The sequence below is a fragment of the Neopsephotus bourkii genome, unplaced genomic scaffold (assembly GCF_033783945.1).
Source record: "Neopsephotus bourkii isolate Nb327-2 ecotype Australia unplaced genomic scaffold, CSIRO-AGI_Nbou_v1 NB_962, whole genome shotgun sequence".
Taxonomy (NCBI): domain Eukaryota; kingdom Metazoa; phylum Chordata; class Aves; order Psittaciformes; family Psittacidae; genus Neopsephotus; species Neopsephotus bourkii.
Window position 1 is genome coordinate 9,945,444 of NW_026901456.1, and position 144,179 is coordinate 10,089,622.

The window sequence follows — 144,179 nt, forward strand, 5'->3', positions numbered from 1 at the left end:
TCCGGTTAGCCCAGAAGTTTAGAAACTATCAACATGGGAAATCTGATTATCTGATTTTGTTTTTGTTTTTGTTTGTTTTTTTTTTTAATCCTGGAAAATTGAATTAATACCTGTGGTACTGTGCCATTTGTCATCCAAACACAGGGCATAAACCCAACACTGTGTAATTTTACATTACATGAATACTGACCATACTCTTATGAAAACAAAATAAAACTTGAGTTTAATAAAATTGAGTTTAAAATTAGCCTTCAAAGACTAATACATGTTTTTAAAGACAAGGCTTGCTAAGAAACAATAAATGTAGTTGCACATTGAAGAAATATTGACTGGGTTTACATTAGAAAGTTTTTATAGGAAGCTTTTATTAGAAAGCATTATAAGAAATGTAGTGAGATACAGTTGTTGTCATGTCAGGTAATTCTACCTTATAATTACACTGCTGTAACTCTTCCGTAGTCCTTAATCCTGCCTTGGCTGTTTGTGTTTTTTTGGGGTTCTTTTGTGTCTGGTTCCCTGCCCCCACCCCGGCATTTCTGAAAGTACCTGAAGGTTCAGGAGCTGATGTGTGCCATAAAAAGTCCTTAGAATAATGTTACCAGAAATAACTAATTGTTCCAGTTCCAGAAGCATCAACCATTAGAAATCACCACCATATAGCAATGCATGCTGACTTATTTGGGCTGAAATCATAAAATCATAGAAATGTTGTTTGGAAAGGCCTTTGAACACTCCCAAAAACAGTATGTGGCCTTTGCATGTTCCCTTTTGCCACCCCTGAGGAGTGTCTGGCTCCATTGTCTTTGCAATCTTCAAGCAGTTGCCAGCTGCTGTTGTAGTGCTTTTTACCCTCCTCTTCAGGTAAATGCTTGGGAATGGCCTGTGACAGATGGAACTGGTGAACAGGTCAAAATGGGGGACCTAGCAAGGGCTGTCAAGATGCTGGGAAGCAAACTAACAGTTTTGAATGTCCCAATCTGCTGTCTTCCCTTTGCAACACAGGTGGGATTAGGTACCTGTGTAGCTCTTCACCAGCTGCCTGCATGTCACTGTGTGAAGTGAGTTTTGATTACTAACGGAAAAAAAGTGGGTCTTTATCTACCAGTAACGTGGTGCTAGCACTGTAAAGACTGTCCGTTTCCCTGTTCTCATGCACACTAGACACAGGTATTAAAGAGCTAGACATAGCTGATTCATACAAAGCTGGGTTGTGGCTAAACAGCTGACATACATGCTTGCAAGACTTGGAGATTGGCAGTCAATTCAGCATGTGTAGTGAAAGAAGCTCAAAAAGGTTTGACATAGTAAAATATTTGATGTCACATCTGTAGTTATCCATTTAGATTGTCCAGAAAAAACATGAGATGTGTAGCATGGTTAAAATACAATTTTCTTCCTTGCTTACAGGAAAAATTTATGACTGCTTTATGGCCTACTTTCCTACCTCTGTCCAATTTTGACCTTGTTTGGATGACATAATAAGTTAATTTTGGAGTTTCTCTTGGTTAAGCAGAATTAGCTAATGTGGATTTAATATTTAATTTCCCATGAAGGTATAAGAGTTTGTTCAAACTCTGTATCAGCTGTTACTACCTTGATCATTTCCACATTATTTTCAGAGCTTCAGAAGATCCTTTCCATGTTTTCTATAGGGCTTAGAGGACTATCTATCTCCTTTGCTCAACAAGGTGTTGGGAAGGCGAGCAGGTGACTCCCTGTGAGCTTTCCTTTCTTAGTGCCTCCTGTTGTGCAAGTTATCTTGTTCTGGTCACAGATTACTGAACTCAGAACCATGCAGGTTGTACTGCTTTTGGAAAATTCGTACTAGTAAACCCTTGTGTCTGGCAATGAGTTCATCTTCTTTACATTTTCACTCCCTTACACTTTCACTATCTTATATTACGCAGGGAATTTTATACAGATACAACTGATGCAATTATATATATATCAACACACATATAATTTCAAATATATATTCAAGGTCATCTTTGTAAAAGGAAGGAGCTAGAAAGTAATAGAAGTACTTTAGAAGTAATAAACAGTATCATATTTATATTTGTACTGTACATGTTTATATATCTAAATATTTGAGATGTTCACTAGCCCTGAGAACCGGTCCTGCTGATCACCAACAAACACACTCAAAACACTGGGAAATAATCCAACTGAAGCAACAGTACGGCTGATAACTTAAGGGCTTGGCTGCCACAGATCTGGGCTCAGCAAGTCACAGCTGCAGTCGCTACGCCTGGAAAGTCATGGAGTCCCAGTGCCAGCTTTCAGAAAACCAACCCCCTCTGGTCCTTATTTGTGTTGGTGTGAAGGATTTCAGGAGCCTTGCTTTTCCTTCTGCTCATGTTACCTCTGCTGTTACCTCTTTCAGACACAGCTCAGGAGCAATGCACTATGTGGGGTTGGCTGCCCTAGCCAAGGTGTGGGGGATGCAGCAAGTGGAGAAAGACCAGCCAGACTGGAAGGATGTACCTATCTGCTGGTGTTAGCTATGTGGTGGCAGCCATGGGGGCATATTTCCTAACCTGTCTCTTTTCCTTTGCAGATGGTACTGCTGGCTCGCTGTGAAGGGCGCTGCAGCCAGACGTCCCGCTCAGAACCGATGGTTTCTTTCAGCACTGTTCTGAAGCAGCCTTTCCGCTCCACTTGCCACTGCTGCAGGCCCCAGACCTCGAAGCTGAAGGCCATGCGGTTGCGATGCTCAGGGGGCATGCGGCTCACTGCCACCTACCGCTACATCCTCTCCTGCCACTGTGAGGAGTGCAACTCTTAGGGATGTACCTACCACAGCAGAGAGGGAACTGGGATGCTGCTGGTGGGGAAGGCTCCCAAGAAGTAATCCAAGATGAGGCTGATATTCCCAGTGTACAATTGCAGCAAAGACAGCACTAACCAGACTGGATTATATCTGAGAGCTAAAAATGTCATGGGGCCCTGGATGGTACCACTACTGAAGTGTGTGTTGTGACAAAGGTGAAAGCACGAGGACTTGTTTTTAAGAAGCCTTTCTTTTTTTCTGAAAGGATTTTTTGTGAGTTTCTTCTTTTTCAGGCTCAACTCTGACTACAGATAGGTGCTCTTACTTCAGGCCACAGGCAGCAGAAGAAAAAGGAAGGTCAGCCGGATGACAGCATAATGCTCTGGAAGTTGGCATTCGGACAGAGGATGAGCATCAGTTCCCACCCACAATCTCTTAACCTATCAATTCATTCTCAGACTCATAGTTATAATTGCCTTCAAAACTGTGTTGTTGGCAAGGGTTACCTGTTACTGATCTAGCAGTCAAGCGCTGGATAACTTTTAAGTGCAGTTTAGCAGAAATTACAAATAAATAATTGAAAAGTGAACTGGATATGAAATGTCACACTGGGATTACCCAGCCCTAACCAGCTGAAATTATTTGTAGTGTGCAGCATCAGAGTTCAGTGGCTGAGGGACCCTTGAGAAGTGAAAAATCATGATACTCATTATGCCCCACTAGAAGCCTGAAATGTGACATGTCACATATGTCACAAAAGCTATTATTCAATGCTAAAAACTAATCAAAGATTAAAATAACATGTACTAAACGGAGTCTTTTCTTAACTTGGGTAGACCTGCTGATGGACAGAGACAGAGCCACCAAAATAATGACCGAATCTAGGAGTTATTTTCATCTATACTTTATGCTATTCATAGAATCATAGAATGGTTAATGTTGGAAAAGATCTTAACATCATCTAGTTCCAACCCCTGTGCCATGGGCAGGGATATCACACACTAAACCATGCAACCAAAGAATCCATCTTGGCCTTGAACACTGCCAGGGATGGCACATTCAAAACTTCCTTGGACAACCTGTTCCAGTGCCTCACCACCCTCATAGTAAAGAACTTCTTCCTTATATCTAAGCTCCTGACTGCGCGGTCTGGAACAGATCCCCACAGTAATACCCCCCAGCACTGTTTTCCCTTTGACCCTGACCCACAAATTTTCTGTTGACTGATCACCTGTCCCCAGACAGAGTTCCATACTCTCCAGCCTACCACTGACATAAATAGCTACTCCCCCTCCTCGTCTGACTGGCCTGTCTTTCCTAAAGAGCCTGTAACCTTCCATGCCAACACTCCAGTCACAGGAGCCATCCCACCATGTTTCTGCAATGCCAATGATACCATACCCCTGCAGTCGTGTACACATCTCTATTTCCTCTTGTTTATTGCCCATACTACAGGCATTTGTATAGAGGTATCTGAGCTGAGCTCCAAATGAAGCTGACTCATTGGCTGGAACAGCTGAAATAGCTCTGCATCACTCAAAACATTTATTAGAGGTGCTGGCAACTGACTGGGAGTGTTGGGATGGAGCGATGTCCCCTCCCCCAATGCATCTAGTTTAAAGCTGCCTGGACCAGCCTGGCAAGCCTCCTACCAAAGCAGCCCAGCTTCAGCAGCCTCCAGTAGACCTGGCTGCCCAAATTGAGTCCCATGTTCTAAATAACCAAACTCCTGACTATGGCACCACTGTTCTAACCATCTATTGACCTGCCAAATCTGCCTGTCCTTTTTAAGGTCCTCTCCTTTGATCTGGAGGATCAATGGAAAAAATATCTGAGCCCCAGAGCCCCTAACCACCTCTCCCAGGGCTCTGTAGTCAACGTTCCCAGGCTACTGCTGCCAGTATCACTAGCACCCACATGGACCACAAGAAGCGGGTAATAGCAAGACTTACTAGACCAGGCAGCCTCTCTGCAACATCCCTGATGCGAGCCCCTGGTAGGCAACACACCTCCCTTGAGACTGGCTCAGACTGACAGATGGGTGCCTCTGTGCTCTTCAAAGTAGAGCCATCTACTGCTATGGCCTGCCACTTTTTCCTGGAGGCACCAGTAGTGATCCTCTTTACTGGTGCATCAGCAGGATGTTCGTTTGATGCTGTGTGGTTTTCCTTGTTAGCTTCCTGCAGAACTGCAAAGTGGTTCTGGGTGAGAGTGTCAGATTTTGGAGGAAGCCCCTTGCTTTTAATTGTTCTCTTCCTCTTTTGTGTGTGTGTGTGTTTTGTTTTGTTATCGTTGTCGTTGCTTTTTGTTACTAGCTCCCAGCGTCCTGTATTACTGCCCTTCTCCTTTCCTGTATGTGCTGTGATGGACGCTTGTGGCCCCTGCACAGTTCAGGCCTGGAGCAAGCAGCCCAGCTCCCTCTCAGCTTCCCTGACACCTTTCAGCTACTGACAGTGCCCTGCAGCTCAGACCCTGCTGCAGAAGGGCCTCCACCAGGGCGCACCGAGTGCAGCCCTGCCCATGGCGCACCCTCCCCTCACGACTCCAGTGCAGGCACTTTCTGCACCCCGAGCTGGGGTCCTAGTGGACGACAGGGTGACCATGAGCCAACACTGTGCCCTTGTGGCCAAGAAGGCCAATGGCATCCTGGGGTGTATTAGAAGGGGGGTGGTTAGTAGGTCGAGAGAGGTTCTCCTTCCCCTCGACTCTGCCCTGGTGAGACCCCATCTGGAATATTGTGTCCAGTTCTGGGCCCCTCAGTTTAAGAAGGACAGGGACCTGCTGGAGAGAGTCCAGCGCAGGGCAACTAAGATGATTAAGGGAGTGGAGCCTCTCCCTTATGAAGAAAGACTGAGGGAGCTGGGTCTCTATAGTTTGAAGAAGAGGAGACTGAGGGGTGACCTTATTAGTGTATATAAATATATAAAGGGGGAGTGTCACGAGGATGGAGCCAGGCCCTTCTCAGTGGCAAACAATGATAGGACAAGGGGCAATGGGTACAAACTGGAACACAAGAGGTTCCACTTAAACTTGAGAAGAAACTTCTTCTCAGTGAGGGTGACGGAACACTGGAACAGGCTGCCCAGGGAGGTTGTGGAATCTCCTTCTCTGGAGACATTCAAAACCCGCCTGGACACGTTCCTGTGTAACCTTATCTAGGTGTTCCTGCTCCGGCAGGGGGATTGGACTAGATGACCTTTTGAGGTCCCTTCCAATCTCTAACATACTGTGATACTGTGATACTGTGTGATACTGTGAGCTCCCCGCTGCAGCCTCCCCTCTCACCGGCTCTGTCTGGTGCCGACGCTTCCACTGCCGGGGCAGCCAGAGAAGAGCTCCCAGAGTGGGCCCCGGCCCTGAGGCGAGCGCTCCCCATCCCGCCCGCTACCCAGGGTCATGCTACTACTGGCCTCCTTTGACAGTCATCCTGTGATCTATACAGGATTTACTGTGACTTTTCAGGCAAAGCCAAATTCCATTACACTGACTCCTCATGGTGAATATGTATGGATGTGAAGGCAGGTCGGTGACAGACACTGGCCTTGCAAGCCAAATCCTGCAGCAGGTTGACTATCAGCAGTGGAAAGAGATGGGAGAAAGGTACACCTGCAGGTGCCAGACTGTCTCTGTTCCAGTGATGACTTGAAGATGGCCAGTTTGCAACAGCTGTGGGCAAACAAAAGGGAGAATCAAACTGTTAGAAGCTGAGGGGCTCAGACTAAAATATCAAAACTGGGAGTGATGAGCCCCAGTGAGCTCATTAGACACCATGTGTTGTTTCGGCACTGTCAATCATTCCTTTCACATCTGTTGCATGGTCTGAACATCAAAGGGTGAGTGAAGGGAGTGTGAGCCAGACATTGTGACCAGACTACTTTATATGAAAGATCATATGTGCATCCCTTTTCCACTCTCTTTCAAACTCCAGCATCTAAAAATCCCACCCAGAAAAGCACCACCCCCTACTGTTAACTATATATAGAAAATTCCAGTCCTTATCTGAAACATTTACCATACCTTTGATAACCAAATAACTATACTACAAAATATGCATGACCTCTAAGCGTGGGTATAAAGACTGCTGCACACAAGCAATGCTATGGAATTATCTAAGGAACTGGGAACATTTGAAGGGTAACTGCTATATCCAGCGTCACCTCCCCAGGGTCATGCTACTACTGGCCTCCTTTGACAGTGCAAAATGGGATGCTCAGGGCTGTAACATGAAATCTGAGTCATGACTGCATCATTCCTGCATGGCTGCAAGTGGCTTTGCTGGCTGGACAGGACGTGGCAAAGCAGCATGGGCCCAGTCATGGTCCGCTGGTAAGGACAGAGGATTCTGAGCAGAGACATGCCTGAGCTGATTAGCAGAAAAGAGTATTTATAATGAGGGAAGAATTTGACTGTTATTTATTCCCATATCCCCTCACTATCACAGTGTCAGAGCTAGAACTTCTCAAATCTGTCTCACGGAAAAAAATGCATGTTTCAACAAAAGGGTTTTTTCCTCTCTCACACCGCACATTCCTTTCACTTTTGCTTGGTTCCTCTAATTAAATAATCACCTTGTGACCACAGAGGCTGTTGTCAGGCATAAATGTTGAGGTAAATTGAACATTATCTAATTTAACTGTTGATTCAAATAAACGCATGGAAGGAATATAACAGAAATGACGAGAGACAAGACAAAAACATACTTGCAAATAGCTAGAACTGGATATTAAATGATGAATCAAACTTTCAAATTTTCCTTTTTGGCTTTGTCAGACAATCTTTATATTAACATTTAAGAAAAGAGGAGATATTCTTCAAACCCAAATGCCCTGGAATCAGATATATTTTGGTACTTTTTTATCAGTATTTTAGGCAACTAAGTGCTGAATGAAGCACACAAATGCTACCCATGTTAAAAGTCAGAAGGCGTATTGAAGCAAAAGAAAATGAGACTTCAAATAAAAACTATGGGATATGGCCCATGATGAGAAAGAGTCTAAATGGTTCTTGGTCTGAAATGGCTTCTTGATTTCTTAGCCTGATACAACTCTGGACACTTAAGCTCTGTTTTTCAAGTCAGACTACCATATAAATCCTTCTTAAATTGAACAATGGGGAGGGAGATGTCTAATTGTCCAGATAATTCTGTGGGTCTTTTTATTTGCTAAAGCATCCTCTTGCTAGGACTAGAATGAGAAGGCTTTGTTCTTTTTTAACCTTACTATGCCTCACCCTTCAGGCCCCATTTTCCGTCACAGAAAGGCTGGTTCAGTTGTGATCATTCTGTGGTTTGCTCAAGGTGAGATGTGATACAGGCTTTTAACTGTTACCACCCTATGCCCTATTTTCTCTTAAGTTTCTGGGTCCAGCTTGGTTTACTTTTGAAAGCCACCCATCCCAGCAGTGGTGTTGTTATATTTCAGCTGGATTGGTACTCCTGGAGACCAGAGGGAAACACTAGACCTTTGCTGGTACTCTTTGCTTGTAAGAAAAGCCTTATAATGGCCAGAATAAAAGAGCCCATGACTTCGCAAAATTTTCTGCTCCCAGATTCAGTGGGTCTGTTAAGCACTTTAAGCAGTTTGCTGATTCAAGCTTCATATGAATCATCAAACTGAAGAACACTCTGCTTTCTCGGAGATGTCCACATTGAATTTCTTTACACCTCACATTGCCCTCTGAGGTTGGAGAACTCTTACCAGATGTGAGATCCTAACCCTGGCTGTCTCCTGGTGGCCTTTATTTGGAGCTTTTGAAAGCGACTGTCACAGTGCTCATGGCAATAATGGGAAGTTGAAATTTGCTGATATCCATGGCACACCACAGTCTGCGCTGAGCTTTCAGCTGAGCTTCAGTTGAGACCTCTATACCAAGTCCTTGCAGATCTACCATAAAGCCCTGAAATTCAGGCAGACTGTGTAGCTTTCAGCCAGAATATTTCTGTGAAAGAGACAAGGAATAAAAAAGGAGAGGTTACTGTCTCACAGGAACAGTGCAATGCTCTGCTGCTCTGTGTATCTAACCTCAGTTCTTAGGACCTGATGTGAGAAAAGAGATGCCCCTGAGCTCCCTTCTGTGGGTGAGTGGTTTTTCAGTGCCTAGTCCTAAATGTTTAAGAGCAGGATTTCTTACTCAATTTGTCTGAAATTGTAAGTGGAACTGTAAGTTCCACTTAGAAAGGAATTTTTTTCTCTGACTTGGACCATAAATATTTTGAGAAATCCAAATGCCATTAAGGGTGTGCCTTACTTTATTGGACCGTTCAGTTATTAAAAATACCAGGGTATTAAAAATATCCAGGGTAAAAGCAACTGACAGGTTTCTAAGATCATGTTATAGCTAACAGGTATGGAGACAGATACTCTTACAAAAGTACAGCAGGCTGTGTTGGAATGTGGCAGCTCTGTTAAGTTTGCTGTGTTGCACACATACAAATAAGATGGTTGGAAATCCAGATAGTAAGTTTATTCCTTTTATTTTACAAGCAAGGGGTAACAATCTTTATTTATGGTTCAAAAGAGAGAGGACAGGTAATGACTAGTATGCAAACTACGTGAGTAAACAGGCTAATGCACTGAAATGGTTCTTGGTGTTTCTATGATATCCAGGAGATGCTTTACGTACATCAAGATACAAAAGATCAGAGTTCACTAATGAGAACAAGTAATCTTGTTTGGCCTGCATCAAGAATGCATATTTCAAAATGTTTTGGTTTGCCTTTCTTTCTTTTTCTTTCTTTTTCTTTCTTTCTTTCTTTCTTTCTTTCTTTTTCTTTCTTTCTTTCTTTCTTTCTTTCTTTCTTTCTTTCTTTCTTTCTTTCTTCCTTCCTTCCTTCCTTCCTTCCTTCCTTCCTTCCTTCCTTCCTTCCTTCCTTCCTTCCTTTCTTTCTTTCTTTCTTTCTTTCTTTCTTTCTTCCTTCCTTCCTTCCTTCCTTCCTTCCTTCCTTCCTTCCTTCCTTCCTTCCTTCCTTCCTTCCTTCCTTCCTTTCTTTCTTTCTTTCTTTCTTTCTTTCTTTCTTTCTTTCTTTCTTTCTTTCTTTCTTCCTTTCTTCCTTCCTTCCTTCCTTCCTTCCTTCCTTCCTTCCTTCCTTCCTTCCTTCCTTCCTTCCTTCCTTCCTTCCTTCCTTCCTTCCTTCCTTCCTTCCTTCCTTCCTTCCTTCCTTCCTTCCTTCCTTCCTTCCTTCCTTCCTTCCTTCCTTCCTTCCTTCCTTCCTTCCTTCCTTCCTTCCTTCCTTCCTTCCTTCCTTCCTTCCTTCCTTCCTTCCTTCCTTCCTTCCTTCCTTCCTTTCTTTCTTTCTTTCTTTCTTTCTTTCTTTCTTTCTTTCTTTCTTTCTTTCTTTCTTTCTTTCTTTCTTTCTTTCTTTCTTTCTTTCTTTCTTTCTTTTTTTCTTTCTTTCTTTTTTTCTTTCTTCCTTCCTTTCTTTCTTTCCTTTCTTTCCTTTCTTTCTTTCTTTCCTTTCTTTCTTTTCTTTCCTTTCTTTCCTTTCTTTCCTTTCTTTCCTTTCTTTCCTTTCTTTCCTTTCTTTTTTAATAGACCATTTGGGAGCACTCTAGGAATCAAAAATATGTATCAAAAGACAAAGGCTGTATATTATTTGTCTGAGCCAGAGTTAATACTTCCCTTAGATGCTAAATTACAGTATATTCCATGAAAATGATATATCAAAACCAGTTAATCACATTCCCAATAAATTCATATACATTAAATTGATCTTTTTTGTAGGAAGAGTTAAAGAGCAAGTGCTGAGTTAAGCATTGTTTTCATTTGGAGGCACAATTGCTATTCCAAACTCTACATGGATCTCAAGACTTCATAATTTTCCATTCTTTTGAGGCTTTCCAAACACAAAATCTAACAGAGGTTAGTACTGATGTTGTGTAGTGCTGACAATCACTGTATAACAAAGAGGATTGATCTTGGAATCAGCAGTAAGTGGTGTGCCAGGATTAGTCTCCCCTAGTTCTCTACCTTAAGCACTAGACTTTGTCTTGTTGGGTCTCCAAAATGAGGGCTACTCAGAGGAGAGGTAGAAGGTACTTTCACCTAAAAGCATCAATCCCCAGCTATGTAACAGATGGTGATCAAACCCCCTGTTTGAATGAAGGAAGGTCTGGAATCTGCTATCTTGGGTAAGCATGTATTCTTGCTGCAGCTGTGCAAAAATGAGGTGGTAAAATCACCAAAGCAGTTGACAGTAAATGCAGTGCAGTCTGAGTGAGCTAAGCATGCTCTCAGCATTGGCAGGAAAACTAACATCCTCTTTGTACTTGAGTTTTCTGTACACCAAATGATTTTGCACAAATGCAAATTCCCAGGTAGTTCCTGTAGGAGCTCTATTCTGCAAACATCTCTTTTCAGCTTTGCAGCCTTCTGCCATTCCCTGAAAGCCTGGTAGCTGAAGAGGAGCGAAGACCTCTCCCAGACCCTTTTCACTGCTTGGAGAACAGCTGTGTTTCACCACTGCTTGTAAAACGGGAAAAATTTAGTAAGTAGGCGACCTGGATCACTCTGAAGTCAGACATCACAGTAGGTACCTAAATCCACCTAAGTCCCTCAGCTGACTGCTCAAATACAGCTCTCAGCTCTCATATCAAGGGTCACTTGCTGGAGCCAAACAAGTATTCCAAACATAAAGTTCTGATGCTCCTTGTATAAAAGGGATCAGAGTGATAGCATTTGAAGCTGTACATCTACATTTACTCTTTTCATCTGTCATTTCTATGGGTCTCTTACTTTTTAAATTGAAGATCTTCCCAACTCTAGTTTTGATCCCTTTAGAGTATTGACAAATACATTATTGACACTTCAGAAAGATCGTTGTATGGTGTTCAGAAATTGTACCATGCCTCATCTTTGGAATAATATTTTAAAATGTAGTTCTTGTCTACAGACTGTAACTCTACGAAAAATACATCAGAAGATGAAATGCAGCAGAGGATGCTCAGGAGAATTAAGACATCATACTCTACACTTTGATGAAATGACAGTAAAGAATTCTCTCTATTTAAAGAGATCTCATAATTAATACTTAATTGAATAATTGAATAAACACTAAATTAATTCTCAGTGGGATTTTTCAGAGGTGCTGAGTATTGACTTACCTCCACTTTCATTTATACAGATGGAGAACAATCAGTAACTTCAGTGAGAACAACCCTGGCCAGCACTGCCTGAGGGTGATGGAGGAGGCAAGGAGGGAAAAGAGGGGAAAGCACTCAGTTCTGCAAGGCACCTGCTCAGAACAGTGGCAGTCTTTGGCATTAGATGTTCGCAAGCCAGATGCCCTTAACTGAGGAAGATTCAGTCATGCTCATTTAAGTTTTCTTCATTCCTTCTGCCTCTCCTGCTCCTCCTCACCCACCCTGCACCTCTAACATGTGGAATCAATTGTGCTGCTGGGATCCCACTGCTAATGTCAGACACATCTTCACTTTGTCACATACAGGGCTTGTCCAAACATTCCCAGTAACTGGGAATGGGATGCTGGAATGAGAAACCTGTGACTTTCTGCAGCAAGCCTGTGCAGACTTAAAATCAATTCTAATTTTGTACAAGCTAGATATGTTCAAATATTACCACTCCAGGGACTAGAGTTACTACTACCTCACATATTTCATTCTCTTTGAATTGCAAGAGATTCCCTATACTGGGAGAGCCCACTCCTGTGCTTCCTAATTTCTCCCATGTTTCTTTGTTTATACTTGCTGTTGCCTTTAAGGCCTTGAGCAATGAGGATCCAGTTCCACCTCTCTTCCTTTGTACTCTCCAATTTGGAAACAACCTCATGGGGTACATTTATGCATCATCATCCTCTATAACTGAAGACTTCTTTCCTCTCTTGCATCTAGTTTCAAAGTTTGAATAATGTACTACTTTTGACTTTTCATCTACAAGCACTGTAAACTCCAGAACATCAGGCTATTCTGTGACCTGGTGTTGGAAACTCACTATTGAGTACTTTGTGTTTTTTTTCCTTTAAGCTGTAATAATAGATACAGGTATAAGTGTATGTGTATGTGCGCACATACACACACACACACACACTCAGAGACAGAAAGACAGGGAAGGTAAGACTGTATTTACTTAGGGGTGGAAAAGGCTATAGTTTCTAGCCTTGCTTGGATAATTGATTTTCCCACAGCATTGTGGGAAATGATTTATATTACAGTCTTTCAATGATTTATAAAAGAGAAGCATGCAAACATGCACACAAATCTACTCTTACATATTCATAAATATATTTTTATGCATTTAAACCCCAATAATGCTGTTGCTGCAAAATAACTGGATGAATGACACAATAAAATAAAAGGTAATAAATACAAAATTATGCTAAGCCGACAGTACACCTGGCTGCAGGGGAAGCAAAGGGCATTACTGACTGTTCCTACATTTTGCTGAGTAACCTACGGCTTTTCCTTGAGGTGGAGCACAGCATAAGCCTCAGTCATGATTAAATCCCTGTGGATACCTTCTCTCTTCCTGGAAGAGAGCTGGGGCTGAGCATTTCGGTGGAGCTCACTTCCCACTGCTCCTATAGCAGAAGCTCCTGTTGCATACAGCTGACCTGGCCCAGCCCTGCAAGAGAGAGCCAGGAAAGCAGAGTTAGTCTCCTGATTTTCACAGCTCCTGTTAATAACCAGGTTACTCTCAAGCTGAAAAATTATTTCTTTCAAAAGCCATTTGAAGATTACATTTGTCCTGCATGCAGTGTCGATTAGTGCATATAAGGGACATAAGGCTGCTAGCGGATCTACCTTGGCTAGACTACATTGTCAGGGCTGGAGGTTTTGTGGGCACCTAGCTACCACTGCAGGGTGTGTATGGTATCAGAGACTCTTTATATAGGTCCACACAGCCAGGGAAGCTCCCTTCAGATCTCCATCACGTCCCAGTGTAAATGGTCCCATAGACCTTCAGCTCCCCATCACGTCCCAGTGTAAATGGTCCCATAGACCTTCAGCTCCAGAACGAGACATAGTGTGGTGCAGAAGCACAGGACAGTGGAAGTATTAGGCACGTTTTGCTGCATGGCTGCAAAAGGCTGTGCTGAGTTGTGGGATGGGGAGGGCAGTGTGGAGGCTGTATGACTGGGAGGAGGGCCATTGCACAAGCAGCATGAAGAAGCAGGCTTCTGTGCAAGTTTAGTGCTCAGAAAGGGAAATTTGGCAGGCTTGCATCAACTGTGAAGTGAGTGGTTCCCAGTCCTTCCCATCCCTTCTGTGAGATCTGGCAAGCTGGAGAGTAGGCAGAAATAAGTGAAAGAAAGCTTCATGCTAGTAGTAAAACCTAAATCAGTGAACTGCACTTAAGTCACACGTGAGGGCTTGCAATTTTGTTTAACAAAGCCAGGCTTGTAAAAACTGTTTATATCACACTGCAAAAGTCATACCAGGCATCACAAGCAGGTCGTATCTTAGCCCAGGAGGATGAAGAAAATGAGAGAATAGCTCTAGACAGCAGAAGAATGTTCCTTACTTGCAGAACATGAAAAACCTAATCAGTGCATTCCACTTGTCTTATTATGCATGAAGCTGCCAGCAATATCACACCACATTCGTGGAAGAGTCTGACATCATCCTAAATCTTGCCCACCATATTTTTACACTATCAAGCCTCCTGGGATGAACAGATATTTGGACTGTAAACTTTTACAAAAGCAGCTTTACACTGAGTCTGTCCTGTTGCCAGCTGTGGGATGATGAGGATCTTGCCTGGATACCAAAGAGGGATCAGGAGATGCCAAATACCCTGCTGAAACCCTGGAAGTGAATGAAAAGTTTAGAATTATAACAACTGGCCAAGCTTGCTGCCCCAGGGCTGAACAAAAAACCTGGGTGATTAGAAAAACCTAGCCTGTGGGGTCAGTGTGCAGGCAGCTTCTCCTGACTCTGCTGCCAGAGTGGTGATGTGTATTAATAACAGGGTTGCTCTGATGCTTTTGTCATTTCATGACATTTTGTGAAATACCATGACTATGAGCTTTTGCTCTTTCTTGTACTTAATGTAAGTTGACATGAAGTTTGGTCAGGGACAAACAAAGCTGATATTGCCAGTCTATAGCTTCGGACAGCAGAATCTGTCTTACAGCATCTGAGTTTATGAAGCTCGGGCAACTAAAGGGGAGGCAAAGTTCAGATACTCATTTAGCAGCCGAAGCCTTTGAAGAGCAGATTTTGTGATACAACCTCAGCTTTGTACTTTAATGATATTTAAGTCTTTACAGCTGAGAATCAGTTACAGGTAGAAGAGGAGATGTATACTGATGCCTCTAAGGAAAAACTGTCAGCAACCATGCTATAGACAAAGAAAAGTCAGAAGTTCAAGAGGCATTTTGAAAGAAAAGAAAAACCAAATCTAAAACTAAATCCAAACCAGACAGGCTTTGTAATTCTGCAGTGTACAGAGCTATCCTTCTTTCTTACTTTAGTGCCTGCTTATTTTTATTGGATTCTCAGAAATTCCTGGTCTTCTTCTCTACTTGTGAAAGAAAAAAAACCAAAAATTCTGAAGATTGTGAATATCTGTAAAATATCTAATGGTTCGGTGAACTGTTTTCCAGACAAAACTTCATCAGCTGAAATTACACCTGTACTAAAAATCCTTCCCCATTTTGTGATCTCTCACACTAGTATCCAAACCTCCCTCTCATGCATTTGATAAGAAGTTTTGATAAGAAATCAATTTATAAGGAAAACCAAATTTTAAGTGTTGCTGGTGTGTGCTTCTCATTCTGTTATTACTTCATTTTCCTTCCTAGTTCCCTGTTTTTTTCATGTGATAAAGCCGAACTACTAGAAATGCAAGCAACATGAGCAATTTAAGATGATCTCAGAGGTCAGGGTTAGGAAGACTCACCATCTCTTCACACAACAGACCACTACCCACTACAGTACGTAGCTCTGAGATCAGCAATAACAAATTCCAGTGCTGTAACATTACTGTTATTTGTAGGGTAAATACCCTTCTCACTGGTTTTCTTCCACACTCTAAAAATGTGTACCAAAACATGATGAATATAGAGAGTACAATATATCATCCTGTATGTTAATACAGAACATAGCAGACTGGGTTTGGCTTACAGATCAAGGCCTATGTCTAACTTCCTGATGCAGTCAGTGGAGATCCAGTCAAGACAACTGGGTCTAGAATCAACTCACCTGACTCAACATTAATGTATACCTCTGGGTGAGCTGAGTAGCCATCTAGAGTGAACTGTCTGTCCTAACCAGATACCTGTGGATTGTTAACAGCAGGTTAGACACCTATTGCATAGGTAGACATATCCTCTCCGGTGTTATTTTGCAAGCTGATCAACCTACTATTTCTTTCCTCAAAAAAAGGAGAGCAATTCCATTACTATAATTTATTATTTATTATCATTCTTACCACAGAACATCACACGTACATCAATATACTGTACACACATGAAAAGGGACAATTTTAACTCAGAGAACCTAGATCAAGGTACAGCAGCTGTAGAGTTTAATAGCAGTCACAGGGATGCTCACTCATACCATAGTCTCTCTAGTGATATCCTCACAAATAAAGTGAGGAAGCATGGTCTCTTCTGAGAGGTGAGTGAGCAATTACTCTCAGAGAGTAGCTATTAGTGCCCACTGTCAAAATGGGAGATTACATCAGTTGGGGCCCTTTATTTTTTCCCTGATGAATGAGATGATGGAATAGACAGGATTTTACCGTATTTGCACATAGCATTAAGTAGGAGGGACTGCAAATACAAATTAGTATTCAAAGCAATCCTGACAAAGTGAAGGTACTGCCCAAAGTAAACAGGAGACAGATCTGAAAGATGCATCAGACAGGAAAGAATAATCAGCTGTGCAAATACAAACCCTCACCAGGAAAAGATACAGGGGTTATGGTGGGTCACAGCAGAGCATAAGTCAATAACAACATGAAAGAAAATAAGAAAAAGAAAATAAGAAAGCTAAACACAATAATTGGTGGCATCATGAGGTACCCAAAGCAACCCTTCCACTTTATTCAGTGTTAGTGAAGCTTCAACTGCAATAGTGTCATTGGTTTTGAGCTCAAGAAAGAAGTTTGTTAACTGAAGAAAGTATAGAGGTGAGAAATTTTAATAAATCAAAGGGCATGAAATCATGGCCTTTAAGAAAGAATGAAGGAGTGGGTTGTATTACCTAAAGAAGGCTGAGAAAAAATCGGCTGCAAATATTAAAGTATGCAAAAGCAGCTGCAGGGATTAAACTCATTGTATCCATACTGAAAAAAAAATTCTTACATGAAAAACAATGAATGACTGGAAATAATTGCAGTAGGTGGCGGTTAAGACATTTTTTTAAGTGCCTTTAAGAACAGTTTAGAGAAATGTTTAGGTATAGTCAATCCTACCTCAGACAGTGCAGTGGATTAGATTATCTCCTCAGGTGTCTTTCAGTGCCCCTGTGTGTAACAGTGCATCATGACCATTTTGTGACAATATCTTTATCTTGGATAAGTTCATGATGCATGACCCCTAAGGAGAGGGTTAAAAAAACGTGCCACTAAGCTAAGCAGAGGAGGTCAAGGCATGTGTCCTCATTGCAGCAGCTGCCATAGAAAAATTATGTCAAAGCGAGGCCTTCCAGAGGCAGCTGAGAGTGGCCTCACAGTCACAGGCCGTGGTCGTCATGGGGGATTTTAACTTCCCTGATGTTTGTTGGAAGGACTACTCGGCAACTCATCCACAGTCCAGGAGGTTCCTCCAGTGTATGGATGATAACTTCCTCATGCAAATGGTGGATGAGCCAACCAGGAGAGGAGCGCTGCTCGATCTCATCCTCACTAACAAGGAGGGTCTGGTCGAAGCAGTAAAGGTTGACGGCTGCCTTGGTTGCAGCGACCACGAGATGGTGGAATTCAGGATCTTGTGTGGTAGGACCAGTAGAATAGCAAGTAGAATCGCAACCCTGGACTTTAGCAGGGCAAACTTCGGCCTTTTCAAGCAACTGATAGGGGAAATCCCATGGGCAAGGCTGCTTGAAGGTAAAGGGGCCCAAGATAGTTGGTTGACGTTCAAGGACTGCTTTTTCCGAGCTCAAGATCAGAGCATCCCGACACGTAGGAAGTCAAGGAAGAGGGTCAGGAGACCTGCGTGGCTAAATTGCTGGGTATGCTCAAGTGGAAGAGCAGTTTACAGGTCATGGAAGAAGGGGCTGGCCACCTGGGAGGAATATAAGGCTGCTGCTAGAGGATGTAGGAAGGCTGCTAGGATGACTAAGGCATCCTTAGAATTAAAGGCGAGAGGGGTCAAGGACAGCAGAAAGAGCTTTTTCAAATACATGGCAGATAAAACTAACACCAGAGGCAATGTAGGCCCACTGATGAACGGGACGGGTGCCCTGGTGACAGAAGATACAGAGATGGCAGAGTTACTGAATGCCTTCTTTGTCTCTGTCTACTCTGCCGGAGGCAGTCCTGAAGAGCCCTGTACCGCTGAGACCTCAGATGAAGTCAGGTCAACGGAGCGGTTTGCCTTAGTCGATGAGGAATGGGTTAGAGACCAGTTGAGCAATCTGGACATCCATAAATCCATGGGTCCAGATGGGATGCACCCGCGGGTGCTGAGGGAACTGGCAGAGGTCATTGCTAGACCACTCTCCATCATCTTTACCAAGTCTTGGGAAACGGGAGAGGTGCCTGAGGACTGGAGGAAAGCAAATGTCACTCCCGTCTTCAAAAAGGGCAAGAAGGAGGACCCGGGTAACTATAGACCAGTCAGCCTCACCTCCATTCCTGGGAAAGTGATGGAACACCTTATCCTTGGTGCCATCTTAAGGCATATCAAGGATAAGAGGGTTATGAGGGGCAGTCAACATGGCTTCACCAAGGGGAAGTCATGCTTGACCAATCTCGTAGCCTTTTATGAGGAAATAACATGGTGGATGGATGATGGCAGAGCGGTGGATGTGGTCTACCTTGACTTCAGCAAAGCGTTTGACACAGTCTCCCACAGCATCCTCACAGCTAAATTGAGGAAGTGTGGTCTGGATGATCGGGTAGTGAGGTGGACTGTGAACTGGCTGAAGGAGAGAAGCCAGAGAGTTGTAGTCTATGGGGCGGAGTCTAGTTGGAGGCCTGTATCTAGTGGAGTGCCTCAAGGGTCAGTACTGGGACCAGTATTATTTAATATATTCATCAACGATTTAGATGAGGGAATTGAGTGTACTATCAGCAAGTTTGCTGATGACACTAAGCTGGGAGGAGTGGCCGACACGCCAGAAGGCTGTGCTGCCATCCAGCGAGACCTGGACAGGCTGGAGAGTTGGGCGGGGAATAACTTGATGAAATATAACAAGGGAAAGTGTAGAGTCCTGCATCTGGGCAGGAACAACCCCAGGTTCCAGTATAGGTTGGGGAACGACCTGTTAGAGAGCAGTGTAGGGGAGAGGGACCTGGGGGTCCTAGTGGACGACAGGGTGACCATGAGCCGACACTGTGCCCTTGTGGCCAAGAAGGCCAATGGCATCCTGGGGTGTATTAGAAGGGGGGTGGTTAGTAGGTCGAGAGAGGTCCTCCTTCCCCTCTACTCTGCCCTGGTGAGACCTCATCTGGAATATTGTGTCCAGTTCTGGGCCCCTCAGTTTAAGAAGGACAGGGACCTGCTGGAGAGAGTCCAGCGCAGGGCAACTAAGATGATTAAGGGAGTGGAGCATCTCCCTTATGAGGAAAGACTGAGGGAGCTGGGTCTCTATAGTTTGGAGAAGAGGAGACTGAGGGGTGACCTTATTAGTGTATATAAATATATAAAGGGGGAGTGTCACGAGGATGGAGCCAGGCTCTTCTCAGTGGCAAACAATGAAAGGACAAGGGGTAATGGGTACAAATTGGAACACAAGAGGTTCCACTTAAACTTGAGAAGAAACTTCTCAGTGAGGGTGACAGAACACTGGAACAGGCTGCCCAGGGAGGTTGTGGAGTCTCCTTCTCTGGAGACATTCAAAACCCGCCTGGACACGTTCCTGTGTAACCTTATCTAGGTGTTCCTGCTCCGGCAGGGGGATTGGACTAGATGATCTTTTGAGGTCCCTTCCAATCTCTAGCATACTGTGTGATACTGTGTGTGATTCTCTGATTGGGAAGCAGAAAAGGAGAGTCACTTGCAAGCTGCTGTTGAAACTGAGCTAAAAGGACAGCAGAGCTGCAACATTTAGAAAAAGTAAATATACCATAAATTTGTTTCATATAACGGGGCAGCCTGCACAGGCCTGGCAGCATTTGGCTTGTTAAAGTGTAGGTGAATGTAGTCTATTTGGCCTGACTTTTCTTTGGCAAGAGGAAATCTAGCTATAGCTAGCAGCTGTGAGCTTGAGGTCTCAGCACCTGCTGCAAATGCCTGTAGATCTGGGGTAGATTTAACATCGACAAGTCTTGAACATACCTCTGTGCATCTGTTTTTATCCTTTTCCCCCCACTTTTTCTCTCTGTGAGTGACCTGATTCTTTTCCTCCTGATTTTCGTTTTCTACTACTGTTCTTGCTTATACTCTGCACTTCCAAAGACCTTAAAACTCTTATCATGTAGCTAGGAGGCTTAGAAAGCTCTTGAGGCTTGAAGTCAGGTCCTTGACACAGCCAGTATCAACATTAATCCTTCCTTATTATAATGCTCCAGCAATAAACAGATATGCCAGTGGTCTAAAGTACAGTTTCAAGACCATAAGAAATAAGATATCTTGTTTTAGAATAAAGGAATGGAGAGGTTTAAGCTTTATAGCTGTGAAGGTCTACTGGAAAGGGGATGGGCAAAAGGCAGGGAAAAAAGTGTTTGGAAACCTCAGAAAACAGCCCAGGAGAAAGTATTTGAGGGTAGAAGGTAGTGGTAAGCCATAGGAATATGACTTCAAAGTGCGATTAAAAAAAAAAATGCTGCAAGTGCTGGTTCTACAGAGCTACACTGTCTGTAAGAGCAGTCATCTCCTGGAGCCTCTGCTAACGGCAAAGAACAAAGGCTAAGTGAAGTTGTGTGAGGAACTTCAGTCTTTCTCTGAGTGAGCTTTGCCATGGGTACGCCTCTGCTAAAGCACTATAGCTCTGAGATACCAAGTCAGGAGGCTTCTGGGCAGATTTGCAGACTGCTTGTAACACAGTATCACCTTTTACTAAACCCTGTTTTCCACTAGAACTGATCAAAGCAAGTACTTCCACTTTTAAAAAGAGCAGATTATGCTTTTCTCCTATTTTCCACCTCCCTACCATACAACCCCAGCTAAAGAGGGAGTTATGTGTGTGCCCCCTGCATTTCTCCCTACTTATGGGTACTCTGGAAACAGCTTTCAACTAAAGCAACATTAAAATGCCCTCTCCTGTGTTCACAGACAAGCTAGTGGGTAAAAAAGAAAGACCACAGAAACCACCAGGAAGGAGCAAGGCCCAATTCCTCATCCTTTGGATTCAGCAGAGCACCTCATTGTACAACATAAAGATGTGTCACAGCATACTTTCTCTGGTTTTAAGGTTTGTGAGGGCTCTTTTCCCTGTCTGCATGGACAGATAGTAGCAAGAGCCTGATAGACATTAGCTCCTCTGCTGCTTTTCAACATGTGAAGCAAGGAGCACATCCATGTTGTGTGAGGCTTGTGATACAAATTGTTCATCTTATGATATCCCTCTTGAGTATTTATTTGTGACAAATATTTACAAATAATTCCTCTTGTAGAGTGCTAATAATGTTGAAACGCAACAAAAATTGCTACAGTCTATGATTAATATTAGTGCAGGATAGGATGGAACTAATGCTAACTGCAGAATATACACAGTGATGGCTTGCCTTTGAAATGAACTATATGATGCTGCATGTGGAATATATGACTTTTAAGCTATAGCTTATATCCTGAAGTGCTGTAAGTATTTCTTCACAGTAAGATATTCAAGAGCTATGCTATTTTTAGTTGATAGAACTGAGATATGCATTTCATATCAGCCAAAGGCAGACATACATTTATGAAAAGAAAGGCTTTTTTTAAAAAAGCATCTCTAATAATTATCATAGAATGGTAGAATCACAGAATGGTTTGGGTTGAAAAGGACATCAAGATCATCTAGTTCCAACCCCTCTGCCATGGGCAGGGACACCTAACACTAGACCATGTTGCCCAAAACTCTGTCCAGCCTGGTTTGGAACATTGCCAGGGATGGAACATTCATAACTTCTCTGGGCAACCTGTTCAGTGCCTCACAACCCTCACAGTAAAGAACTTCTTCCTTATAGCCAATCTAAACTTCTCCTGTTTAAGTTGGAACCCATAACCCTGTGCCGTATAAGTCTAGTCCCTCTCCAGTATCCTTGTAGGCCCCCTTCAGATACTGGAAGGCTGCTAAGAGGTCTCCACGCAGCCTTCTCCAGGCTGAGCAGGCCCAACTTTCTCAGCTTGTCTTTATACAGGAGGTGCTCCAGTCCCCTGATCATCCTCATGGCCCTCCTCTGGACTTGTTCCAACAGCTCCATGTACTTCTTATGCTGAGGACACCAGAACTGCACACAATACTCCAAGTGGGGTTTCAGGAGAGCAGAGTAGAGGGGCAGGATCACCTCCTTTGACCTGCTCGTCATGTTCCTTTTAATGCAGCCGAGGCTGTGGTTGGCTTTCTGGGATGCGAGTGCACACTGAAGCTGGCTCATGTTCAGTTTCTTTTCAACCAACACCCCCAAGTCCTTCTCCACAGGGCAGCTCTGAATCACTTCTCTGCCCAACCTGTAGCTCTTCCCTGACCCAGATGTAGGACCTTGCACTTGCCTTGGTTGAACTTCATGAGGTTGGCATCAGCCCACCTCACAAGTGTGTCAAGGTCCCTCTGGATGGCATTCCTTCCCTCCAGTGTATCAACCGAACCACACAGCTTGGTGTCATCGGCAAACTTGCTGAGGGCGCACTCAATCCCACTGTCCATGTCAGCGACGAAGATGTTAAACAAGACTGGTCCCAAAACCAGTCCCTGAGGGACACCACTCGTTACTGGTCTCCAGCTGGACACTGAGTTGTTAATTGCAACTGTCTGCATGTGGCCATTAAGCCAGTTCTTTATTCATCGAGTGGTTCATCCATCAAATTTATGTCTCTGCAGTTTAGAGACAAGGATGTTGTGTGGGACAGTGTTGAACGCTGTGCACAAGCCCAGGTAGATGATGTCAACTGCTTTGCCTCTATGCATCAGTTCTGTAGCTCCACCATGGAAGGCCACCAAATCGATCAGGCAGGATTTGCTCTTTGGGAAGCCATATTGGCAGTCACCAACCACCTTGTTGTTTTTCATATGCCTTAGCATGGTTTCCAGTAGAACCTGCTCTGTGATCCTGACAGGCACAGAGGTAAAACTGACTGGTCTGTACTTCCCTTGGTCTATAAAAAATAATAAAACAATTCCTCTCAGAAACAGTATTATTCAATACTTGGGAATTAATGACATCATTTAAATTTGATGCTGTATCATTAAGCTGTCCCCAGACATTAATATTCATTTATATTTTATCTTCACTCCTCCATGACACCCAGAAATTATGAAGTCTGGCATTCTTTACTCAATAAATTCCAGATTTTTGTCCTTCATACCCATGTCACTTCTCAGAATTTCTGTAGGAAACCGTGCATCTTCAACACAGTTTTAACTGGGAATACTATGAAGGTGATGATAGCTGCATGATCATCTGCAGATCACTTGCCACAGTCTTAGAGAACACTATGATTTCAAGACAAACAGTTCCTCAGGACTCATTTACAGGGTACAAAGAATAATTTCCTTTAAAATTTGGAATAACATTATTTGGTGGCTAATAAGTAACACCATTGTCTCTGGAACAGGCCCTTGTTCAGGATGCATTTTACAGGCAGTGAACGATGAAGACCAGCAGGCTATGAAGATTGGAAACTGAAAGAAATTACACAGTTATTGCCCATGACATCATATTATCTAACCTCAGTCATTTGGGGAATGATGAATGCACAGTACCGTCTAAATATAAAAATCTCAGAGCCAGGTTACTATGTTCCCAAGTTTAAAAAGGTCCTCAAATCTAACAGTGAGTGCCCTAGTCACGTAAGACTTACTGTATGCCTGCAAAATTGTACAGAGGAACTGTGCTTGAGTCTGCAGAATCCTTGTGCTTACCTTTATTAGAGTGTGTCTCATTCACAGGTGCCATACCTGTTTCAGTGGTCAGTCACTGGAGCTCAGGACACCTATCATAGACTGTTTTCATGAATATTCTTCAGAGGGGAGTGAAAACAAATTACTGCTGTTCCTAATGAAGACATGAGTCAACATCAAACAGCTGTCATGACAATACTGCATGTCTGGATCGATTAAATGTCAGTGCATGTGCTTCTCTACAGTACCTCTGCATATACTTGTGCTACCTTAACCTCCTGTCATCATAAAGTCCTTCATCTAAGCTTTATTTGCACTTCGCTGTGTACTGTTCATTGCCAAAATCTCGTATGTCTGCAGCTTCTTTTTCAAGCATACCAAACCACTGTGAAAGTAGGTGCAGCAACAGTGCCAAGTCACAAGATGAGAAGGAGATACAAAATTTCACAACATAGTTTAGAAAGCATGAACACTGTTTACTTTAAAAAGGCTTATGCAAAGGAAAACATGACATGAAAATTTGCATGCATGATATTGGGAATGATAAATCAAACTTTTTGATAAAGCACAGTTCCCTGGAAGGAGTCCGTGACTCATATCCCTTCATATTCAGAGTAGCTAGAAAGACTGTTCAAGTGAACACCACCACTGCTTATTTTTCTGGGTTCCTCTACACCTTCTTAGGCCAAAGTCTCATTATTACCTCACATGGATTGGCAACGTGTTCAGTAACAGCACTGCCTGAAGTGGTGTAAATGCAGCCTCCATCCTGGCTTCAGAAGGTCTCTTTGGCCCTCCATCAACACTGAGCTCATGTGTAACCTGCGAGTTTATCTCTGACCTTTTGAACAACCTGAGTAAACACAGACACTACTGGCCAGCCCAGCTCTGCAGCACAGTTTTGCAGTAGCACTGAACCTAGAAGACAGTTTGGTGCATAGTGATCTCCTACAGGTGTGAAACTGCTGCTGGCTTTATCCAGGAGACAGCTCAAGAGGAGAACAGAGGGCTTTAAGAGTCTGACTCTCAACTCAGGTATATAATTCAGTGGCTAATGGCCACCTTTTGCAAGATCCCCCACCACTCACCATGGGACCAGGTCTATGGAGCCCAGACCTCAGCAACTGTGCAATGAAGTGCTAATCCATGCTGTGCAACACCTTCTTCAGAGTAAAACCTATTCCTGTTTCTCAGGAGAATGAGATATTAACACAGTAAAAGCCAGTATTCATGGGGATATGGCTACTAAGTGCTGGTTTAAAAGACACAGATACAACAGAGAATCTCACTTCAGAATACATTCCCTCATTAAGCAACACACAGGGTTATACAATGTTTACAATCCCATAATCTTCTATGAAAATGTCAGGATTTTTTTTTTCAGAAATACCACATATATTTGCTAATTAGTCGTAGTATGTTTACTTTGCTTATCTCTACTGTTTCTATTGGTCAGCTAATCCCAAACAAAATGCCCTAATGAGCTCAGGGTATTTCAAATCACTAACCAATATTCAAAAGGCCATTTCTTTCTGGTATTATCTATCTATACATACTCTCCAAGTATGAAAGTATGCAAATATACTTGGTTTATTAAAATCTTACATCAGTGCTAAGACATTTGTTACTGTGAATTTGTAAGACCTGACTGACAGACTTGCTTCAGTTGCTTTACTTGAGTGACATAACTTAAAAGTCACATTTATTTGCCAGAAGAATTACCAGATGAGATATTTCTTGTACCTTTGTCCAGATATCTCTTGACAGGCATCAGTTCCAGAAACATGGCTTAGACAAAAGTCTGTCTAACACCAGTGAACTGCTTGCTTGTTGATGTTCTTTTCATCTAAAATCTTGCATGAATTTTTTTTTTTCCCAAACCCCAGGAATTTTAGAATAGTGATAAAAACCTTAATACAGGCTCTTAGAAAACAGTCCCAGACACCAGTACAAATCTCTTCACCAACCTTGACAGTCACCAGAGCAAGATCATGGAATATGTCAGTGATCAGCAATATACCAAGCAAAAAAACAATGTGGCAGAAGTTGCAGATGACTGTAAAGAAGAAGCAGCCCCTCACACCACCGACTGCGATACTAAAAACTTTCAAACCATGAAACCTATTTTCTGACCTATCTCCAAACTGGTGGACATAGTTGATGGACCAACCTACAGCTGAACTAGACATATGCACAATATAAACAAGAGCAGTAAGCAGTGCTACTATATGCAGGAAGATGTCATAGCCATTTCCCTGACCACTATGTTTATATTGCAGATATATGCAAGTAACAGGAATAGAGACGAGGAAGTTCAAGCTTATTCAGCAACAGTAGAGAATTCCAACAATGGGGAACCAGAAAAAAAAAAATATGCAAAATAAGATAGACCAAAAAGATGTTACTGAAGCAGGCAAGACTTCAGAATGTTTACAGACTCAAATCAGTGCATTGTCTGAACCCAGGGCATCATCTGGAGTTCTAATAGAGCATTTTAAATAATAAAATTCCTGTCTGAACTAACAAAGCAGCTGGAAATAGCCTTGCAGAGTACTTTGCTGCAAGTGCCTGCATACAATGAGTTACCAAAGTCTGACACACCACCACTGGATATCAAACATTCCCCAGAAGGGCATGGGAGAAATCAAAGGCCACTGCATACAGAAAGGAAGCAATCAGTCAAATGTACATGACGGCTCAGGACCAAGATTTTATCCCAACAGAGAAAACACAGAAGGTTCACCTTGATTTTTCTGCCATCTGCTATGAAATGATAATTGCCAGATGAAGGATCACTGCAGTTCTCCCAAGCATGTAAACATTAGGGTCAGCTATTTGAGTGTTACAAGCTTCTGTTTTCATACCACAACCTAGATGGTTGGTGATATTCTAGATTCTAGATGATATTCTGATTCAAGAATCTAGTTCATTAAGATAGATACAGGACCAGGTGAGGTCTTTAGGTAAAATAGTTAAAGGTTGCTCTCAACTTTTCATTCAATGCAGTCACCAGCAATAAGAAACTAGATCTCCTTGAGCTGACGCATGGGACAGAGACAAGGCCTCCTGGTGCTGTCCATCTGGTTGCTCATCTCTGTAAAGTAACAGCTTTTTTAAATATCCCATCTAGTAATGACCTCCTCCGAAATCCACCTTCTGTGAAATACAAGCCACAGTAATACTAATTACATGCTGGCTACCTCATGAAACCAAAATACTGATCACAAGAAATGTGAGAGGACACCAAGTAATAATTTTATCTGAAAACTATTGTTCAGTATCTATATGTGACAGCTAAAATTCAAAATATTTTTATTTTGTTGAAATGAGAATATTGGCTTCTCTAGGAGGTCTGTAAACATAAAGTGAATGCAGCAGGCTCATTTGACAGAAAACAGAATTCTGACTGGTCCTAGCTGTACTGTAGAGAAATGCTAATGTAAACATAACACCTTTGCAAGTTAGGCTTGTTAAAATAACCAAGCATTTCAAAATAAACAGGCTATAAAATCAAAGACAGTAAGTGAAGACAGACCTAAATACTTAGAGCGACAAAAATAGCCTGAAGACAATATAAAAAGCCCTGCTCATTATTAGACCATATTCTACAGATACTTTTGGATTTTTTAGTTGTCTGTAGGAGGTTTATCTTTTATGGAAATGAGTTAAAGGAAGCATACAAGGAAAAGTTGATAGAGCTGGACTTGGGAATTTATAGAGTATGTAAAGCTTTTGGAGAAAGTTTAGGTCTGAAAAGAATGAAAACTGTGCATACAATGGAAAGGAAAAATGAGTATGGAAAATCTACCCCGGTCCTCAAAGAACAGGATCAAGTTCTGATCCAGAGGATTTCACACAGACTCAGATTAAACTCAGAACTTTGCAATGCTGGTATTTTGAATGTTTAGAAAACACAGAGTGCAAAGGGCAATTATAAGATAAAGACTTGATTCCGATCCAGCATACAGCTAATGCTGTTTGTCTCTGTGGGTGATAAAAATCTGTGCTATGATGTTAATAATTAGCAAGACCCCATTCTTCCTATGTAAAGGGGTTTTCCATGCCCATTTAAAAATCTGTATCAGCTTTGCTTCAGGACACTGAGGGGCACTGATGAAAGGCACAGAGGATGAGCAGGACACACAGATGTAATCCTAGCCTTGAGGGAAGAGCAAGGAGCCAATTCATTTTGAAGTCAGAACCTTCTTCTGCTTCTCAGGAGGAAAGACAAGATTCTATGGTCTGTACAAAATAATCTGAGTGGTAAGTTTCCAGGAAAAATTTGTATTGGTTTCTCATTTTTTTCTAGGTAATAAGTATTACTTAGCATTTTTGTCACCTTCACTGGAGAACAACATGACTAGCAATTTGTTCCCCAGGTACATACCTGGATTAGGACTTAGTTCGCTAGTTCTAATCATCTGAACATTGAACTAGATAAAGTTCAAGTCAATTAGTTATGTGCCCTTGGAGAAAGCCAGGCATCTCAGGAGGAAAGTTATCCCACCTCTCTTGATTAACTCTTGTAGTGTAGTATAGTATAAATCAGTCTACAGACCTACCTATTTCTTCCACTACCCAGAGAAGGGATCTTCTTGGCCAGTGAAGATGGTCAACATAAGGAGAAATGAATCTCACCTGTAAAAGCTATAACCTATTAACATTCTCCTCTTTAAATTTAGGTTTTTCACTAGCAAGCATATTTCCCAAAGTTAATTATATTCAGGCTTTTCAATGGAACCACTTCAATTTATAGAGGGCCAGCTTGGATAGTGTGCACAGAAGTGTAAGCAGCATCCCCCCCATAGTCACAGCAGCATTATCATATACACACATAGTAATACATACATACATGAATAATAATCTCCCCAGTTATAGTAACCTCCATATCAATACATGATAGCCCATTGTTCTTTATTTCAATTCTTACCTAACTTTGCACTGTAGTAGCTTCCAGAGTACCTTCCTGAATACTTTTTCCTGCAGAAGAACATGAGCTTAGCTACTGATGTCAGTTTATTTCACCAAAGCTAAAATACTGTGAACTGTGTGAACTGTGAGGCATTAGAAGAAGCATGGGGGAAAAGGCATAATAAGGAATCACAGGAATGCAAGCCTAGGAACTCCTTTTGACTCCACTTCGGGTGAAATAGGTTAGCAGTGAATTAATGAAGGTTGGCAGTGGCCAGACTGAGAGGGAGCTATCTTTCAAGTGACAGATGGAAAGAGTGTGCTGTGACTGTAAAGCAACAGGACCAGCACGCTTAAGAAAAAATGTCACCTGCCTTATTCACTAAGAAAATATTTGACATGGGTGAGAAGCATAATCTGTCTCTTCAGGAACTCTTCAGATTAGGCTATTGGTGAAGGACATGGCAGGTATTTTTGTTAAAAGGATGAAAGTGTTTTATCTCCTCATGTGTTTCAAAGTATGCCAATGCATACTATACAAGCAATGTCTGTTTAGAGGTACAAGGAGGAATTTCACTATCATCTGCTTTGCATCTTTAGCCTTTGCTCATTTGGTTCAAGAAAAAAAAAAGCTCAAAGCTGAAACAGACTCTAAACAAGGATCCAAAATGAAAAAAAAATAGGCATTACATAATAAAAATTATTTTCAGTTTTCAGATTTTCAGTTCAGAATGTATGTCTTTTGGTCAGTGTTTAAAAAATGTTGATTATTTTGGAACAATGCCCTTCGACTGCAAATTTAAGTCTGCTCTGACTGAAGCAGGAAGATACTCACTTGGACTGCTTTCTGCCATTCCAGGTCAACTGCCTGGTTGTCAATTTTGTGACATTTAGGCTATAAGTGATCCGAAGGGCTTAGGAGCACCTCATTCAAACTCATTCTCCAACATGGACAATGGGGGAACCAGTGCTCCACCTTGCCGTGATGCACACATGGAGCTCAGTTTAGCTGCTGCTGCTTAGATTTATTTTTTTTTCCATTTTCCATTTTTATTACCTTCTAAGAGATTTTAATTTTCTAACTCCTTTAAATATACTTAACACGTTGCTTTCCATTCTGTCTTTGTCTGCCTGGGTTACCTGTGGACCTGTCTGCTAGTTCCTCTGCATGGCATGAACTGGCATTGCCTGTGAATGAATGCAAAGTCTCTTTAGAAACTGGTAGAATTCTACGTCGTAGATGCTATGGCAGTACCAGGCACTTTGTCAGATATGCATGCTAATACCAATAGTGAACATCACTGCAAATGTGATGGTGGATTTCTTTTGGAGGAAAGTTTTACAAAAGGAAAAAGGCATAGGAAATTGGACCAGCTGGAGCTTCCAGCTAATGGTGAGGGAGAGATTAGCATAACACAAGGATGAGTTTGATGCTGGTGAAAGAATTTATGTTGTTTTTTTCCCCCTGTTTTTATTGTATTTGCTATACTAATAAGTATGCACATGCTTGTATAATTATCATAATTATTATTAATCCCTGCAACAGAATGGTAGTTGCATCAGTCACAGATTAGTAAAAGCAGGCTTATTAAGAGTGTGAAAGGGAACTAGAAACTATGAAATAGGACTAGATGGAATGGTTTGAGACATCGCATCAACTTGCCTGCACTCCTTGGGATTTCATGAATGGGTTCTCCATGAGATCTAATGAGGGAACATGTGATTGACTTATTGTTGTGTTACAGCCTATATGTCTTTCCTCCACTGAGCTGAAGGCTGCCTCTATATTCATTACAGATGCTTTTGGCCAGGAGGATCCTTAAGTCCAAATGGATGAAGAGCTAATAAAAAGAAAATCAAAATTATTTGGTGTTACAATGCTGTGGTCTAGAAACTTGTGCACTTATGTTTAATAATTATGGTATCAGCAGGGACCTAATTTTGCTGGTCTTTCTGATAAACCCGAAAATATGCAAAGCAGTTTTCACTGAACTTGAGGGCCCTGAAGTTACCATCAGCTCTGACTTCCTCCTGGAAGCTCCTTAGTGCTCTCCATATCTGCCCCTGGCCCAGGACCCCATATCACCCTTCTGTGGCTGTCAGGGACACCAGAGCTGGTCTCCAGCTCCTAACAGCCCTGCTCTACCTTGCCATAAACCCAGCTAAGCCAGGCCCACTTGCAGGACTTCGGCTGTGCCCTACCTCACTAGTCCCCATTCCACAGGGATGTGCCCGATGCCTTGGTGCCCTCAGCTGCTTCAGGCTGGGGGTAGGATGGGGCTGCCAGGGCCAGCCCTGTTGCCATCCCATGGGGTCTCCCATGATCCCAACCTCTGGCCTCAGGCAGCTGCTGGCCAGGCTGCACCATGGTACTCAGACGCTTGTTCTGTTCTTGCACTTAGGCTCTGTGTGCTGAGGAGCAATGTGTTTACATTCACTCATTGCTTTTACTAATGGGCTTAATCTTGTAGGTTTTACATTTAATGATCAGTCCTACTTCGAATGGAATCCGACTGGTAAAATATTCAATTTTTGCTTATTAGCTCTGGATTAATGTCAGGCTCTTTCACATTGGATTAAAAATCTTGGCTATTAACGTTTAACCTCTCCAGTTAACATTCACTGCTAATTAAACTGATGCCACCGTAGGGCAAAGGGACAGACTAGACAACCTCTAGAGACTCCTTCCAGCAGTTTTCCTTTATTGGAAAGCTTGGCATGGAGCTTATGCTCATCTAATTGTATGCTATTTCAGTAGCACTGAGATGTGCTTTCAGGCTTTCTACACTGATTGCTTTAAAGAAAATTGAAATTATGTAAAATATATATTTAAAAAAATTATTTAACCCTGCCTGTCTTCTGTAACACCAGTATTCAGAAGACACAAAGGTACTAATCAGAAGAACAGCATGACCTGGCTGCAGACTAGAAGAAGCAAGCCATGTTCACCCTACCTTCAAAGGATTCTCCACCACAAACTAGTAATAAGTACAAGTGCCAGATTCACTAAGTGCGTGAAAGCACATGTCTCAGTGTACACTCCCTGCTGATGGAAGATGCAACCTTGCTTTTAATGACCAATCTCTTGGTTATCTTTCTTTCTGCAGTTTCCCTGTATGTGATGTTGAAGGCCTAAAGTTGTGTCTAGACTTACCTGTACTTCTGAGCCTGAATCTCTGACCATCAAACAGACTAAGACCTGTCAAGTCCTTGTGCCCTGAAGCAGTTATGAAGGTCTGGGACCCAGTGCAGTGTACCATGGTATCCACCTAGTCTGTGTGTCCAAGTTTTCCCCCTGTTCAGTAGGGGATAGGGCAGTGGCAGGGAAGGGCTGGAGGCGGGATGAATGCCCAGGGCTCTCTGACATGGAGTTGGAGCTTTGGGAGTTTGCATCCAGACTGAGGAATTTAGGAGAATTCCTGGCTCTGATTATATCACTGTTGCTGAAGCACCTTAGTGATGCAGGTGCTAATAGAGCTGGAGGAATCCATTTTGATGCTTTGAGCAAAGGTGATGTCAACATGTATTACCTGCCAGCAGGAAATTTCAGCAGTGAAAACTGGCTTGTCCTGAAGCAGAGGATTTCCTACTGAATATGATGAAGAGGGACTGTAACTTATAACAAAAACCTAAAAGTGGGCTTATTAAATGCACTGCTATATCAGGAGCAGAAGCTGAGAGGATGTGTAATTTAAAACGCCACACTGTTTTTACCAGCCACTGACCAGACATCTATGAATGATGTGTCTAAATTCTACCTCTTAGTTTCTGTAAATTTGGAGATCTTTTGCTTTGACTCTGTGTTCATCAATTTTCCACTAATTTCTCAGAATTTAGCCCAGGGCCATCAGTACATTTTCTCCCAGACAGTATAGCTATTTATGCCATCTCATTGCCACAGTGTCTAAGTGCCTACCAGAATTTATGAAAACAATATACTTTGCCTCAGAAAAGTTCTTCCAAGGTGAGAAAATTCAGAATCTCTCAGTTGCTCTGTTTTCTCAGAAAGTTTGCTCTGCTTTTAACATTTAACATTATACATTCAAAGGATAATGCACCAAAATCCAGGCAGAAGACTCTTACTTGTTTAATTAGTTAGAGCAACATGGGATGAAAGAAGTAATGGGGCCATAAAAAAACAGGAACAGAATTCTAATATGATCAGAGGTGAGGTTTCCAGACAAAAAAAAATAATAATCAAATCAAATTTTATGCAATCAAAAGGCTTTATTAGGATAATGTCTACCATTCTGGTCATAATTGTTGAGGATAAATAAGTTTAGACAAATTCAGATGTATAAAAGATCAGCATCAAATGCGTATTGCAGTATGTGAGGATACTAGTGTGCTTGACAAGCATCAGCACTGCAAAGAGAAAAGCAGAAAGAGGAATACAGTATATGTTTAAATGCATCATGGCATAAACATTTTGGAAGCAGAAGCTACTGAGATGAGAAAAATGAGCAGACTTTTTGTGGGAGAGAGGAAGGAAAGACTACCTACCTGGCCTTGGGTTTGGCCAGACTTTTGTTTGACCTGCTCTAGACAGAGACAGATTTATTCATTAGAGAAATACATAATGTCTCCATGATGATAAAAACAGATTCAATGACACAGATGTTTGCTTTGTTGTATATCAACCTTTTGAAGTCCTTTTGAGGACTTTGTGCTCTCAGACGCTTCCATGGACCTTCTTGTGGCTCTAGGGCACAAACCATCCACCCTCAGCTGAAAGCAATACAACTCTGTTTCAAACCCTCCCATTAAAAAAAGAAAAAAAAATATTATTCCTTAGCACCACAGGAGGGAGATAGGGACCAGAGGAATCCCAGGAATAAGTGTTACATATTGTGGACACTTGGCATTAAGTATATAGATGTAACCATAGCTACCCTTGTGAACAGCCCAAATAAAATCACCTACTTCTGCTTTTGAAATAGCCTCCGCTAACTTTCAGTGGTTCATATGGGGTTTGAAATAATCTCTATAACTATTATTTCTGATAGCCATTGGATAATTATGTGTCTGCCACTATGAAGAGTTCTTGGAGTTTGATTCATCCTTGAATCAGACAGGTTCTTTTAATTAGAGTGAGAATATATATTTCTGAGTATTTTCTGGCTATTAATTCAGCCTCATCAGTCTCTTGGTAGCTTTTTATTCCAGCTGTTCGGAAAGGCCTCTTTCTTCTTCACTAACCACGTCTCCCTAAGCACACAGAATTTCTCCTTGCAAATGATCAATCATATGCTGTTGCTTCAGGCAGACCAAGTATCACTGAAGAAAACTGATTTGAGAGGGAGATACTTATGACACTTTTAATGAGGCAGAGGTTCTTGTCTTCACCTTTCTCCTAAGTAGAAATGCAATAATAAAAGTAAAAATGTAGTTACTCTCATTAGACTGCTTTCATTAGTAGAATGTTGATACTTACATGGCCTCAACAAGAAAAAGATCACCTGAAAGTACACAGAAAGGTTATTAAACAGCTAGGAAAAGATCTAGAGAACAGACCTTAGATGGAACAAGAAAAAAAGAGAAAACTGGGGTAAGGAGCAATACTTTCTTCCTTCCCCCCCCCCCAAATTTTCATAATTTTTTTAAAGCAAAAGATTAGTTTGATCAAAGCAGACTTCACCAGTGCAAAATAGAATTGGACATCTAAAATAATCTGGAATTGCAGTGCCAGATACAGCACCTAATAGCAGTTATGATCTCCATAACTACAGGGATGAAATGAGACCCAAATTTCATATACAGTAAAATATCCTAGGTATTAAACATATTAGGTATGGCTGATCCCCATCAAAAGGAATATGTGTACTAGCTAACTACTTCTTAGGACTAGCGTCCTCAGAAAGAAATCCAGTTCAAGTTCTGAAGTATATTGGTTGATTTCTCACCTTCAGAAAATAATTAAAAGGAAATAAAAAAAAAAAAATTGCACAGAAAAGAGGCAAATAAATCAGGGCTACTGCCCTCTCCTCTTCTTCTTTCACTCCTTTTCCTTCTCTCCTTATTTACCCTGATCTCTCCTCCTACCAGCAACCATCCTGAACTTCAGAAATATAAATGTAGCATTCTGATAAACATATAAAAAGCCCTAAAGATGATGGCTCAGTCCCTGACACTGTGGCATCCCTTGCACCTCTGGCATTTCTTCTCCCAGCCATCCCAGAAAATAGTCATAATCATGGGGGAATTTGTTTGCTGGGTATCACTCCTGAAGTTATTAATGTGACAGTCACAAAGTAACATAGATATCAGGTAAATCAAATGAAAATTTCATACTTGACATACTGAGAACAGTGATAAACTAGTTTCAGCTAGATATTGTTCATCTATGTTTTGGGTTCTGTTGATTGTTTGCTTCAATTTTTCCTTTAACCCAAACTTCCCCTTATGCTGGAATCATAGGCTTTATTTTGCTAGTTCTTCAGGTTTTGGGGCTTTCATCCTAAAAGCTGGACTTCATTTGTCAATTGGCACACAGCTTGGAGAAAGATGGGTGTGCAGGGGACCAGCCTAAAGGCTCCAGGATAATTCGATGACACTGTTGCTTCTGGATGAGCCAGTCCTCTTCCCTACTGATGAGCCTTTTGGGAGTCTCGGCAGACCACTCAGTGCCACTACCTATCTGGAGGAGCACTGACACATGCCAGCGGCGCACAGCACAAACCGTGGCTGGCACAAGGTGTTGCACATTTTGAGCGGCTCTCAAGGAAGCCGTTAACGGGTCTTTCCAGAGTCCATACAGCCTCAGCAGCCACAGGTCCCTTCTGGTAGCTCCAGGGAGGCTGCAGAAGTAGACTCCAGTATTTCCATGGCTTTTGGGAAGCCGAGGGCAGCGAGCCCGCGGCTGCTCTGCTTCTAGGGCTGCGCTCCTCAGCCGGGGGCTGTGCTCCTCAAATAAGGGCACGCTCCCTCCCCAAACGGTCTGGGAGGTAGGAGAGAAAATAGCAATACACGCAGCTCTCGCTGTGGGTGAGTGGAGCTAATGCGAGGAGGGGTCAGCCATCACCTAGAGGGTCGGCGGCGCCTCACCCAGCAGGAGCCCTCCTCACCCCCCGACGCACAGTCCCCGATGCGTGTCACCGCCAGCCCTCGGCCGCCGACGGGCGGCGTGAGGCGGCGCCCACCACCGGGGAGGGGCGGTGTCAGCCGGGGGACGCCAGAGCCGGGCTAGAGCTGCGGGAGGGAGGGAGCGAGCGGGCGAGCGAACGGCAGGTACCCAGCGCAGTGACATGGCCCAGAAGTACGACGTGGTCGTGATCGGGGGCGGCATCTCAGGTGAGTCCGGCGGCACAGGGCGGAGGATGCTGTCAGCCCCTGGGGTACCGAGCCCGGGTAGGGTGCCGGCAGCAGCCGGGGCGCAGCCTGCCTGGGCGCCGTCGTCCTGCGCCCCTCACAGCCGTCGGCCCGCCCAGCCACCCAGACGGGGTAAGCGGCGGTACCGGTGTGGCGGGGCAGAAGCTGCGCCGTCGCTCGCCTCATCCTCCTCCTCGGCCCTAAGCGGGAGGTGCGACCGCGTCCCGAGTACCTCGTAAAGCTGGTGGAGTGGAGTCCCCGTAACTAGGGTTGAATGCCACATGGGGCTTGCACCATTTTATTGGTTTTGATTTTCGTACACTTCATCTGATATCAATTAATATGAATTTTATTAATTTTTATTTAATCAAATCTTAATGTTGTTAAGTTTATCCCTTATTCTTAATTTATTATTTCTTATTAAAGTAAATAAATTTTATTTAATTTCAATTTATCGGTTTTTATTTTATTAATTTGAATATCATTTCTTTTAATCTTATTATTTCTTGGTTTGTTTTTATGATTTTATTATCTTTGTTTCATTATTGTACTGTTTTTTAATATATTTTTAACCTTTTCTTAGAATTTGTATATTTTTTGCTGTATTATTATAACATTATTTTATTATTTTACGATTATTTAGATACTTTATTAGTTTATTAGTATGTCTATTTTAAATTTATTATCATTTACTTAATTTTTTGTGGTTTTTATATATAGAATATATAGACAGCAGGTCTGGAAGGTATCTTGCACTGAGTAGCAATCTGCTGTTCTTAACCTAATCCTGGCTAGAGCACCTCTGTGTTTGCCCAGAGTCAATCTGTCTCATGTTTTGTTCTGAGATACATGTGCCCAATAAACTGTCTATGTGCAACAGTTTGGGGTTTTTTTTTGTGCCTTTGACATGTCAAGCAGTTGTGTTTTGTTGTTTTTTTTTTTAGTGTTGGGAGGTATGTAGTGTGATAACTCCTGTGCTGTGTGTTAATCTCGGTGCATCTGAAAGGTCTTTCTCCAACATAAATGATTCTATGATCCTGTACTGAGTATGCATACGGCCACACATCCAAGTAGTATCTCTTGCCAAACTGCAAACAAATTATGCAAGATATGTGACAAAACATGATTTCATTAATCCTTTTTTTTTTTTACATGGCTTTTAATTTTCACTACTTATTTATATACAATTCTAGGTGCCTCTTTAACCATTATATTAAAGTGTGAAGCGTGCAGTTCAAATGAGGTACAAAATGCAGTGAACAAAATCATTGGCATTATTTCCTAAGGATGATTCTCTGGTAACAAACTGCAAATTCAAGTATGTTTATGAGATCAGCAAAAATCAATGATCGTTTTTCTATGAAGCAAGGTTGATTCTGTTATGGCAAATTTTAACTTGTGCTGTGTTTTGCAGTGAAAGTCCAGTATGAAAATTAACCAGTGGTAACTATCTAGCCATAACTTCCCAGCAAAAACACTTCCAGTGGCATGTTTTTATGCAGCAGTAGAGCTACCTTCCCTCTGTTGAACGAGTTGGAGTGAAGGAGTTAGTGTAACAGCTTTTAACATACCCTTATCTTTCATGGTTGCCATGGGAATATTTTCATGGCAGGTCTGCACAGCCCACATGTTTTCCGAAGCAGCAGTTAGAGCAGAAAAGCAGCTCTATACCGTATTAAATCATGTGCCTCACTCTTTGCTACCTGCAGACAGCAGCAAGTGGCAGGAGGAGTGTAAGGAACCAGTTTTCTATTTACTTCCTTTTACACTAAATCCTCACCAAATCACTGGTTCCATGCTGCTGCAACTTTTCTCCTACCTGGAGAAAGCCAGAAGAAGGCTCAGAGACTGGAAAATTTTGCACACATAAAAGTTACTATTGGCTAAACAGCTCTCTTCAGTCACTTTCACTACTCTGTACTGCTCCTGATTCACCTCCATCTTCTGTCCACATGCTTCTCTGTGAATCATTGACCTTGCAGCCAGGTGCTGAAGCTGTAGCTATGTATCTCCTTGCTCAGACTGAAAACTCCTGCTGATGTGCCAAACTGCTGCAGAGATCTCTTCTCCTGTCCGCTGGAGAATGAAGTACATGATTTTTAAAATGGGTAGCTCCTCAGAGACCAGCTTGTTATTGCCCCAGATTTGATGATTATTCCTTCAGAAAGTCACTAGTTTTGAGCCTTTTGAGGTGCATCCAACCAAGACACTGCGATTACTACCCTTAGGTGAGGAAGGCATCAGTTGGTGCACAGCTGTAGACCAGAAAGTGCTCATAGCATTCAGGTGTGCTAGAGTTATCCGCTACAGCCATAAGCAAAGCAAGTAATTGCAGAAGAAATAAAGAGCTGCTGTGCTGCTGTGAGCAAACATTGCTGAGGTATCACTCTGCTATTTCTTATTTATTTATGTTAATGCAAGCTGTCCCTTTGCAGTGCTCTGACCCTCTTTGGCAGCAGTTCTGCCCATCTTTTTTACCCAGATTTAATTAGTATGGTTTAAAATTCTAGGAATAAGAAAACCTGATAATGGAATAGCAGTGCAGAGACCTTCACAACCCTGAGAATCACTGTTCTTCTCTGAAGGGACTGATGTTGTATCTGAAGATACCACTTCCTTTGCTGAATCATTTTCAGTGTCCTTTAATGCAGGTTTGTTGAAAAGCAAAGAACGAAACTAAAGAACTAGCTAATTTAAGTGTTCTGTAATGAAAATCTTCTCCACTTTAGTCTTCATTAATTTCTTTTAAGTATAAAAAAAATGGTCTGTGGCTTCTCTGAAGATCTCAGACCATCTCAACAGAGATGATAACCTCTGAGGAACAAGGAGAATTTACTAAGGAGTAGATTCTGTTGTACGAGTAAAACATCTGCTGAAGTCCTTGAATTTTTTTTTGTGAATGGTGTAGATTAAAAAGGAGTACTTTAAAAAAAATCCTAACTTAAAAATGCATGTGTGAAAACACTGTGTAGCATACCCAGTATTAAAGATTGTTTAGATCAGAAGCATAAAATGTCCTCATGGAGCTGGAACTTGCATTGTGACAGGTTCTTCTGTGTGCCCAGAGCTGACCTTTTTTCTTTGACGGGCTCCTCAAGCAAGAGGGTGGAAACGACTGTGAGAAAACTATGAGGTTATGTCATCAAACTTGCTTATCTTCTCAATTGAGACACCGGTGACAGAAATTTTCTTAAAATCAAATTTTGGAATCTGTTCAGAGGTTTCATTTAAAGACTTCCTCCACTTGTTTTCAAAAGTGCCTTCCGGTCCCTGCTTTTGCTATGGAGACCTGTTTCCCTTTTTTGTTTTTAAAGAAGTTACCAGATTTTATCCTAATGTTAACACCACTCCTACCTGAGAAAATGCTGCCCTTAAATTCCTGGCGCACAGATTTTACAATCAAAGTGAGGTTAATTGATTTTTTTCCCTTAATCTGAAAGGTGAAGCCTTTTCTTATTTATGGTGAACCAAAACCTACATTTACATTTCAATTGAAATATTTTATCTATATCTAATATTTGGATACCTGTTCTTCCATTATTGAAATACCACTATGCTCTCTACTTTTCTTCCTAAGCCTTGCTTTCAATTTTTATATGGTAATCTAATACTCTGTGTAATTACAGTAGCTCTCACTGCATCTGTGAGCCAGTTTCAAATTACTTTAAAAGGAAACAAAACAAAACAAAAACCCAAAACAGATCAGCTGCTCTGGGGGCTGTTATCTGAAGATTTTCCATTTGTTTTAAAATAGACTGAAACTGAGGGCAAAATTGTTTTTCAAAACAAAACTAGGGGATGTTGTAAGAAAAGTATACATGAGACATACAACCTCCCTAGTTACTTGTTTCTCTTTGCTTTCTAATAGTAATTTACTGTGTCATAGTACTCCTAATTTGAAAAGATATTTTTCTAAACAAGCCACTGTTTTTGGAGTCCTATATTAGACACCCATTTGGAGAGGAAAAAAAACCAGACCAAAACAAAACGTGACATGAATGTAATAGCTGTATGTAATGAAGTGGAATGGATTCATCTGTGGGAGTACTATGACCCTCACCAGCAACTTCACCCTCTCTGGGACACATGCTGGCAAAGGGAATCCATGTCCCCATCAGCTGACGTGATGAAGTTCTTAATTCACATTCTTGGTCATCTGTCTCTGTATCTGCCATCAGAGGGTACTTCCTTTTGTGTTCAGTTAATCTCATGGCTACTGCAAAGGAGTCAGGCAGTTTGGCAAAGCCTGCTGTTTGACTTCTAGATATTTCGCAAAACCACTTGGCAATTCACAGTAAACAGGACAGAAGGCAGCTGCATAATGCTGTGAAGTATTTTGGTAGCCTAGGCAGCAGGGACAGTACTTGCAGCTCACTGACTGATTCACTGAGTGTGATTCACTCCTAATTGGTCTGAAAGTTGATTTGATAAGAAGCTTTTGAGTCTACCTGCAGGAGCCATCCCATCTCCCAAGGCTCAGAGAAATGCATCATTACATTAGCTTATTTAACCATTATGGAAGGGTGGTTTTACAGAAAGTTCATTCAGCCTGTTCAACGAAATGTGAAAACCACCCTGGAAAGAGCAGAAAAGGTAAGTTAGGGTGCCAAAACCTTGGGCAAGGGATTCCTTAGTGTTATGGAAATAATTGATGGAGAATCCAAGTTTGTGTGTAGAAGCTGATGTCAGGGTTACAAACTGAACAGACCACGGGGTTCTATCCTGTATTGCTGAATTGCATAATTTTTTTTACATTTTTGTTTTTGACAAACAAGATTAAACACAGGAGAGGCTGAAAGATCTTTGTAGGGAAGTTCAGTGCATTGTTTACTTGCGAAATCGCCTGCAGTGGTGCTTTATTTTGTTAGATTTTTCAGTCTAAACTAGCACTTGACTAGAACCTAATCACACTGCATATGGTGGAAGGTAGTCATCTGCATTAATGTATTGGTTTGGTTTACGTGTGTACCTTAAGTAAATCTGATTGATGCTACTTCCTGTGGTGTGCACCAAAGAGCAGGATCAGAGCATATGCATTGGATAACTTTTTGCATAAGACTGGAAGTTAAGACATGCTCTAGGAGCTCACCTTTTGAGCCTGTAAGACCATGCAAGAGGTTGTCTGAAATAAAGCCCCTTTCATGGATATAGTAGGGATACTAAGTATTCAGGGTAGAACTGTTACACTTGTCAGTTCTGCTCTTCTGCACTATTTGCTAACACAGACGCTGCGAATTTTCTGTCTTGGGATGTTTCTTGCGAATTTTCTGTCTTGGGATACTTTTAGTTTTGAGGATCAAAAGTAGTAACGGGGAAAGAGTAAGCATTTCAATTCTGTGCTCTTCTTCCATGAAGATATAGTTCAAAATAATTTACTTGGTCATCCTGACCACAGGTACGCACCTGTGTCCTCTACATCTTCTTGCCTACTTTTTGCTTTTCTTTATTTTTCTTGTAACATCAAGAGATTGCCAAAAAATCACATTGTATGCACTTGAGAATTTTTTTTTTGCTCATATTACTCCTTGGCAGCATCAAATACAGGGATAATTTTAAAGGCACATAATGCAGCATGCTTCCATTGCTGTTGCAAGTGACCAGAATGTCAGTCTCCAGCAAATAAGAAAATGTCAGTTGCCACAGTGATACGAGTCTGGGTCAAAAGCTGGTGCCCACAGTCCAGAGGCTGTGAAGAACAGCCCACTGATCTGGCTTCATCCTGGGAGCATTCAGGCTGTCCAACAGGATCTCAGGAGTACATAAGGACTTAAGGACAACTGATGAATGGAGGTAGTCTTATCAAAAGGTGGAGAACTGTGGCAAAAAGCTAAGCAGGCATGTTTGCATTGACTAAGTAGCCCACACTGCTCAGGCTGCCTTACACAGCCCTGATAGTCCCAGAGGTAAGCTTCCAAGCGCTGCTTGTGGTATCATAAACTAACAGAGTTTGCTTTATGTTTACAAATCTCACATGGCAGTTAATGACAATAAATAAGGTCTTATGCATAGTTTAGTCAATTGAGAAGGCTTTTCTTCTTCAGAAGTTACTGTTCTTTATGTAAACAATCTGGGCAGTGTTGGCACATTTCCCTCTGGCACAGCTTCATTCTTTGTAGCAGAAGGGACAACTGTGGATAAGTAATTCTGTTATTTGAAGATAAAAAGCCGTATTTTCAATGCCCTTTCCCAGAAGAGAGTGGCTTGCCTTTGTGTTTTTTCTCAGTTCTATAGCAGCTACTTCACAGAGTGCTCTAATACAATGGTGAAATTTACCATGGTTATAAAAGTTTGCTGAGCAATGCCATGGTGGATTGAAGACCTTCTTTTGGTTTTCCTTTACAGAGAATGTGTTATGATGCAATTAGAGCTCTCAGTTATGTTTATTAAATCAGTCATCAGCCATAGAATAGCAGAATAGTTTAGGTTAGATGGCATATTTAAAGATCATATAGTCCATTTCCCTTCTAATGAGCAGGGACACCTTCAACTAGATCAGGTTGCGCAGAGCCCCATCTAGCCTGACCTTGAATGCTTCCAGGGATGGGGCATCTACTACTTCCCTGGGCAACTATTTTACCATCCTCATTGTAAAGAATTTCTTCTTTATAGCAAGTCTAAATATATCCTCTTTTACTTTAAAACCATTACCCCTTGTCCAATCATAACATGCTCTGCTAAATATTTGTCCTCATCTTCCAGTATGTAAAGCTCCCTTTACATACTGGAAGGCTGCTATAAGGTCTTCTCAGAGCCTTCTCCAGGGTAAACAACCCAAACTCTTTCAGCCTGTTCTTATAGGTGTTCCATCCCTCTGATAATATTGGTGGCCCTCCTCTGTACTCACTCCAACAGGTCCATGTCTTTCCAATGCTGAGGGCTCCAGAGCTTCAGCTGGGTTTCAGTCCCTGAGGAAATTTCATTAACCTCCTTACAGTTTAAATAGTTTAATTTTTATGCAGCCGTTTTTGAACTTAACATGATTTTCTTTCTGGGCTGATAGCTATTTCATCTCTGTAAACTTAAGTTGCTTATAAAGGTTCCTGCTGCCTTGTGACATGGTTTAGAAAGATGTGATTTTTCATCTGGCTAGCTTTATTTCTTTATGAACTGCTTTGTGTCCAAGGTTTATAATTTCGTAATGTTGCATGATCCTCGTTTAAAGTTTTTTTGCTGATTTCACTGGTCAAAGAGAGTGTACCACACCATGTTGGCATTTGAAACATTAATAACTAGCATGCTTTTAAATAACCCACTCATGCACTTGTATTTTGTGCAACCTTTTCTGTCCTGACAGTTTTTTGTTTGAACAGCTTGCTTACCAGTAATGTCAGCGTGGAGTCCCATAGAAACTCTGCTCACTCGACGAACTGTTACTATGACCAGAAGACAAAGTAGTCCAGTCTAGAAAATTGGAGTTGTTTCTGATAACTGGTGTAAATGGCACAATACATCATAGATGTACTGATTTTTAACACTGGCTTAACACTGAAGAGTCTGGCTGTGATTCATTAGAGCTTCTGGCATCTTGCAGTTACAAGGCTTAGGTTATGGTGATGACCACTGTTCAACACCTCATGTTTCAGGCAGTTGAAAAATTCCATAAAGTTTTAATTCATTTGAAATCTGTTTGTATTACAAATACTACTTTCTACTATTCAACTTCTTCATGTTTTTCAGTTGCTACCATATAACTCAGTTGGGTGTGGGGGAGAGGGGGTAGAGGAAAGGTGCCTTTGTAGCCTCCTGCCTCCCAGCCAGCTCGTCTTTATTTTGGTGGTATAATTCATATGTGAAGCATTGAATGCAGTCTATTTGGTTGACTGCACATGGCAACAGCTGATCAAACAGTCGCTGCATACTGTGCATCATGGTTACCTGGATAGCTTGCATATAAACTTGCAAGCTATATTGGTAGAGTGATAGCTTTTTGTTTGAACATATTAAATACTGGAGCAAGACACCTCTTTTGTTCCAATATGAGTTATTTTTCATAAGGCTAGTTTGGGCAGAGTCTGAGCCAGTGAGTTATGCTAAATAGTGAGCACAAATGAGGAAAGGAAAGAGTTTAAATTGCTTTATTTTACACTTTAGATACTTCTCTTTTCCTCACCTTTTTTCTTTTCCCCATGAATTTTATCAGAATGGTATAACATAACATATAGCATTTTTTCTTTCCTTACACTAACCATTTTATGAGCTGTCTGGCTCAGGCTTTCCCTGCCTGCATTTAGAGATGGAGGGAAGACAGGTACTTGAAAATCTTTTCCTTTAGTTGTTCCCTTTTGGGCTTCTCTGGATGACACCTGTGTTCTCAGCCTTTGGTATCTCAGCCAGGGAATGGTTCATCAAGAGACGAAGTGGGCTTTCAGCAAAGAGCTGACTGACATGAAAGGTGATTATACAGGATGCTGGAAAGTAGTAGCATTCATCTTCATTTTTCAGTTGCTCAAATAGATAAAATGTTCACAAATCCTTGTAAGATTTACACGCCAGTAGTGTCTAGCCTGCGTGTGCATGTGTGTGTATGCTTACCTTCTTGTATATGTGTGCTATGATGAAGACAGGAATTTCCAGAGAGTCACGGGGACATGGCCTAATGGGTATTTGGAAGTAATACCAAGATAGGCTCGATATAAATCCCTAATTATTAGGTGTAACTGGGTGAAGATAGTTAGCTGAAGATCAAGGAAAACATGAAACAAAATGGATACACATGGAATGAGAGCATGGTGCCTCTGCTGATGGCTTTGCTAGCTGCCATGAGAAGTGACCTTCTCTGGATGGATGCCTGCGAGTCATCAGATAGTGATCAGTCTGGAAAATTACATGTCATTCTTCAATGTCAAGATATGAGAATGATAGTCTGTTTAATTTTTTAAGTTCACGTCTGCTACTTGATCATGTATTTTGAGCATTTACTTTTCTCAGGGGTCTAAAAATAACATTAAAAAAAACTTTGCTTGAGAGCAGGCAAAATGTAGCAAAGCAGATAAGCATTTCTCTTTTGAGGCAACTGTTGCATAATTTTGCAAAATTTTCCAGATGTAGCTTTTTTTTCCCACACTGCTGTGTATGGAAGGCAAAACTCTTCTTCAGGTTGTTTTTTTATTTATTTTTATATCTCTTCGTAATAGCAATCCCTAAAAGGATACTTTTAGTAAACTGTCCCTATAGTGCCTCAGACAGCTCATTGTGCTAAGTTTTGTTTATTCCAATAGTATCGTATGCTTGTTGTAGTGATACCTTGTCTTTCAGTTCTCTTTATCTCCTTTGTTTCTTCCTTCTGCCATATTTAGAGGCACCCTAGGTTGTAAATGGCAGAAAGGGATGATCTAAAGCAAAGGAGGGGTGGAGATTGAAAGTGTGGGGATAATACTGGAGTAGAGATTATAACTATAATAGTACAATTAATTTTAACTTGTTAATATATCATAGAGCCACAACAAAGGACATGCAGAATGTCTTGCTGAAGTTTTTGTGGGGTTCGTTGGTTTGTTTTGGTTTGGTATGGTTTGTCAGGTTTTCTTTTTAAACCTGACTGGAGCCTAGAGACAGACTTCTGACTTTTCTTGTCAAAGTGTGAGATGGCACTGAATAAGTGTACCGCTCTATGTGTAAAACATGACAAGTCCTTAAAAAGAACAGAATACAGAGTTAATGACTGGTACGAGAAATACTCATCCTTTGAAATGCTGGAGTGCCCAGTTTTATCAATCTAAAGTTTCACTGGACACTTCAAGTGTAAAAATGCAATGGAAACTAATGGGAAGCCGTGGGCAAGGGCAGAACTGCTGTGGATTCAGCACTTGATCCTGGGTGCCACCACACTAGAAAGTTCTGGGTTTCCATTCGAATGCACGAAGCTTGTCTTTATGCCGTGCTTGGCAGGGCTTGAACTTAAGGTACCACTACTTTGGTGGTCTCACTTATAACTGGCTAGGCTTGATATCATTGAACCAGGTGTGATGCCTGGGACAAATGTAGACTTTGTAATGTTGGTTTTAAGAATTCTGCGTAATAAATACTGCTCCCTGCACTGTGGATGAATCATCTAGGGGCACTGCCAGAGAGAAGAGATCACACACAGAAAGCTGGGCCTAGAGTTTATGCTCGAGTAAAGTCACTTTAACTCATGGAGACACTCATAGTGACCTCAGTGACAAGGTTACAGAATCAGCACCACCACTCAGACAAGAAAATGCATTGCCTTGCCTTGGCTAGACAATGAAATGCTAACAGGAATAAATCATATTTGCTCATGTAGTACCATATCCTAGGCAGAAATGTTTTGTCCTTTGTAGAAATACTTTAAGTAAATGTATATTTAAGCAGATAGGCAGATGGGTATGTCTTCTTTTGATCCTTGAAGCTTCTGAAACAAATTTTATTATTTTATGATTTTTTAAGTTCTCTAATGTTGGAGGTGAGTGATAGTTTGTCTTCATTGCTACACAGTGATACAGTTTAAGAAGAGGGAGTCTCTCTCCCCATGGTCAAAATACTTTCATCAAGAAAGAGTTGTTTTGATAACCTTTCGCTGTACTGTTCAGCACATGAAAGTGAGACATAGAGAATAACCAAGAGTGACAATTTAGAGACCCAGCTCTACCACGTTTTTTCGGTTCTGAACTGTATTTTTGTCTTTTTTCCATGAGATTGAGTCAGATATCTAAAGTACCTTTGCTACGGTGGCCCAGATTACTGAAGTTAAAAGATTACCTTCACCCTGAAAGCATATGGCTGTATGTGAAGGGCTAAGTTAATAAAAAATATTGTTGGTTTTTCACTATCTTGTTCTTATATTCCTTTGCTTTTAAAAAGTATTGTCACCTAGACAATTCTTGGAGCAGTCTTGATGCTGTGTGCCTTGTTTTGCAGAGGACTAAGAAAGCAATGAACCAGGAATACTAACTGTTGTTCATGTTCACTATTTTTGATAGCAGTGTGCCAGCCTGATGTGAAAAGAGTTTCAGGCAGTGTGCAATTAGCTATCTCTGTTGTAGTGCTCCCATTGTAACTCTGAGCATGTCCCTTCAATTTATAAATAAAAACATAAATTTATAAATTTATTTTTCTCCAGAACAAAATCCCTTAACCTCTCCATAATGTGGTTACAAAAAATGCCTGTACCACCTTACCTCACCCAGACCTGAACAAATATTGCTTTTGCTTTTTTGTTGTTTTTGTTTTTATTTTGTTTACAAGCCTTATCTATAATGCCTTACAGGCCTTATTGTCTTAAGCCATTATTTCAATTAAAATGACTTAGCTGGCTAATGATGAGTGACAAAGGTAAAGGTTGACCAGTGCCAGGTTCAGTCTCTCAGCAGCAGAGCAGTAATCAGATTGTGTTCATTAGAGCAACACAAACAAAAACAATGCTATAAAATTGCAGTTTCTAACACATTAATGTAATAAAGAAACCATGGAAAACTTGAAGAAGAAAACCCACCGGTGCAAAATAGCCACTTAAATGCAAGATAGTAACATGCCTTTTCTTGGGTTCTGTCCTCCATCCCTTCAGTATTGCAACAGTAAGCAAACAGTATTATGCTAATGGCATTGAACTAACTGGATGGTTTTGTGATATCTCTTAAAATGAGGTCAGGGAACACCAAGTATAAACAAGAAGGGGTTTTGTTTGAATTTTAAAGTAATTTGGCATAAGCAACATCAATCAGGATTCTTTTATTAACTTAGCTATTTATTAGATGCTAGGAACTAATCCAGAGAATATTCCTGGCTAAAGGGGTGTTTTTTCTGCTTCCCTCACAGTTTACCTCAACAGCTGGGGGCATATTCCCCTTTATTTCTTTGGGTAAAACAATACAACTGTGTGGACCACTAACAAAGGGCTTTTCCTCAAAAGATCTGTAGTGTTAAGGCAGATGGGTTTTGTTTCACTAGGACCAGTGCAGCAGTTTGGCCAAGCTCATTTATTTGCTCTATGCATTTTGTAAGTATTTCTAAGCATCAGAGGTGGTAGGTAAGGGTTACAGTGTGAAGGCATCTAATAATCGGGGAAGTTGTTTCACATATGATTCCCCAGCAACACCAGCTTCTGTAACTTTTTGTAGTTTTAGACCAATTTACTGTTTGTTTTGGTTTGGTTTGGTTTGGTTTTTTGTTTTTGTTTGTTTTTGTTTTTGTTGGTTTTGTTTTTAACATTTCTGCTACTTCAGGCTTTGTGATTTTTGTGAGTCTTATCACTTTCTTTAAGAAATTAAATTCCTGATCCCTCTGGTCAAAATGAGACTAAGATCAAGGAGAATCTTGCAATTTCTAAAATAACAGCTTCAAGACGTTAAGGCAAAGGTGTTCTGACTAATGTTCTTGAGTGCTTACGTTAAGAAATACTTGTTTTCATTTACCATAGTAACCCTGAACGTAACTGTTACTTGTTTGCATATAATGAATTAGGGTATGTTTCCTTTTTTTGTGCTATCAGTCTTGTGAAACGTTTTTACATGCCACAATTTCTCCATTAACCCCAGGGCAGAGGACTGTGCTTGTTCTGCGGGCTAAAGCATATGCCATTTCCAAAGTTCATTTTGTGACGAATCTCATGTTGTGCTATGTTTGTTTACTGCCCTGGACCCCATTGCTGTGGTCAGGCTCAGACTCCACTGCTGCAGGCTGTTCTACTCACTGCTCAGGGCAGAGATGCATCTGCTACCTGCTGCCTATGCAGCCAGGATTTAGATGTGGATGAACAGGTTGAAAGCAAGGAAAAAGTCCTGAAGAAGCTTGTCAGTTTTGGCTTTATTTACAAGGTATTGTACAGCAGCCATTTCTCACGCAGGCATTGCTGACTGCATGGAGGATGACTGGCAGTGCAGCTGCTGCTCTTGCAAATACACTGGGAAAACAAGGTGATATCAAGAGGGATGCTGTCAGAAGTTAACCGAGCCAGTATAGAGCTTGTTCACACCTGAACGTTCAAGTTGTGAAGGCACAACAAAAGTAAAAATCAGTTCTGTACCTCTTTTAAGGGTTGGATGTTTCTAATCTACATGTATAGCCAATGTCTGTATGCAGAGCCCCACTGGCTGGCATCTGTTACAAACACTAAAACTCCACTGGGAAGTACTTTATAAACATCTCTTTAGTGTAAAGATAAATAAATAATGAGGAGGAGAAATAAATACCAGCAAATTTCATGCATCTAAGGAAGTCCAGGTGTGAGACATATAAGTTCTGCAGTAAGACCTGCAAGTTAGTACGGTATGATGGAGGCCTTTCTTCTTCAACATGAAATTTTAGTTGGGGAGAAAAAAATTTAAGGTTATAAAGTAAACAGTTTTTTGACAGCCATCTTGGAAGATGTTAAATGAATGCCAGTAGCTTAGAGGCTCTTTCTTTGCTCCCTACATGTATTAGAATTTAGAATTTGTAGATGACTTTTATGATTTCATATATATGAGAATTTTTCTTTTGTTCTTAAAAGGGAGGTAATAAATATGGGGGAACATGACAAAGTAATGAATAATACAGAGAAATTACATCAGGAACTGTAGGAATTCCAGGTAATTGCCATCCAGAGAATGACAGAAATATCCTTGGAAAAAAACAAACAAAAAGAAACAAACCTAGATGGAAGAAGACACAAGTATTGTTTAGAGAAGTATCAGAGATACAACTTCCAGTTGTGTCCTTCCTAGAGAAATCTTTGTGGAAATGCTAAGGTTAAAAGAGTATCTCAGTAAATTTGCTGATTCCAGGCAAAATCAGACTGGTGTTAAAAAAAAAAAATCTCAATCAGATTTTTAAAAATCTATTTTTAAATGGTTTTTTAGACAGTCAGATGTGTTTAGTTGTAAGGCTTCACTGTAGCAGGGAGTCAGATGAGAAACGTGATTTGTCACATTTGTCAATCCAAATGCGAGTTTGGATTCTGCCCTATCACAGAAATTTAAAATTTTTCTCTTTAAAAAAGTATTAAAAAAATACGAATTATTTGTTCTCTTACTCCGAGAAAGCTGTTAATGGTAGGAAGTGAGGTTGCAATGAAGCTGTTTAATCAAATGATGCAATTAAAGATGTTTAGCAGGTACAGAGATACCAAACAAGAAGGAAGTAAGTTGGAACTGAAGGTGAACTTGCTATTGTAATTATTACATATAGGTAAGATTTGTGTGAATGTAGAATGCTGCATGATGAAAAACCAATTTTCATGGCTTGAACTTGCATTATAAAATTCTGGGGGAGGCAATCTCTCACCAGCATCTCTGAGTGGCTGCAGCTGGGTACCGGGTTGCCATGGTAACAGATGAAGTCTTGCCTGGTTGAACATCCTCTAAGCACAATGGTATTTTCAGTCTAGGGCTTTAAATAAGACTTATCATCTTTGCTTCTTTGTTTGCATGAATTATCTGCCCATATATATGTATGTGCCTCTCTGTTGCCCCTTGAAGAAGGCTTCCAGTGGAAACTGGACTCAGTTACTGTCCTCTGCAGTGGTGGCAAAAGTGATTGAGCCCCTATATTTCTGTTTAAATGATCTTGGGAAGGAAGGGAAAGTGCCACTTGGTGACAAAACATTGTACAGGAAATAACATCAGTCACATTTTTTGAATGAACTTTATATTTGAATGTGACTGCTCACTTGTGAGGAATGGGACAATATTGAAGATAAACCTTTTGGTAGGTGATGCAAGAGAGTGAGAGGTAAGCCCGTGGCAGTGCTGAAATGTGAAACTTGTGAAGGGTTAAACCTCTGAAGAGGAGATCTTACATCATGCATGAAAGATTTTCTCAGGCTTTGCTTCTCAGGCTTCGTGCATGCTCTGTGTATACAATTGCAATATTAAGTAGAGAGAGGCCAGGCTGACCTTTGCCAAAAAAAGAGGTTGTGATTTGTAGGAGTTTCTTGCAGCAGTGTTTCGTTTCTGAGAAGCAAACCTCAACCTAGAGCCCCAATATTCATGTGCTAGTATTCATTTCCATTTTAATATGTTTTTGTTACTATTCCTGATGCCTTGTATGTCCTTTTACCACTTCTGCTTGAGCTTTTCCTCCACAGCATCCAGTTGTCTGTCAGTGTTTACACAATAGCCCATCTGGGGTCTTGAGTCCAGCTTCAGGGAGCAGGTACAGGGCGATGTGACAGTACTGTGATTCCAAATGTGTGAGATACCAAAACTAGCAACATTCCCACCTGTCAATATTGCACCATAATGTGGTATCTGTGACCACAGTCTTGCCTTATCCTGTACTGTGCGTGCTTTGAGACATAATCTGGTCCTTCTCTGTGCCATTTGACCCTATTGGGCCTCTGCCTTCCCTTAATCCACCTTTTTCTCCAGTTACATGTTTGTGATGAAGGAGAGGAGGAGCTAGAGATTGTCTGTATTCCCCATCTTTGTCAGCAATTATCTGTGTAAGTTTTCCATAAAACTGTGTACAAGAACAGAGCTATCATGCAGGTGAGAGAAGGAGGTGGACCATCAGCCCTTGAAAAGAAATGGTCAAGTGGTGCTTAGGTTGGGAACCCTCTAGACTGCAATTATGGCATCATGCTCCAAGGACACATCCCTCTGCCTACAGGGATCTGATCTACTAGAGAATTGGCATAAGGCAGCGAGATCTTAATGAACCTGATCCTCCCCTTAGCACTTGGTTGGATTTTTATATATTTGCATCAGGAAAGAGTAAACTGTTATCCATCTCTAACGGGTGCATCTGCAAATCTTTGGGGTAGGGATGCAGGGTGGGGGAAGGTGACACTTGCTACAAAATAAACAGTGGGGAGTAGATAGTAGGTTGATGCAGTAAGGTGCATGAAAGGTACATAAGGAAACAAGGAAATGATATTTGGGTGGACCACTGAGCATCAGCTGTTTTTCAGCTGAGTTTAGAGTTATCCTTTCACAAGCTTCTCTGTTTATTCAGCTCCTGGGAATAAACTGCCTCTGTTCCCAGATGTAGTGAAATGTTTATTCATTAAATTTTAATAAAGAAAGTCAAATCTCATATTCCTTGATCAGTGTTGGTAACTGAATACTAGTAATTGATTAGTCAATATCTGTTAGCATGATAAGCCAATGGAAGCCTGAGGTGACAACAGCTTTCAGATTATGTATTCATTCTGTAATTCTCTCCCAACTGATGAAAAATTTGTCTTTTTAAAAGAGAAACTTGTTTCTTTTTTTCTTTTAATTTTCCTTTAACTGGTAAGGTGTTTTGTTGTCTTATTTTTCTTTCAGGAGCCAATCTCTTTTTGCAGGTTGTTTGCAGGGATGGTCTGTATTTGTGTAACATGACTGTTTGCTGTATCTTTTTCTTCCTTGATATCTTCAAATATTTGTGAGTGTAGTCAAGGCCATTGATCCAGCCAGATGTTTTTGCGATGTAATTTCCTTAATTAGGAAGTATGGAAGGACCTCTATCAATGTCATTACTGGTTTTCTCACTAACACTTGTGAAAACCCAGGATAAATAATTCCATGAAGCTAGAAATAAAATCAGGACAGTTGACCTTTTAGTGGAAACATCTGCTGGACCTGGTTCTTCTACTCCCACGTCACTAGTTGCTGCAGAACATCCTGGTCATCACCATCATCATTAATACTCTATCTAGGGCTGATGTTTGTTCTTCATTATCATTTAATTCAGTCCTGCCATGCTAGCTTTGGCTGTCTGTTTTTCTTGCCAGCACTTTTGCTATTCCATGGCTGCCTTATGCTTGGAACAATTTGCTTGGACAGCTCCTTCTCAAAAACTAAGTGTACTAGGACACAGAATGGAAGCTGATTGCCTTCTGATGGTGACTAGGCAGAGAGCCAGAAAGGATAGCTAAGTTATGTTATGTGAGTGTGGCTTCTAGCCTGGCTTGTCCTGAACTGTATTCAACACATCCTATCAGTCCAAGAGGATGATGCAGCTCCCTAGAATATAACTCTTGTTGTCCCGCCAGAAAATCACTCACATGTGGACAAAGTAAGAACCCCAGTTTGTACAAATCTCAGTTTGTGTTTTGAAGTAAAAGGCAGACATCATCATAAGAAATTGAGAGGTTGCATACTGTATTCCCTTCATGTTGTGCACCCTTTCTAGTTCCCTTCATTCCAGTAGTGTCTTGACACACTTGCCGCAGTACTTGATGCTAATATTTTCCTCTGCAATTATGGGGATTTATGGCATCAGAACTAAAATGAGATGTTCCCTCCTACATTCCCATTGTTCCCTCTCTTGGTGTCTCAGCTTCAAGAGTTGCAAGATGGAGATAAAACTGTATGAAGAAAATGGCTGAGGAATGAAATTTTTGAGGTAGATTTACCCGTACATAAGTGCCTGTTATGTCTCTTCTGAATCAGACCATGCGCTCTTCTGGAGAAGAAACCTGTGAACTGACTGTGTGGGAACTTTGCTAATGTGCATCAAAATATTCAGAGCTGGAAAGCAAACACATACAGCAAGCTTCAGGAAAACTTCTGAAATTTAGGACAGTCCTAATAAAACTCCACTTCTTTTTTTGTTTGTGTTATAAAAGATGATAGGCTGATGTTAGAAAACAGAAATTTAGGAAAGAAAAAATTGCAGCCAAATTCTCACCTGGCTGAAGAACTGTCACAACAAGTGCTGGTGTATGCATCAGAAAAGCTGAGTATGTGGTGTAAAAGGTGCCCAGCACATGTAAAATTTGACCACGATTTTCTTAAACATATGGTTTCAATTCCATTTCATGATTATTGTTTTGATTGGGATTTGTTTGGGCTTTGGGGTGTTAGTTTTCTTTGTTTGATTGGGTTTTTTGTTGTTTTGGTTTTATTTGTTGTTTTGTTTTTTTGTCTGTTGTTTTTGGGGGGGCTTTTTGGTTATTCCATCTTCATTTCACCCCCTGGCAAAGTGTTTGAATGAAATATTCAGGATTTGGATGGGCAGTTGTGTGAGTTTACGTGTAAAGTCACAAAAGCCATGGGGTGCATGTACAGAAGTATTGTCTAATTGTTTTTCTTTTATCTTTTAGGTCTCTCAGCAGCCAAACTGCTGACTGAGTCAGGCTTGAATGTGGTGTTGCTGGAAGCCAATGACAGGGTTGGTGGAAGAACTTTCACTGTAAGGGTAATTATCTCCAAACCCATTTATATTACATATGCGTAAAGTATATATCATATGTACATGTAGTATACACATATATGATGTATGTATATATATGTATACTACAGTATATATATGAGTAATGTACATAAATGTATTTGTCTTTACAGCTAGAGCACCTACTTGAGGGAAAATTTCTAGAGCAGTAGCAGGTGGGAAATTTACTGATGTTGTACCAGCAAGATAGGGAAAGACTGGCATGATGGTGGGGACAGAATACTTCCATGTGATCTGCAGGCTCTGGAGTCATCAGTTCTTTCCTCTGGGAAAATGAACATTACTAGCTAAGTTTCAAAATAATTTGCCAGAGAGAGGCACTGGAGAAATCTCTATGAGAGAAACACCTTTAAGGCCAACCACACCGTGAAGGGCCTTCAGCAAAACCGTAACAAGCAATGTGAGGCATCATGTAGGCTAGAGGAATGGCAAGGGTAGCTGGGAACTAGTACCAGTATGACTTACTTCACTTCTTTACTTTCTGCCCTAGGGTTACCTGAGAGACCCCCTTCCTCTCTGCTCATTAGAATATCTTACCTGTGCTCCTTCCTAGTATGGTCTGTTTTGAACTAGTTGTTGCTCTGATGCCTGAGTAGGACCTGCACAAATTTCTCTGATCCTCTTCTTCTTTCTCTGCCTGTCAGACTCTTTCCTGTCATTTTTGTTAAGGCTGTAATGTGTCGTGGTTTAACCAATGCCAGACAGCTTTCACTCACTCACTCCCCCCCTTTCTTGCCCTCCCCTATTCTCGGAGGGACGGAGAGGAGAATCGAAAAGAATGCAACTCCCATGGGTTGAGATAAGAACAGTTTAGTAACTAAGGTATAACACAAATCACTACTACTGCCACCAATAATAGTAATGATAAAGGAAACAACAAGGGAAGAGAATACAACACCCCATCACCAGGCGACCGATAACTTGCCCCCCCCAGCCCGACCAAGCACCGACCGATACCTCCTCCAACCCTGCAGTCCAACTAGCCCTTCCGGCTAACTCCCAGTTCCCTCCTGGGCATGACGTGCTGTGGTATGGAATACCTCTTTGGTCAGTTTGGGTCAGGTGTCCTGTCTCTGCTTCCTCCCAGCTTCCCTCCTCCCTGGCAGAGCATGAGGCCCACAAAGTCCTTGGCCAAACCAAAACATCATTGTTTTTCAGCTCTGTTCCCAGCTGAAAGTCAAAACACAGCACTGCACCAGCTACCAAGAAAGAGATAAATGACTGCCACTGCTAAACCCAGGACAAATGTAACATCAGGCCAACATGTAATGTAACATCAGGCCAAGATGTTTATGATCCTTACCCAAGATTCTCAGTTATTGCCACACCAGGACTCTACCAAAGGATTAAAGTTTTCCATGGGGAGAGGGATCTTGCCAAAATGCTCTGGCAGTGTTTAATTTAAAGAATTGTTTTGGATTGCTCTTTTAACTTGTGTGCTATTTACAAAGGGCTTATCTTTTTTCTTTTTCCTTTTTTTTTTTTTTTCTAATCCTTCCCCCTCCTTTTTTGTCACTTCTTGTGTGTTGTCTGTGATAAACTAGAATAAGCAAGTTAAATATGTGGACCTTGGAGGAGCTTATGTGGGACCAACACAAAATCGTCTCCTGCGGTTATCTAAAGAATTAGGAATAGAGACGTATAAAGTGAATGAAGTGGAGCACCTGATACATCACGTCAAGGTAAGACGCTCTCAAGCATGCTGCTGAAAACAGGCAACTTGTAGTGATCTCCTTCCTCATTGCTTTTCATCCATGCCACAGTGGAGCATACATATTTAAGTATGCATTGAAAAGATTCTGTACAATGAGGGTGGTAAAATACTTGTACAGGTTTCCCAGAGAGGTGGTAAATGCTCCATCCCTTGAGACATTCAAGGCCAGGTTGGATGTGGTTCTGGGCTGCCTGATCTAGGTGAAGATGTCTCTGCTTATTGCAAGGGGTTGGACTAGATAACCTCTGAAGATCTCTTCCAACCCAAACTATTCTATGGCTCTATGACTCTACGTTGGTAATGAAGAACTCATATAGATTAATATATACATGCACCTCTACGCATGTACCCTGTAGACACGTCCTGTTTGCTGATGCCTTGGTTCAGGTCTGAGCTCTTATTTAAAGATTTCAAAAATATTAACTGTTTATGAACAGTACAACTGGGGCTCTTCTGTACAGGTTAGCTCTCAAACATACTGCCTGAGGTTCCTGAAAGTCCATTTCAGAAGTCCGGAAAGTGTCTTTATTCAAGCTGAATGTTTCTCAGGATGTGCTTCCTAAACCAGTAACAAGTACTATGCTTACTGAAAAGAAGCATGAGAGTTTAAGTCTGTTTTTGCTGATGGGGAACATCATGCAGAGTAGGAAAAGGTATTGTGATAGTAATTGCAAAAGGCTACTGGAGGCAAGCAGTCTTGTGGAGGCAGAGCTAAACAATCTGTTTGTGATCTGAAACAGGACAGCTGTGGTGGAGCTGTTAAAAAGCCCACTAATTCTCAGCATTAGTACTGTACTTTCTCCAAAAGAGCATCCTTTCTCCTTTTCTGATATAGAACAGTGTTGCATTCCCTCAGAAGGGAAACTTTCTAAGTTAGTCCTGAGGAAATTAACATTGAGTTTCCTTCTCTGCTCTCGTGAGACCTCACTTGGAGTACTGTGTGAAGTTCTGGTGTCCTCAACATAAAAAGGACATGGAACTCTTGGAACAAGTCCAGAGGAGGGCCACGAGGGTGATCAGGGGACTGGAGCACCTCCTGTATGAAGATAGGCTGAGAAAGCTGGGGTTGTTCAGCCTGGAGAAGAGAAGGCTGCACGGAGACCTCATAGCAGCCTTCCAGTATCTGAAAGGGCGTTATAGGGATGCTGGGGATGGACTCTTCATTAGAGACTGTAGTGATAGGACAAGGGGTAGTGAGTTCAAACTTAAACAGGAGAAGTTTATATTGGATATAAGGAAGAAGATCTTTACCGTAAAGTTGGTGAGGCACTGGAATGGGTTTCCCAGGGAAGCTGTGAATGCTCCATCCCTGGCAGTGATCGAGGCCAGGTTGGACAGAGCCTTGGGTGACATGGTTTAGTGTGAGGTGTCCCTGCCCATGGCAGGGGGGTTGGAACTAGATGATCTTAAGGTCTTTTCCAACCCTAACTATTCCATGGTTCTATGATTATATGCTTGTGAAAAGCCATTGTGCAATGACTGTCAAAATATTTGCCAGATGGTAGTTGTTGTTTGATCAAAGGTTAAAGAAAACACAGACAGATTTAAAAATAGCAATAGAGAAAAGATGTTCTGTCATATGTTTTCCAGTATTTTTTCCACTCAATTGTTATGAAAAAGATGTTCTCAAAGTGGTTTGCTCTGCTGACTGTCCATAATTACTTCTTCTGTGGTAGAACTGGTGGTACATCCATGCTGTTCTATTTTGTATACCTTTGATACCACCCTCAAAGCCAGATTTTTTGCTTGTTCACACTATTTAGCCTTCAGAGTCTTCTCAGTAGCAATAGGAGGTCATGCCACGAGGGAAAACCTCAGTGGTAGAAGACAATTGACATGGCCAGTCAGTGTGACCAGCTTTCAGTACAACCTTACTATCCTAGCATGGGGGCAATCCAAAATGCTATCAGAAGTCACTGAAGCCAAAAGTGAAGGTGACGTGTGGGCCTGCCTTATTTTCAGCAGTCAGTCAAGCATGTTGCTTGTTTGGTAAGCCAGACATCTCTTTTAGGATCTCTAGGAGACAGCTTGTGGGGAAATACTGGTATTACTATGCTGGTTGAAATAGTATTTTGTTTTGCTGTAGGCATTTACAGTGAGGAAAATGGAGAATGCCACAGGAGTTTGGGCTTTTGCCAAGGGCAATCTGTCCTTCCATTGACCACAGGTGTCTTACTGAATGAGTTGCCATAGGTGGGGAGTCAAGGCTCTCATCTTTCCTCTCTACCCAGCACTGATAGGACTTGCTGGCATTCAGGGTCATATCTAAGGCTGGGAGAGAGGGGCATGCCTGTATGTTGGGTATATAAAGGGCCTTGAACTGGGATACTAAGGCATTAGGGGATAAGTCCAGGGAATGCAGTAATGTGACTTGTATCCAGAAATCCAGAGGTAGGTGAAACCACTCTGCTCCTGGAGGCGTTCAGGCCATCCAAGCCTAGAGATACTGGGTGCTTGCTACTTTGGTTAATGTCTGCATCTGTGAAAGAGATCCTGGGGTAGCTGTGAAGAAGGCTGGGGGCTTGGGCTTGCTCCAGCACACATGTTCCTGTAGTAAAACCTATTGAGAAATGCTCATAGATATGCCAGAGGAATGGAGCATCCATAGCAATTTGATACAGGCAAATGGATTGGTCTGAGTGCTGCAGGCACGTGTGGGATTGGCACTACACCTTACATGGAAAAAGTTGCCCTTGGAGTTTCCTACTCTGCTGTGATCTTGGAGCAGTGTCTACCTCATAGTTAGATCATGTTCCCTGGGCCCATTCCCAGTCAAGTGTGGAAAGTGTCCAAGGAGAAAGATGCTGGCTGAGGTGCTCCCAAGGCATGCAAAGAGCCTGCAGGTTGGATTCAGGTAGAGCTTGTAACCTCAGGCTCCCACTGTGGTTAACTGCCTGTAGGAGTGCTCATGAAGAGAGGAGGCAGAGAAGTGAGTGACAGCAGGACTCCCTGGTAACCAAGCAGGCAGTAAAGAAGGGATATATTCCAGAGTCAGTAGAATCTCCTTTGACTTTCCTAATTGCATTAATTTTAAAACTTTTGCTTCCTTTTTTTTTTTTTTCTTCTGTGTTTATGCAACTGTGGAAAATAATCAATATAGTCAAAGTTAAAATACAGTATTGGACCATGAGCACTGTGTAGCAGACATACGCATAGTTATGTGGCCAGTTTAGCATCATAATCTTTTGCCTTTTGCATTTCATGTATTTGCAGCACTTTCCTTACAGGTCTCTCACTTTCAGCCATGGGGCTTGTCCGTGCTTTACCTGCAAATCTACAATGCTCTTTTGTGCTCCCTGAAATCTAAGTGGTACTTTCAAGTCATAGCTTTCAAGCCAGACTCTAAAATAGGCAAAGGTCTGTTGCCACTGTGTGAGTTTAAATTCACATGCTAACCTAAGCTTTGTGACTGTGACCAAATATAATTAAATTCTGGACCACAATATTCTCTGAACTCAGAGGCAGTGAAATCTGAAGGTTTTAATTCTTCTCTTGCTATTTAAGTAGTCATCACAGTGCATCTTGTAAAGTTGGCTGCTGTTTTTACATATACCCAAAGGCAAAATCAAGCCTTTCATAGTTAATTAAATTCATTTAGAGGCTTTTTAATACAAGTAATATATGCAGCTTCTTTATACTACAAAATGAAAAGAATGCATTTTGCTGATCTCTGGGTGGGTCTCTGCTAATTAGGCTTTACCCACTTGATTGGGTTGTGTGGTTTTTTCCCCCCTTTAATCTTTTTTAATGTCAGGTTCTATTTTGAGATTATTTTTGGTCTCACTTATATTGCGTGTGATATCTTCACAGAAACTCAGAATTACATTTCTTACCCTACACTTTATTTCCCTCCACTTATTAAGCAGCCTTTTTCATGGTCTTTGAAAGGAGATCAGTATGTTCTTTTCATTTGTATAAATACTGGTTCATCAGCCTTAGTGAGAAAATTAGTATAGCTCTGCAAGTAGTATTTGGGTAAATTGCTGTCTGAAACCATTGCTTTTCAGTAGCATAACTGAAGTTAGGCTCGTCATTCCAGCTTTAAGAAGCAACAGCAGAACTATCTGAGAAGTCATCATCTTATACCAGTATTTTCATTGGACTGCTAGGTAGAAGTAAAACATTCCTTAAAATAAAGCAACTTTTCCTTAGCTGCCCAAGGGAGGATTCAGGACCCTACCTTAGATAAGTAGATTTCAAATTTTGACTGGTGATGTTTGCTTTCCTCACCAAAACGACAGCTTTTGGCTCAGAAAAACAAGCTAAAGTATAGTCTAGGTAATTTAGTCTAAATAAAGTCTAGGTAATATTTACCTATGCAGCGCAATAGGCCCTGGAAAGAAGCTTTGAAATATGAAAGCAGGTAGATTGTTTTGAGGGTTTAATTACCAACTTTCTTTTTTTTTTTTTTTTTTTTGTGTGTGTGTGTGTTAATTGAAATTTCAATTCACTTTTGTGCATCCCAATAGGCATGGAAAGTTCTTGCCTTTTAAAACACAAACTTGCCAATGTTATAAAATGTAACACAGGTTCCTTTGCTAAGTCAGATAACTGCAGAACTGGTTTACTCTGCTACCCTAAGTCTATGTAAACAAACATTTCTTTGTATGACTGGTTTGCCAAATTCATCTTTTTAGAACTTGATTCCTTCATATGCATGAAGGGTGATCCACTCTTTGTCCTGCTGTAGTGCAGGGTAAAAAGCTAAACATCCTCTTATCCCATTTTCGCTGATGGAGAGCTTGTGTGAAAACCTGGGGCCATAGACTGCAACAAGAGTCCTCCCTGGCTACATTCAACCAACAAAGCTTGTTTCTCAAAATGTAGTAATAAGCCTATTGTAGATCCCCCCCCCACTGCCATCAATGCTCCTTGTAATTTTTCTACAGATATTTTTCCCACTAGAACTTTCTATGGGATAATGCCATGATCCATCTTGGAATTTCACCAGATTATAGCATCATTGCTAGAAAGTGGTAACAACACTCATTCCTCTTAATCTGTGTGTTGTCTTAGTGCAGACTGCAGACAGTGCTAACAGCTGGCTTAGGTAGCCAGCTATGTTCATAATGTTGCATCCAAAACATTCCTCATGTAGTTATAATTGAGATAAGTCCTGCTAGTTTCCTTAGCCCCAAAAGGCACGGTTGGCACATCCAGGGAGGGTCTTCCAAGTTTAAATGCTGGTTGAAACATGAAGCATTCCCTCCCATGTCACTAGACAAGCTCTTGATAGCAACTTGCCAGTACCTCATTACCTCAATTAAGTTCCCGTAGGAGAATAGATTTCCCTCACACTCATTCATCTCCCAGCAGCACTGGCTGGGGGTATCTGAATGCCTGTCATGCCCCCTTAAATTTTAGCACCACTTTCATACAAGTACATACAATTGGCATCTCTGGGAAGAATGCTAATGTGAACCCTGCCTGCAACACATCACTGAAGGCGAATGCCTAGTCTTACACATGCAGTACTTTTAACTAGGTCCACAAATCTGCACTAATTTTGCCAGGTTACGTACTGATCTACAAGAGATCTGCAGAAAAAGATTTACAACATTCTTGAGTGTCATTCATTTTCAGCACTACTATGCTTATTAAAATGCAGTTTGCTGTGGTCTTTCTTTTTCCTGAATTAAAAATGTGGTGGTCGTGTTGTATTGGGAATTAATTAGCAGCTGGATAAGTGACTGCTGTATCTAAAATTATAGAATTTAGTTGTATTTCTTTGGTGATATCAGTGATACATGCACTGAAGCTGAGCAATATGATTTATTTAAGCTTTTGACCTGCTTCTCTGCAAATCTAAGGGCAGTATGTCCTGGCATAGTCTGTAGCATAGAGCATAACAGCTTAAATAGATTTTTGAATGACTAGATAAAAATGCTTTCATTTTTCTTTGTGTATCTTAATTAGAGTGCAGTCAGAGAATGAAAAGTCTGTGAGACTCTTGGTTGCCATCAATTTAAGCAAGGCAAAATGGTATGATACATCTTGGTTTTCCCCCTTTTTGCTGACAATTTGTAAGCTAGAACTTGGGGAGCTGAAAAGAATACATCTGAATCTTTAAGAAGCTGGGCATTTGGTGTCTTTAAAGGGAAGCTAAGTAAATTAAAAGATGCTTAAATTGCTACTGGGCCTTGGTAGTTTCACAAGACATTATTGGAATGCAGACTTATGTTATTTTGACTTGACTATGAGGATGCAGGCATTCCTGTCACAAGATGATGTATCATTTATCACACTCACTGGTAGCCTCAAAAGCAAGTCTGAGGATTGAATAGTCTGAGGTTGGTGAAAGCATTTTCCAGATTCTCACAAGGGATATCCTCCATGCTTTAAATGAAGACCAGTTATTGGTAGGAGTATAGGAAAGGCTTGTCTTGTTTCAGTGCTATTGGACCTGCCCTTTAAATAAAGGACCATTTCCCCTTTTTGTGCCAGCCACCTAGCAGTAATTACAAGAAGGAGATTCATAATTAGGACTTTTAAAGTAAAAGATTGATAGTATTTCTATTACAGCAGCTTAAAAGAATCAAGATTATGTACAGTAAATCTGCGAAGTGATTTCTGTCAAAGGGGACTGTAAAACAAGGTCTTGCAAAGGATATTTGTTGATCAAGAAAATTGACTGGTAGACTGGCAGCTGTGACCTAATGGTAGCATGAAAATGAAAGCAGTAAGAAAGTGAACTGGAACGAAAGTGTGCATTTCTTAATTAAATTTGAATAGAAAGAAACTTCCTTGGTCTTAACTCTTCCAGACCCCAGGGTCTGTTCCCTAGGAGATAAAGAAAAGGAGCAGTGCTTCCACCTGGCTTGTTTAATTCATGCTGCTGGGAGAAAAGCTTCAATTGCATCTGATTGTAGGAACCAATTATTCTTTCCCTTGAGAAGCTAATTGAGGTCTACAGAAAAAGAGAATTAGAGAAATATGTATTTCATACAGGAGCAGCTGGTTGAGCATACTGGGTTTCACACATTTCTAACATTTTATGTAAGGTTTGATTTTTTTTAGGTAAGAAATTTAATAACCTGGAGTATCTCAGGAACAAAGCAAGTGAGTCCAACATTATCTTCTGCTTTAAATAGAATGTTTTAGGTATGAGAGGGCTTGTGTACCCTGTCTGCTTGGTTATGCTATAGGCAGATGCTCATTTGATGGCTTTCTTCCAAATGAAACTCCTCTTTTCTCCTGTTTTTATTTAATTTATTTTGTTTATTTATTCATATTTGGGAGAAGAAGGAGGTTTGTTTCAAGACTAATTCTAGAAACACTGAAAAGTTTTCTTACTGCTTTTACCCACTTTGTTGGCAGGTTTTATTTAGGTGTGGGAAGCACATGCAGGCCCAGTTTCAAAGAGTATTTAGAAACAGTGTCTAGATATGTGCTTCATAAAACACGTGAATGCTTTTTAGTGACCAAAACAAAAAACCATCCTGCTCTTGCAGGAAGGAGATTTAGTTAACTGCTTTCTTAGCTGATTAGAACAAATAGATATATTCCCTTTTAAATTCAGGGCAGATCCTCAATTTCCCTTTCTAAATCACTTCAGTGTTGTTGGTTTTCTCATTCTTCCTTTTTTGGGGGGGGGCTGGGGGCGTAAGACACATATTCAAGGGATTGCATGACTGATAGATCAGAGTGAAGATGGACTTTATTTCTACAATATGGCAGAAACAAGTCATTCCCGATGAGTTCCTTTCCTTTTCAGGATGTATGTTTCAAGCCAATGTGTCTGTCTATGCTACACTTAAAATAGAATTACTTTTGCTGACAAAATTTCACAAAACACTCTCTCATTCACAGCTGATGATCTCACATCAAATATTGAAAGATACCTGGAGGATATTGTGTTGTGTCTTAATATTGTGGGTTTGCACCATTAGTTATCCAGATTTTCTTGTGCTGCATTTGTATTTTCTAACCTATGTATCTTTTTACTTACAGGATATCTGTTAGTATAGTAACCACCTGAGTGTATGAGCTTTTGAACAGTTTCTCAAAGAAGGGAACTTAAATGAAGCATGACACTCTTACAGCTTTCTAAGCAGGCTTATGTACCTCTCTTGGCTTGGTCCAGTTAATTGCCATCTTTTATTGAGACTTGTGATTACACAGGAGGCTTAATCGCAAAATCATATTTTGTTAGATGCTGTGGATTAAAAAATCATCCCCCACAAACCAAACCAAAAGGGTAGTTTTCTGCAAAAGAGAAATTGAGTATCAAAGACAGGTACAGAGTTACAACCTGAAGTGATGCTTTTCTGTTTCTTGTTTTCCTTCTCACAGTTCTGTGTCTTACCATTTCTGTGCTTTAAATAATGACAATACTAGGATTTTTATCTGAGAGAACAAGGTGTGTGTGATGTACCATAGATGTGAATCAGCAGAGGGCACTACGTGCCTGTAAACCTGTGAATCTCTGAATTAACATGCAGAGTGATATGTTGGTGAAGTTAGCATCACTTACACCAATGTTCAGATGATTTAGCTGGGAGAATATCTGTGATTGTTCAGTGATGCAGAGAATGCACCCCACCATCTTGTTTCTTCCAATGAAAGCTGACTATATTTATAGGATGTTTATACCGCACTATAAAAAATGCATGGATCATTGACATCAGGGGCTTCAGTTCACCATTGTTGCATCCCACTCAGAAGCTACCTGGCTACATAATGCTTAGGGCACCATGAAGTTGTCTTGTACCTGTAAAAGCAGACTTTATCCTGAGATCCCACTGTGCATTGAGATACTGATGATGTTTCCTGGCATAGCTAGCCATTCACTTACAGTCGCCCTCACAGGAGGAGGTATGTGGCATCCAGTCCCTGTGCTCTCTAAAGTGCTGAGATTGATATTCAAGGGGCTACTAATATTAAGTTGCTGTGCTGTGAGGCTTTTTCTCCCTGTAAAAACCCACTTATTTCAGCTATTTGACCTGAGACAGAGCTCATATATGCAGATAGTTTATTTCTATATCACTTATATTGCATGGGTCCAGTGTAACTAAGCCAAATGTCACTTGATGTGAAGCAGATGGATGAGAAAAATCTATTGGGAATTGTAATACTTGTGACAAGCACTGGATTTCTCATTTCCCTGTTTGTTTGTTTCTGAGACAGCTGGGGTACAAGAGTTTCCTCCTCGTAGTTTCAGCTTCTTCACTATGCTTTAGCCCATGCTGCAGCAGCAGCCTTTGTAAGCATCAAGTGACCCATAAAACAGCAGGTAGACCTCCAACTGCTGACGTTGGTGTTCTGATTTTAGAGGCATCGCAAGTGGCATCATAAAACTGTTTCTAAAAAATATATGCCTATATTAAATCCCACTAAGCCCTAGAAAAAAAAAAAAAAAGAAAGAAATACTTCTGAGCATTATAGTACTGGTGTTGAAATATGCCAAATGATCAGAAGGGGGGGTTATAATAGCTGGTTTTATACTGCTCTAAGTATTTGAAAAGGAAATGTTTTGTGCATTTCAGGGCATACTTTTCATCTGCATCTTGTTTTTGTTTAGAGATGATACAGCACCAGGAGGGAAGGAGAATGCTGTTCTTCAGCATGTTCTTCAGTGATAGAAATAGGCAAATTTGCCTAAATATCACAAAGATGGTTGTGTTTGCAAAAGTGCAAATTCATCAGAAGTAGAGCTGAAATATTTCAGTTTGTTGGAAACTAAGAGCTATGTGTAGTCTTTGGTGCTGCTATTTTTGTTTCTTTGTAGAGCCTAGTCTTGCAGTTTCTTCTCAAAATTCTGATTGACAGCTGTTGGAGTTTTGTTTGTGTAGGAAATAAGGATCAGGCCTTAGGTAATGTCATAGGAGCTCTTCAAAGTAACTTTCACAGGAGACTCCCTAACTTTGATGGTTTTTTCCATTTTTCAAGGTTGAAGTTTTTTTCTTGTGCTTTAAGAGGCTTGTCACCCCAGATACCCACAAGAGGCATACCCAAGATTTCCCTTTCAGCAGTTCAAACACAGTGAAACAGGAGAATACTAAAACAAAGATATGTTTTGTGTGTCTCTTGTCAGTGCACTCATGAGGAAGCACCATGGGGAATTTGTGGGACGTGAGTTAACTCAGAGGGGATAACTCAGGATTGCCTCTGGCAGAAGCAGGAAGCTCAGAACAAAATCAGTAATTGGAATAACCCATTCTGATGCTGCCCCAGTTTTCTTGAGCACAGCAGTATGAATGTTTCATAAACCTAAATCTAGGAAATACCAGGTGCTTAAAAGCAAGCTGATATGCTCTGTCTTTGGAATACCTATGCAGTGTTTAAACTAGTGAAGGCTGTCTCCAGTGTCAAGAAGAATCATAGAATAGTTAGGGTTGGAAAGGACCTTAAGATCAAGTTCCAACCCCCCTGCCATGGGCAGGGACACCTCGCTCTAAACCATATCACCCAAGGCCTCATCCAACCTGGCCTTGAACACTGCCAGGGGTGGAGCATTCACAACCTCCCTGGGCAACCCATTCCAGTGCCTCACCACCCTAACAGGAAAGAATTTCCTCCTTATATCCAGTCTAAACTTCCCCTGTTTAAGTTTGAACCCATTACCCCTTGTTCTATCACTACAGTCCCTAATGAAGAGTCCATCCCCAGCATCCCTATATGCCCTCTTTCAGATACTGGAAGACTGCTATGAGGTCTCCACGCAGCCTTCTCTTCTCCAGGCTGAACAGTCCCAACTTTCTCAGCCTATCTTCATATGGGAGGTGCTCATGGTAAAACTTACTTCTTTCCACCATAATAGTTAGTTATGGATTTTAAATGTGCCCCCCAAAAGCTAAAAGTTAATTACCAACATAGTTCAGATGTTACTACCTGGGGTGGAAAAATATTGAGTCTGAGAGCTTTCACTCTTCTGTTATAGCCCTTTGGTAGCAGAGTATGAAGGTGTGCCACAGTTCAAATTAATTTCAGTTTAAGAGACTGCATATAATACCCAGACGTCCATGTTGGAACCAAATGCTTCTGATGAAACAAACTCATGCAGTTTATATACATCTACAGGGATGTTTTCTTGGTTGCAGCATTTTCATATAATTTGAAGTCTTCATATAATTTGAATTAGAAGTCTTCAAATTTATTACCCAGCATTTTTCAAGGTTGTATCTCACTTTATTATTTCTGGATCAAGTTTTAAATCTTTCAAGATGCTTTTGTTCCCCTTTTGCTGTCTCTTCTGGTGCTTGCAAACATCTGCAGATTTGAATAATGACCCTTCTTTCACATTATTAATAAAGAGGCTAAATCAAAGCTAGCCTGTTGCTTCTTTGTGTAAGTGGTCTTTGGACAGTTCTCCTCAACCGGACACAGTGTTGTTGTTACCTGGTTCTAAATATTAAATCATGGTGCAGTATTTCTTTTGAAGCCAGTGTAAATATTTTTTAGTGGTGAGTTGGTGTGGGACTGCATCAAATATTTATTAAAAGTTAGTGCTTCTACCAATGCTCATGCTGATGCAGTCCCCTCTTAAATACATAAGTTTTGAAAATCAGCTGTAGCAAACAATATGGCCTTTATTATTTATCTACTTTATGGAGTCCAGAATGGATTGTGAAAAAATGAGCAACCATGTAATGCTAATGAGCATTTCTTTCTGATTTTTTAAAGCTGTTATGCTGCCATACATATAGTGAGCCAAGGAAATTCCATGTAAATAAAATACCTCTATAAATTACCTGTTGTCTTCCACTCTTGGTTAAGCTAGACTTTCTGCATGTCTAATAGTGGAGATATGGGACGTTTGTATTGGCCACATTATCACTCTCAGGAATTTATGGCCGGGATGTTGGACTGGAAGAATGACCTTTTTAGTAGTAAATGCTATATTTTCTGTAGGGCTGGAGATTTTTATGTTAACCAAAACTATTTTTTTTCCAGAAGGTCTCTCAGATATTATTTTAGTGTATAATAAAGCTTGTCATAGCTGCTTTTGTCTGATTTTGAAAGGGGAAAATAATGAAGGAAAACGCTAAATACAGTTAACAGCAGTTTTTCAGGAACAGTTAGGACAAAAAAAGAAAAAAGTAACATGTTTCTGTTTTTCATTAGCAAACAGCCAATTTTTCACCTCAGTTGAGCTGTGTTGTTCCATCTCTTTATTTGGAGTTTTTTTGGCTTTTTTTGTTTTGTCTGAATTTACTGATTCCACTGAAGGGTGTTAGATTTATTTCCCAAAAATGCCCAATATAAAGCTTAAAAGATACAAAGCAGTATCAGTTCTGCACAGAAGTGACTGAATTCTATGATAATTCAATTAACTATAATTCAGTTTTCTGTCACACTTAAGTTGCACGTGCAGAATAACAGGATAACCAAACGTTTGAGATTGGATGGGACTTCTGGAGATCACCTTGTCTGCCCACCCTGCTCAAGCAGGGCCACCTAGAGCTAGCAGGTGGCTCAGGACCATGTTCAGGCTGCTTTTGAATATCTTTGAGAATGAAGACTCCAGAGTGTCCTGGGCAGCCTGTGCCAGTGCTTGGTCACCGTCACAGTTGAAAAGCAATTCCTGATATTCAGAAGGAACCTCCTGTGTTTCAGTTCCTCTTGTACAATCTGGAAGAAGCTGTTACATGTATTGATTAAATTTGTGCTTTTTTTTCCAGTGAACGCTTAACCATTTGGTGCGCTTCACACACACACAGAAGCCATGATTATGCTTGTATTTAGGTTTTATGATGTTTTTGTTTGGTTTTCATCTTGTAGGGTAAGTCCTACCCCTTTAAAGGTCCCTTCCCTCCTATGTGGAATCCATTGGCCTACCTGGACTACAACAACTTGTGGAGGACCATGGATGAAATGGGAAAGGAGGTATGGTATGAGAAATTGCAGCTGACTATCTCATCTCAGATTTGCCTCCAGGAGGGGCAGACTGAAGATGGGATTGTAATGCAGATAGGCAAAGCTGCTCTAGTTTGAACAAACCTGGTGCTGGCAAGAGCAGCATCACACCATGTATTCTGGTACCCACTGATGTCCAGTGCATTTGTATAAGTGGCATCTTGGCAAGCTCTTCTTGAAGGTCATGTTGATGCATCTTACCTTCATATTTCTGAATATATGAGCATTAGGGTTTATGCATGTGACTTTTAGCACTTTGCCTGATGATTGCTTAAGTGGCATTTAAAGAAGCTTGTACAACTCAAGTGTATGCCCTTCTCCACCTTTAAGTTCAACTTCTGCATTTTAATTTGTTATCAGTGGTGTATGTTTTCTGTTGACTAAGCTACAGTACTTGGTAAGAGATTACTTGGTGTATGAGAGAGATATGAGATATTCCCCAGCACTGTACTTCGCCTTTCTAGGCAAAGGTCATAGCTCGTAAAGGTATTCTCTATTCTTCAATCTTTAAAAAAAAAAAATAAATAAAATATATATATATATATATATGTCTTAAGCAATCAAACAACAGAAAACCTAAAAGCATCCTCTGTTGTTTGCTGTGTTACCAACAGGAATTTACAAGATGAATTACCACATAAAGATGAGATTTTCTATGTTTGTTGTCTTTCTCATACCACTCATTCATTTGCTGATAAACACTCTTTTATGCCTCCTTAGATTCCCAGTGAAGCCCCATGGAAGGCTCCACATGCAGAAGAATGGGACAAAATGACTATGCAAGATTTCATAAATAAAATTTGCTGGACAAGGTAAGAAACTGTGAAATATAATAGCTTATATTTATATACTTTACAGCTCCAAATAAACATCACTGCTTTGCAAACAGATATAACTACCACTAGAATACAGCTATTGTAAAGAAATCAGGTGAGAAAATCTTGTAATAACAGACCACACCACCTGTCAGCACACACAGTAGATTCTATTTCCATAACTTTTTAGACTAAAATAAAGATAAAAGGGAAATGTATTTGGGGCGGATTACTTCTGAAGAGATGGGTAGTATCTTCATTTGTTATGTGTACTTTCCCTCTCCTTGCTGCGTGTTTAAGAGAAAAAATGCCCTGTCTACAGGAGGTTTTGAATCAAACTTTTGATGGAACAACACACTTTTATTTTGTGCTGGATCACCTGATCTTATCAAAGTACTATAAAAAATAACACTTGTCTTGAAATAGCACTAAATCACTCTAACACCCATCATTCATTCTATTGTTTAACTGCTGCACTATATACTACCCAGGGAAACTTAAAATGCTTTGTGTTTTTATGTATACATCAAAGCAATTTTTCTTAGTTGCCACTCAACAACAGCTTGATTGGTTTTCTTTGCACCGAAGAAAAAACAAATCTATTGATTCTGCCTTGCTGTGGGGCAGATTGTTTCTTGCAGCCGCCTCTTCTGTATTGCTAAGCACCCAGCACAAGGCTGCTCCAAGCCTTCATGAGTTTGGTGCAGAAGGCTGCTAGCACCCACCCAAGCTGACACTGTCATTGACAGTGGCATTTTTTCATGGCTTCAGCCAGCCTCTAGAGAGCAACAAGATTATTGTTAATGGACAGAAGGCTCTTATCCAAAAACTTTAAAACTTCTGGTTGTTTTCCTTTGCGTTGACAATTGCATGAAAGGATATAGAAAGCTTTTCTTGTTTGTATCGCAGTTCATGTTCAGTAAAACCTAGTAGAAATGTCTGCTGGCAGTTCTGCTGGCCATCTGACCCTCTGATTTGACAAGGAACTATAAAAGTTAGCAAACTGCTGTGCATTGGGGTAGTCATTCAATATCCAGTAGCTCATGTGACTACAATCATGTTTTTCAAACTCTGATGGAATAAGACTTGACATTTTACCTGGATATTGGCATAACTGTCAGCCTCCCTCAATTCCAAGATGCTTTTCAGTTTTCATATGTGCATCTCAGCTTGATTTGCCCACTGTGTTCAAGATTTAGGTAACATGCCATAGAAGCTTCCCACCCTGGAAGGTAATGATCCAGAAGAGTAATATTCTGCTATTTACTCTCTGTCATCTAACAGACCATACAGATTTACTCTCAGCTACAGTTGCATGCTGGAAATACCTGAGTGCTCTTGGTTGAAATCATACTGCCATTTCTAGGTAGAATACCAGGGGAAACTGGGGAACTGCAATGCTGAAAAACAGAGGGAGAAGGTGACAGAAACTAAGAGAATTTAACTACCATCTAACAGCTTCTGCTTATGAAATTTTAATAAATACGTATATTAATTCTTGACTAATGTCAAGAATGAAACCAGAATGCACCCATATTTCAGAAAATGGATCATCCTTTTGCTTCAGTGGGACTTTGAATTTTAGGAAGAACAGAATATGCCTTTCTTCTATGTAGATCTACAGCTGTTTGACTTAGTATGTTTGAGCTATGCTTTTCACTTTTTCCCTTTTTTTGTCCAAGTTCAAAGGCTGAAAAGAGAGAGAAGCAACTAAAATTGGATCCTGTACTGGCTTGGGAAGTTACTGATTGCCTGATCCATTGCATATGAAATAACTATAGAATCTCAGTACCTGTCAATCACAATGCAGTTAAGCTGAGCATTTCCTGGTCCCCGCCATGTCCCTTTAAACTCCTCCTGAGAGTGAGGCAGAGGAAGTATCTACTTCTAGCAGGACGAATGTTTCCCTAAGCCTTAATTAACTCCTGCCTTGGTGCACCCCAAAATCTTGTGCAGGTTTATACAGTAATTTTCAGAAAAGCTGTTATGAAAGCACCAACTAGAGGACTTTTTTTGAGACTCAGGCCAGATTTCTCCTTCCATGTTCATTACCACTGGCTACCAGACCACTGTTTAAAATACTAAGTTGAGGAACCAAAAGTATCCCTTCCCTTTTTGTTGCCAAGACTTTTGCATGAATATGTATATACTGTTTCTTCACTATGGCTTTCTGTTTACATAACTTTCCTTATTGTGTTCCAACTGCATCACCCTCCCTGAGCATAGCAGAGGAGCAGGCAGTAGGGGGATGCTGACTAATGTCAGATGTTTAGATAATTAGCTAAGACAATATCCCTAACTTTTTTATGACAAGTGTTGGATAACATCCATGCTGTTATGTTTGAGGGACAGGAATGGAGCAGGTGCAAACAGAGCTGCAGATTCTGTATGTAACCAGGAAGAGTGGGAAGACATGGTAGTTTTACAGTCCAGTGAAGGCAGGATGGCTTGCTTCCCTTAGTCCTGAATCTAGAATAAGAATCTAACTTTGCATTAGTAGCATAAACTGACATAAGATTTCATGGGCTTTTGTATCTCCTGGAGCCCAAATTTGGCTGCATTACAGCAGTGTTTGATTAATTACTTTTTTTCTTGCAGGGTTACTTGAAAAATATTGCATAAAAGGAATTGATATTTTCCTACTTCAACTGAAATTAAGGAGTCCTTTGCTCATAGTGGAAGAAGAGGTTGCCAAAGACAGTCTCTCTCGTACTCAAGAGCAGTCTTGTCACCCTTCTTGGGTTTTTAAATTAACATACTTTATTATCTTTGCTGTAGTGCTGCCAAGAATTTTGCAACTCTGTTTGTGAACGTGGATGTTACTTCTGAGCCCCATGAGGTCTCTGCCCTCTGGTTTTTGTGGTATGTGAAGCAGTGTGGGGGGACAACAAGGATATTCTCAACAACCAATGGAGGACAGGTACTATTGCCCATCACCTTCTGCGACTCATGACAGGCCCTGTTTTAGCTTCATTCTTCTGCTTGAATATTTTAATTCAGAGGGCCAACTGAGAAATCCATGTTTGTGAGCCAGTAGCACACTGATAACTAGTTCTATTAATTAGCACGTTAATCTGGATCTTGCAGAACTAGTGTTGAAGGCTGTTCCTGTGCTAACTTCTGGTCCAAGGATCAGTCGGTTTATACCTGTTCCTGACACTGGCTTCCTTTTGGGCTCTGGTTACGACACACGCTTTGATTATCCATGTTGAAAAATGGAAGTTTTACTTATTCTTATTTCTGTCACAAGGCTGAAGCAAGCCTTACCACTTCAGAAGCACTTAATGGAGATGGCAGTGCTAGCTGGATGAATGTGGAGAGCACTCCAAATTAATATTGAAAATGTAGCCCAGAGCTGGGTTCCTAAAGATACAAGCTTACAAGGATTCAAACTGTTAAGATTTAGAATTAGTCTGAGGAGAAATGAGCACCCCTTCTTAAATATGATATTGCTCTGAAATTTTTGAAATCCAGTGTATTAATGCTGCTTCTGCATTCTAAGAAAGTAAAGACGCTATTAATGGTCTTCTTTGAAATGCAAATTTTGCTAATCATATGAAAAATTATATTTTTTGAAACACAAAGAGTTTAATCATTAATAAATAAAATACAAATACATTAGAACATTATAAAATACATAAGTATGCATAAATAGGCAAGAATTATAGATAATTTAACTGTAAATGCATCAAATAAAATATTATTTGTTTTAAGTTAAAGGTGATTTGAGTTTAAATTGGGTTAGATTATATACCGCAGGAGACATTTTGATGTGAGCTACATCACTTCTTATGCCTTGTTATTTATTATGACGATTGGGATTCCTGCTTCTGATACACAGACCTTTACAGGGATAAGACTGAACTCAAAGGTTTAAAAGTTTAAGCACTTTTCAGTAGTCTTCCTGATTCACACAGGTCTGTGAAATCCATTTGAAGACCACATGTTAAGGGGTTTTCTCATGAGATTACTACTAGTTTTGGCTGGTGGTCAAATATGGGAAGGATTTGAGTAGCTCACTGAGATATCCACTGATGTTGATAAGTTTTCCAGATGAAATTCTGCCAGATTTCCCAGAAATGTTTTGATAACAACAGAATGGAGTTTGTCTTGAGCACCAAGCAAAATGTTTGTATTGCTACACTTCACAAGCACTGCTCTGCCAAGTTCACTTTGCCAAGTTATTTTCTGTGTTTCAGGAGAGGAAGTTTATTGGAGGCACTAGCCAGATCAGTGAGAAAATAATGGAGCGCCTAGGAGGCCGGGTGAGGCTGAGGAAGCCAGTCATCCGCATTGACCAATCGGGTGAAAGTGTTGTAGTGGAAACCTTAGATCGTGAATTATATGAGGTAATGAAATCTGTAACATTTAAGTAACTGTTTGTGCTGGGATGGCTAGAAAACCTTTGTCTTTTCCTTTCTGACTTCTCAAAAATCCTGTACAACATAGCAGAGATGTGACTGTGACAGAAAGTAGCACTTTCTGATTGCCCTAAGGTAAGACCAGCGATAAAGCATTAAAATGATGCCTGAAAATCAAAGTGTATATTCAAACTCATCCTTTGCTAACATCCCTTCTTTGTGTTCAGTTACCTTCCAAAATAAAGGATAATTGTAAAGTGAACACAGAAAAGTAGCTTAGTAATAAACTGTCTGTGCTTGCTTATCAATACAGTGTCTTCTGTGAAAGGCATTGAAGGTGTTGCTTCCAAGTTGTACCAGAACACTCCAGATGGAAGGGAGACCAATGGACTCTTACAACACAGTGCTTTTTTTAAGTGCTGGGGAAAGAGCAGTGCCCATCATTCAAACAAATGGATGCCTATATAATGCTTGTTATTTTAACAAGCAGGTTTTTGTGAGGGTTCAGTTTTGCAATTCTTATGCTAGATGCTAACATTACTTCAGAAGATACACCCTGCAGCCTCCCCAGATGTCTGCCAATCTCGTTAGAGCAATATACTTACAATAAAGTAGTGGAGAATGTATTTGGCTTATATATAATTTCTTTTCCAGGGCAAGTATGTGATCAGTGCCATTCCCCCAGCTCTTGGTTTGAAGATTCATTTCAACCCACCTTTGCCCCCAATGAGAAACCAGCTCATCAACCGAATCCCTATGGGCTCAGTCATCAAGTGTATTGTGTACTATAAGGAAACTTTCTGGAGGAAGAAGGGTATTACATTTTAATTAAAAGGAGTAGTAGTGACAGAGAGAGGGAAGAGGGTACATGGTAATGGAGTAGATTTTGTGTTTAGAGGATGCTGGAACTTAGAAGGGGGCTTCATACACTTCTGTGCCATTTTTGCCTTCCCCTGTTTGAGAAACTTGAGAGATTGCTTGGGAAAAGAGGGGGACAGGAAAATAAAAAGAAGGAGGTAGGCATGGAGGAATAAGTCATTCCTGTTGCTTATTGCCTTCATTGTTCTTTGTTGTCCTCTCCTTTTTCTTCAGTGGCACCTGGCTATGAGCCTCTCCCGCTTGTACAGTAATGTAAAGGTACAAGTGACGTGTGATGGAAAGGGGTTTTATCCCATCAGTTGTCAGCCTGCAAAAGTTCTGCCTTCTGGATGCACTGAGCAAGATTAATTGAAGGTGTCTTTGCACCTGCCATGAGCAGGGACACCTCCCACTAGATCAGGTTGTTCAAAGCCCCGTCCAGTCTGGCCTTGAATGTTTCCAGGGATGGGGCAGCCACAACTTCCCTGGGCAACCTGTGCCAGTGTCTCACCACCCTCACTGTAAATAAATTCTTCCTAATATGTAATCTAAACCTACCTTTTTGCAGTTTAAAGCCGTTCCCCCTTGTCCTATTACTACCTGCTCTTATAAAAAGTCTCTCTCCAGATTTCTTGTAGGCTCACTTTAGGTACTGGAAGGCTGCTCTGTGGTCTCCCAGAATCTTTTCTTCTCCAGGCTAAACAAGCCTCTCTCAGCCTGTCTTCATAGCATAGGTGCTCCAGCCATGGGATCATCTTCATGGCCCTCCTCTGGACTTGCTTGAACATGTCCATGTCCCTGTTGTGTTAGAGGCCTGAATGAGCTGAATGAAGTACTCCAGGTAGGGTCTCACAAGAGCACAGTAGAGGGGGAGATTCACTTCCTATGACCTGCTTGGCCATGCTGCTTGTAATGCAGCCCAGTGGTTGGCTGTCTTACACTTCAAGTGCACACTGCTGACTCATGTTGAGCTTCTCATCAACTAACACTCCCAAGTTCTTCTCCTCAGGGCTGCCACAATCCATTCTCCACCTGGCCTGTAGTTGGGATTGCCCTGACCCAGGTGCAAGACTTTGCACTTGACCTCATGAAGGTTTGCATTAGTCCACCTCTCAAGCCTGTCAAGGTCCCTTTGGATGGCATTCCTTCCCTCCAGAGTGTCGACCGTACCACACAGTTTCGTGTCATTGGCAAACTTGCTGAGGTGTACTCAGTCCCACTGTCCGTGTGGCTGACAAAGATGTGAAACAGTGCTATTCCCAGTACTGAGCCCTGAGGAACGTCACTTGTCAGTGATCTCCACTTGGGCATTGAGCCACTGACCACAACTCTGAGTGTGACCATCCAGCTTTATTTTTTATCCTGAATTCAACAATAAGGGATTCCTTTATTGACTTTCTGTTTTAAAGATTCTTGAAAAGGATTTGTTAATTGTCAGAACATCTCAGATCTAAACTTTCTCTTCTAGGTAGGAAAAAACACCTGTCTCATTCAAGCACTAGATCGGCTCTAGAAGACAAGGTTTAGATCTGGGATGTGTGCTAATCTTTGTCACTTAATGGGAGTCATGTTACTTTTTAAAAAAACTGTCTCTGTTCTCCTTTCTTTTCTCTTCATATCTCCCTGTATTACAACCAGAGAATGATAGAGATTAATCTAGTTTCATGCCTTGCTCAAAGCACAGTGAATTAGAGCAGGTTGTTTAGGGCTTTTTCTAGCCAGTTTTGAGTATTTCACAATTTCTTGAAAGCTCATTTGTGTGTCTGGATACATGGATCCTAACTTTTTTTTCACCTTGTGCTTAACAGGCTATTGTGGTACCATGATCATTGAAGATGAGGATGCTGCAATTGGTTTAACACTTGATGATACTAAGCCTGATGGCAGCTTTCCTGCCATAATAGGGTAAACGATAAAGAAAGTGTATAGTTTTTTCTGTTTATTTGGTGGGGTTTTTTCATTTGTTATGTATTGTTTTTTTATTGTTATTTGGTTGGTTGTTGGTTTTGTGTGTTTTTTTTTTGTTTTGCCTTAGAGGCAACAATTGAAATAGGAAACTGCTGCTTTTGAAGGGAAATACTTCAAAATAGTTGAAGGGTTTAGTTTCTGAAGGCTGGTGAATATGTTATATGATTTTTTTTTCTTTCAAATAATTTCTCTCTTATTTAATTGCTAATTGAAAAAAAAAAAACTTGCTTTTTCTCACTGTTATCTTTTGCCTTTTCATGTGGCAAAGTAAAAAAAATGGAGAAGAGGAAAGGAATGAGGGAAAAAAAAGGGTGATTGCAGAAATGTAAAGTTTGCTCCAAATATTTTGCTTTCCCCGAATTTTCCAGTTCTTTAAATGAAAGTTTGTTTTCTGGAACTATATTTTGTTTTATTTTATGTTTTATAACAGCCACAGGCTTCACCTGTTGTTGATATATGCCTGCCCCCACTGCTGTATAAAATTAAGTTTATTGGGAAGCAGCTCATACAGATATTCTAACCTGAATCCCAGGTGGTTCTTTCCACACTGAGTCCTACAAGCAGCAGGCAGAAATATAACATTATCCAAAATACCCATTTCCCCTCTCTGCAAAGAGTCCCAAAAGCTAATACTGTGAATCACAGCATCCCATCATAAGATATTGACATTTTAAATAATTCAGGGAATGTAACATAATGGAAGTAAATTTTTTGTGGTCTTCCTATAGCTTCATTCTTGCTCGGAAGTGTAGAAGACTGACAGGTCTCACAAAAGAAGAAAGGTGAGTACAAACGCTGGAGGTCTTTGTGGACTATGAGACCAAATGTTATAAATGATCAGAGAAGGAATAAAATGCCCCAGTTTGAAGGAAATTGTCTGTAACCTTTTGACAGTAGGCAAACATATCACTGAGCAAGAAGGTACCTTAGCTGGTTTTGGATTAAGTTCTGGTTCTCCCTTTTCAGCAGGGGTTCTCTCTTTATGTGACTCTAGCAAAAGAACAGTTCAAAGCTGCTGAATTTGAAAGCAGTGTGGATACTCTGCTGTTCTCATGGGAAAGTGTCCAGGGCCAGCCTCTTTCTACCCCAGTGCTACCTCTCTGGCTTTCTGCAAGTGCACTGATCTCTTGAAAGCTTATCAGAAGGGACATGTTTGGCCACTGTGCTTGTTTTCTTTTCTGATCACCCTTGAGAGTCCTTTCAGCATCTGTAATGTAGTGCAACCTAGGCTGCTATAGCTGCCATGAATGAGATCTCAGCATTGTGAAGGGGTCAAAAAGCTACCTCCATCTCTCCACCTTTAGTTTGGGAAAAAAATGCCCTTCAGATAGAGATGAAGGTCTTTTTTACTGTCTTCTTGAAACAAATATCTGCATACACTAGTGCTTTTTGGTTTATTACTGAAATGGAATTTACAAAGCAATGAGATTTTTCCATCACACTGATTCACAGTATCTGATGAAATTAAAGCTACAAATAGAAAGTGTGGATATGAGGAGAGCCTTATTTGGACATGGAAAAAATAAATTTGTTTCTAAAGCCACAAGGAATACCGTGTCCAAGTAAACATTATTACAGTAATGACTAGTCTAACTAGAGAAGATCTAGCTTTGCAGGTAGTCTGGCAGCCTGTGGATAATGAGTCTAAAAGGGGCTGTTAATGTCCCAGTCTTTTCAAATGACAGCCTGGTACCACAGAGCATTTTTAATTTCGGCAGGAATGGACAAGGCAGCCTTTTCCTCAGCATTCAGGTTTTGAGACAGACCCCCAGCAGGTGACCAGTGACAAGAATAGTGTAGTAATCTGAAATTCAGTGTGCCCAGCATTTCAGGCCATCATAAACATCAAATGGTGTCTTACTGTGTGTGTCAATGCACCAGATGTAACCAAGCTTTTGCAGTATTTGAGAATGGCTTCTCTTTCTGTGAAATGAAGTGCTATCCTGACTGTTTGTGAAACATCATGAAGGAAAGGTTGCTTTTCTCTAGACATCAAAAGTATTAGCACAATTATCTGACTCTGCTGCTGCCTACAGCCAAATTTTAAACAAAAAGAGTTTAAACTCTTGTCTTTGGGGGAATAAACTTCAGACTAGGAAAGACTTTGCTTTGGTAAAGAATGGTTATAAAATATGCTTGGGTTGATACCTGATAGATGGTACCTTGGTGCAGGGGTACCTCTCTGATTCCTGCAGTCTTGGCCACAGCCAATCAAGTCAGGAACATTGTGGGCTGCACTGCAGCTCCTTTCCTGCACATGAGAAGAAGTCTCCTTCAGTGGTAAATCAGGGTCCAGGAGAAGGCATAACTTGAATCTGGACCTTCTCCCAGCATACATGCAGGGTGTAACCAGTTTGTATTGTTTATACTGGGACTACGGTGTTCAGAATGGAGGGATCTCTTCTGAGGACAGGCTTCTTGTGGCATGCTATAGAGGATACATCTTGCTGAGATGCTGTGCTCACCTATCAACACAAGTTGGGCTCTCCTTATATCACACTGATGACAGGGTAAGTTTTTTGAAATCCTTGGGTATGAAGAATAGGCTGTAGAGTTCATGGCAACTATCCTAAATAATGACTGAGAATGGCTGTTCTGGGAGGGGATGAATGTTTTAGAGCCTAAACCAGACTGAAAGGAGTAAAACTCACTGTTGCCTTCCAGCTGGTCTTCCCAGGCCAGGTGCCAATGAGTATTTTCAGTGGTTAGATTGTGCCCTACCTGTGCAACGAAGGTGGTGGCATCACACACTGCCATGGAATAAGAGACCAGGGAGAAGAACAGTGCATGTCCATTTCTTCCACACCAGGCACAGTGTAACTCTCAACAGGGTCTACCCAGGTAGCTCCAGGCATAACATCCTTCTTACTTGGTGCTGGTGGCAATTTCACAGTGGAGCCTGGAGCCAAGAAATAAGGATTTAACCTCTGTGTATTCCATGTGTTCCATGCTAGCATTAATCATAAATGCATAAATAAGTATATAAACTGTTCTAGGACAAATAGCACAGATGTTGCAGAGACACCAGCTCATCTGCAAGGATTCTTCTTGTTAGGGGGAATGTCCTCAGTGATAGATTAATGTTGGTACGAATGAAATAGATATGCTTTTCTGTATTGGTTTTTTTTTTCCTCTTTTTTTCTTATCTTTTTTTTATTATTGTTTTTCTGTTAAATAATACCTTATTGATGAATAATTTTTTTCAAGGTTGAAATTTCTTAAAAGTCTGAAGATGCCCTTGACCTGAAGCTTAATGTTTTCTTTTGCACTGTTATCTTTATGTGAGCAATGTACTTACCAAATAGTGGTGCATTTGCACCTTCTTGGAGTCCTGCAGTTGGCTGTACATGAGAATCCCTACCAGCCTCTGGTATGCCATTTCCAGGCTCCCTGGAAGGTCTGCAAGTCACGTGTGGAAAAAGGGCAGAGCACAGGCAGATCTAGAGGGATCCATCTCACACCTGTTGTGGTGCTGGGAGGAGAAGAAGCATATGGGTCCCAAGGTGATAACCCGCTTTCCTGCGGAGCCCTGTGGGGTTACAGACCTTCCTGAAAGCAGGAGCTGGTGGGCATATTGGAGAGGTGGTAGGCAGACCTCAGCAGAGGCTTTGCTAACTCATGCTATTAAAGTGGCTTTAGTCTGTTCAGACACTGCGTGGTCAGTGCTGGTAGTTTGCAGGGTGCGGTGGTCATCATTGAGAGATGGAGGAAATGTTCCCTTTTATGATGGCTGTTGCTGGATTCGTGTCACCCCTGACTGAAGAGGGATATTAATATATATACTCATATATAGAGATCGAATATATGTTCATATATATAGATCCTGCAACTCTTGGAGCCTGCCTGGCCAGTCACTGTGTCACCATGCATTTCTGCTTCTGGAGCAGGCTGACCCTTGTCATCTGCCTCTGAGCAGAAGGAAGGAGCTGCTTCCTTCCACTCTGCTGCTGCTGGGCTTGACATATGCCAGCAATAAAATCATCCCAGGGCCATGGCTCTTCCGGAATTATAGCAGCCTCTTCTTGCTCAAGCCCCTACCTGCACAGGAGGATCTTCAGGTCTTCCTGGTTTGGTTGGTTGGGGTTTTTTTTGACCCTCATCCCTTTTCTGTAGCACTCTTTTGAGTTCAGCTGCTCATTGGTGGGACTGGCCTCCTGTATTGCTGGGTTATTTCATACCGCAGTATAGATATGGCTTCCTCATATACTGATATAGCTGCAAATGTAGCTCATACAGTTACAGAGGTGAGACTGCTCTATTTCTCTGCCCAGCATGGCTATCTGTGGAGCAGAGGATTTGCTTCCAGAAGTAAACTTCTTTACAGCATTGTGTTTGTATGTTTGATTCTCGTAATTGTTAACTTTCATCTTTGTCTTCTCATGTTTGGTATTTGGTGCAGTGCAGTAAAACAGTAAGACCCAAAAGCTTGTAGGAGAAACTTTATTTCATTTGGGATTTGCTACAGAATGAAGTATATTTATGGATTTATAGACTCATAAACAAAAACAGCAGGAAATTTTCTACATACAGAAATAAAGTACTGATTCCCTGAAAGCCTCAGTCGATCAATACCTACATCTTTGTAGGAGCAGACCATACGTTAGACTATGTGCCAAGACAGGAAAGTGCAATGCCTTACTACTTCCTTTTCCTTACAGCCTGGAGGACCTTTGAATAATGATTGGATTTAAGGGAACAGCTTGCATTACATCTAATAAGCAGCAGAGGAGTTTGAGTGCGTTATTTCTAGTGATCCAAAGGCTTACCAATTAGGATAGATACCAAAAAGCTGGAAAATCAAGTTCAAGCAGATATTAATATTTGTCCTTTTGCAACTAGGATGTATTAGAAGTGGTTGGTTTTGTCTTTCCTCACACAGAAGTCTTCTGCTGCTTTTCTTTTGCAGGAAGACAAGGCTTTGTGAGCTCTATGCAAAGGTTCTGGGATCAGAGGAAGCTCTACATGTAAGTACAAAATCTAAACCACGGTGTCAGACTCCTCGAGGTAGGGGAGGGCAAAATAAACCTGAATACAGCAGTGCCCTTGAACAGTCCTATGTAGTGTTTTGGAAAAGATGTCTGCTATGGGAGTACTTGCTACACCATATAGAAGAATGGGGAGAAGGTTATGGCAAGCCTTGGGTTGCGTTCGATGAAGAGGGTAAGAATGAGCTTATGAAACAGTTAAAAGGCAGGTATGTTCTTGTCCAGCTTCATTAGTGTCATTCATAGTGCTTACCATACATCTCAACAGTTTTCAGATGTGACAGGCTTGCCTTTCCCTCAGTCTATGTTGAGCATGTTTCTTCTCTCTTACTAGTTGCTAAGATCTATTCCTGTGTATGGTGTTTGGTTTTTGTGTTGGCTTTTTTTGGTTGGGTGGTTGGTCTTGCTTGTTTTGGGGTTTGTTTGGTTTTTGTTTTTTTTTTTTCCCCTTGCCTTCTCTTCCGTGTAATGGTAAATATAAATAACTGACAGGATTCGCGTGAACACTTGGTTTATGTGATCAATGTCATTTTTCCTTTAAGAGCAGTTTTGCACAAGTTGAATGTTGTAGACAGCAATCTCAAGCTTACATTATTTAAAACACAAAGATATTGCATGTAAAACCATACAAATACCATTCATGTCATTTTTAACAGTATATATTTATATCCAGTGTACATATTACAAGTATTATACCTTTGTATATAAGAGGTTAATTTTGCTTTACATGTCTCCAAGCATAAATTTGTGCTCAAAGCATACATTCACACTGACAGATTAAGAGAATTATGTTCTACAGTAGCCAAATTGGCTAGCTTTTTTTAAAAAAAAATAGCTAGCAGTGTCTAAAATTAAGGCTTTTTGGGTCGAATCCATGTTGCATTAAAAGATTTGTTAAATGTGCTCCTCTTGTCAGACATTGACATGCAACAAATCATAAGCTATTCTTCTCTGCTGTCTCCTCAATTCTTTTATTAGCTTCCTCAGGACTTTGACCTTTCCTTGAGTGAATTAATCCCTGTTTTACAGCCAGTGCACTACGAAGAGAAGAACTGGTGTGAAGAGCAGTATTCTGGGGGCTGCTACACAGCCTACTTCCCACCAGGCATAATGACTCAGTATGGAAGGTATAGTGTCTATTTATAGTAGGCTTTATAGTAGTAAGATAACACCAAGTTAATAAATATCCTCAGAAAGGGTCATAAATCCTCTGTCATTGTTCACTTTATACCTTTAAGTTCACTAGGGAATATTTTAAATAGATATTATAGTCACTTGTGTCAGTTGGGCTTTATGATGGATGAGTACAGTATTATTAGGGGTTTTATTCACTCCTGTTATCCAGTGAATACAGATGAGTAGGAAGAGAGCTACAAAGCTTTCACAATCTGTTTACAAAACTAGTTTTGGATATTTGAGATTAGTATTACTATTTTTGGCATACCTTTAGTTGTATTTTATAAATACTGCCTGTTAATTCTTGCCAGCATTCACAGTAATGAGTGATTTCTTTATACTGTTCCTTCCCTGTTAGTAGTCAAGGCTTAATACCGTAATCTGTGTGCCATTGTATACAGTCCTCTCTGACATAAGTTTTTACCTGAAAATAAGATTTACAAAAAGAAAAATAAAAAGGCTTACTGGTCAGACTTGTTATGGAGTTCAGATACATAGCTTTGAATGTGATGACATACCCCTGCTTTTGGGGTATAAGTTTGCACAATTTAAAAAGAACTGAAAGTAATAAAGCAGTTGTAATGAAGAACATATGGAGGCATTAGTATTTAAAATAAGTTCAAATTCTAGCAAAAATAGAGAAAAAATCCCCCAAACAATAGCAAACACCTTATTTAATTACTTACTTATTTAAATATTATTTCCTTATTGCATTTAGGTATTGTGGGGATGTATTTCAGAGTGCTACAGTGTGCCACTAATGCCTAGCATTAGTATTTATGATGCTGGCTAAAATTAAGAGATAGAATAAGTATCAAACTAGCTGTCCTTTGCACATATGAGCAGTGTAAATGTTTAGAAAATACAAACACTGGTGTGTTTATTGTAAGAAAGGAAATGCAACACAGACTCCTTCTCCAGTTCAACTCACCCAAAGTTACTCTAAGTGCTTGCTGTTACTTAAAACACTTTTATTCTAATATTAACCCACAGATTTCAGTTATCTTTCCTGATAATGGCTGATATGGCTTACTGCTTGTCCCCCTCCAGGATTATTCGGCAGCCAGTTGGTAGGATCTATTTTGCTGGCACAGAGACCGCCACAGAGTGGAGTGGATACATGGAGGGGGCTGTGCAGGCTGGAGAAAGAGCAGCCAGAGAGGTACAAATGCAAGCATAAACCAGGGGGACTGTCAAATATCCAATGGAAAATGAAAGATCTTCTGGTTGGAGGTGAAATGGTAGATGAACATTGACAGACTCAGGTGTTCTGAAATTTTGATGCAAATCCTTGTGAAGGGGACAGACTTCAAAAAGGCTGAAGGTTTTCCTGAGTGCAAATCAGTGATTTGAAATGCTTAAGAAGGGCTTTGGTTGTTTCATCAGACTCTTTTCTGCTTCCAGGGATTAAATCTTTCTTTAATAGAACAGCCCCAAATTCTCACTGAGTCTTTTTTTTTTCTTGTTTTTTTTTTTTCCCCCAAATGGGCACATTGTTAGTCACTCTATTGAGATATCATGGCTCTTAGATGCTTTAGGAACAGCTCAGTTCTGCAGATCTGCACACCATGATAGTCCCTTCTTCAATTGTTTCCAACAATACCATGGACAGTGACATGCCATTGAGCCCACCTTGCATAAAGTCATCAAACAAGGACTTAAATATTTTGCTTCTGAGAAAACATCAATTCCTCAAGTATTCTCAGGAATATTCCAGTTTATGGTTCAGCAAAAGAAATTTCATCTTTGTTTGATGAAGTGAAGGGAATCTTGTGGCTAAAAAGCTACAATAGTGGAACAGAAATTAGCCTGAAAGGGAACTGGAAAGTATGTCTAGCCCATACCCCTGCCCCAAAAGACAGGGATCAATTGTCCCGTGAGTGAAGGTACCTAACCTGTCTCTGAAGCCTTCAGAGGTAGTGCTTCTTGACCTCTCTAGTGTGCAGACATTACAGCAGAACCTCCATAGGCCTCAGAAGAGAAGTTGGCAAGTGAACTCGGTTGCTAAAAATATTTTCCTTTCCTCAGTTACTTGTGAAAGGAAAATATGTTTAAAATCTGGTGCAAGGGTGTTTCTCACTCTCCTGTATTGAAAAGTTGATGGGGTCCATGAATCTTGTCTAGAATAAAAACATATCATGAAAGATGGCAAATTGTAAATCTACAAGTGCCTGGAGTAGGAAAAACAGTATTTCATAAACCTCCATTTCATTTTACTGCAGAAGAAGTTAATTTTGCTGTCTTCTATAACTATAATTCAGATAATCCTTGCTATGCTACTGCTCTCTGGTATCTTTAATACTTTGATTGTTCAATTTTCCATTGTGAAGGTTCTCTTTTTAGTCTTGCTCTTCTCTGAATGAAAGTGGTAGTCTGTTGTCACTCACAGGCTTCTGTTCCTCTTCATACATCATGGTGAAATTTGTAAAACAAGCTAATCCTGTTTATATAGCTTGCCCATGCTGTAGCTGGTTTATGCATGGTCAGGTTGGATGGGGCTTTGTGCAACCTTGTCTAATGGAAGGTGTCCCTGCCCATGGCAGGGAGGTTGGAACTGGATGATCTTTAAAGTCCCTTTCAACCCAAGTCATTCTATGATTCTATGTTCTATGCCTCACTTTGCCATGAGTATATACTTAACTGTTATTCACTAGCTCTCCGTGGGACTAGTCAAGTTCCAATATCTTGCATAGACTAAGCATAGTGAGATTTTTCTGTTACTGTTTCTATTTTCCACTAGGAGGAGTGTCTTATTAAGTATCAGGCCTCCCCACAAATGAGTTGTACAAAGGTTGAGTCCTCTTCTAATATTTGAGTACGTAGTGATGTTTGTGCTCAACTGTTCTCTTCATCTTGCCATTTTAAAATACAAATTGAAGCCAGCTCTTTTTCCCTTTCAGAAGATGAATGGTACTTACTAGGGAATGTTATTTATTTGCAGATACTGTTTGCTATGAGGAAAATCCCAGAGAGTGAAATTTGGAAGCCAGAACCTGAATCAATTGTAAGTCTTTCTGTAGATTAAATGGATTATTTTTTCATGCAGTTTTTGCTGATGAGATAAAATTTTGATGGCCATTTTTATTTAATTTCACCAAAACTGCCCTTCCCTAAACAGGAGCATAGTAGAAACTTAGACAGGGCGCCCATTCGACAACTCTGTAACATGAGATTGGAAAGAACTACGCTTTTAACCAGGCTACGAAACCCTTTCATGTGTCTCCTCTTCTTCCCTTTAACTGAGCAGAAAATTTTGATACAGCATACTTCTTGATAACATGAACTGCTTCAATCCAGTTCTGCTTCTGCCACAAGAATCTCTATTTACACCTTGCCTCTCACAGTGGACATACTGTTATGCTGATAATGGATGCTCTTCCCACAGGATGTTCCAGCTTTGCCCATCACTACGACCTTCTGGGAGAGGAACTTGCCATCTGTGCCAGGACTGCTAAAGCTGATTGGATTTTCCACTTTCTTCGCCTTTGTGACTGCAGCTGGGTTATTTGCCTGTAAAAAGGGACTTCTAGTTCGAAACTGAAAAAGGTGCCAATGCAAAGCCTCACACTTGAGCAGTTTTGGGGTTTTTTCAGAGTTTGTTTTTTTTTTTTTTGGCATGTACTTTCCTGTTTCCAAAATCAGATCAGGACTGGGGAAAAGAAGGCAGTAGAGGGAAGAGGCTGAAGGGAAGGGATAAAGGAAAGGGATAAAGGAAAGGTATTGAAAAAGAACCCCTTGAATTCAGGACTACTTCTAGCAGCTCCTTTTTGGTTGTTGAATTTGTAGGATACCGTGTCAAGTGTTATCACCTTGAGGTTTTTATCCACATCTCAGAACAGAAGTGACAAAAATCTTCTCTAAAGCCTGTTCTGGTGAGAATTCCAGTTGTTTTTACACTTATACCTGAATCAGACCCTGAACACCAAGTCTTCACAGGCCCTTCCATTTCTAACTGTAAACAAAGGATTTCTGCCTTCCTATGTGGTAGACTGAGAAAAGAAATCCAGAGCTTAAAGAATAATTAACCGGTTAATGCAAATTGCATGGATCTTTTGTAGGGATCTTTTTAATGTTTTTATTTTTCACCCCAATGTCCAGAGCCCAGGCAGCACCTAACAGACAAGTGAGGCTAAATTTATCCATCCAAACCGTTTAAGTGTGGCCATAGGTTGTTGGCATACCCGGTGGCATGTTTGTCCTACAGGGACTTCAACAATGTTTTTACTGCCTTTGGCAACGTGGTTGAATTTTAGGCTCCACAGCTTTGTTCATAGTGCCTGGAACATTAGAGTTCGTCCACCCTGTGCAGGATTGAATCTCTTCTGCCTAACAAATTGGCAGGCTTCAGACAACAGCTGATATGTTCATCAGTATGGCAGACCTGAGAGTGACAAAGAGAGCAGTATGTTGGACCTGAGAGTGCCAATGTACAGCTACAACCTTTAAAATCTTTTCTGCCCTGTCTGACATTTCTTTGCTACCAGGGTCCTCTTTTTAGCTCCCTAAGTTGCTGCAAGATAACAAGAGAACAAATTAACCTCTGCCTACCCCAAGAAGTTGTAAAGATCTCCATTAAAAACCTCTTTTACATATTTTTTTTCTTACAACCTTCCCTTCGTCTACTGAAATTTATGCTTTGAACACCTTGAGGCTGTCTCTTGCCTGGTAGGACACAATGGACTTGAAAATCTAGTGTGAGCATTAAAACAATCCAACAAAAACCTCAACTTCGCTGCTACCCAACACTTGCTTCATGCTGAACGCTGCTTAGCTGGTGCAGAGCTTCAGTCTCTCCTAACAACCATATTGATGGGATTAGCACTTCCACTTCTGCCTGCTGTGCTGTGTTATACTGACTCTGCACTTCTGGCAACTAATGAAAGATATAAATGATAGAGAGATCAAAGAACCGTGGAAAGGATAGTCACATGCAAATGCACAAGTACAGCTGACAACAGGATTGGGTGCACATGAAGTCTGAGATGTCTGGAATTTTTCTGAGCCTGTTTGCTGCACTTCTACCTTCAATCAGTGCTGATTTATATGTAAAATATTACATTGTAGTAGAAAGCCATGGAGGGAATTACAATAATATATTTAGCAATTAATGTGAGCAGAAGGTAGAGGAGCTGTATCACCAGTCTCAGGCAGACTTTTTGGGCTACCGTCGGGTCTTGCTTGTGCAGAGTAGTACTTCATTCTCCAAATAGTCCCATGGAAATCCACTGAACCACTTATAAAGCTGTAATATTTGTTAGCAGCACATCAGTTTCTGGCCCCCATGTTTCATTCTTTTTAACTTGATGTGCCATTTAAAAATCTTCTTGTAGCAGCAGCTTGGATTTTATCACAAATGAGTATCCTCATAACAGCCTTTTAAAATGCATAGGGGAACTTTTCAGACATAAAGATCTTTAAGTCAGAAGAACAGTGCAGCAGTATACATATGGCCTTTCTCATTGTATCACATAGAGCAGTAATTGGCTGGGACATTTGCCTACCACAAAGTGCTTCTGTATGGCTTTCTCTCTGTGATTTATTTACTAAATGAATTAGGAACTGAAAGCTGAATGGGTAAGTTCAGAGCTTTTGTAACACAGACAATTCTCTGGCCAAAAATAAACATAGGAACCTAAATTTGGGAAGATAGTTTTAAAGTGTTGGCCCAATATTTGTAAGTGCTAGACAGTGAATACATACTTAACATATAAAGAACTGCTGCATTTGCAGATGATTTCCCTGCCAAAACTGTTCAGAATTCAAGTCTAGCTTCTGCCCTAGAAATAGTCTCTAAAGGGGAGCAAATCCATGAATGTAATGAGGCTAAACTGGTTTTATTCATGTCTGATATGTGTCATTCTTTTCTTTGCTCCTGAATCTGGCAGAGGTTTTTCCCAGTCTAACAAGACAATGTTGTGTGTCATAAGGGCAGAAAAACCAAGGAAAAAAAGGAGTCAATTACAGTTAGAACTGAACTGAATCACAACCAAAGCTTTTAATGAGAACTAAAATGTACATAAACCTTTCTTAATCTTAGTTTCAAAGCGAAAGAAAAATAGAGAAAAAAACCCAAAACACAAAAATTTCTTCTGTTATTCTGATGCAACTAAAAGTATGGGCAACTTAAAATCCCAAATTAAATTTTGATTCCCTGAGTTTTTAGCCAAATCTGATGGAGCTGGGAGTTCTGAATTGCAGCATCTGTGTTAGCACTCAAAAGTCTCTGTCCTCCTTCATTCCAGACTGCCAAAGCCTTAGGAATACTCTCTTTGTATTTACAGCTGTGTCTTGCTGTGATGATGCTGTGGAGCTTATCACCACCATGGGATTAAAAAGAAGGATTTGCTACTGTTTTCTTGACATCTTCCACATAAAAGGAATATGTGGCACTTTGTGTATGTGGATGCCAGCGTGATGAGAACATTGACAAATGTGCGTAGAGAATCAAGATGCTTCCCCATGGGTGGAGGGAAGTGTTAGCACTGGCTTACATTTTTTAAATTCCTTTGTGCCAACCCTTCAAAGAGAGGAATGAAGTCTGGTTTAATGGGTAACCAGTCATGATATATTTCTTAACATGTTTGATGAGAAATCTGCTATCATGAAAGTTCCAGCAGTACCACCTTCATAAAATGTATTATAGAGCAACCATGGAAATAATCGTATTGTCTCTTATGAACTGATTTGTGTTATCGTGCGTATTTTGTAAGGCTCTTAAGAGTTCCGATAGCAACTGTATATTGCAAGGAATGTCGGGTAATGGCATGAAAATCTGTGTTAACCAAAGTGCTTGAAAGCTAACTGTATAAACTACAATAACAAGGAGGTGAGAAATCTGAGGCAGCCCCTTGTCTTTCTTTTAACTACTGTGATTTTTTTCTCAATGCTGATTTTTACTCCAAATAGCACATCTATTGTCAGTATAACAGGAGATGTTTGTAAAAGATGTATTAATCACAATTAGGTATATGCCTGAGCATTGCCCATCACTGAAACCTAAGGCCTGGAGTCACTTTTGTGGGACTGTTGTTTCACTGAGGTAAACTTTACAAAAGTGCAGAAATTTTAAGTTTTGGGTTTTGTTTTTTTTGATACATGAAAGAAAAATATTTTTGAGAAAGAAGAAATTGCACATCCTTCAGAAGTACTTGGGTGCAAAAGGAAGCCAGGGTGAAATGACAACAGATCTGCCCCTGCTCTCAGGCAAGAAGCAAAGCCACTTAAATTGCAGATTGCAAATGCTCACAAATAAACGTGACCTGCATTTAAATGAACTAACATTACCTCCCCCATCTTCACGACCTTATGGTCACCTTGATCTTACAATCTGTTGTTCAATAGAGATAAAAATGTGATGGCCGAAGCAGTCTTGCTTTCAAAGTATCTCTGCAGTCAAGTTGTTTAGGCGTTGCCGCTTATAGCGTGTCTCCTGTGGTCATGTACAGGTCAGTGTTCAGTGATGCCTGCCTCTGTGTTTTGGAAAAAAAAGAGTGACTTCACTGTGCAGGAATATATATACTGTGTGTGTGATGAATTTGTGCCTTTTATAACTGTAGCATATTCTCAAGTGCCTCTGTGGTGACTGTCTCCCTTGGTTTCCTTCTTAAGCTCCCTTTTCAATAGACTGCAGATATTTTTATCTGACAGCTGTGAACTTTTTTTAACCTTAATTAGAATCAATAAATATTGTCATGTCACACTTACTGTTTGAGGCTTTTCTTTTGTGCAAGTTCCTTTTGACTTGGTTGTGATGGTTATCACTTAGTAACACAACATTCTGCATTTCATACTGAAGCCAATGAGGTATCTTCAGCTTTTCTCATTTAAGACAGCACTTTCAAGAAGGAGAGAAGGATTAAACAAACCAAATACCCCCCCCCAAATAAAAACAGTAAAAAAACCAAAACCCAACAACCCCCCCAATAATAATTCTTCCTAATGTGTAGACGACCAACTGTCTTACACTTAAAATTGTGTTTTATTGCTGTAGACAGATTTGAAGTGTCCCCAGCATGAACATCCCTCTCACAGCACCTTGTTTACCAGAACATATATGGGCAGGGACACATTTTCTAGCTGCTCATAAGAGTCAAGGGCAGATGGTATTTGGCTGTAGCTGAACATGGGAAGAAACAGATCATGTACCAAATACTGTGTGGTGTAAACATAAAATAAAATGAAAAACTAACCATACAAAAATCACTGGCTTAATTTCATCCAGCAACTCAGTGTCAGTGCTAGACAGATAATGTAACTGAAGAACAAATTCAGCCTTGGGAACAGACCTGTGTTTCACAAAAAAATATAGTCTATGAATACCAGAAAAAGTGTAACCATCCATGTGAAAAACACATCAAAAGCATGTGATGCTCTTTGTATAGGCTTAGCTTTCAGTATTACTTACAAGTTATAAAGAAGCACAAATACCATGAGAGCAAATATCGTCAGCTAATCCTTTGCCTGCTCTATAAAGCATCCGTTTCCTAAGAAATGTATCAGAACCAGCAACACATTTCACAGGCCCTCAAAGCAGCTCACAAATGGTTATGACTCTTAAACATTGCTGCCTTGGGTCAGATTTGAACTACCTCTTTAACCCTTTGTTCAGACATACCCTGTGGCATCCCAGAGGAGGTACTGAAATAGTAGTAGCAGTAGTGGTTATTTATTTATTTATTTGCAAAGCTTTCAGTGTGCAGAGACTAGGTCAGCCATGGAGCACTTCATTATTTCCAGCAGTCCAGTGTACAGAAAATTAATTTGGACAGATTAATACAGGAGAAATGCATTCTGTAGGACATCTATAGAAGATAGTAGTATGATTTCCTGAGAAACTAATTAGAAATGCCACTCATTGTTTAGGAGAGGTTTGGTTGCATTTCCAAATTATTTGGGTAATCCATACAAAACTAACTCTTAGTATGAGAACTGAGGATTATTTATTCCTCTCACCTTGTATAATTATACCAATCTACTGATCTGAAGCAAATGCTGAATATTTGAGAGACTAATTAGTTGTTTTGCTTTCTGGCTTAAGGCAGGATAAATTCCCTATGAACCTCAGAAAAAAATTGACGACTGAAAGGCAAAACTGGCCTCAGATTGTACAGAACCAAGATACAGTTTGGTATCTTTCTCAAAACAAGGGGAAGCTTTCTGATTAATTTAGACCAGTGCATTAAGGTCCAAGTTTTTGCTTCCTCATTTGAGGTACTTTGGTCAGCAGGATTGCTCAGACACAGTTCTTGTCTGACTGGTCCTCCTCTGTTGGGGAGCAGGGAGAGAGGAGCTCCTAGCCTCATGGATCAGCCCATGCAGGACTGAAGGAGTCCTACAGACGCAGCCTTCTCTCTTGATCTCTGTGTGGGAGGATACCTAAAATTGACAGGTTTTCTGACTTCAGCATCTTAGTCATGTGTTTCAGATTCATGGGATTAACTGAACTTTAATCCATGTGTTCCACTTGTTCAGCAAAGACACTGACAGCAAGGTCAGATGTTTTCAAAGAGCATATGATACCTACCTAGAGACCAATTCAAGGGCCAAAACACAGTTGCTTTGTGCCTCTTGGCCATCCGAAGGCCCCCTGTCCAGCCTCCAGCTGCTGCTGTGAAGGGTGGCAACATGTACAGAGATGATATGACCTAAACCAGCCCTGTGAAGGCGGCTCAGATGCTCTTTGGACATTGAATTAGGCAGTTTCTACCTCCCACCAACTGCTGATGGCAATTAGGTACTCCAATATTTCCTCTAGGTATTCAACTATGGAGAAATACAAACACTGATAATGTAGGTCCTGTGAAACTAAAGTAAAGCAAGTTAATAAATTGCATGTTAAAAGTAGCTGCTCTTTGTGCAGGCAGGCTATACAATGATTTTGTTAGCCATTGATTTTGTTGGTCATTGAAAAGAAAAAGATGTGATAGTCTAGTCAAAATCTTAGTAGTGTTTGTTGTTAGTGTTGTTTGTAGCCTTCAACGAACAGCTGAGAGCCAAGTTAAGCTGTAAAACATACAGTAAAAGGGTTTATAAGTTGATTTTAGTTTGCACTATTTGTAAAGTCAGTAGAAAAAAGCTATTTTGGAAGTAGGCTAGAGTAGACTCAAAAATGAATTGTAAATAGCTGTGATTGATAAGCTGTGAAACACATGCTAAGGATCTTGTCCACTGGGTCTTTACCCAGTGCCGTGATGGTTTATCCCAGTTTTCCATTCTTCCTAGCTTTGCTGAAGAGGCAAACAAAGGTGGTTTGAGTTTTTACATCCATTGTAGGTCAAAGACAGTCTCATTCTGTGTTTTGGCAGAATGTGAGAGATATCTTTTCTAATTTAGAAGTAAAATTTTATTAGCTTTCACCCAGGTTGCTATGTGTACAGGGAAATTTCTGTTAGCAATATTTACAATCCCTCCTTATCAGAATTGCCCTAACAAAATAATCAATATCCATCCAGCTCCATTTATCCAAGGCATCTACAGGCTCTGTAGGCTCCCCTCCTCCACCTCACAACTCTGGAGGGGGAGGAAAGCCTCATACAAATTCAAGTGAACTGTTCATCTGATCTATAGCAGAAGTGGTCTGAGCAAATACAGACCAGCCTCACCTGCCCAGGGGTGTAAAGCCATTGAAGGCCAGCAGTAACTTTAGGGGAGGATTCTCATTGAGTGCCATTTCCCCGCAGCAGCAGAGACTTGTTGAAGAAGCACTTGAGGAAGCTGCACCCAACAGAAACACCAGCATTTGGCTGATTGGATTTGTCAAATGACTCCTGAACCACTGTCTAATGGGAATCAGCATTGCACTCTGATGCTTGGAGGGGAAGGAGGGGAGAAAAGGAAGCGTATTCATAATGCACTGAGGCATCCTTGTCAGCTCTCAGGCTGTTCATTCCCAATTTGCATATGCTCCAAGTTGTAAGAAAACACTTTGCACAGCAGTGTTGCATTTAGTAGAAATTACATTAGAATTTCAGATGTGGAAACTTCTATTTCAGGTCTGAGGCTGTGAGATGTCCCATCAGGCTCTGCAGTCATTATCTTCAACAATTGAAATGCATGCTCACACTTAGTCAAAATCAAGGGAAGTTACTCCAGCCTCCACTTGCCAATTCAGCTCAAAGTAGAACAAGAGGATAAATTAGAAACTTTGTTATTTCCCAGTAATTTCTCTATGAACTGGAGTTTGTCCAAAGTGCTTTTTCAGAGGTTGTGTAGTTGAGCCAATGCCTCTATCTAGCTTTGTAAAGCAAACTGCCCCCAAAGAAACCCCCTTCCCAGAGAAGGGGAGTTTTCAGGTGCACTTAGGATCTGCGCTTGCACTTTTGTTCCAGCTCCTACATGGTCCCAAGCAGCAGAAAAGCCTTCAGCTGCCCTTCAGAGGAAGTCTTGCAGTACAGAGGGGTACTGCAGCAGCCAGTTCATTGTCCTGATTTCTTCCAGGAACTGGCTGGTGTCGTGAATCAGGGGTGGTAGGGGAGGACCCTGCCTTTCCCTGCTTCCTCCAGTGTGACATATTGGAGTTTAGAGATGGGTGAAAACTGGGGATTGAAGCTGGGAAATTGCATCTCTTTCCTTTAGTGTGTTTCTAGTCCAGAGTTTGATATTTTGGGTACCCAAAGGGGATGGTAAGCACCAAGTGCAACAATACCCACTGAGACCTTTCTGCAAATCACTGTTAAGCTTCTGTCACATTTTTGTTTGCTGGACGACAAGGTACTGCTATTACATAACCAGAAGATGGCAGCCTTTATTTCAGCCTGTTCCCTCTCTGCAGCAGATCTACACTAGCCATACTTCAGCACAGCTGTCTGCAGCTGGCATCTACTAACTGTAGCCTCCCCTTAATGCTAGGCTCTGACTTTCATAATTCAGCAGGACACCCTGGATTTAACCAAGGTTTTGATGAAAATAATGGTGCTCAGGCTATAATCCAAAGAGTTTTAAAGTGAATGGTCTGGCCACGTATTGTGATTTAACCCCAGCTGGCAACTAAGTACCACACAGCCACTTGCTTACTCCCCCCGGTGGGATGGGGAGGATAATACTAATATTAATACTAATTTTAATACTAATAGGAAAAAGAGAGGGAGGGATAAAACCAAAGAAAGACAAGTGATGCACAATGCAACTGCTCACCACCCACTGAACAATATCCAGCTCAACCAAGCACTGACTAGTCCCTTCCAGGTAACTCCCCCAGTTTATATACTGGGCATGACATGCTGTGGCATGGAATACCCCTTTCACTAGTTTGGGTCAGGTGTCCTGTCTCTGTTTCCTCATAGCTTCTTATGCCCCTCCTCACTGGCAGAGCATGAGACTGAAAAGTCTTTGACCAGGGTAAGCATTACTTAGCAACTAAAACACGGGTCTGTTATTAGCATTGTTCTCAGGCTAAAGACAAAACACAGCACTGCACTAGCTACTAGGAAGAAAATTAACTCTTTTCCAGCTGAAACCAGAACACCAATGTCCAATGGAAGTCCAATGCCAAAATGAGCAGTAATTATGTCCTTTGCTTCATTTTCAACCCCATGTCAAGTGGAAGCTGTCTTCTTGTACCATGAGTAGCAGTAGAGCTCACAGTTACATTTCATAGAGTAACAGCAGAAAGGTAGAGGTAGCAAAGGACATCTGTCTTGTCTTGTGCTTAGTAAGGTCATAGGCAGTCCAAACTCATACCTCTGTCTGACTCATTCATGGCTATAGGCTGGGGCATATCACATCTCCTGGGACACTTGGAAGAGGAGATGGGCAGTTCAAAGCAGTGAAAAGCAATATGCCTTGTTTACTGATGGGTCCTGCCATACTGTGAGAAAGCATCAGAGATGGAAGGCAGCTGTATGGAGTCCTCGACGACGAGTTCCAGAAATTGCTGAAGGAGAGGGTGAATCTAGTCAGTTTGCCGAGGTGACAGCCATCCAGCTGGCCCTGGACATCGCTGAATGAGAAAAGTGGCCAGTACTTTGTCTCTATACTGACTCACGGATGGTGGCAAATGCCCTGTGGGGGTGGTTGCAGCAATGGAAGCAGAGCAACTGGCAACGAAGAGGTAAATCCATCTGGGCTGCTGCACTGTGGAAAGATATTGCTGCCCGGGTGCAGAACCTGGTGGTGAAGGTACGTCATGTAGATGCCCATGTACCCAAGAGTCGGGCCACTGAGGAACAACAGAACAACCAAGAAGTAGATAAAGCTGCTAAGATTGAAGTGGCTCAGATGGACTTAGATTGGCAACATAAATGTGAATTATTTTTGACACGGTGGGCCCATGACACTTCAGGCCACCAGGGCAGAGATGCAACATACAGATGGGCTTGTGATCGAGGGGTGGATTTAACAATGGACACTATTGCCTAGGTTATTCATGACTGTGAAACATGTGCTGCAATTAAGCAAGCCAAACGGTTAAAGCCTCTTTGGTATGGAGGATGATGGCTGAAGTGCAAACATAGGGAGGCCTGGCTCGTATTTTATCTCTCTTTTCCCAACTGAAAGCTGCCAGCACGGCTCTGCTAAAGCTTCCTTTCCTCTCATAAGTAAAGCACTCTTGCTGAGGAAACTTTTCTCCCTGCTCCTTCTATGTGCCCTGGGTTATTCTGTCTCTACTGTGCAAGATGAGGCTAAGAAAACCTCAAGGAGAGCAAGAAGTGAGGAACAGAAACTGGGAAGCCAAGCGCTACAAAGAAAAAAAGTGGAACAAGAACTGCAACTGGAGCCTGAAGCATTGATTGCCAAGAGCAGGAGCTAAGTGGTAAAAGAAGAAGTTACAGTTCAATAACAAAGAGCACATTTAATTTCCCCTTCTGGATTTTTACCAAGATGAAATTTGCTTTCTCTCTGTGTGTTTGTGTGTGTGTGTGTGTGTGTGTGTGTGTGTGTGTGTGTGTGTGTGTAAAGCAACTGTTGCAGGGAACATTGACAAAGCAAAATTGTTTCCAAATGCTCCTGGGAGAGAAACAGTCCAAAAGGGAGAGAAGGAAACCGACGAAAATGATGTTTCCACAGAAGAGAACTTTCAGAATTTGATCACTTTCATACGTCCTGACACTGCTATCAGGACCCGGGAGATGAGCTCTGTGCAGAGAACCTAAGAGCAGTCACTAGCTTGTTCCCAGCTTGGTTTCCGGCTGGGGAAAACCCTTGCTGCCAGGCAGCAGAACCTGGTCAAGAGGACATGGGAACCCACTGGTGGGAAGCCTTCATGTTATGGCCCATCTGACTGCACAGTGTTGGCACATCACAGTGCATGGTATATTTGTCAAATATATAATGCTAATTTGTGCCAGTGTTTGGGGGTGTATTTGATCCTGGGAAATGAGATCAAATGTAAAACCAGGAGCTGGATCAAATATGGACTGGAAAGTATTGCTGGTGAACAGCTATTAGAGAGACCAAGTACAGCTGCACTTGCTAGCTCAGAGTGTATCTTGAGCCTGGATGTGCTTTTAGCACAACCCAGGTGAATCTGGTCAGATCTAGTCCTTGCCTCCATGCTAGAGCATGGCTGGAGGGATGCTGCCTTACCTGGGAGATGCTGATGTCCACTGCACCAAAGGATGCAGAGTCTGCAACCTGGAACTTTGTCCTCATGACCTCTCTCATAGTGGGCTTCCAACCGGAGGAATCTGGGTTGTCAGTTCCCATGCTGGGCATTTTGGAGGTTGTGTGATGGGCAGGTTGTGAGGGAAGAAAAGCCTTCCTGGGCCAATGACGCCAAATACCAGCCAGCAGCTCTGCTCCAGCACCTCCTGCTCATCCAGCTCCTGGTGGCCCAGCAGCCTGTCTTGTTCCAAGGTCCCCATCCCCATGGGGCTGGCTGGTGGAGGCCAGGGAGGGGGCAGCCATATTACCCTGCAGGGGCAGGAACTGCAGCCAAGGGTAAAGGGGCAGAAAGGCAATGGGAAGCACAAGAGTCTCTCAGAAGTGTTTTTCCACCCATGATGCTGATTTCTGTGGCTCTCAGAGGTGTTGACAGGCTAATTATGTGACCTGCTGTGAAGGGCTTGGGCACAGCTACTGTGGTATCTGTAAGAAAACCTAGCAACTTAATTAAAAAAAAGGCAGGTTCTCTCACGTGCATCATCTCCACCTGATCTATCTGCTCCATAGTGCTTCTTATTTCACTGCTAGCATGGAGGATTAGTCTTTTATTTTTCCTTCCCCCCCCCCCCCCTTTCCCCTCCATTGCTCTTTCTGCCAGTGCTTGCTCTGATGTTTGCTTTATTTCCAAGCATCAAAAAGCAGCCTTTTTACCTGAAGCTTTTCCTTTTCTGAGCATGTCAATGCAATTCTGCTCCCCCCATGCTGCTGAGGGATTTGGTGTGGACTTTGGCCTCTGCCATCTCACCCCATACTCCGAGAGGACAGAGCATCTCCCACCTCTGCCAAGGGAGTGCAGGGCTCTTCCTTCAAAGACTAGGGCACTAAGCACCCCTACTCAGGGAAGGTCACCAAAGGCTGTCCCACTCCAGGGTGAGGACCCTGCTTGATCTCCAGCAGAAACAAGTGTTTCCACAGTGCTTCAGACTCATGGTTTTAATAGCAGCAGCAGCTTGCTTTATGACTTGTCAGCAGTGATAAGCTCAGTCCCATTCTGTTTCAAAATTGGTTTATGAAAGATGCCAGGCTGTTAATATTTAAGCTAAATGTTTAATGTTTAAACAGGGAAATTGTTCTGTTTGTCAGAAAGAGCATTAAAACAGGATGGAAACTGGTCTATAATCGCTGACAAACGCTGCCCTTTCTTTGCAGCAGCATGGTGCCTGGGAGCTGCAGGAGTTTCAGAAATGACAATTTTAATCAACTTCTTTTATTTCATTTGCCACTTACCACTCCCACAGCAGTGAGATGTGCTTTTTCCCTGATAAGTGCGGAACATTTTACCTGGCCCTGTTTAACATTTTGAGGTTAGTTCAGCTGAATTGAACTTGCAATATTGCAATAGGAATGTGCATGGAAGAAATGAGGCTGGATTGTGTCAGCTCATGGGTGTATTCGAGATGATTTGGGGTCCCTTTGGCATGTGCACACAAAAGCTATGAAATTCAGATGTCAAGTTTGAAGTCAGCACAAAAATGAATGGCTCTGATTGCCACAAATACAAGTATAGATGAATTTTTTTAACAGATATGGACAGTGTTTTTTTCAGGTGGTGGAAATACCCACTTGGGGGAAGTGTGTAAGGGTGCAGAACCATTTCATGCCACAAAAGGCTTGTCAAGAGCAAGCCCAAGCTCCCTCCCCAGCCCCTCAGACAGGCTTTGTGGTTGTGCCAGGTTACATGACTGGATAGTCCCAGCACACAGGAACTCCTGCTAAGGAACAGCTGAAACTGAGGAGAACATATTCAGCAGGGAGCCCTCGAGTCAAAAAGCAATGCACATTAGTCACTTCCCCACACACACAAAAGCCCCCCTTAAAATGTTCCTAAGGTGGATGATAAACTGACCTGTCAAACAATCTGTCAAAACCCCTTTAAACAAGCATTTAATACTACAGTTTAGGGTGTTCAAAACCCAACATTGCTGCATCCTACTGAGACTATTCGCTCCTTTCCAGTGAGGGTAATCTGAAGTGCATTGCTGCATCCTACTGAGACTATTCACTCCTTTCCAAGTGAGAGTGTCCTGGGTTTAGCAGTAGCAGTCATTTTTCTCTTTCTTGGTAGCTGGTGCTGTGCTGTGTTTTCACTTTCGGGCTGGGAACAGAGCTGATAACAATGATGTTTTGGTTTGACCAAGGACTTTGTGAACCTCATGCTCTGCCAGAGAGGAGGGGAAGCCAGGAGGAAGCAGACAGGACACCTGACCCAAACTGACCAAAGAAGTATTCCATACCACAGCACGTCGTGCCCAGGAGGTAACTGGGAGTTACCCGGAAGGGGCTAGGGGGACTGCAGGGTTGGAGGAGGTATCGGTCGGTGCTTGGTCAGGGTGGGGGGGGCGAGTTATCGGCTGGTAAGTGTTGAGGTGTTGTGTTCTCTTCCCTTGTTATTTCCTTTATCATTATTATTATTGTTGGTAGCAGTAGTGGTTTCTGTTATACCTTAGTTACTAAACTGTTCTTATCTCAACCCATGGGAGTTGCATTCTTTTCGATTCTCCTCTCTGTCCCTTCAGGAGTAGGGTGAGGGCAAGAAGAGGGAGAGTGAGTGAACGAGCTGTCTGGCTGGGTTTAAACCACAACAGAGAGTAATTTGAAGTGCATGCAAAATTAAATGTAGATGGGAACTTTGAAGTTGAAAATGTAGACAGTTTTCTTATCAATAATCTGTTCAGGCTTTTTTTCCCCTAGAAAAACCAGTAGTGGCTAGCTGATTCTCACACAGAATAACTGTGAGCAGTGAACAAAGTAGCTCAGGAGACAAGTACTGTCTGTATGGCCATTTCTGTGTGATACTTAACACTGGCATCGAGAGCACCCACTCACATCTGATGACACAGGGCCACCTAAAGCACTCTTTCCATTAGGAAATGGCTTCTGGTTCAGAGCCCACCATCACCTAGGTCTGCACTTACATTGTCTACAAGGCTTTTGTACAAAAAAGTGAGAGGATATACAAATGCGGTTAAAGTGGAGGCTAGGAGTGAAGTCATCTTGGGTAGGTAGGTATTTCTGTTGGTTTGTACGTATGGATAATGTCAAGCAGAGCAAGAGGTTGGTGGCTGCTGCATGTAATGTGCCCAGTGATTTAACACAGTAGAGAGACACCATCTTCCACAAACTCACAAAAAAATAGGCAAGAAAGAATCTGAAGAAAAGTTTATAGAAGAGCTCCTCTTATCAAGGTTTCAGGACCATTGAAAGGCACATCTCACCCATGTTGAATGACAGTCGAGTCCATGGACACACACAGTGCTCACATTTCAAGGCAAAAAGACTGCAAAACAGTGGTATGCTGCGAAACATATATTCCAGACTTCAGTAAACACTAAAGTGATTATTTTAAGTGTATCATGTACAGAATAAGATCAGAACAGGCAGATGCATCCAATTACTGTAATTTACAAGGCAGTAATTCAAGCCCCAAATATATTTCTCGTTATTGGAGGAAGGCAGTACAGATTACAAGCAAAATGAGGGGCAGCGAATTGACAGGGAGCCAGGAAGCTGATGCCATTCGGAAAACAGCAGCTAACACCTGCTGCCATTTGAAGGGGCTTTAACTTTGCTAATTCATTTCAGTCTGTTTTAACAGCAAATGTCTGGGCTGGATTGAATGATCTTGGGCCAGGAAGTAAGCCAGAACCACACTATGGCTGTGCCACACTGATGCAGACCTACTTCAGAATAGGTAAGCATGGATATTCACTAGAAAGTGGGCAGAATAAAGTCCACTCATGCTTCCTCTTGCTGTTTAGAGAGCTGCTTCCTGCTAATTACCTCTTTTCATCCAGCTCATGGTAAAGCTTCACATTGTGATGATTAATAATTAATCAAAGGCATTTGAAAATTAATTTCGCAATTCTACATCTGATTGGCATGCGAATTTATTCTGTAAAGCAGGGACGTTGTGGGAATAGCTTCAGATATTCTGAGCTGCTAACCAAGGTGAATACATAAGGGCATTTACTACCTTGTGTGGTAAAAAATTAAGTGGTGAGTGATAATGAATGCATTATCCAAAGCCCATTTGCCTTTTGACAAAGGCGTGATTTGCATTTTGCCTTGTCTGCATCAGGAATACGCCATCAGTATTATCATGTCCAATCAAAACAAATGGACAAGGAAAAGGCATATTTGAAAAACACCTCCACAGCTGACGTTTTTCTGGTTAGCCAGTAGCAATGGCAGGAGATTTGATTCCTTAATTGTGGTACTAAAAAGAAAAATCACAAAAACGTTTGCCCTTTCCAGCTGTCCATGCCACTTCTCTCCAAAAATAGCACTCATCTGGTAAAAGGGAAGAAGAGGGAGTATGCAGCTTTCACCGGACATGTGGTCCCTGCTAGTTTCGAACTAGTAGTCCTTTTTTATAGGCAAACAGCCCTGCAGCAGCCACAGAGGTGAAACACATGGTTGAGCTAAGCAGGCACAGCAGTCCCGGCACAGAGGGCAGGTTCCTCTCCCAGAAGCTGGTGGTGAACGGTAGGGCTGGGACATCCTGGGGGAAAGAGGAGATGGTTACCCTCCCTCACTGCGTGAACAAGGGGGCAGCAAACGTCCCATGCTAGGTTGGAGAGGTCACAGGTTTTCCCCAAGGACCAGATCAGGGGAGAGGACTGCCACAGCTATGGAACACCTGTTTTCTGTCATCCTAAAAAGCCACAAGGCAGTGAAGATGGATTTACTTGTGACAGGAAAGAGGTTACATTTGGCTTAAAACCATGGTCTGGGACAGGACAGAATTAGGCTGATTTCCTGCATTTTGGAGTCCCCGTGGCTCCGAAATCTTTGTCCCTGGCTCTTTGCCATCCACACCTCAAAGAGGAGTAACCATATTCCTCAGACAAAAAAAAAAAAAAAAAAAATAATCCCATCATCATGGGAGGTAACCAAAACCTTGCATGGGGTCAGGCCCCACAGTTGTCACTGAAGCAGGGACTGCAGCCTTACTGAGGGATGTGCGCCTGATCGGGTAACAATGAAACAGTCTGGCTTACCTTTGACTCTGGCTCTGGCATCCAAATTTCATTCTCTGAGATCCTCCCCATTCTGTGCAATATCTACAAGAATTTATTTATTTATTTGTTTGTTTGTTTGCTTATTTATTTATTTTTTCCACCAGAGAGAAAAATTTAAAAAGCCCATGTTACTGTCAGTTTTGGAAAAAGAGAGCAAGTCAGAACAAGGTGACACTGTTAAAAGGCATAACTATGATCACCTGAATGTGCTTTGAAACAGAATATGTATAGTGATTTCAGAGAGTAATTTCTAAAAATTAGGACTCAGAACTCCCCATGAACTGCAACTTCTCCAGATGCTTATTTCCAAATTTTTCCTGAGTACAAATATAAATGCTTTTTCATGTGACAGTTTGAGAATGGAAAGGTGAGGTTACCACCATGCACTCAAGATGCAAAGCCTATTAGGAGTGATCACGGAAGCAGAAAAAAGAGAAATAGAGCTCTGGAGCTTTCAAAGCATACATCATGAAGTTATCTCTTGGCAGTACAAAGCTCATAAAGGATTTTTCTTGAGAATAAACTGATCGTAACAATCATGGAGGTTCTTGAGGGCAAATGAGTGTCTCCAGAAGAAACATCTCATGGAGTTTGAAGCTACTGCTCACAGGCATGGAAAATAGAAAAGATAAATTAGGTGACTTGAAATAAAGCAAGTAATGATGATTATAAGGTAAATACAATGGTCTGTCAAACGGAAGCAAAGGGCTGATTTTTTCCCTTAAATAACAGTTCTGTGGCTCTACCATGTAACTGTAATGTATACCCTTTAATGTGTTTTTTTCCCCTTCCCTCCAGACTGCTGTAAAGGGATTTCACCGTGGCTAGGAACCTATCCCAGTGTGTGTCATTGTGAGGAGCTTTAGCCCTTATCAGAGCTGCCCATTACAAATTCATAAAGGAGAGCTAACTGTACTCTCTTGCAAAAGGAGAAGCAGACGGGACTGATCAAAATGAGAACAATGCTCAGATTTACAAATTGCTGCATAGGAAACAGCTGCAAGTATTTATAACGACTTAAATTACTTTTAAAGCATACTGTGATTAACTTGTTAGACATTGTGGTAGTATATCTAAGGGCAGCATTAGGTTGTAGGTTTTTTTCCCTCTAGACATGGGGTACAGGGCATGAGCTTCATTTTGAGTCTCCAGTGCAGCAAGACACTGCATAATGTTCTGATTTGAGTGAGATTCTCGGTTTCACTTTATTCAATAACAAAATAAGTAAAGTTGTTTGTTTTGTTTCTTCATTTTTTTTTAAAAAGGTTTTGGTTCACATCCTTTTCTGTGATTCTTCCCCATCAATTCTAGCAGCTTCTACACAATTGCAGGGTGTGATGCACGAAATCAGACCCTCCAAGCTGTTCTTAATCCTTTTTAGCCTTTTAATAGAGATGTTGAATGCAAACCAACAGTATGTACCTCTCTGGCTGCTCTCTCTCCTGCCTGTACAGCTCCTTCCATGTATCCACTCCATTGGGTAGCTGTCTCCGTGCCAGCAAAGTAGATTCTGTCAAAGGGCTGGCGAATGATCCTTCAAAACAAGTGGAGAATATAAGATGAAAAGTAACAGCAAGGTGATGATCTTTCTAAAAGCAATTTATGGGCTGTGATAGAGCTCTCAGTTATCCAGAATTCCTGCAGACCTGGGCTGGGGAGCATGGTGCAATAAGCTGTCCCTGCAGGACCATACTTGCTTCTATACACAACACTCAAGATCTGAGAAAGAGAAAAACTAAGGCATAAATCAGTGTGGCCAGCTTCTGTACAAAATAATATGAGACTTATTTTAGTGCTGGGATAAAGGATAATCCAAACAGCTTCCAGAAATACAATGCAGCTGATAGATTTATGTTTTCTGCATGGCAGCTTTGTTGTTATCCTGCCATTACAATGGGAAGTGAATCATGTTTTTGCAGTGATGGGTCACTAATACCAGCTTCTATTTGGAGGCTAGACTTGCTTGACTGCACGTCCTGCCAAAAGGGGATGGCAGCTGAAGGCCTTATCGTTCAGAAAGTTGCATCTGCCCTGCAGAGTCATATAAGCCAGGTACGCAGCTGTGCAAAGCTGCACAAGCATCCCAGTTAACCCAGCCCTAGGTGATAAGCTCCCTTTCCCATAGAAAGATGTGCTTGCTCTACAGACTCCCACTTAACCCCCAGTTAGGTTTTTCCTGTCTGCCTGACACCAGCTTTCCCAGGTCAGAGACATCACCCATCAAGCATTCAGATAAACTGCAGCAGAAGAGTCTACGCACAAGATGACTTCTTCCCATATGCATTTTGGCATAGAGACAGGATGTAACTCCATGATGGATATCCTGTGGAGCTCATGCTGCGATGTGCTGCATCGTTTGTCTGGTCTTTGATTATGGATACAAGACTTGTCTGGTTGTTCCTGTTAGGTGCTGAGCCATGCCTCCCACAAACTTTTCAGGAATATACCTAATATTAATCAGTATTATCTACTGCATTCCTTCAGAAATACAATTCTGCATGGGGAGAGCATGGGAGGCTTTGCTGGGTGGAGGAGCAAATAAGTTTTCATATAAGGGAAAAGTATGTCTTCCCCTTGTGATGTGACTCAACGTGCTTTATCAGAACCCCATGCTTCACCTACCGCCAGTGACAACTTTTCATCTGTCCAAAATGTGTGCCATCAAGGTCTTAGAAAGCATTAAAGGGATCTGCTGAAAATACTGTGCAGCAGTAAATACTGTAAGTAGCCTAGTGGGGAAAGTTTTTGTGGTTCTAACAGGTCCCCTTGTGACTGTGTCTTCTTTCCTTGGAAGTCACAAGAGAACCACTGCTGCTATTAAAGTCAGTAGTAAGATCCTTATTAGCTGAAGAGTAGGGAAGCAGAATGAGGGTTGGCATTCCCCCAGTATGCTACCTATGCCATAAGTTTGTTGCATAAGTTGTATAATTTCGCACGAGCTAAGAAATGTATAATAGAAAGCAAAGAATTCTGTGTTTTACCTTCCATAAGAATACATTATGCCTGGTGGGAAGTACGCTGTGTAACAACCCCCTGAATATTGTTCCATGCTCCAGTTCTTTTCTTCATAATGCACAGGCTGTAAGTATCAGCAAACATTAGAGAGTGAAACAGTGACAGAGAAATTGGAAATAAAAATCCAAATTTCCTTTTAAGTGGGGGAAAAACAGGCTAAGGATACCTGTCAAAAGAGCACCCTGTCATCTGGCTAATGCTATCCATCTGCACAAAACAAATCTTTTCACTTTTACAGAAGCACTAGCCTCCCATGGGGAATTGACAGGGCAAATTAAAGCATGCACTTCCTTCTCCTTTCTGTAAAGAGTGAGACTGGCAGCTCTTTTCTTCCTGTACTAGATGCTGCTGCCCTCCCTTTGAGAGCACGGGTTGTATGGAACAATATGCAATTTCAGGCACACAATTTAGGTACCAAGAATTTTGGCTCCTTCTTCCAGAACAAAGGAGGAACATTACTGTACAACAGAGGTGAAAACAGGCATTCATTCCTTACATGTAAAGCCTCTTCCATCCCCATTGCCTTGGCATATGCCTCACAGATCTTCGCCTTCCTATATGAAAATAAAATCAGAGTCACGGAAAAAAAAAAAAAAAAAGAAAAGAAAAGAGGAAGGTGGAAAAAAATGTCTCCGCTGTTCCTTTTGTTATAAAAACATCACATTTACTACAATATACTGGACAGAAAGCTGAATTTGGCTTTGTTTTTAAGTCTGATTTCATGTTCCTATCTCAACATAAATATTTCAAATGCTGATGTCTAAATATGACATTCAAAATGGACCTAGGGAATGTGAAATTAAGGTTGATTTTGGCAATGAGCTCTAAAAAAAAATAAATCTTTGTACAGTTATTTTAGTATGCAGAGCCAATTCATTCTCATGTTCACTGGTGTAAGACCAGAAGAGAAGCAACATAAATCAGCAAAATCTCTACAGATTTACTATAGCTCTCAACAAAATATGATCTGGAGAAAACCATTCACACTCCTAAGCTGAGCTCCTTTTTCATTTGCATGTGTACCCAAAATCCCATTTAGAGAGTACTGTTCGTTCATTTCCCAGGCTAAAGGAAAAACCATGCTGTTGTAAACATGGAGGTTTAAAAAGTTTGTTGCCTGGTGTGAATGTGAAGGACACCAGAAACTATGCATGTCAGTGCTCCCTATATCCCTAGGGTGAAGCATCATTCAGTCAGGATGCAGCTTGGGAATGTGGTAGGAAAAATCTCACCAGTTCACATAAAGACACAGAGATGCTATGCCATAACATAGAAGAGTGGACAGGACTTGGAAACTCATCCCTACCTGGGTGACTATTAGCATTAGTGTCTTGGCCCATTTAAGCTAAAAGCTCAGTCTCTGCCCCAGATCCCATATTAGTAGTTGCACTGAGAATGTGCATACATGAGTATGCACACATATATTCAAACATATTCCTGTGGGGAGCTATTCCAGAGAACTGACTGGCTTCTGAAATGTTTACAGTTTCTGAACTCTTACCTCTCTTCCTTACTGAGATGGGCCAGTTTAACAGCTTTTCTGGTAAGGATGAAACTGAAAAGAAAAATATGGCATGTAAATACCACTCAGTGCTAGCACCCCAGCTGATTTGCAAGGTCTTGCTAGAAATTAATCCAAACATTTTTTATCAAACATTGTTTTCATCATACCTCATTACATAACAATCACAAGTTACTAGCCTGCACTGCCTACCCTCTTACAGCTAGGTCTTATCCAAATGGATGGAGACCCTGGGTTTTCTTAAGCTTTTGAAGACTTGCACACAGCTGGCCAAACCACTGCCCATGTCATTTGGTGTTAGCAGGTGATGGGAACCTGCTGCTCTGACAAGCACTGCACAGTGTCATGGACCAGTCCTGTTAAGAACTGGGATCAATATTTATTCAGCTTGAAGGAAACATATTTGGTAATTAGTTCATCCAAATTTAGTGGAGACACTTGGGGGATGATGCTCCTGCACTCTTTTAGAAAGTTGCATAAATCCACAGGGAGAAAAGCAGGAATCTATCTGCCATATGGGGTTTGGAGAAGGCTTATTGCTCTCAGGCCATGGAAGTTTTTAAGCCTTGAACATGGTCATAAACATGCACAGTACAATAGAAGTGGTAAGCTTTCCTTGACAGATACTTAAGGAGTAGTTGCCTGACATTTATATTGGCCTTTTTTTTTGGCAGTCTCACTCAACAGTGGAAACACTTGTAAAGATTGTTTGCTCACATTGGCACAACCTATTTTAAAAGCTAGCTATTCCCTATGTTTCATACCTGCTTGTCCAAACTACAACTTTTTTACTTGGCAGTTTCTTCAGAGTTCCCATTTCTACACTGCACAGCTGCTGTCCCACTCAATCATCAGCTGATGTTCATTGCCTTGCCTCAGCACAATGGGGAAAGGAGGCAAATTAGGATTTCTTGGAGAGCTGCACTTTCATTTTGGCCCAGGCACTAAACACGAGGCCCAACATAAGCCAAACACAGGCTCATAAAGCTAGGTGAGAAAGGGATTTATTTCTAGATCTACTCCACAACAACAAAGAAACCCTTACCTGAATGGTTAAAATGAATGAACTACATGAAGAAACTACATGAATGAACTACAGCTGATTTCAGCAAATCTTTCCCAACCAACTCCTTTGTACTAAGCTATCTGTAGCAGAAGCTTCACCTAAAAAGTTACATGGACTAGAGAGGAGTAAGATGCTTGTCAGAAGTACTCTCCTGCATCTATGAAGACTGTGGGAGTGAGTACCACTGAGGTAACCTGGCCATTTCCCCTCTTCCTTCTCCTCCCACTCCTTCATACAAAACTGAATACACATCTGTTAGTGTAGGCTAGAAACACTTAACCCCATAATGGCAGGGAAAGATCCATCAGGTTTTGTGTCATCTATGGTTATTCCAATTGGAGACTCTTCATCCTCAATGACAAAACAACCACAATAACCTAATGAAGGGAAAGAAAACAAAATTATTTCCAGAGAAACTTGTTGATCGTTATTTTTGATAGCAATGAGCAAGGAAGAATATCCAAAAAGGAACTGTACAGTAATTCCTTTGTCACCAGTAATACCTACATGTCTGAAGTGGTTTTGTAACAGGCTTTCTCCTCTTTTCCCTCTGACTCTGGGAAATTTTGTACACAGACTCATAAAAGTCATATTTAAATTCCAGTATTACTTAGTAAAGAATTTCTTTGGATTATTGCAGGTCCCTCTGGCTCTCTATACTGAGGGCAATAAACATTAAAATAAACAGATCTAGTAAAAACTATGAGTAACTTTGGCCAAAACAACAGCAGCAGCAACAAAACCCAGTGTAATTGCATCTGGTCACAGTGGGCTCAAATTTATACCATGTATTGATTTTGCTAATGGTAAGACTGTCAGATTGGTGTCCCATAACAGCATTGTAGCAGAAGCATGGGTCATCTAATGTGGTATCACATCACTACATGGTTCAGATGAACATGCAAAAATTCCCATATAGATAGCAATGTATAAACCTGCCTCCATCTCTTTCTAATCCTGATGGCTGGTTTATACCCTGGAACATGCAAACTTATATTCTTTTGATTAAGAAATATTCTCACCCAGTACAATTCTCAGTGTCATTACACAGGAAATGGAAACTAATCTGTTCATACAAATAGTTCTGGAAATTATATCAGTTAAAGCTGAGAAACACAAGATGTTGCAGCACGTGGAAAAAATATCTTGAGTTAAACAAAAAGCTAACCTACGTTTTCCAGCTCTCTGAGCTAATCAAGTCTATAGAACAGAGGATTAAAACCAGGGAAAGATCTTGCTTGCACCTTAAGCTTTCCTTGTGATCTGCTATAAATTCTCTTTGGCTGCACTAACTGTCCCTGGCAGGGAGAAGCAGGGACTGCTGCTGCAGCTTTCAGTGATGCTTCCCAGGGAAATGTTGCTTGTTCTCTAAGTCATCCCTCCTCAGCAAGCAACAATGATTCTGTTTGTTTCTGGCCCCATCCTTGGGACAAAGTGTGCAGTCAAGCTTGGAGGAAGAGCTCTCCTTTCTAAGAGCTTTACCTTTCACTTTTCTGTGTGCTTGGTTTTGCTGTTTTGCACCTTTAACCCCCCATTGGATTTATTTCCCAACAGAGAGCAGACCTTCAAAATTCTCATAGCATGGGGCTCCCAAGGCTTTCATTTTCCCCATATACCTTTCCTCTCCCAGAAGGCTTCCCTGTAGTACATCATGCATTTTATGACACATCCCATAGGCAAACGCTGAATTAACTGGTTTCTCTTTGGTGGCAGTTCTGGTTTGTAATGAATCTTCGTTGTCAGGACTGGGGGAATAGCACTGATCACATACTTGCCCTGAAATGTAGAACACAGTCAGAACAGACAAGGCACTGCCTCTCACTGAGCTCACCCTGCAGGACACTTTCGAAAGATGATCTTGTTAGTTGTTAAACAGATTTCCCACCCCTGTCTCTATTGCTTAGTTTTCCCACACTGATATTTCCAGGTGATCAAAATAATTCTGCCATTTCAGAGAAAGGAGATGGGAAAAGCATATTTTTTTGTTTGATTCTTGACAGCTTTCCAGACACTACAGGACCAGAGCCAAAACTTGGCTGGAGACAAATGAGAAATAGGAAAAGATAGATCTTACAGCATAGGTAAAAGTGCCTTTTATCGTGGCCAGAAAAATCTGAACCACATTTGTCCATTATAAGCTGTTACAACAGCTTATAATTTCTACATTATAAGCTGTTACAACAACAACAACTAAAAAAATCACTTCTGTGCATTTTCACAGGATACAACTTTAGGGCAAGCAACACTGATGGCGAGTTCAGCTCTCGTGAGCATACTCTATCCATCTTTCAGATACTGTGTCTGATTGGAGAGATGAAGGACACTGTTTCAGGGCTCAGGGTGACACTGTGTAACAACTGACGCTTCTGCTCTCAGGTGCTCTCACGCAGGAATCCTGTCTCCTCTAACTTGGCCCTCTGTCAGCCAGCAGGGAGGGAGAAGCAAGAGGTTTTACTCTGAGGTTTAAAAACTCGCGGCTGAGGGCGAGTCCCTCCTCCAGGACATCCTTAGACCAGCTCCTCTTTCAAACAGCCCCTTCCCTTTCTCCTAACATTCTCCAAATATCCCAGGAACACTGCCATCTGCAAGATGGGGATCTTGCAGACCCTGGTAGTCCTGCACAAACCCCTGTAGCAGGCTGAGCTCTGTGTTCAGAAGGGAGCTGCCACCTTATGTGTGCCACTGCAGATAAGCATTTACTGACGGAGAATTTCACAGCACCACTGCACAGAGGCCAGATCTCACTAAGGGTGTTTGAAATGTCTTTTTTTGTTGTTGTTCTGCAAACCACAAACTTCTATATGAAGAGAAACATTATTTTTCCTTTCTTTGAAATGGTCTGAATGCAGAACTAAAATGTAAAAATAAATAATCACAGAAAACATTAAGACACAAGAGACAGAGTAATGACAGAAACTAACTAGCAGCACACCAAGAAGAGACCCAGTCATAAACAAATCTGTAAAACAGGTTTCACAGAGTGTCAGCATTCTCCGAGAAATGGACACACACAAATGGTACTTCCTGATTACATCTGTCTAAGAGCTACAGCAGATATATTCCCCCACTAAATGCATACTCTACTTTTATTCTGATCAAATTACCTCATATATCTCATGGTTTAGAGTCTCCACAATGACATTATCACCTGTCTGATCGATACGGACCACAGGTCTCTCAAGTCTGACTCTGCCTTTGAGGCGTTCCATTATTTTTTCTGATATCTGACCAGACCCCCCTTTAAACTTCCTCTCCTAAAAAATAAACAGAAACACAAACAAAAATACCACCAGCATTAATCATGATGACATTCAATAGGACTTCTGCTTAAAATAAAGAAACTCCAGGTCAGATCCTAAGGTGCATAAAGTGGTGCAGACTTTTAGAAGAACAACGGCATAAACCTGAGCCTCCATGGGGATTGCTGTCTAAGCCATATTTGCAATGGTTTCCTCAATTTGCTGGAGTAAAGGCTCTTGAAGCTCAGTGAACAAACATATACAGTGCAGGTTTTCTAGCTAGTATAAACATATCACATCACTGAAAGATGTTTTGAGTGTTTTACACATCACTATGCTACCAAAACCCTCTTGTGAGACAAAGACACCAGCTTGCATCCATACAGTAAAGCCTGCACCAGTGCAGGAGCAAGACAGATCTTTAGCTGAGTCTGGCCTCAAATGCAGCAGAAAATGAGCTTTATCTGTCCCTGGAAGGCATGAAGACATTGCTGTCTGAAAAAAAAAAAAGCACAACCTGTGACACATATTTCCTTGCAATGTCTGTGCAGATGCTCAGGGGAAGCAGTAGCACTCTTTTATCTACTAGCCACCAGCATTATATCAAGCAGCTCACTTCTACATAGACTGACATGGCTGTCTGAAGAAGTCTTGTAAGACTCGTCATGGCTACTAAGTCAGAAAATCTTAGCATTTTTGTTCAACGGGTTTGTACTGGGGTGAGGGGAGAGTGAGAGATGGTAGAAACCAAGACAGATTGCCTCATCTGGCCACAAAGAAATGGAAGTGCTCTTCCCAGGCTGGCTTTCCCCTCTCCAGGTCTTGTTTAGGTACAAGTATCTTGGGATTAATTTTATTTCTAATTCTTGTTGCAATGTCTAGCAGTTGCTGACGTGGCTGCAATGTTTCAAATGAGGAGCTACTGGGGAGAAAGGCTCTCAGGTCTTGCTCCTACTCCAGGGCAGCTCTATTTGTATCCTTGACACAGGGTTGCCTCTTCTTACCCCAATGGACAGATGTTGGTGGAGTCTTTGCATTTCTCCAGGCAAATTCCCTTAATGTCTCCCTATCCTGGCACACTTGGAAAGGTGTGACGCTGTTGCTGGTTTTGCTGTTGGTAGCTGAAGTTTGAAACACTACACGTGCTTTCTGAGGCTGCATTAACTGAAGTAAGAGGCTCGTTAAAAGTGCTGATATACTCCATTCAAATTAATTCTCCAGCACCCCCTTCCCTCTTCTGAAACTCCATTCAGAACAATCACATGAAAACCATGATGTTCTGCACATAACCAAGCACCTGCCACAACCATAGTGAGAAACACTCTGAAGTAGCTCATAAAACATGCTGCCATGCGAGCTGTCCCAAGAAGGAAGGGTCTTTTGCTACTTAATCCCAATTCTTGTCATTAGAGGCTTCAATGCCAAAAACCAGTATTGCACTCTGAAGTACACTTGCTTTGAAGTCTTGAAAACATTCAAATGTGCTAAGTAACCCATAGACGACATAGGCAAAAAAAGCAACAAAATAGCAACAAAAGAACTCTGTTGAAGTGAACACGGGAAAAAACTGTTGACTAAGCTGTTCCAGTTTATCCCAAAACCTAGCTAATAAAATTCCTCATTGTACAGCGTTGTGTTCCAGTCCATGGGAACACAAGTGTCTCCAGTGCTGCATGCACTTGGTGTTTTGCCCTCTTTTCATTAACTGCAGGACTTTGACAAGTACAACACTCCACTTGCTTTTTATGGTTTCAAGAGAGGAGGAAGAATATGAGACATTTTATACCTGGCCTCCATTGGTGATAGAAAAAATCCTGGCTGTGCCCCCACACTGCCTCACGTACCACAGGAACCAGAGAGCAGAGACTTCCTGAGGCTCAGACGTGACATTGACATTCACAAAGAAAGTGGCAAATTCTTTAACAGCTCTGCATGAGACACAAAAGCAGAAGCAGCCAGTGATTAACGTGAGTTCCTGACTGCTTATAGGTTTTTCTCTGTTATTCTCAACAAGGGCTGCTTTTCCAAAGTCAGAAAAGCCAAGGTGATTTTTGTGTGCCTCACTTTTTATTTGTAGCAAGTCTGTTTAGTGGGTTTATATCAGTACCCCCCTCTGCCCAAAGCACTTACCCATTCCGTATGAAATCCTGCTGATTTCACCTTAGTTCTTTCTTTAGTTTCCCAGCTGCTATTCCTTTCATCAGAACAAGTATTTTTCTCAACATAAGAATGCATTTGGTAACCTATTAGTGAAACTCTTCTGGATTTCATCTCCATGGGGAGCCCATCGGCCACATCATTTCCAAGGTATGATGGGTCTTGAAGGACTCAACTAGCCAAGAAGTTTTCCATCTCCTATGTAACACTGTTACACAGACTTTTTGTGAAACCAAAAATCAGACATAGTAAATAACCCAGAGAAACCAAACTGGCAATCATTGCCATAAACATAAGGAGAGGACCAGCTGTCTACCATAATGAATGTAAACAGTTCCAGCCACAGGAAATGAGGACCTGGCTATTCACATTTCTTTCATTTGTGGTTACAGATTGCTAAAAGAATTGTGATCATTTTGCAAAGAAGATGAAATGTCTTTGACTTGGATGAAGTTTCATAAAACATTAATTTATAATCATCTTAAAGGAAGGAATTTTGAAGGTTATCTAGACTAAACCATGTAACATATAAACTTCCATAACTTCATTTCCCTGGGTATTAAGTCAACTCTATTTCTTAAGCCAGGGTATGAAAACATTCTGCATGCAAGAATCCTCTGCTGCAATCCTGAAAGCATCAAGACACTAAACAGCTGTAACAGGTTCACACCTAAGAAATATGAAGAGTCTCAAGGATCAGAAGATGCCGATCTGTGACACATGACAAGCAAATTTCCTTTTATAATCTTGTCCCAAGTCAGATAGAAAATGTTGCAGAAGTTTGGTTTTTTTTTTTGTTTGTTTGTTTTTTTTTTTTAATTTTAGGTTGCTATGGTTTTTAACTACTTGCAGAAAAATCTGCCTTGGCTTAAAGATCTAAAATAACATTTACTGAGTTTTTAAACATGTTTCAGCTGAGCTCATCCATTAAAACTAAAGTGCCACAAAACCATCAGTAGTAGAAGCAGTCTTGCAGACAAGCATGTTAGAGGAGAGGTCACTATAAACTATAACTTCTGCTTTTACTCTACTGTCTCCCTGACTAAGAGGAACAGTAAGAACTAGCAGAGGAAACGCCAGAACACTTGCAACAGGAAGCGTAGTTCAAAGTAACCGAGTTTGCAGGCAAATGGCTCATTAAACTAATTGCAAAGCAAACCACAATGCCGTAGAGAGCAAGTCCAAACAGCTGTACCCTATATCACATGGAGCTGGAGCAAGATTTAACCTAGCAAAATAAATTTCAAATGGAACGTTTTGGTCAGGAAGCTGCAGGCATAGGGCTAAACCACAGTCAGAATGAAAGAGCAAACAGCTCAGCTGCACACATGAAGTTACTGAATACACAGGGGAGGAGAGTGTTACAGAATAGCACAGAGGATAGCACAGCAAGAGGGGACATGAGCTTACATGAGTACACTTCTTTTTGCTTTATAAAAAAAATTAATTGAAAAAGAAAAGGAAGAAAAGTGTATTTCCAGTTGTTATCACCTCTTACTGAACATTGGCTTTTTTATTCATACCGTTTGGTCCCTCAGACACATATAAAACACACAGGCCATTTTCTAGGTGATACAACAACTTGGACCCTCTTCCTGCCAACTAGGGTTGATGCTCTCGGACCTACTACTCACAACAAGAAAGACCTGTTGGATGAGGCAAAGGTGAAGGGCAGCCTTGGGTACAGTGGCCATGAGACTGTGGAGTTTTAAACCCTCAAAGTAGTAAAACAAACAGCAGAATAGCAGCCCTGGACTTTGGAAGAGCTGATTTTATCTTCCTTAAAGGCCTGCTTGGCACCATCTCATGGGAAAATACCCGTAGGACAAAGAGACCCAGGAGAGCTGGCTGTCATTCAAGGACAGCTTCCCAGGAGCAGAGGGAGGGTGTACTACAGTGGGCAGAGCTGAACAAGCCCAGCAACAGGCTTGCTGGGATGAACCCACAGCACTCAACAGGCTAAGGCACAAACCAGCCAGGGAAGGGAAAGGAAACAAGAAAGATTGCTTCAGCTGCTTTGTTTCTCTCTAAGGGTTTTGGTGGCCCACCAGGCACTACTGCTGAAACAAGGAACAGCATCTGAACTTTTCCAGAATTTCCAGAGCCAACAGCTGCTCACTTCCCACTCTTCAGGTCTCACACTGCCCTATCCATTGAGTGACCACTGAAGAGCAGCTGCCCTCTGGTATGGCATGCTGCTCTGTGATTTGCCAGCAGCATCTGCCTGCTCCCTGATACATGTGATGCAGCTCACATGATAAACTCAGACGCATATGATAACAATGGAGGAGAGGACCTAGCCAAGAGTCAGGGGACATCACTCAGCTCCTAGCCCACCGTGGGGCTGGGGAAGCCCCCTCATCTCCTTCTGTCTCAGTATTTGCTCCTGCAAGTGGCTTTTATTCATGCCTATAAAGTGGAGTTTTATATAAATGGTTCTTTTTGTGAAGACAAAGGCCCATGCTCTCCAACTGTGTGAAGTGAAAGCATGCTGGGAAGAGCCCACACTGTCACTCCTGTGTGCATGGGCCTCCTGAGGCAAACCCCACGTTTCTCCAGTACCTTAATCCCACCTGCCCACCAAACCAAGCTCTGTCCTTTACAGGCCATCACCCCCTCAACAGCGCATCACAAACACCAGCCTCATCTGAGATACTGTCATCACATGTACCCCTATTGTACTCAGCTGTATGCCAGAATTTGCCACTGTCATTCTAGATAGTAGCTAGATTTCAAAGTGAATGAAGAGTTGTGTACTTGGTCCAGCAAATCTTATTTATCAGCTCTTTCATGGTCATTTTGTCCCATTCTTCAGCATGCGGAGCGTCCCATGGTGCTTCTAGAGGAATCTGGAGAGAGAGGTGAAATATTCAAGAAGTTACTTAGTACTGTATCATTGCCTAGTCGTAGCTAGTTAGTAACAGCTAGTTAGCTGATGGACGTATTGACCAGAAGTTGCTTTTGTCCCCCTGTAAATTTGGAATAAATTAACTAAATGGAATAGTTTCCACTCACAGCTTTGGCCATGAATTGTACTGTGACCACCAAATCTGACTTTGGCTGACTGATGAACTACATCCTTATGTTGGGACTCATCTGGCCTTTAGTTGTCCAGAAGCAAGGTGTCTGTTCTAATTCATTTGTCCTGATATCCTCTCATAGCTGAGGGAAAAATTGTTTCTCCAGTCAGAGATTCAGTCAGATGGGTATTCAAAGGCCCCTATGTCTCTCTGTCAAATACAGAGGGAGCAGAAATCCCTAAATACTATTCAATTATTTTTAGACTGTTAAATTCTTAATAGTAATCCATTGCATCAAAGTACCATGACATGTCATGACACTAATACATATCTGAATCTGTAAAAAACATGCATTATTTTACAAAAAATTGTAGTATCATGGACAAATTTGATTCTGCAAAACCACATAAACCCAATGAACTTTGCAGGAATACTGTTAGCTGTGCTTGAAGTTTATTGTAGGGTAGGGTCCCTGGTTTGAAGCTAGATTATAAGGCAACTGGTAAATATTTGGAAGATAGCATGATGTTCCAGGCTAATTTTTGTGCACAGGAAGGTCTGCAGCTGTACTGCTTTAATTTTGAAGGCATTTACTGTGTAAGAATTTTAGAAATAAAATTTTAGACATAAAATAAAGCTGATTGTTAGACATCTAAAAAACAACAAAAAAAAAACCCCAAACCAACAAAAAACACACACACAAAAAAATACCCCACAAAAAAAAAAAACAAACCAACCACCTCCCCCCCAAAAAAAATCGTCGTTACTCAAATAGGCTGTCACAAGGGAAGGGGAAATACCCTTCTCATTTCCCAGCTCATGGAATGGTTTTCCTTGGCATGAGAAAATACGTATACTGAGGTTCAACCTTATTTTCTTCAGATATCTTAGACGCCTTTGGACCTTTTTGTATCCTCTCATGGAGTCATAGAATGGTTTGGGTTGTAAGGCACCTTGGAAGCCCTGTTATTCCTGATACTTCCTGGGCAACACAGGTATTTTTTCTGATGGATATTTCTTTTCTTTTTTTTGTAACAAGAAGTGATAAAAATGCCTGCCAGATATAAAACAAACCAAAACCAGACTTGCTTATGGTGACATGAACATTTTAAGAAACAGATGCAATTTACACAGCCTACCTCTTTTCCCAGCTTGTCCATGGTCCTCCAGAAGTTATTGTAGTCCAGGTAAACTAAAGGATTCCATGTTTGAGGGGAAATACCTGTGAAACAGCATGACTTCCCCTAAAATACACATAAGAACGTAAGCAATTGAAATAGAATAGAGCATATCTTCATTGTACAAGAACAGCTCTCAAAGTCATCACATGGTTGACCTTTTGCCTTTTGGTGTCTAAGCACCTTTATGGTAGACCTCACCCATAAAAGCAAATGTGCCTCTTTATTATTCCAAGTACCCTGGTAGAAACCTAACAAAGAAAGCGCCAAAAAAGAGTTTTGGCTTCAGGAAGAAAAAAATCTATGCAGTTTCAAAAATGGTATCGGCACTTACAGTGTGTATAAAACATAACTGCAACAGATAATAATTATTATCTCTTGGATAATCCTGTGATATCACGATAAGCAAAACTGTCCAACAGCAGGTGGTTCTTTGTGATAATTTTAATCTGAAAGGACTGGATGAGTAGGCAACATTTTCTCATATAAAATTGCTTGGAACCTTCACCCATATAAATCAACGGCAAATTTCTCATCAGACCTCTTTAACTGTTTTTATTCTTTCAGGTGTGTCAAAAGTTTGCATGAGGTCACGTGTCAGGATGCAGCGAATGTACTGGATGATGACAGGTAGGAGCTGCGGTGCTAAGAGGTGTGCAATGTGCTTTTCAGTGCAGTGCATACCATGCCAGCACATCACACCTGGCAGGTGGGAGTCACAGACCAAATGAGAGGCTGCAAATGCATGAGATGGTGACCCAGGGACAGGGGGACACTAAGCAGGAGCCAAATGTGCCTTCCCCATGCTTAGTGAAAGAGAATGTATAGGTCTTCCCTACTGGTAATGGTGTATGTGTGTGTAAATACAAATGGATTTCTGATATTCTTCAGAACATTTTTCTGCAAAGATCTTAAGGAAGATAAATGGTGCAAATGAAACTCAGAGACCACAGTGAGATTTCAAACTTGGAAAAAGCAGTAAAAAAATTCCAAATTCACATATTTTAGTGAATGTTTGTCAGCCTCAGGGCAGGTACAATGGAGGAGACAAGAGTACATGGGTAAGAGAGAGAAAATTTGCTGTGGCCAAAACTGCTTGGTTCTTCTCTCCCCAGAAGATGGCTGCAGTGGTAGCCGAACCCTGGGGTCCATGTGGGCCCATGGTATAACTCCTCCCCATTTTCAGTGAGTGCATCTGCAGATATGCTCTCCTGTTCAGTCTAGACACAGTAATCTCTCCTCTGGGCCAAGCAAAGAGCAATCTCAGTACTTAGTTCAGTTTGAGATCCAAGTGCTTAAAGTCTTTTGGTTAAATACCCAACAAATCCCAAGTTTTCAGTTCACCAGGATGATTCTGGAGGTGGTTGGTTACCTCTGGATTTCTGGGTACGTAATCTTAATCTTGTGTACAACTTTTTTTTTTTTTTTTTTTTTTTTGGTGGGGGTTTTTTGTTTCTTTTATCTCCATTTCATTCTGGTTTAGGGAGTTGGAGGACGATGGGCAGGGAATGCTGCTCCAGCCTTCTTCAAGTGCCTGTGTGTATGCAAAACACAATCCTGCCGTGGCAAGGGCAGAGAAAATTCTCCTATGAATTACCAGCAAGGGAATCCTCTGCATGACACTGCATCTTCGTTTTCCAGAGTACAATTTCTCACTGCCAGTTTGGAGCACTGTGTGTTCAGCCACAGAAAAATGGACCAAAAAAAAACACATGCAAAGGGATGTATGCTACAGCTTTTACTATCATAAACCCATGCTGTATCAAACAAGGAAATTGCTACACAAAGCAGTAATATATTGCTAATAATTTTCTTCTTATTGCACAACATTTTGTTTTCCCAAAAGATCACCAAATACTGCTTCAAAGTTCATTTATCGCTAGACCTTTTGTTCTGGTTAGAATGCAGGTAACATCAGTGTGCCTTCCTTCACATGCTTTAACACCAATAATTCTGCCCTTATGCAGAGGTGAGGTGCAAAGCTGTCAGGCCACCCAACAACAGGTGAAGATAAGTTATTACTGCAGTTCTGTCATGTCGATACTGCAAGGGACAAAGGGAAAAAAAATAAGCCTGCCATTCAGGAGTTGCAGTGAAAACTTTCCAGGTTTTTACTGTTGAGTGATACCTCTTTTCAACAGACTTTTTGATAAGTGACTGTGTTTGCACTGGGTGGTGTAACTTGCAAATGCCACTCCTATCCTTGGCTTGCTTAACTCTAAAAAGAAAGTAAAAAATAAAATAATAAAAAAAAATAATAAAATAACTTCTAAAGCTTCTCTCCTCCTCTTGTTTTCAGCCATTCCTATTCCTTATATTGCTGGGAACAACACCCCAAGAAAAGTCTCTCCCAGAAACTCTATGATGAGCTTTGCATCAAAGCAACTTTCCCAGCCCCCAGCATTAACTTTACCGTGCTCAACAGCTACAGGCTGAGAAACTCCTGAACTATCTGGATTGCTTTAGACAGGGCAATTAGCCAGTGAACACTCCCACTGCCTGGCTAATATTTTCCTCCAACATTTCCACCTTTGCGCTAGCTTTAGACCACCAGAACCACAAATTGCTGAGGACTGACCAAGAATATGACACGCATCACAGTGGATATTCACTTACCTGCTATTTGAAAAAATAACTATCCTTTCATTACCTATCTGAAAACATTATTAACCTCACATCTTTGGTCAATGGCATAGCCCAGGGAGATTAACATAACATACATAGCAGTCTAAAGCTGCATTACTTGTTGCTCTCCTCTGCATGCAAAAAAAAACCACCCCATAACTTCAGTAAGACTGGAGACCAAGGGCAGGAAAAGCTGGAAAAATACAACAGTCTAACAGACCTGAAAGAGCTTGAGACTGAATTCAGAGGGCCTGAAATAGTTCCTAGACACACTAACTCCTTATGCAGGGGTGGCCGAACACATAAGAAGTGGGAACTGATCAGAGGAAAGCCCAATTCTAACAAATTCCAGGAGAGAAATTCCCATTGCTTGCCAGAGAGCATATGGCAAACAGCCTTAGCCACATCAGTTTTTCAACTCCTTCTCTCTTGCACAAGTATCTCCACAGCAGGGAATAAATTTAGCCCAAATGACCTGGGGCTGGTAAGTTATTCATTTGGTTTTAATATTGTCTCCCTACTAGGCAAAGCAGCTCTGGCTGCGTGTTTCACAGAGGAGATCACTGCAAGCAAGCAAAGTCTTGCAATATCCCATTTTAAACAAGTTTATAGTGTTCTGGGTGTATTATTTTGAGAACAACTGTTTTCTTAACTGGAAGACAAATAACCTACTGGCTTTGCTCCCATGCTAACATAAGGCTGCCTGCCTGACCACTGAGTTTATCTTTTTTTTTTTTTTTTTTTTTTTTTTTTTTTTTTTTTTTTCCTGGCACGTTGAATGCTTTCCTGCAGACCTCAGATTTAGGTCCTACTGCCTGCCTGTATTAGTTACGCCACACCAGTCCAAAGGAAACAATACCCCTAAGCTCCGTACTTCGTGGGTGGAAAGACAGCAGAGAGCTGTGCTCTGTAAGGTGTCTCTTTTCTCTGCCCAGGGCTACACTGTGGCTTGTAGCCATAACTACAGGAATTAAGCCCAAGCTGCCCCAGCTGTGACACCACTTCAAATTTAAAGTTGTGCAAGAGGAGAAGACAATTTTGGCAGTCTGGTAATCTGTCTCCTGCCTGCTGTGCTGAGGAAAAGCTGCACATGAGGAAGTACAGGAGGAACATCCGTTGTGCACCAGAGCAGGGATTGCTATTGCCCTTGGGCCACCCATAGTGCATCCACCTACAGCAGCAGCTCACTATGGTGTGAGCCCTGAGGTAGACATCATTTACTGCATAGGAATGCTCATCTTTTGTCAAGTGTTACCTTGTTCTCAAAATCATAAACAAACAAAGAAGCAAAATCTGTCTTTATTTACTAATGTTATGTATACTGGAGCTTGGTGCTGCTGCAAGGTATTAGAGGACTGCATTTATATGAGAAGTTTAATATTGCACCAAAACCCTAATGCCTTTACTTTCTAGGGTCTTATACTAAAGAGAAGATGAGAACAGAACATAGCCTGGCCTTAAAGGACCTCTGTAAAAATAAAAAGCTCTCTGTATCATCTGAGAAAGAAGAACTACACCACATCTGCCTTTTCTCAGTCCTAAAGCATTCTTGATGAATTAAAGGACAGTAGTCACAGAGCCATTTGGCTGGAAGGAAAATCTGGGGCTCATATAAAAATCTACAGCTTGAAGTTACAGATTTACAATGACAGGATACAAGCAAATTCCCAATTGACATCAAAGCAGTCCATGTTACTGTACTAATTGAAGTAAAGAATGAACGAAGAATAATTAAAAATATAAACAATAGTTATATATTTGGATTTCTTCAATAAATTTTAACTACAAAGGGAACCTGACCACATGAAGCAACATGTTTTTTAAAGCTTGCAACATGTGGAATTTTTCCACACACATATGGGAAAAATTCCTTTCAGAGCATAGAAGCTCAAGAAATCCTTCTGGGGATCTTCACTTCCCCTTGGCTGCTTCCACTGCTAGGATTAAATATTTCCCCGCTTTCTCCTAACTCAGTCCAAGCAGTATCCTTGAAATCTTCAGGAAAAGCCAGACTGAAATGGGTAGCATGGTACACAAAAGACCAAAAATCTCCTAATCTGGGGGTGCTAGAGATTATATGCAATTGTCTGACTGTTGCAACAAAATCTGAAGACATAGAATCATAGAATCATGGAACAGTCAGGGTTGGAAAGGACCTTAAGATCATTTAGTTCCAACCCCCCTGCCACGGGCAGGGACACCTCACACTAAACCATCTCACCCAAGGCTTCGTCCAGCCTGGTCTTGAACACTGCCAGGGATGGAGCATTCACAACTTCCCTGGGCAACCTATTCCAGTGCCTCACCACCCTAACAGGAAATAATTTCCTCTTTATATATAACAAGAAAGAATTTCCTCCTTATATATACATGTTTAGTCATTCCCCAAAACACTGTCCCTCTTGCCTCAGACAAAACTGCACAACATTGTAGACTTTGGAGAAATGCCCTTGGGGAGAGAACTTCCTTTCCATCCCCAGCTACATGCTCCCTGACAGCCATCAGATGACAGAAATAGCAGATGAGATGCAAGGAGAAGTTTCAGTCAAACTTTTCAAACCTGAAAGGCAGCAGATGGCCCAAGGCTGACAGCATATTAGCCCAAGAAACTGAACATATCCGTATTTCAGTTTAATATCTAATTTCTGGGGCAATGATCCTTTAATATCAAATCATCTCTTTGTTAACATTTTCTATCTAGGAGATACCATGGGTGCTTGGGTTCCTGGAGCATCTTTAATGAATATGAGGGAGTGTAACTATAGCCAGGAGAGCACAAATCCCTGCCTGGCCAACTCACCATCATCACAGCATGGTAACAGGGTAGGTAAAATGTATAAGCCCTTACAGCCCTGCGCATTCACCAACCCAGCCAGGGCTACACAGATGGCTTTCAATAGGCTTCTTGTAGAAGTGGGATGTAAGAAAGGATTCAACAACAGATACCTGAAACAAAGGGCATGGTGACTACATGATGACTCAAAGAAAGGGTATGGAGAGGAAGCTGTGGGAAACCCTAGGTAAAAGAAAACAAAAAAACCTGTAATTGATGGGAAGACAATGTGGGAGAAATGAGAACTACTGGAGAAAAAGCATCATTATTTCTTCAGTGCTCAAGTCTGTCTGCACTGGGAGACCTTAAACCCCCTTTGCAGTCACCCTGGTCCAACAACTACGCCTCTTTTGGGGACCTCAGTTAGCTTGGCAGGGCCACGATACAACTGATCCACAGCCTGTGATCCAGCTGAATAGCTCATAATGCTGCCTCTTGCTTAGAAACATACTTTTACTTCAAAGAAAATTTACAAAATTACATGGTCATTAGCAAGGACATGCATAATGTAACATGGAACAAAAAAAAAAAAAAAAGATGCAGCTTCATTGCTAAAATGGATTAAGGGCTGAAATTCATGTAATCCATTAGAGCCTTTTATTTTACACACATAAGTGCCTTTAGGATGCTAAGAGATCCATGTCTGAGCTTAAATAAAATAGAGTGGGCCAAACATTCAGCTGGTACAAATCAGCCCAGTCCTTTTGCTGTTGAATTTCTCCAACTTTACATCAGGTAGTGTAAAATAACTTTTTTAGAATTATAGACTAGCTATGCAGTTATTTAAGATGTGACTATTTTACGAGCATGAAGTGAATCTGCCCAGTAAGGAGAGGTTACAGAACCAGATGATGAAACTTTGCAGCATGAACACATTGGTCTAATTCTTGGATGGAAAATGTGGAAAAATAATAGAAATGAAGCCACTTAAAATTCCACCACTTAGACCTGTTTCTATCAGGTATGTCAACTCTGATTAATATAGGCTTCAAACCTTTTACCAGAGTCTGGGAAGTACCAAAACTAAAGGATATTAAAAAATATAAGAAGTTATGGTCTTTGGAAAGTGTAGTTTGTGAGTTATGGAGATAGACAGTTGTACCTCATACCTATGACTCTTAGACCTCTTTGTTGCTCTCCCTACTGCTCTCCCTTTGTATTTGTTTTGGCAATAGGACCTGTCTAAGACTTGAGCAAAAATTTGTTTGGCTAAAGATATAAGACAAGGGCTGGAAATCTGTTCTGAAGACAGGCTTCATTCTAATTCACTTCAACCACCACTACCTGCTCAAGAGTGGCCATCTGTACTCCCACTGCCCTACATCTCAAACATGAAGCTTACAGCAAGACATGGAAGGGGCTAGAGGGAATCTCAATGAGTCTCATAATAGATGTCCAGCTTCCAAACATCCATTTGTAAGTAAAACAAATACCACGCTACAGGTCTGGGAGAGATCTTACGTGAATCTAGTTACGTAAGTGGGGCAAAAGTGTTACACTTACTCCCATACTAGTCTCATATAATGTTGCCTAGTATTCTCATTCATTAGTATCCAACAGTTTTAAATTTTTTTTCTTATTTAAATTTGGCCTTTATTTGGCCTTTATCCACAAAAAATTCTTCAGACGATACATTTAGAGGACATGATTCAAAGACAATCAGGTGCCAAATGTATCCCAAATTTTTTAACTGATGTTAGTCCCATTTTTTTAAACACTTTACAAAAGAAAACAAGAACACTCTCAGTCACACTCTCAGTAAGTTAAAATAGAATAACAACAGTTCAAACAGGTGCTTATTGGATGACTAAAATTGAGCTGTAAATGAAACACTCTCAGTGACTGTCAGAAATTTCCCAGGCTCAGTGATACCTTTAGGTACCTCAACATGAAAAATGCAATACTTACCCCCTTATAATGGATCATATTGCCATCGAATTTCACTTTGTAGGTCTCAATACCCAGCTCTTTTGCCAGCCGGAGAATCCGGTTTTGGGTAGGTCCCACATATGCTCCACCAACATCTACGTAATTAACCTGATCGTTCTGTTAAAAGAAAGAATACAGGAATCAAAAGCTGCACAGGATGCTCCTCAATACAAATGCAGAAGTAGAGTGAATAATTCTATACTGATTAGCACTGCAACTACATGCACATGTAATCACAGACATGCAGAAATCACAGTGTCTTCACTCTGTCACACATGTGTGCAATTTGGTTTAACTCTTGTTTAAATTCCCCTGTAGTTTTTAGCATTGGCTTTTAGGTCTCACAAAAGATAAGAGAATCTGAAGAAATATCGAACCAAAACACCGCAAACCATTTGTCGAAACCACCTCCAGCACCAAGGCTTGTTTTCTCTGTAAATAACTGCTTAGCAGTGGATGCTGAGCACTGCACTGCAGCATTCATGGAGAGTAATCTCCTTTCCAGCACTGCATAACTTGGCTGCAGCCTGGTGTGCTTTGGCTAGCAGCTCCCAGCAATGCTTGCTTCACGCATCCCTCAGGCCAGCATTATGCTCACTTGGGAAGCAGAAAGAAAGCCAAAGGTTTCAGGAATGAATACTATTACAAGCAGGCTGATTTTCCAAGATGGTAACTCTTTTTAACACTGTTTATAGTGAGCATTTTAAGCTAGGCATTCTCAGTGTCACAGAAGAATGGTGTTTATGCTTCATGTTTCATGCACAATGATTTCTGCTGAAACACCACTGTTTATCTCTGGTTCCCCAGGAATGGCATCTGATATATTTTAAACTTCCCTTATTTTCAGGCTGGGGAGCAGAAGTAATGTCTGTATTACATTACCCTGTGCCACAGGTGACTTTTTATTTCTCTCATTTTTTTTTTAATGGCAGCTAAGACATGGTCCATTTTTAGAAGCAGGAGTGTTATTTCAGATAATTTAGCTGTGTTAAAATGCATGTCTGAGCTGTAATGATGTTTGGCTCTGCTCAGGCTGATTCTTATAGGGCTCTTAGCTACTATGTCTGTTACAGTATGCAAAGGGAGATGGGGATGACAGGAGAAATGCTTTCATACTCATGGTCTCAAGATGATAGTTTTCCTCTGTAATGTTAAAGACAGAGCAGATCCTGCCACGGACAAAGGGTATGGACTATGTGGGTGGAATTCAATTACCTTAATACGGATGTTTAACACAATTTTAGACAGCCCAAGGTACCCAAGCAGAGCAAGGCCTACAGATTTGTTTCATGACCCATGGAAGACCTGAGCTGGATGCCGGGCAAGGTATCCTAGGGCAGCTAAAATGGTATTACATGCTTCTGGTTAGGTACCAAAGACTCATTTGATGGCTCTCAGACTTCCAGTCCAATGTTAAAGCACCTCTTGTCAAGAGAAGTCCACTGGCATGTATTGCAGTGCAACCTCTTCAAACAGAGCTCTATTACTTGATGGAAGCGATGGCAACTTGGGACAGTTGTCTGCTTTGGGAACTCATACTCCCCTTTTTCTCCCTGGCAAAAGTCAAACCCAACAGTATCACAGAATGGTTGAGGTCAGAAGGGACCTCAGGAGGCCATCTGGTCCAACCCTCCCTCTTCTAGTAAGGTCTCCTAATGCAGGTTGGCCAGGACTGCATCCAGACAGCTTTTGAGTATCTCCCTGCTCTCTCAGCCTTTCCTCATGGGAAAGAAGCTACAGTCCCCTCATCATTCAGATCATTAATGAAAATGCTGAACAGGACTGGACCCACTATTGACCCTTGGGGTACACCACAAGTTACCAGCCTCCAACTAGACTTAGTACCACAGATCACCATCCTGTGGAACAGGCTGTTCAGCCAGTTTTCAGTCATCTCACTGGCTGCTCAAACAGTACATAATTCATCAGCTTGTCTATGAGGATCTTATGGGAGACAGTGTTGAATTACTGAAGTCCTAGTAGATAATACCCACTGTTTTCTCCTCATCTACTAAGCTAGTTTTTTTATGATAGAAGGTTATCGGGCTGGTCAAGCATGACTTCCTCTTGGTGAATTCATGCTGACTGATGACTTTCTAGACCTACATGTGCCTGGAAATGCTGTCCAGGATTAGTTGCTCTATCACTTTCACAGGGACTGAGTTCAGGCTGACTGGCCTGTAATTCCCTGGTTCCTCCTTCTTGCTCTTCTGGAAGACAGGAGTGACATTTGCCACACTGTAGATCAGCACAAGTGAGAGTCCAGCATCTCATGAAACACTTACCCTAACAGTGAATGTCCTTCCTCCAACTCTATCCCGGGCCTCAAGAACCACCACGTTGACCCCAGACTCAGACAGCAATTTGGCAGCTGACAAACCTACCAGAAAAAGACAAAGTGCTTTAAAGCAATGGTCAAAAACTGAACCAAAGCTTCAAGGTCAGAGATTTCCATACTCTTTTCAAAAATTCCTGAGAGAAGTGAGAAACTTTTCATGTCTTATCACAGAAATCATGTGGCTGCTGCGTAGTTGCATGTTATAACCATATCCATAAGTAGCATTCACAGACTGAAGTTTTCCTCCTTCCAGTTAGTATTTTGGCATTTTAAAACCAGTAAAACCTCAATTATTAAGGGACAAAAATGCTACTCTTCATTTGCACAATACCTAGAAAGGCAGAACCCAGCTTGAGGGGCTTGGTGTGCCATAGAGATAGAAATAATACTATATTAAGTAGGCATGTTACAGCAAGGTAAGCTTCCAACTTCTTCTCTCACTCATCAACTCTCCATTCTACTGCTATTCACTGTCCTCATTCAAATGCAGGAAGAAAGACTGCTTTATTGTCAAGATTAATTTTAAGCAATGGAGTTTGACCATGGCAATCAAACACAGATACTTTATAAAAAGAATTATGGACACAGCAAAAATCATCTAATTAGGGGACTTTGTGATGGAGGCAGTAGAGACAAGTGAAAATTCAACAGGACAGGAGTCCTCTTTGCTTTTGACAAATGTGAACTGAAATTGTAAAAAGCAATTATGAGTTTGTGAAATCAGATTATCCCACTGCCCTGCAGGCCAATTTAGCACTGAGACATTGTTTCTTTGGAGTCATTTCCCCTCCTTAAGTATACGAAAGCCAGCCGTATTGATCAGAACTTCCAAGATAGCCCGCAGTAAAGAATAATAATATTATATTCATGTTTATTACACTACCTCAAAATGTGATTAAAAGCAACTGTTCATGAGCCAACAAAGAATGCATGTCTGAAAAGACCAGAGGAGAGGAATTATTCTGGGTAGCATTAAGTGTACTTGCTTATTCTGAGGACAATACAGAAAAACCCATCAACTTCTGTGCACATAATCTTTCAATGGGGGAGTGGACTACCATTCACTGGAAACCAGAACTGGGGAAGTTCAAATGGCTTACACTGACAAAAAAATTATATATACAATTTCCATTCTCATCTAAAAATAAATTTACATCCTCACACTATATTCTTTCGATTGCTGCAGCAGAAGGAGTATACTTGATTCTTCTATTTATTTAGTTTCCTAATTTTCAAAAATGGAAGCAATTTTTCAGTAGAGTGAACATCTTCTAAATTGATCACATTTATTTCAATAGTATTTGATCATGTTTTTCCTGCATGAAAGTCTATAGAGAACATGTAATTTTTTTCTTTTTTTTTTTTTTATATTTAGTTCTTCAATACTTTTGTGATGGCATTCTCTTCTTCCACAACATAAGCATAGAAGACACAAGTCTATAATGCTGGGAATACAAACTGAAGTATTTTCTTACGAATATTTTTTTATATGAGGAAAACATATTAAAAAAAAATTTCCTACATATATAAAATAAAATAAAAGTTGAATTTCTCTATTCTGCATAAATATCACTTGGACATTCAGGCATGAGTGCATAATTCTTATTTAAGAATTACAAAATTATAAATTTCTCTTGTAAGAAAGTCTACCACAAATACACAAGTCTTGAAAAAATGGACAGTGCATTTATGTGTTATCCTATCCTACATGAAGCAGAAAAATATCTGGCCTAGATATGAAAAAAAAAAACCACAACCATTTTATGTAAATACTTAGTGCCTAACACCATCACTCCATGCTGTATTATGAGAGCTATATTCATGCCATAGCTGTGTAGGAAGAATAATGGTTGCACTGGACTGGGTTGGAAGTTAAGCTTGCTACTAGTTTATGGCTTAACTAGATGATAAGTCTAAACAAAGAAGGGCTGTTGAAGGATGAAGAACATGTGGCAATAAGGCTGAGGTTCTCTAACCTGTTTGCTTGTTAACCTGTAATTTTTGCACTCTAGCTTTACAGGTTTTTAATTTCGTTATTGTTTACCAAATGTCACCTTAGACACTGATCAGAAGAAAAAAACAGTCTTCATAGATACAAGAGTGGGAATGGGCAAGAGGTGAGGCACTGGAATAGTTTGCCCAGGGAGGTTGTGAATGCTCCATCCCTGGCAGTGTTCAAGACCAGGTTGGACGAGGCCTTGGGTGATATGGTTTAGAGCAAGGTGTCCCTGCCCATGGCAGGGAGGGTGGAACTTGATGATCTTAAGGTCCTTTCCAACCCTAATTATTCTATGATTCTATACATTGGGACAGCAATGGCTTGCTGGCAACTGTCAGAGGGCCCAACTCAGAAATCAAAACAGTGCAAAGTATGTTGATTAAAGAGTGTTACTATGTATTTATTTGTTTAAACCATGGAAATAAAATTATTTGAAAATGGAAGACTAGAGTCAACACCCACACATGGGGTATTACTATGTAGCTGCCTATGGAGCCCAACTCTTCAGCTTCATTCTTATGTGACCAAAGTGCACCAGATACAGCACCACAATCATGTAGCCTACATGCTTTTGATACACAATTAGCAACTGAATAGATTGAATATTTTCCCTTTATCTTCTCCATAACTTGAATTTTCAAGACTTTTGTTGCTGTTCCAGTACCCTTCAGTACCTCTGCCAGAGAGTGACCATATATTTGTTTGATTGATGGGGAAAGAATGAGAGGAAGAAATGAAATCTTCTCTTTTCCAGCTGCTTGCCCCACCTCTGCCTGCTCAGCTCCCCTTGGGCCACACAGATGTAGTCTTCACCTCCTCTCCAACATCTCCATTACTTCCCCAGGGGACACTGCATGCCTTCCAGGAGCTGCCAAGGGAGAGGGCAGGACCTTCACACCGTAAGAGCCTCCTGCAACATGAGCATTCCCCTAGAGCCATGACCCTCCAACACACATGGGCTCTGACACCACAATGTCCTGGGATATTGTGGATGTCCACAGTGCCCTGGGCAAACCCAGGCACTGGGCTGTGACCTCTCAGGCTGAAGCCAGGGCTCAGGTGAGGTATTTTAAAAATCACTGGAGTATGCCTGTATGACTGCAGTAGGGACTTGCCTGCCATAACCAAGGCCACTGCTGTGCCCCATTGCCACCTCCACCTCCTCCAAGCAAACTACACTAAATCACTGGCTGCAGTCCTTCCAGATATCACTCTATGAATTAGAAAGTAACTACTTGCCCCAGAAAGATGAAAAAAACTGCCAAAACCATGCCTCATTTGAAGTATCTGGCTGTAGAAAGTCACTTGTTATTAGATGAGAATAAACAAGGAGATATGACTTATACATCCTCCACAAGGGCTTCTATGGCAATTTCACAGCAAGCTCCCCCACATCTGAAGATGCCATGTGGTAAATCCCCATTCCTATTGATTCTGCAGCACTATTAAGGACTCAGAATTGCTGCTGCCACTGGAGATCATACTGCTGCTATTTTCCTTTCAGAAAATTATCATAATCCTATCAAGCAAAGCAGTTTCAAATGCATCAAAACACCAGATACAGAGTTAAAAAATAAATAAATAAAAGCAAGTAAAATGAATTCAAGCCAATCTGCAGACTATAAGACATACGCCATGGCTGAAACACAGAGATGTTGAACAAAACTGGATTTTCCTCATGGAAAATACAACAGAGCATGCCTCTACCTCATCGGAAAGAAAGGTTCAACTCTACTTGTAGTGCACAAGACTGGGGCTTAAGAGACCTGAGTTTGATTCCCAAGTGAGCCCCATAATGTAAGAAATATTTGCCTATTTTGTATGGAAGCGGTTATAAGGGTAGCATTCCTGAGAATAGTTCCAAGTTGCCTCAACACTGGAATTCATAAAAAGCATTATGAACAGATAGAGGTTCTGTAGCACAAACAGTGGGTGTTTTTAAAAAGTTGCTTTATTGGAAATGTGATAGTAATTCTACAGTAATAGAGTAATTCTACTTTTCAAAATTTAGGCTCTGTAACCCACAGCATCAAACAGATTTACTGATACACCATGATGAGAAGCAAAAACCACCAGCATCTTTTCCAGAGACAGCATACTTCTTAAGTAATGCACGCTGAACATCTCCAAGCCACAGAAGGGCAGTGGAAGGGCACCAACCTTTTAACCTTTCAAACTGAGGCCACTATGTACGTGCTGTATTGAGCACACCAAAAAAAAGGCAGAAGTTTGCTGTTAATACTGAAAAGGTAAATTTCTGCTGGTTTTCTGGACACATTGTTTGCCTACTTGCCAGCTGCTTTGAAAAAGTGTGTTTGCTTTTATGGATCCTCCATTGGGTTAAAAGTTTAAAAAAAACAACCTAATACAACATTCCTTCATAAAATGCTTGTTGAATCACCCTGCTGCACAGGAGTGGGATAATTACATTGTGTGAAAGACTACTAAGCCATTACTGTAGTGTTCTAACCTAGCAGGCTTTAATTGAGCACTGTACAGAAAAAAGCTTTCTGGAAAATCTCTACATTTTTCTGATCTTAAGCAGGGGAATAAATTTTAAAGTTTTTCGCACATTATGCTAATACACATCAGTAAAGTAAGACAATTGACAACATATCCTTGTGAAAATGCCACTAACAGCATGCTAATGCTGGGATTATTTTTATCATTTCACTGGTGAAAAACTTAGCTTTTTCCAGATGCAACTGGGTAATTATATCTGCCAGTGCCCACCTTAGAATAAGCTCTCATTATTCAGCTAGAAGTTTCTTTGCCAAGTAAACATAAACCTGTCAATAAGAGATTAAAACCTTTCTGCCATGACCCAAGGGTAGCATCTCACTTCTTCACCTCTTTCATTACCTTGCATGGTTTTGTTGTTTTTCTTTTGTTTTGTTCGGGTTTTGTTTGTTTGTTTTGTTGTGTGCACCATTTTATGCAAATAAGTTTTACGATATAATTAAAATGTACTCATTTATATCAGGCTGACCAGAGAAATCACAGATGGGCAGCAACATATAGAAGGCTGAGAATGAAGGAACTGTTTTTTTTCACATACTGAGGATTTGAAGATTTAAAATTGCCATTGAAAATGAACAACAACAACAACAAGATACTAAATTACAGCCCCTTTAATTTGCACAAACCAGTAGGAATACGCATTGCTGATCATAAGTCTACATTAATTTCCTCTTCCATGTTGCCTAAATCTATAACATTACTAACTCTCTGATTGTCACAAGTTGTATTTTATCTTTCCACATGCTATTTCACAAAACTGACGCAGAATACTTGATTCTGGGGATAAGGTTGTGTTTTTTTATTTTGTCATTATCAGGTAAATATTTTTCACTTATTTTTCATCAATTCTTTTCTTCCCCTCAAGCAAAAATAATCCAGTTGATTCAGCAAAAATTGCAACCAGAAGAGAACAAATATTTTCTGTTACAGAGTACACTGTTCAACTGATACCAGCCACTCTGACTGGTTTCAGTGGCACTACTGTTTAAATGCTTTCATCAGATGCAAGCCATGTTCTAAAGGGTACAAAGGCAGTTTCTCATGGCAAGTGTTAACAGAAACACAGTAAGCGGGGACAGAGAATTATGTCCTGAGGATGTATCCACTCCTCCATATACACCCACTCGGATTTTCAAGTCCAAAACCCATTGCAGTAAACATCTCTTCCCCAGAATAATGCACTCCCCTAAAGACAGAAAAAAGTTAACTAATATAAGCATGAGGTTAGAAATGCAACATCCACCTTCCCTTAAAATGAACACCACCAGGTAAGATGATGGTGATGGTTTGATATTATCTAGTTAATGGAAACATCTAATATAATTACACGTATTTTCTAACTACTGCTAATTGTTTTGCTCAGTAGGCAGAATAAATTCCTGATGGCTAAATGGCAATCTTCAGCTAAATAAATATATGAAAAAATGTTGTTGCTAAACTGTGATCAGTGTCATTGGCACAAATATCAAGAACATAGGTATTCCCAGAAAAGACATAATGCCTGTACCATCCTGTTCTTGTTATGCTAGGATATTGAGAGACCTGTTCTAACTAATTGAATATTTATTTTGCTTACTGGAGTAAATAACACTCTTAAGACTCCAGACCTACCTAGCTAACAGAAACACTCTTTCTGAACTTTCAATACCTTTCACCTAAACCTGAGAAATAATGTTAAAACTGCTCCTCAAGGACAAGCTATATGTTCCTAGTGCTCTCTCAGGAGCTCTGAATTTGCTAATTATGAATCATGCTGGTTTTGCCAGAAAGAAACCTAACACATTCTTCATCCAGGGGCAGAACCTGCTGGGACTACTCAAGTTACCTCCTGGGTTAGACAATGTTTAGAAATGATGCATTTACCATAGAAAACAACATGACAAATATTATGAAAGATGAAGAAAATAATAATATTTTTACATCTGATTATATAATGAACACATCACAACCATATTTTGACCAAAACTATATATCTGGTACTAAGCATAACACAAAGGAAGGAGTGTCTTAACCAAAACCCATGCTCTACATCATAGGGTTTTGTGTCTTTAGTAGCAAAACTTTAGAACACATTATGAAGGAGGCAAATGGAAACGGATATTTATGTTTATTTGCAACTATTGTACAGAATATCTATGACACTTTATACAGGGCCCTGTTAGTTTTGTCCCTGCTGTAAACTTTTCCCATAATGACAGTCAGCAAGTCAGCTTCCTAGCAGTTCATGGGGAACCAAGAGCTCTGTGAAATATTGCTATTTATTTCTTCATTCCCCAAAATGTAGGAATTTCTGATACTCAGTGACAACAATATCACTAATTACCAGCTTTCCTGTTAAATCCAGTAAGAAAACAATAAGGAATCAGGCAGCCAGAGTCCAGGACAAGGCAGATGTAAAGAGACAAACACAGGATAGATTCAGCAACCAACTATTGCACTTCTACAGGTCAAATTCTGGGTAAATTTAGAAGTAACAATGCAGAAAAAAAAAGGGGGGGGGAAGAAAGAAGAAAAAAGAAAGGAAAGGAAAGGAAAGGAAAAGGAAAAGGAAAAGGAAAAGGAAAAGGAAAAGGAAAAGGAAAAGGAAAAGGAAAAGGAAAAGGAAAAGGAAAAGGAAAAGGAAAAGGAAAAGGAAAAGGAAAGAACACAAGAAAAATCTACTGAAATCTAATCCAGATTTACACAGGTGGGACTGATTGTATCTTCTACCAATAACTGTGTATTTGACAGTTTATCTGACACCACCACCCACTAGCAGCACAGCATTCTGTCAAAACAAACAAAGTGGTATACAACATAAGTTGTGCTGCCATTAGAGCAGCCATTAAAGCAAGCAAGGAAAATCTGCATTTCCTCATTATTCACTCTTTCACTCAGACACCTCAGCCAATGTGTGGGTAGCTCAGGTGGTAAGGTTCTCGATCATCTCACATCCCATCAACCTCACATCATGGAGCAAGAGACGCAACACATAGTGCCCTTCCTTGGAGAGAGAGAGAGGAAAAAAAAAAGAAAAGCCTTAATAGAGTGTCATAAGGTTTATTCCAGCACAAAGACTAATTGCTACTATTTTTACATCCCGGCTTCTCCTACAATGTGTGGCCTTTGGACTCCTTAAGTGCAACAGAAGACAGTGCTGTTTCCTGCATGTGGCTGGCAAATCTAAGCATCATTTTTTTGAGCCATGAGATTCCCTTGCTTCTAATTAAGAGCAAATGTGGTTTTATGTGGAAATGTGGTTTTATGTGGAAATGAGAACTATCCATATCAAAGAATTATAATCTTCAGCATAAGTTTCAGTGATGACTGTTCTTCCCTTGTGCTTTGTATTGGTAACATGATGTGCTGAAATGTCTTCCAAGACTATCTGTATACAAGTTTTCTTGGGCTTGTCTGCTTCTGGACATTGTTCTCCATTTGTAATATGTCTCTGTTTTGCATTATGTAAACAAGCATTCTTAACGTCCCTTGCCTTCTTTTGATAAACTTGGCTCCCAGTGTTCAAAATTCATGTGTAAGGTGAGGCTGGCAAGCAAATATAGCCCAGACTTTCCACTGAAACAAATTAGGGTATTTTGTTTACACTCTACTTTTGCAAGATTTTGAATTATTTAAGAGAGACTTTTCAGGGTGTGTTTTTTCAGGCTGATTCTTTTGCTGGAAAATCTTAGTCAAAATTGGCTATTTCTAAACCTTCATGTAACAAACATTTTTTGATTTTGAAAACTCATGTCGCTATTTTACTCCTATTTTGGAAGTTCTAGCAGCAACTTAAAATTTGGCAAAGAGATAGCCTTTGCGTCATCATAGCACATTTTGTTATCCATGTAAAAATATGCTGCAATAGGGTCAGTTACAAAGTTGTAAGGAACTGCAGATCACATACAGGCAGCAGCCACTTCCTAGATCTGAAAAGCTGAAATATCTGAGGTTTCTGTCAAACTCTCTGAGCACTTAATGCTGACCAGTCATTAACAATCAATCCCCGAGGAATGACTGAACATCCTGGACCTTGTAGCTGATTTCATATCTCAGAGTTTTGTGCACACTGCATCCTAGGGGTATGGAGCCAAAATATAAACCTCCCTGTAACCATGGCCTTAGCTTCAGGTGCAGGTAACAGCTGAGGTGTGGACAATGTGTCAGAAGAAGTATAGCAGTGATCTGCTACATAAAAGGGACAACTTCTGAAAGCCATCCATACAGTAGTTAGTCAACACAGAGGATGACAATGTCCTAGTCCTCAATTAGTGTAGCCCTTTAACCCAAGCAGCAGAGGATTCTCTGATGGGATGTCAGGGTTATGATCCTGCTGATTAAGCAGACACACACGCATGGCACACCATGTGCTGTCAGCTTGCTGTGTTTAACAAATGAGGGAATTTAATAGCCTAAACCAAAGTGTAAAAGTAAAAGGTCAAAATCAGTCGAAACCAGAATACCCTCTTCTGCTCAGCAGAAAACCCTATAGGTAGAAAATGGGAGAAATATTCAAGGCATACAATTAAGACCTCCCTGTGAGTATGGGGAAAGTCTTAAACTTCGAGCTTCAGTTTATTTCATATGCTACTGTATAAAATGTTATAATTAATATTAACTGTATTACAGGGGACATTTCCACTACAAATGACACAAACGTGTCTGGGGCCTTTCCTGGCTGTGATCCACATTTTCAACATGTGCGCCCATGTGAAAAGAGGAAACTAGCCCAAATTCTGCAGCTCCCTCTCTGAAGGGGTCCAAATGTACTTGCTAATGAAGTGTGGGCTGTTTGAACGTGATTCCATGGAGTACAGCAGGAAAATATCAGCAATAGAATCTACCAGAAATTAGTTCTTCCAAGGGCTTCCCCACTCCGAAGCACACTTTGCAGAAGCTTCCTCCACCCCTAGAGTGCAGCTTCCCACAGGCAGACTCGATTCTGTGTCACTGTGAGTGACAGATGCATGCAGACAGAGGAGAGGAGCATAGATGAGTGCATTAGGTTGTCCAGAAATTTGTTCTCAAGAGCATGATTCATGTTGAGGAATAGATAATTCCAGAGATGCCAGTCATGATTTGAGCTTTATTTTGCAAATATTGTACAACTGATTTTTAAAGCCACAATCTCACTGCAGGGAATCTCACAATATATTAACAAGCACCTTGTTTATACCTGATGCATATTTCATTTATTCCTAGTAAATACCTAGTTTATGCCAAAGTTTTCCATTCTTTCTTGCAAACATCAGGTCACGAGTATTTAAAACACAGCAGAAGGAGAGAAGGTAGTAATCTTAGCAGATAAGACAACTTCAAGTAGATCTTCACAGAAATAAGCAGCAGCAAGTCAAGACTGGAGTCAGAGACATGTTAAGGGGAAATCCTGTCCATACCGGAGCGTGGTTTTTATCCCACCAGTCCCAAAGTTCTGGATACAGATTACATCTTTTAAGACCAGAAAGCAGTGCTGTATAACCTCTTACAGAACTGAGGCATAGGTACAGTGGTACAGGAACAGTGGGGACAGAAAAGCTGTGTAAAAAGCAAAACAAACCAAGAGCTGATAGGAATTATAGTGCCCAGCTATGAATGGTATTATATATTGAAGATAGATTAATTATGAAATAAGGCATTTATAGTCCATTTTTCTAAGGCTGTTTTCTTCAAATGATGACAGTTGTAATTCATAACAGGCAAACACCAACTTTTATGCTACTGGAGTGACATAACAGTTTCCACTGGTAAGAAAAATGTTCCTGTATCCCAAGAGTGCTATGACATGTTTATTTGTGTTCCTAATGTCACTGACAATTTTTCAGAGACTGCAACGCCTCGGAATTTCCTGGTTGGCTCCATTTCAGACTCCGCACCAGGCTTTAGTCCAAGGCATGAGTGTTCTGAAGAAACTTACTAATTCTTGTACTAGTGAAGCAAGATACTGCTTAGAAATGCTCAGTGCATTTTCCAAATCACTGCTACAGTTCGGAAAGCTGGAGAAGCAAGAGAAAAAGAGCTTCTCGGAGCCCTAAAAACCACATTAAGTTCACACCACCATCAGCTGCACACAGTACAGGGTGATAATTTCCTAAGGGCACTCTGTTATCTGAACCTTAAGCATGAAGACCCAATGACTCATGATAGCAGAAAAATAGCCAGGCATTTGATAAAAGAAAAAAGCAAGCAAAACTATGTCCAAACTCTTTCTTTCTACAGATTTTTAAATAATTACATTGTCACAAAAAATAAACCATTAATATTGTTTTAGCAAATTATATAATGTAATTAAGTAAACTGTTTGCTGTTTTATGCATTAATTCACTGTAAAGAAAGGAAATCCACCAATTCCTCCTCAATTCTAATAAAAACTCATTTTACCTATAGCCATAATGGTTGTAGTATCACTGAAGTGACATAACTCACCGTTATCATTAGTGTAGTAAAGACTCTGAAAACTGAATCCTGGCCAAAGCTGCTAACACAGTATTTATGCAACTGACAAACCAAACAGATGTTCTGCATCATAGCACCATTCTCATTCTAGGCACAGTTAAGTGCCATAAGAATAATTATTTCTGGGGTGGGGGGTAAGGGGGTGTTAAGCATGAGAATCAGCGGTCACAATGTACCTTGGCAGTGTTAAAGTAGATCTGAAGAGTGTTTGGAGAAGTATTTCCTAGCAAAGTGTGAAGAGTCCATCGCACTGGGAGAATTTAGCTGGCTGTAGCCCAGCTCTTCTCACAGTAACAAACCCTAACATGTTTTTACAGCTATTCCAGATGTTCTTCTGCCGCATTTACCAAAAGAATAATGTTGCCGGTGCTGCTAGAGCAACCTAAAACCGCACAATTTCAAAACACCATCTTTCTCGGGATGCAAAAGTCCCAGCCTGTATCCTTGCACTCTCCCTCACCTATGGGCATTATAAAGTCAGTTTTCCTACAGACTCTCTTCTGACGAGCACGAAGTACAAAACAGAGCAGGCAGCAACAAACACGTGATAAAATAACAACCGGGATATTTTTTCCCCTTTGTTTTGTGTTTTTATTTTCCCAAGTGTAGCTGACGCCCCTGAGGACATGACACCCTCTATAATCATCGCCTAAGCCTTACAACCAGCCGTGGGAATGAGCCACCCCCTGCCCCACCTCTCCCCGGCCCCGCGCCGTCCAGCCGAGATCGGCCCGACCCCGAGCACTGGAGTGATGCTCCTAGGGAGGCCGGAGGATGCCCGGGGACCGCGCCGCGCCCCCGAACCCGAACCCACCTGAGATGCCGCCCCCGACCACGACCACGTCGTATCTCCCGGCCATGCCGCTGCGCCCTGTCCTCGCCCCTGTCTCCATCCCGTCCTTCCGCGGCGGCAGCAAATGCTCCGACCCGGCTGTGGCGGGCGGACAGCACCGCGCCGTCCCGCCCGCCCTGGCCCCGCCCCTGGGCGGGAACCCGAGGCACCTCCACCAATGGGCTCTGGTCGAGAGGGGGTAACCCTTAGCCACGCCTCTCCGGAGCTGTCCCACTCACCCGGCCCGGCCCAGCCCGAAGGGGCGGTGAGAGACCCTTGCGGAGGCGGAGGGCAGCTGAACTCTGCGTCCGAGCGCATGCTTTGTCTGGTCCCGGCTCGGTACCGGTCTGTCATGGGTGCACGAGAAGGTGACAGGATGCAGATGGGTGACAAAAGATGCCTGTTGCAGGGTGCACTCACCAACCCTTGTTTATTTACTGAAATTTATAAAATGTGCTAGCAATGAGTGTGCGAGAGGAGCAGGTCCATGGATCTAATGTGTCAATGGCTACAGCAATACAGAAGCTCCACCTTGCACTAGGATCAAGTTGCATTCTGTCCATGAGCTGGGAAATGAAGGTTAACCTTTGCATGAAAGTATCTTCCCAAAGATGATGCCTGAAATAATAACTGGTTGCCAAATACCAATTTTGTTTGTACTTACCTACTATTACTGCTCTGAAATACGTTAAATATATCAAGCTACGCTTCAGGTTTGAAGAACTAAGGCCTTGATAGAATCATAGAATGCTTTGGGTTCAAAGAAACCTTTAAGATCACCTAGTTCTAATGTCCTGACATGAACAGGGACACCTTCTACTAGACCAGGTGGTTCAATACATGGTGTACATGGTGATTCTGACTTTTCTTCCTTTTCCTGCATTTTACATCTCATACAGTTTTTATTGCCAAAGTGTAAATGTCATCTCTGTGAAGCGAAGGAGAAAAAATAGAGAGCCTGTCCATTCCCTTCCAAGTAAGCACAGAAGACCTTTACAATTTACACAGTTGCAGAAAATCCTAATGCCACTTCATGTTAAATATTGATACAAGTTCTGAGAGTTGCCCAATTCTGCAATCATATTCCATACCTGGTTGTGACCAAAGGAGAGAATGAGTGCAATACTACACAGGCAGGGGCTTCAGAAATGCCTTGGCTTTCTTACAGTGGGAAAAATTAGGGCTTCTGGTGTGTGCTAATTGTGACAAATGAGGAAGGCTCATTGGAGTGGGTCTAGAGGAGAGACACAAATACTATCAGAAGGATGGAGCACCTCTCCTATGAGGACAGGCCTGGACAATAGAATGCTCCAAGGAGACCTTATTACAGAGTTTCAGTACTTAAAGGGGGCTTATAAGAAAGATTAGGAGAGACTTTTTAATAGTGTCTGTAGTGATAGGACAAGGATTAATGTTTTTAAACTAAAAGAGGGTATGTTTATACTAAATATAGTGAAGATATTTTTTTGCAATGAGGGTGGTGAAATACTGGGACAGATTGACCAGACAGGTGGTAGGTTTCCCATCCTTGGAAGTGTTCAAGGTCATGTTGGATGGGGCTTTGGTCAGCCTGATCTGGTGGAAGGTGTCTATACTCACTGCAGGGAAGTTGAGCTAGATGACCTTTAAAGGTCCCTTCCAACCCAACCCATCCTGATTCTAGGACAGCAGCGACTGAATGTAGAAACATATATGAAATCACTAAGCAACAGTATGAGAGCCAGAATAATCAATCTTCCTCCAAAACCAAGCAGGTACTTTATAAAGTAAGGTATGTGCGCAGTGCTAATTAAGTGTGCTGTGCTAGCTGCAGACATACAAGTGCCAGGTGCTATAGCAAATAAAAAGAACAAGATCCTTACTGCTCTGAGAGATTGCTGACACAGAGGCTCATTATCACTGAGATTGCTGCTACTTGCATGCTAAAGTGAGAGAAAAGGGGCCACTCCAAGACTGTGAGAGGGATATGTATTCTGAAACAGAAAATGTAATGTACCAACTGCTGTTTGTGCTTATTTTGCATTAAAAAAAGTCTTTGCTTCTTGAAACTGGTAAGGATACCTGCTCTCACAGCTCTGCTGGCCCCAGCGAGCAGGTCACTGGGAATCTGATGGATAAAAAGCTTCACCAATGGGCACCTCTCTGTCCTGGGTTCAGCTGTAACATTTAAATGTTACAACATAAATATGATGATATACGTTACAATACAATGTTATGATAAATGTTACAAATGTTACAAAAAGTTGTTACGATATAAATGTTACAAAATAAAGCTGTTAGTTTTCTCCTTCTTAGCAGCTGGTGCAGTGCTGGTTTTTGCCTTTAATCTGAGAACAGCACTTAAACCACGACACTCCCTCATGATCCAGTGGCCAAGTTTAGAAAAAAATAACAAAAACATCCTCTGTGATAGCAACAGGAAACTTGTGTGTGTCTAGATAACTTGCTGATAGATAAACTTGCAAAAAAATCTCTAGTGCTAAAAGGAGCTGCCACAGGCTCATTAAAAAGCAATGGAGATTGAAGTAATTTTCCCTAAAGCAGCTCTAACAATGAGAGATGACATCAAAAGATGAATGGTACATATTGTGGTTGCCTGAAAACTTGGAGTAAAGACCAAAAAAATACCTAAGGGGTTACCAAGGATTATCTTGGGCATTAGCATCTTTCAGGGTAGCAATACCTGTCAGAACTGCATAACTGCTGTATATACAAATAAGAGACCTCAGAATAATTCTACCTTAGCTCATATAGATCTGCAGACACGTAGGATTTGGGAAAAAAAAAAATACCCAAAACAGCACAACCAAGCAGATTCTGAAGCCTCACTTGAGAACAATGGGAAGAAACCAATGGGAGATGATCATGGAGATTCTGTGAACATCTCAGCTGAGTCTATCAGGGTTTTTGCTAAGGACCTGCTGAAAGTGTAAGAAGAAGGGAAGGAAGAAAGTGATGTGTCATATTGACAGTGATCCTCTTTTCCTAAATGTTATGACTGCATTTTAAAAGAGAAATTTGAATCGTGTTCAGAAAACAACAGAAGGTAAAGGGGTGTCAATCTTTACAGCGAAGAAAACTTTATTCTAAATAGATACATTTTTATTTGGAAAGAAATTAATTGTTGCTCAGAACAGAGAGTTGAATAAGAAATGCTCACTAATGGGTCTTTATGCACTATAAAAAACCCAGGGGCAACACTGTGAAGGGTGAGCACCAGAAGCTACTGTTGCTGAAACCATTTCCCAGGAACCTGTCTAGCTGATTTATGTCTGCTTCAGTGAATGCATTGTAGTAACAATTTGCTGAGCTTGCAAAATGTGTAAGATTATTAACGTGAAGGTATAGAAAGTCACAGGACTGACATGGGCTTTTGCAATTATCAGGAAAAAAAAAAAAAAACAATGAAAATTGCTCAGAAATGTGGTGGAACACTCCAAGCAAAGCTTTCACTTGCGATGACAGCTATGTCAGCAACAATGAATTTTTTCCAAGAATAGGGGAAAAAAAATAATCATCAATTTCTTGATCATAGAACATGAAAAAAAATATCCAAAGATGTCATCACCGAGTTCTTCATTGCATTACAAGTGGTTTGCTTTCAGTTTTGCCAGCTACTGATGTGAAGAAGTCACTTCACAGGTCATCTCATCAGTAGTCACAGTTACGTGTTATTGATTGTGTGTCTGCTCAGTACCCCAAATACTGAGTGAAACTGGTCCTAATCATGGTGGAAGACACAAATGTTTTCCATTTTGTCCTGATTTCACTGTTTTCCCAATGCACCTAAAAACTGGAATGCAAACATATGGAAAATCTCTGACATTAAAATAAAAAGTTTTTGTTAAAATAAAACACAAAACAAAACACCTCTTGCATATTTGTGTATACAGTATAATTTTTTAGTTTTTTTCTTGTTTTATGAATGCATTTTGACAAATAACTAGAACCTAAGTGTTGTAAAGCAAGAATACATTATCATTAGCAGACTAATTTTCATTATTAAGGCCATAATTATAACCACTTAGCAACCTGTAAAGTCACATAATTCTTGTATTTTAAGGGTATCAACAGAGCTTATCTGAAATATCCTAGAACATGTGCGTTCTTAAGGACTACCACCAGCTGAAATCTGCCATTAACTCATCATCTGTGTTGATTAGCACTCCACTGTCCAAGCACAAAGATGAGCTTTCAAGGGAATATCAGAGCCTTTTGTGAAGTTTGATTCACATAAATTTGCATTGACACACACACTGGTCAGTACTCTGAGTTACAACAAGCTGAAATACGAAAAACTGTGAAAAGCAACCCAAACTCATCCAAACATCAGACTCAGTAGTTCTGTTGAGAGTCCATTTGTTGGACAGCAGTGTGCATGGTATGGAGTAAATTAAAATCTCAGCTGTAGGTGGAGCTTAAATTAAATAAATCTGTCAGGATGCTTATTTCTACTAATAGTTTCAGCTCCAAAATAAGCTTCAATATGAAGTCAGTATGTGGGAGAGACTGCAAGGAAGGTCCAGAAGGAGGGCTCAAAGTTTTGCTCAACCTTCTGGAGCTCCTTCCTTCCATCTTCATGGGGGAAGACCTTTCCAGGCCACATGTGTGGTGCTTTCATTGCACGACAGAAGGAGCAAGCTGGCGGCAAAGTGGCCATGCAAACTGTTCAGAGCATGGGGGCAGGTTCAAAAGGAATCATAGAATCACAGAATACTTAGAGTTGGAAGAGACCTTAAAGATCATCCAGCTCCAATCCCCCTGCCACTGGCAGGGACACCTTTTGCTAGACCAGGTTGCACGAAGCACCATCCAACCTGGCTGTGAATACTTCCAGGGATGGGGCAGCTGCAGCTCCTCTGGGTAGCTTGTTCCAGTGTCTTGTCACCCTCACAGTAAAGAATTTCTTCCTAATGTCTAATCTAAATCTA

At 41.0% G+C, this 144,179-nt stretch overlaps 3 protein-coding genes and 1 long non-coding RNA gene across 9 annotated transcripts in view; 3 read left to right on the plus strand and 1 right to left on the minus strand.

Annotated features, from left to right (window-relative positions):
• Positions 1-3,581, plus strand: part of NDP (norrin cystine knot growth factor NDP) — a 19,509-nt gene extending 15,928 nt beyond the window's left edge. For all 5 annotated transcript variants that reach the window (XM_061359284.1, XM_061359285.1, XM_061359286.1 and 2 more), the window contains one exon: positions 2,558-3,581. In XM_061359284.1, the coding sequence (XP_061215268.1) occupies positions 2,558-2,785 (228 nt within the window). In that variant the 3' untranslated portion in view covers positions 2,786-3,581. The remainder of the gene's footprint in view (positions 1-2,557) is intronic.
• Positions 3,582-35,915: 32,334 nt separating this feature from the next.
• On the plus strand, positions 35,916-90,620 carry MAOB (monoamine oxidase B). 2 transcript variants are annotated; one of them, XM_061359289.1, is made up of 16 exons: positions 35,916-36,075; positions 54,062-54,156; positions 55,734-55,871; positions 68,624-68,728; positions 69,479-69,570; positions 72,352-72,493; positions 73,773-73,922; positions 74,589-74,748; positions 76,601-76,697; positions 77,489-77,542; positions 81,667-81,724; positions 82,775-82,872; positions 83,972-84,083; positions 85,863-85,925; positions 86,307-86,467; positions 89,164-90,620. In XM_061359289.1, exons 1-15 carry the CDS (start codon positions 36,030-36,032, stop codon positions 86,460-86,462), a joined length of 1,566 nt encoding a protein of 521 aa, XP_061215273.1. In that variant the 5' UTR covers positions 35,916-36,029; the 3' UTR covers positions 86,463-86,467; positions 89,164-90,620. The 2 variants fall into 2 exon arrangements, with proteins under 2 accessions (XP_061215273.1, XP_061215272.1); XM_061359288.1 differs by having other exon boundaries at positions 89,203-90,620.
• Positions 37,430-39,092, plus strand: LOC133215363 (uncharacterized). Its single transcript, XR_009726396.1, has 2 exons — positions 37,430-38,744; positions 38,844-39,092. It is a non-coding gene; the product is annotated as an uncharacterized LOC133215363 (long non-coding RNA).
• A 10,046-nt stretch (positions 90,621-100,666) lies between the features above and the next one.
• On the minus strand, positions 100,667-139,352 carry LOC133215318 (amine oxidase [flavin-containing] A-like). The gene is made up of 15 exons (XM_061359290.1): positions 139,231-139,352; positions 127,413-127,507; positions 125,107-125,244; positions 117,702-117,806; positions 116,300-116,391; positions 113,172-113,313; positions 111,251-111,400; positions 109,763-109,922; positions 108,427-108,523; positions 107,060-107,113; positions 106,055-106,112; positions 105,525-105,622; positions 103,966-104,077; positions 102,523-102,585; positions 100,667-102,023 (listed from the first exon to the last, which is right to left on the minus strand). The coding sequence occupies exons 1-15, from the start codon at positions 139,307-139,309 to the stop codon at positions 101,868-101,870; spliced, it is 1,599 nt and encodes a 532-aa protein (XP_061215274.1). The 5' UTR covers positions 139,310-139,352; the 3' UTR covers positions 100,667-101,867.
• Between the last annotated feature and the right edge of the window lie 4,827 nt (positions 139,353-144,179).

What these genes read in the sequence shown, in the direction of transcription:
- LOC133215318 (XM_061359290.1), bottom strand. Translation starts at nt 139,309, where the DNA reads ATGGAGACAGGGGCGAGGACAGGGCGCAGCGGCATGGCCGGGAGATAC. An exon ending in GGTCGGGGGCGGCATCTCAG is followed by an intron (nt 127,508 to 139,230) that starts GTGGGTTCGGGT and finishes TTTTTCTGGTAG; the next exon opens with GTTTGTCAGCTGCCAAATTG. An exon ending in TAAACCATGAGATATATGAG is followed by an intron (nt 109,923 to 111,250) that starts GTAATTTGATCA and finishes TCTACATTTCAG; the next exon opens with GGCAAGTATGTGATCAGTGC.
- MAOB (XM_061359289.1), top strand. Translation starts at nt 36,030, where the DNA reads ATGGCCCAGAAGTACGACGTGGTCGTGATCGGGGGCGGCATCTCAG. An exon ending in ACCTGATACATCACGTCAAG is followed by an intron (nt 55,872 to 68,623) that starts GTAAGACGCTCT and finishes TTCATCTTGTAG; the next exon opens with GGTAAGTCCTACCCCTTTAA. An exon ending in AACTTTCTGGAGGAAGAAGG is followed by an intron (nt 74,749 to 76,600) that starts GTATTACATTTT and finishes TGTGCTTAACAG; the next exon opens with GCTATTGTGGTACCATGATC.